Source organism: Polypterus senegalus, chromosome 16, assembly GCF_016835505.1.
Source record: "Polypterus senegalus isolate Bchr_013 chromosome 16, ASM1683550v1, whole genome shotgun sequence".
Taxonomy (NCBI): Eukaryota; Metazoa; Chordata; class Cladistia; order Polypteriformes; family Polypteridae; genus Polypterus; species Polypterus senegalus.
In genome coordinates this window covers 32,156,680-32,270,524 of record NC_053169.1, presented here as the reverse complement: position 1 = coordinate 32,270,524, position 113,845 = coordinate 32,156,680, and the positions used below count along the sequence as shown (strand labels likewise).

Sequence of the window (113,845 nt, the reverse complement as noted above, 5' to 3'; positions counted from 1 at the left end):
AGATATATATATCTATATATATATATAGATATATATATCTATATATATATATATATATCTATATATATATATATATCTATATATATATATATATATATATGAGAGAGAGAGAGAATAAAGGCTACACTGATATTATATTTGATATTTTTATTTCAAAACTGTGACACTCACTTATTTTTAGTACAAAACTGTTGTATGTTAGAAAAACTCATAAGAAACAAGGGAGGTATTCAGTTTGCATAAGCATGGGTGAAAAACGATTACCTAATGAGGCCACAAGTGTCTTGTAATTTGGCCTATTTCTGTAAATCATTCAAGTAACTGACATATTTTGAATAAAAACACCAACAGCTGAGGGGTCATTAATCTATAAATTGGGAAATGTGTACAAAACAATATCCAAGTGTTTGGATGTCCCAGTGGGCAATACTGGCTCAATTATCAGGAAGTGAAAGCTATGCTAAACTTTCCTGATGCTGCACAAACAAGAGGACTTATGAAAAATTCCAAGAGAGGTCAACAATCACTTTGAAGGAGATACAGAGTTCAGTAGCAGGACTGAAGTACAGACATACCAGTCATTTATATGAAGAGCTCTACATGAAACACTTGACTGTAAGAGAGGGCGACAAAATTGAAAACATTACGCAAAAACAATCATTTGAAAGCACACCCGTTTGCCAAAACCATGGCAATGACTCAGATGCATTGTGGGAAAAGGTTTTTTGGGGAGATGATAAAATCTTTTGACCAATGATCAGTGAAATGTGTGGTACAAATGTAGCACTGATTACACTAAAAGGAAAAAAAAAACACCAGACCTATAGTAGATTGACATACAGTCAAGGTAAAAAGTATGTGAACTCTTTGGAATTATCTGGTTGACTGCATGAATTGGTCATAAAAAGTGATCTGATCTTCATCTAAGTCACAGGTACTGATATACATAATGAGCTTAAGCAAATGACACACAAAAAATTGTACTCTTTCATGTCTTTATTTTACAAACGCATTCAACGTTCACAGTGGTAGTGGAAAAAGTAAGTGAACCTTGGGATTTAATAACTGATTGATCCTCCTTTGGCAGCAATGACCTCAACCAGGTGCTTCCTGTAACTGCAGATCAGACTTGCACATCGTGTGGGGGGAGTTTTAGCCCATTCTTCCCTGCAGAACTGTCTTAACTCTTCCATATTCTTTGATTGTCTTCTGAGTATGGATCTCTTCAAGTCATTCAATAGGATTGAGATCTGGGCTCTGACTGGGCCACTCCAAAAGGCGGAGTTTGTTCTTCTGAAGCCATTGTGCTGTGGATTTGCTGCAATGTTTGGGGTCATTGTCCTGTTGCATCATCCAGTCTCTTCCGAACTTGAGTTGATGGACAGACACCCTCACATTAACCTGAAGAATTTGTTGATAAACTTCATTTTCCCCTCAATGATGGCAAGCTGTCCAGGCCCTGATGCAGCAAAGCAGGCCCAAATCATGATGTTCCCTCTACCATACTTTACTGTAGGGATGATGTTGAAATGCATACTTCACGCCAAAGGAAGTTCTGCTTGTTCAATTCTGGTTTCATCACTCCACAAAACATTTTCCCAGTACTGTTGTGGAGTGTCCAATTGCTCTTTCGCAAACTTCAGGCATTCAGCAATGTTCTTTTTTGATAGCAGTGGCTTCCTTCTTGGTGTCCTGCCATGGACTCCTTTCTTGTTCAATGTTCTGCGTATAGTTGACTTATGAACAGAGAACAGAGACTATTTCTCAATCTTTAAGATGACTTTGTAACCCTTTCCAGCCTTATCTAGATGAACAATTCTCGATCGTAGCTCTTCAGACAGCTCTTTTGTGCGAGGCATGATTCCCATCTGGATATGCTTCTTGTAAAAAGCTCAAACTTTATAGTGTTTTTTATCAATCAAAGTAATTCTAGGCCACACCTCGGAACTTGTTTCATTAAATAGACTCCAGGTGTGCTAAATTCTGACTGCAATGTGCTTTTTAAAAAGTCATTAGCTTAGGGTTCACTTACTTTTTCCAATCTTCAGTTTCACAGTTTGAATGATTTATTCAATATGGTCAAAAATTCTCTGAAAATCTGTGTATCATTAGTTATGGGAGACTGTGTTTGTTCATTATTGTGACTGACATGAAGATACGACCATGTTTTATATGGGAATTAGACCTAAATATAGATAATTCCTAGGGGTTCACATACTTTTTACTTTGATGTATGGTCGTCGTTGTAGTATTTTGTTGTGTGTTTTTTATGTCAGAAAAGGCTGAGCATCTGGTGAATACAAAAACAAAAATGAAGAGTGGAAAATACAAGCCAATACTGCAGGAAAACCTGTTTCAGTCTGCTAAAAAACTGAAGTTCAGTCAAAAGTTAATTTTTCAGTAGAACAATGCTCCAAGAAGCAAATCCAAAGTAATAGTGTACTGGGATCCAGCCAAGGCCTTAATCTGTGTCCGACTGGAAATGTGTGGCATTATTTGGAAGCGGTGGTGTATAAGCATCATCCAACTAAAGCCAATGTCACATGATGCAACTTCTAGTTGGATAATCTCATCGCCAGAACATTGTAAACTTACACAACTAAATATCACCGGTCATGTCAAAGAACATGTCTGCTTGATAACTATACATTATAGGCTCACAAATCCAAAGAATCACATGCTCCCCCTTTTTTCTGACAGGCCTATGACATGCTGCCTGATGGAGCTGGTGCTATATGGATGGTTAACAAGTATGGCAAGTTCAGAAGCAATCTCTGACCCTTTTTTATGTGCATTATATATTTCCAGGTGAGCACTCATTGGTTGACAACTCTCATGCACACAAAGCCTACTGCTACAATTTAAGATAAAATAAAAGCGGTTTGATTTTGTTGAGGCAACGACTAGTTGGAGTGAATTAGATTGAGGCAACTGTCTCCAACTTGTTAAGACAATGTGACTAAAGAGTGCAACTGAAAATTGCTGGAAATGTCACCTAATACGACATGGCCTTAAGCTGAACAACCCAGAGCAAAAATGCTTGGAAAAATGCCCCAAAATCACTTTTAAAAAGTGTATAAAGCTGGCACATCCTTACTCGAAAGGACCCTAAACTGTTAGTGCTGCAAATTTTGGTTCTACAAAATGTGGAGTTTTAAGGTTTATGCAAACCATGCATAAAACAATATTGCATAAAGAAGACTATAGCTATTTGTGTTTTCAATGCATTTAAATAAAAACTGAAGTTTTTAATTTAAAAAAAAAAAAAATACTAGTGAAAAAATATCAATGGTGCACAACCTGGGGGCAATTTTTCTACAGGTGAAAATTAGAGAAATCAAAGCAGAAAGGTCTGCAAACTATGAAATAAAATTAGGCACATCTGATTTCACTTTGTTCAATATATGTGTTCATGGTTACTAAAAGTAATACTGTAGTGTGTATTTGACTTACCAAGTAGACTGATGGTTTCCAGCATTGTTAAGGCTTTTAATTAAAGCAAAGCTGTCATGAGCAATCTTCTGGGCCTCATAGCGAGATAACCCACAGCACCGGGAAAAGCTGCTTGCTCGCTTGTCTCCTTGAAACCGCACACCTACAGTCAGCAGTTTAGCCACCCGATTATTCTAAACAAACAGATGGGCTCAGTTATGTGCATAGGCTAAAGCAAAACATCCAGCTGTTACATGCTGTACAGATAAAAGAAATACAACTCTGTACCACTATACAAACATTCCTATTAATTCTAAATTGAATTCCAAACATACTTGAATATTATTTATCTCAAAACTTTCTTCTCAGTCAAGAGAGATTAATACTTTTTAAATTGGTAATTTTCTGGAAAATGTAATGTACATTTTGCCAGGTCTTAAGTAATACAGATATGTATTTGATGACCTGCCACTGATGCAACATGAACACTGATCGTGATAGCCTTTGTATTTCCAAAATTGAGTCAAATATAATTAAGCAGTAATATGGTGACAGGACACTGGGCTCTAATTTTGTTTATTTCAAGAAATTCTTTGAAAGTCCTTGCTATAAAAAGTATGAAATAAAAATGAACTGTCTGAAAAACATGTAAAGTAACTGAATTTTTCCGTTTTCAGGAAATAAAAAACAAATTCTATTTGAGATGAACAGTAAAAACTGTAATTGTAGTAAAGCAGTTGTCTTCAACAGCAGCAACACATCCATAAAGTACAATACTGAAAGAGTGAAAGCATTATAAACAAATTAAGCAACAAAACATACACAGAGAATAAACAACAAGCATAAACAGAGAATAAAGTACTTGGCAATGGCTGATGAAATCTTTCTTACCATTTCCCTGTCTTTCATTAACCTTTCTTCCAGTTCTAATGCCAACTGCAGCAGCCAGTGCTGCACCTGTTGTTGAAACACACAAACCACTATTAAAATACTGTTTTAGGTCTTTTTGGTACTGTGTTACTGCCACTGTCATCAAGCTATGCACACATAATAAAAAGCATGAACTCAAATATGTACACCTGTCACACAGAGAACATAAAATAATAAAATAAAACATACACACACACACACGATCAGCCCACCACATGATTAATAGTATCTAAACGTGCATAGAAGATTTACTGATAAGCAAAAAACAGCAATTTATCCTAATAATCAGCCGTGCGTCATCATATACTCTCTGTATAGTTTTCATCAACATTAAATTTTGCTAGATTTGCATACTGCAGGTACTGGTAGATATTTTCATTCTGCAGATACATTTTATTCATAATTTCTGTAACATACGCAGACCTTCACATCTGAATGTACAATGTTTCAGTTGTTATATTAAATGACTAACTTATTAATTAAATCAATTTACAAGAAATAAGTGTTGATTTCTTTTAAACAGTAAGAAACAGTCAGGTACCTGTTCCTGGCTTGCCAAGGCAGTTTTTCCTGGAAAATTCTTACTGCAGCCAATGGACTTTGGCAACTGCCTTGGCTTCACAGGCTCGAAGTCTATTCCTCTGCATAACTCATACAACCACTGCCTAGGAAAGTAAATGTAGTCTAAGTTAAATGTTTATACCACTGCAAATATAAAATCAATAAACATGACAAATGTGGAATCCCACAAGATCCATGTGTTCATGCATATATAATTCAGTTTAGCAGCCACGATACCCTTTCTACAGCATTACTGTAATACTTACAATCGTGCACAGTTAGAAGTATTAGTTCGTATCACAAAGAGTGATCTAGCAGAAAAATATACACAGCCATAATACACACAAATGCCCAATCAATCACAGGTACTGATTAACTGTATAATCCTTGTTGTTCTTTTATTTATTTATTTTTTTAATTTCTTTATATAAAAGCTATATTATTCTAAGCATCACTTAAAAGCAGACAAAAGTACCACTTACAGTTCATGCATTTAAAAAAGTTGTGCTTGTTTATAAAGTGAATCTTACCTACATTACTCATTCTGGTGATTTCACTAGACAGTGCTCAAGACAGTCAACATCGCTGAATAGTAACACTTTTGAACTTTAATAAATGCACTGATTTTCAGTACAGGGGGTCCTCGGGTTACAACGTTTCGACATACAATGTTTCGAGTTTACAATGCTCACTCCCATAAAAACTTGAGACATGAGAAGGAATAAAGGTAAGAATTTTTTTACACTCATTTTTTCTGTTACTACAGTGTACAGTACAGTATATTTATGTCCTTTTCTTTTTTCTCAGGCTTAGATTTTGTGTTTTTATGTTCTAGATTATGATTTTCCAAATGTTTTAAGATAGGTAAGTGACTTAGACTAGAGTGCGTTTCAACTTACACCAAAATTCGGGTTACATCACTATTGTAGGAACAGAACTGTGTCGTAACCCGAGGACCCCCTCTATACTTTGTCACTGCTTTGTTTTCATTGTTAAAAATTGTAATGGTGGCATAGAGCAAGTATGTTATACCATACTCGCAAGCCAAACCTTTACAATGAAAGCTGTGCAGGTAACCACACATAAGTAAACAACTTCTCAACTTTACATATATTTTAGAGAATCCCATTCTGCTGTTTCTGTAGTATTCACAATGCAAGAGCTTCTTTCAAACAGGTTGGAGACCAATTTACAGTAAAATATGTTGTCAACAATAATCTTTTTACCCAAGATGGTGCCTTTCAACAATTTACTAGTGCATAAGCCTTTCATATGAGTTCAGAATGAAAGGGATGAAATATATACCAGTTGTTCGGGGAATATTTAAAAATATATTAACAGGGAAGTAAATAATATCTTCTTTACTTAACTAATATATGCTTAGAGAAGGAGATGGAGAGAAAAACAAAAAAACGTACCCAGTCTTTTCTCCAAAGTGGCTCTGCAGCTGTGACACAGGGAATTCAGTAAGCTGACCTATGTTCTCGATTCCTAAACTCTCACTGATGGAAGTTCCCAGCTTTCCACCAAGGAGGCGACTTTAAGAAATAGCAATAGACAATGTCAAAATAATTCCACTTCCTAGACTTGGTTTCTCTGAAATACTATCTAGTGCATCATAATATTGTGTACAGTTAAAGAGCTCTCTCAAGTCTAAACAGTACAATACTCCCTAAAGTACACTTTAATAATTTAACGTAACTTATACCCATCTTCTCGTTTTCATGTTTATAAAGAAAATGTGACATCCAAAGTAAATGCAGTGAGAAATAATTTCCCAATATTTCAGCAAACCTTGTCATTACCAGTAACATTTAAAGGGCTACTAAACTCTATACACACTTTTATTACATAAGTTCCACCACAAAGCAACATTAAGTCTAGACAAAGTTTATAAATTAGTTGGTTTTTTTAAAACCAGAAACCTATAGTTTAACTAGTTCTGAAGAAATGACGAAGCACATTTTCTTTTGAATAAATAGCTATTTTTAATAGCCAGGCTTTAGACCGATGTTAAACCACGCAGCATGCAAACTACTTAGAGGAAACATTAGGTATTAGGTAAAATACTGACAAGAATAATGGTGAGCATATGAATATTTCTGCATTTTCGTTTTCAGTCTATTTATTGATATGCATATTCATTTCCTTTTATATGTTTAACATGAAATTCAAACCCTGAAGAAAAAAACAAATTCAGGTGTACATAAAGCATTATTGTCTGTATATTGTGATAATGATCCATTTTAAATTACTTCAGGGAACTATTGGCAGTTTCTTCACGCCTTCAGACAAGCTGTAACCAAGATAGAAGGTGCATTCTCTTCCTCCACAGCAAGCAACTGCTTTTGTTGCTCCACATTTTGAGAAGAACAGTTTAAATAGGCTTTATTTCTCACATCTTTGCAGTTGAAGAGAAATTATGTATTACACAACGCTATTTTTAATCTTCCTGTAGTGCCGTTCTCAAGTGGACACCCCTTTCTGGTGAACAAATCCATAGTTCTGCTACTTTTTATAATCAACTTTACAGCGCTGTGGGTGATTTTCAGTGACTTGGGAACTGAAGGGGGAAAAAAACATTTCGAAACTACTTACATTTTACTGATTGGTAAGTTGCTGAAGAGACTGGGCACAGATGCCAGTGGTAAAATTGTCTGTCGGTTTGGTTTGTTCAAACCACAAGCCAGCTTAGACAAAACCTGTTTAAATAACAGATAAAGTATGATAAAAAGTAACCCACCCAACAAGTAATGACACTGTAAATAAAGTACTCAGTTATCAGCTGTCAAAAAAAATGATATCCACACAACCCTATTCGCATTCCTGCGTAATTAAATTTAAGGTTACAGGATGAGGTTATCCAAGAAGAAAGGCGGCGGCAGCTAAAATGACCCAGAAATGTGTAAAATCAGCAATGAAATTTAAAGGTGTGTTTAACAGCATACTGAGGTAAAGTCAGGATTATAAAGGGAACCAGTGTGGGAGCATCCACATCCTTCAGACATTCACATTTGACAGTTTGAGTCTGGAGATTCAAGACACTACTGTTATTCAAAGATAACAGCTTAAATAAATATGAATGTTCAGTGTTACCTTATTATGGGAAATCCCAGCTGAGCATCTGAAACCAGTTTCTGCTTCAACAGCCGCTCTCATCTCTTCAACAATTATTGCTCCTACCATAAGCTGAAGTTCAGGACAACTAGGGTTATAGGATAAGCACTGTAGCCACTCCTTCAATCCACACAATCGCTTCTCTTCTGCAAACATGAAACAAACTGGCATTGCTAAAGTCAAGAGTACTACCACTAAAAAACATTCATATTGACATAAGAAATAAAACAGGAAACTGCTACAGTAAAACATCACAAAAAGAATTACAATAACAAGAATGATAATGCATTATATCACCCTGACATACAAAGTAATTACTTTCTTAATAATCAATGCTAAATTATAATTTTTATAATTAATATCCACTATATTTTCAAAGGAAGGAAGGATTGTTTGATATCCCAAAATAAAATCAATTTTGACTTGTATTTTTATGTTGCTGATATTATGCTTTTCATTTTAAACAATTACATGTTTAAGATGGTATTAAAAATGTTTACTACTCAAAAAAATATTGAAATAAGTACTGCTGTTTTGGAAGCACAAAACACAAAATTTAACAGTTCACAAATACAAAATTGAAAAGGTCTATTGAGCCTCCACTTATAGGGGCCTTCTGTTACTTTTCCTTTATGTTACTAGTTATTTTAGCATACAAAAAAAAACAAAAAAAAAAACTAAAATTAACTGGACAAGTTTGTGAAAATATTTCCTGTATTCATTGGAAATTCCCTTTTTATTCTATTCTACAACAAAAACAACATATAACTAACTGCCACTACTATACAGCTGGTTCTGGAAGTGATGTGCAAAACTAGATTTATAAAATATTGCAATACAACATAATGCATTAGGAGTAATGCAATGCCAAAATGATGTTGAGATATTGTGCATTTTTTCCCCAACAAAATCAAAATATACTGAAAGATCTTTTTATAAAGATTTCTAAAATTAAATTAATCTTTATTTGGCAGTCTACTGTTTAGATATAGATATCTACCCAATGCATCACACACTGAAGATAGTCAGACATGAAACTTTTACACACTAACCTTTTTCAATCAGCATCTCATCATCATTCTTTGGGAAACCTTCCACATAAGTGCTTTTTAGACGATCAGGATGAAGCATGTCCTCTGTTGATTCTTTCAGTCTTTGTGCCACAAAATTTGTCAAATCCATGTAAGCCTCATCAATGCTAGCTCGTTCTATCACTGCAAACCGAGACATAACTTCAATGACCTCCACACTGGCCTCTCTGTACCTATAAACAGCAAAAATACTCCACTTCATATGAAATACCAAATAAAATAAAAAAAAAATCAACACACAAAATGCCATATTTGAAAATACAAAGAGCATACATACCATGCCAAAGTTTGCTTGGACTATTTTCTTAAATGTGTCAGTCAAGGCAAACAATTTTCATTCGATATCAAAACAACTTATTTAAATGTTTGTCTTTCTATTAATACATTTAGCTTATTATTCAATTTCAATTTTTGTTAACATTTTGAAACTATACATGTGAATTTATTTAACTGGTAAACATTAGTGTAACATGTTTATATTACATTTTTCAAATATTTATACATTTCTTTTAAAACAGATGATAACATACTTGGTAAGATCAGCTTTTCCATGGGCTTCTTGGACTCTGAAAACATGAAGGTCTGGACAGAGTTTTTTGGCCTCATCTGCCCACATATTTCTTGTAACACCAAAAGCTCGAGCCTCATAGCTAACAGCTATAATACTGAAGCAAAAATATAGTACATAATATTAGGAAAATTTTAAAGAAGTATTGTTGTAGCAAACAAAACAATGTACTTCACATTCTTAAATTACATAAATGCAAGTCAAGTTTGCACACTGCATCTGACTCATTCATAAACAAGAATTCTAAACATCTGACTATGCCATAATATCACCCAAGTTTATACAGCATAAAGATTGTGTTTAAGGAATTATTTTGGTCACCTACCCTCCTCCTTTCCATGTTTTGTACTGTGCTACTACACAGGGTTTATTCTTCAACTCCGGATTAAGCCTCTGTTCTACCTGAACGTAGAAGCAATCCATATCCACCAGGGCCACCACTCGTTCTTTCCCATACTCCATGTTATTGCAGGTCAGAAGCCTAACCCTGAAAGAAATAAATTACATATGACATTTAGACTAAGTAAAATGGTGCTTCTTTTTATGCTTGCACTGTATGGCTCTGAGTGAGTTCACAATTGTGCCCAACAGAGGGTTGGCATTCAACCCATGGTCAGTTCCTGCCTTGTTCTCATTGCTGCAGAGATCAGCACCAGTTAACTTTGATCCTGAACGGGAAAAAGTGGGTTCAAAGAATGAATAGACATCTTAATTATACAAAACACGGAATATATCTAAATGCTTAAAGTTAAGGTAAAATATCCTTCTATGTGACATTTAAATGAGGGAGTTTTTTTTTCCCACATCAATGAGGGCTTGACTGCTTGCGCAGTTTGTCAAGGTATATGATACAACATAATGAAAGCTTGTTTTTTAAAGTAAAATGCATATTCACACATGCTAACATTTCTCATAGAATGGACAACTGGTTGATTCATCATAAATCCCATTCAGGTTTTTGGACATGAATTTAAATGCCAGTGTAGCTGTGATGTTTGCTGGGTGCCCTTGTCAGAACTTCAAACCTTTAGGGGTGGGCAATTAGATTTTAGACTGTATGTCTTTTACATTGGCTCTGTTCATTAAAAACTCCATATACCTCATTCATTAGTACTTCCAGTATGTCCTCAGATGTAGCAAAATAATTAAATCTAATCTGTATTTACACATTTCAACTTCTCATTTAAAAAAAAAAAAAAAAAACATTCAGACAGAGACATGACTATAGATAATAGCTACAGTCAGACAGAGAGAAGACTGTGGAGGGGAAGAGAGTTAGCTAATCGTTTCTTTGCCTTAATTTTATTTTGGTGGATGACACCAGAACAGAACTATGCCTGACAAGCTTTAAACAAAATATCACCTTTATTAAGAAAAGGCATGTATTCAAGTCTTCACTTGGACCTGTAACCCTTCCAACTACAGTTGTGCTTGAAAGTTTGTGAACCCTTTAGAATTTTCTATATTTCTGCATAAATATGACCTAAAACATCATCAGATTTTCACTCAAGCCCTAAGAAACCAGTTAAACAAATTAAACAAAAATATTATACTTGGTAATTTATTTATTAAGGAAAATGACTGAATATTACATGTTTGTGAGTGGCAAAAGTATGTGAACCTTTGCTTTCAGTATCTGGTGTGACCCCCCCTTTGCAGCAATAACTGCAACTAAACGTTTCCGGTAACTTTTGATCATTCCTGCACACCGGCTTGGAGGAATTTCAGAACAGCTTCAACTCTGGGATGCTGGTGGGTTTCCTCACATGAACTGCTCACTTCAGGTCCTTCCACAACATTTCGATTGGATTAAGGTCAGGACTTTGACTTGGCCATTCCAAAACATTAACTTTATTCTTCTTTAACCATTTTTTGGTAGAACGACTTGTGTGTTTAGGGTCGTTGTCTTGCTGCATGACCCACTTTCTCTTGAGATTCAGTTCATGGACAGATGTCCTGACATTTTCCTTTAGAATTCTCTGATATAATTCAGAATTCATTGTTCCATCAAAGAAGGCAAGCCTTCCTGGCCCAGATGCAGCAAAACAGGCCCAAACCATGATATTACCACCACATTTCACAGATGGGATAAGGTTCTAATGTTGAGATGCAGTGTTTTCCTTTCTCCAAACATAACGCTTTTCATTTAAACCAAAAAGGTCTATTTTGGTCTCATCCGTCCACAAAACATTCTTCCAATAGCCTTCTGGTTTGTCCACGGGATCTTTCGCAAACTGCAGATGAGCAGCAATGTTTTTTGTGGAGAGCAGTGGCTTTCTCCTTGCAACCCCGCCATGCACACCATTGTTGTTCAGTGTTCTCCTGATGGTGGAATCATGAACATGAACATTAGCCAATGTGAGAGAGGCCTTCAGTTGCTTAGAAGTTATCCTGGAGTCCTTTGTGACCTCGCCGACTATTACACGCCTTGCTCTTGGAGTGATCTTTGTTAGTCGACCACTCCTGGGGAGGGTAACAATGGTCTTGAATTTCCTCCATTTGTACACAATCTGTCTGACTGTGGATTGGTGGAGTCTAAACTCTTTAGAGATGGTTTTGTAACCTTTTTCAGCCTGATGAGCATCAACAACTCTTTTTCAGAGGTCATCAGAAATCTCCTTTGTTCGTGCCATGATACACTTCCACAAACATGTGTTGTGAAGAGCAGACTTTGATAGATCCCTGTTCTTTAAATAACACAAGGTGCCCACTCACACCTGATTGTCATGCCATTGATTGAAAACACCTGACTCTAATTTCACCCTCAAAACTAACTGCTAATCCTAGAGGTTCACATACTTTTGCCACTCACAAATACGTAATATTCGATCATTTTCCTCACTAAATAAATGACCAAGTATAATATTTTTGTCTCATTTGTTTAAATGGCTTCTCTTTATCTACTTTTAGGACTTGAGTGAAAATCTGATGATGTTTTAGGTCATATTTATGCAGAAATATAGAAAATTCTAAAGGGTTCACAAACTTTCAAACACAACTGTACTTCTCTGGCCAAGAGCTCTCAGCACTGTCTTCCGTCTCCAAATTCCCCTGGATACAGCAGAGAAAGAATCTCCTTGCGCTGAGCTGAAAATATTTTCAGATCTGAAGCATTTCCAGGTCAGGCAAAGCCTACATAAACCAGGAATGCTGCCATTACCACAGCTCTTTACAGGAGTAACTCCCAAGTGATCCACACCAGAACAATAAGAGCATGGGGCTGCTGTCCTGCGGAACACATTGCCTCCCATGACCTTTCCGTTATTTCATCTTAATGTCCATGAAATGTACCACAAGCAAACCCAGACAGGTCACCACAGACCTCATTGCAATATTGACACTCATTTTTATCAAGCATTATTTTATACCAGAACACATTTTTCCTTCTCTTTCGTTATTACTAAAATTCATGCATTCATTTTTTTTTTTTAAATATAAGCATGAAAGGTCAAATACACTTGCACTACAGAAACTGAAAGATGAATAGACTAGTCTGCCATGTATTTCACTCATTGGAGGTATAATGATCACTCAGAGGAACCCATACTGATACCACTGGTGGTGGCAGTTCTACAAGTTGCAGCACCACTCTGACATGGTGTTTTTCATGATTGTATTAATTCAAATACAAGAAACTGCATTATGCATACAACAAAGGTGACAGCTACAATTCAGAAATGCTTAAGGACTAAAGTAAATGGCCTTATTGATAAATACAGCTTAGTGCCATCAACATTTGATTGAAACAAAATATATTTCTTAACGATAGTGAGTGTTGTAAACTGGGTTTGGATGATTTTTCAGGTAAAGAAGAGCTCATTATTGTTATTCTCACTAATCATGGCCAGGGTGGCAACATGTTGATTAGCACATACAAGGATTTCACTGAACTCTGTACATGTGACACAAATGATCACAGAAACTCATAATGACCCTATAAAGGCTCTTCTTGTCTAATGTCTTAGTGACTGTTACTAATAAATAATTGCACTTACATAGCACTTTCTAGCTACTCAAAGCCTTTTACATCGAAGGTACAGACCCATTTTGTCCACCACAACTGTGTAGCATCCACCTGGATGATGTGATGGCAGAAATTTTTGAATCAGTACACTCATCGAACATTAGCTATGAGGTGGTGAAGGGGCAAAAGACAGCCAATTAGAGACAGGGGATGGTCAGGAAGCCAGAACTGTCAAGGCAGTGATTGGCAATTTAAACAGAACATCGGGTACAAACTTACTTTAATGATCACAGACAGTCAGGGTCTTCGTTTTACGGTTTCCTCCAAAGGGCATTTTTTTCAGCAGTGTTCCCAGTCAGCTCACTGGGATCTACAAAGTCAGTACCCCCTGATTGATTCACCAACACCTCTTCTTGTAGCAACCCAAGCTCGTAGAACACTAGTTTGGTGCATTTCCCGCTGAAAACATCCATTCATTTTTAACCCACATATTCAGTACTGGGATGCACGGAGCAGGTGACTGGCATAAAACACCGGATGGCAATTGCTGGGTACAAATAAACGATACAACCAGCCTCACTCATACTACGCCAGTTTACAGTTGCTAGTTTATCAAATTGTTACAATTAAGGCAAAACTGGGCTTATCTAGACAGTAGCTGGGCAAGAGGTGAGCTAAACCCCGACGAGACACATTCACGTATCATAGGCTAGTTTTGAGTTAACCTTTACTTTAACAGTTAACAATTTACGATGTGTATGAAAAATCCACGGTCAAACAAAAACGTGCAAACTCTCTATAGTGGTTAGGCTTGTTTTAAAATCTAAGTTCCTATCCTTAAATATGCGAGACCTTACAAGATACATCTCTGTGTGCTGGGGAAACAACTTTGAAAAACGAATTAAATGATGAATTATCCGATATAACAAAACGTGTTCTTCTGTGTAAAATACGTTCAATTCTACATGTTTTTTCCCCCAAATTAGGCATTTTAACAGGCTTCCTTGTCTTTTTCTCCTCTGTGAGCCCAGAGCTGTGTATGATTACGTTTCCGCATGAATGAATACTCGAGTATGAACAAACAAACTAAGGCAACAACATTATTACCAGTCCATCAAAGTCTGAATTACAGTAGGGTGAATATGGTACTATCTGATGCAATAATTAATTGTAAATTCGACGGCAGCGTAATTGTCTGCTTTAAGAATTAGCGGCTGCAAAAACACACCCAATATACAATGTGTATGAAGCTTTAGCAAAAATACTGCACTACACAAGAAAACAAGATCTTTAGTCACCTAGTAAGTGCAAACAAATTGCCACTCTACATTTCTTTTCCTGTTTAGCTTGCTTCGTCCTAGAAAATTATTTTGTTGACCCCAAAGTGAATCCTTTACCTCTCAAGTCAGCAAGGCGCAGCTCAAAAGTTATCAAACAACAGACGTCACTGCAACCGCGTTCTCTTCTTTCTGACAACAGGGCAGGCGCGGTAATTTTCAGAAAGGAAGTCACATGCCATCGAGTTCTAGATCGGCAAGAATCCCGCTATTTTGTGATCCACGGCGCCATCTTACTTAGGTTTACAAAAAGGAAAAAAAACTTTATTGACATGACATTTTTTTTTTCCTTTTTTGTAACATAAAACATTCATCTATTATCCAACTCGCCATATCCTAACTACAGGGTCACGGGGGTCTGCTGGAGCCAATCCCAGCCAACACCAGGCTCAAGGCAGGAAACAAATTCCGGGCAGGGCACACACACCCAGCACAATTTAGAATCGCCAATGCACCTAACCAGCATGTCTTTGGACTGTGGGAGGAAACTGGAGTACCCGGAGGAAACCCACGCAGAATATGCAAACTCGACGCAGGGAGGACCCGGGAAGCAACCCTGGGTCTCCTAACTGCGAGGCAGCAGCGCTACACACTGCGCCACCGTGCCACCCAACTTAAAATATTCTCAACTCAATTTAATGCAATTCAGATTGTATTGAGGAACCCAGAGCTTATCAGAGCAGCACTGGGCACAAAACTGGGGTCTACTCCCAAACCTACAGAGGCCAGTCTGGAATTGTCAATTAATCCAACACATACAACTTTGGGCATGTAGGAGGAAATCCCACACACTCACAGGCTGAACATGAAATCCACGATGACAGCAAGTTCTGTAACCTGGCACCGTGTCCAGGGTACACAAGCTGAGCTGCAACTTCCGTTTTGCTTCCTCCGGGTAAGTTGACACAATTAAAAAGTGCTGTGCAATTTTCATAGCTGCATTTAGTTACTGTATGTCTTCACAGAAGGCATTCTTTTACTGTGGAATCTCAGGGAGAGTCACAGCACCAGGCTAATCTCTAATTTAATTCTTCATCACCACTAATGTCTCCTCTATAGTCCTAAGTATATTAAAATCATATTCATCTAGCTCTCTGGTTCGTAACATTAAAACCACTGTTATTTTTATTTTTCTTACATATACTGTATAGAAAATATAGTCATGTGAAGAAGGATACACCCCAAAGAAATTGTTGACTTTTTCAACATATTTGAACAGTCAAACAGTAGATCCTCATGTAAAGAGTTTGTTAATGAACGATACAAATCAGCTGGCATTACTGAAAGTATGGAGGGAAGACCCTTACCTGGTCAGGAGGACACAATAATGGAAGGTCCAAGGGAGATAACTGTTCCAGATTGTGTACTTCACTGATACACTAGATGGCAGCACCCTGTACTGCTGCTCCCATATATCTACCTGTAGAGCATCATGGGAATCATAGTCCTGTAGGACAGCCCCACTGGGGTGCATCGGGGCTGCCAGAGGGGAGCTGCAGGGATTTTCCCTACTTTGGGAACCTTCTGCTTGACCTGGAAGTGCCTCCCTTGTACATTATCCTGACACCAGTAGCATTCCCAGGTCTGGCTTAAAAGGACTTCACCGCCTCCACTCAGGGAGTCAGAGGACAACGCTTGTTTGGAGAAAGTGGAGTGGAATGGGTGAAAAGAATGAGGAAGAGTTTATTCACTTTGTGGTGGGGTGAAGTGTGTCATAGTTCTTGAAGTTCCTGTGATGAATCCTGGAGAATTGAAATCACTTTATCTGAACCCATGACTGTGTCTTTGTCAGTGGTGTCTACGGTTTGGGGCACAGTGGCTCCCCCCAGTGTCCACAAGTGTCTGTAGATAAAGGTGATACACTTGAATAAATGACATAAAATTGACATGGTTTATTCATTCTCATAATATAAATTAACAAAAATGCAGATTTTTCACATGGAAAAAGTAAGTACACCATTACATTTATCACCACTTCAGATTCATAAGATTAGAATTAGGTGTTCCAGGTTAGGTGCCAATGATTAGAACCTCCTTAATAATTATTGATATGTGTGGTACCATCATGCCAAGATCAAAAGAAGTCTCTGACGTTCTTGGAAAGAAGTTTGTGAATGTTTAAGAGTCTGACAAGGGATTTAAAAATGATTCTCAAATTGTTTTAAATGAATTATTCCACTGACAACTGCTGATTTGTCCAGGGTTGGCTAGCCAGCAAATTCAGCCCAATAACTGACCATCTGATACTAAAAGAAGTCTTCAAAAACCTCAGAATTTCACTGTGGGATCTGCAGGTAACTCTTGCAAAAGCTGGTGTCAATCTGCATACATGTAGAATCAGACAGAGATAATGGGGTATGCCAGGAAAAAGCCTTTGCTGTCCAAAAAGAACATTAAAGCAAGACCACAATTTGCCATTGAACATACAGTACAAGCAAAGACAAAGCCTTCTGGAACAATGTGCTCTGGACATATGAATCAAAGATGGAGATCATTGGCCACAGTAACAGTAGACATGTTTTGTGCAAACCAAAAATAGTGTTTTGGGAGGAGAACTTCGTACCAACTATCAGGCATGGTAGTGGAGATGTTATGGTTTGGGGTTGCTTTGCTGCCTTAGAGCCCGGGCAGCTCACAGTCCTCAGGTCAAATATAAATTCTGACTAATATCAAAGTGTGCTTTAGGAGAATGTGAGGCCAACTGTCTGAAAGCTGAAGTTGCACCAGAAATGGACATACAACACAGTAATGATCAGAAGCACGCTAGCAAATCCACCATGGAATGACTCAGAAAGAAGAAACACATGGTTATGAACAGGCCTAGTCAAAGCTCTGATCTGAATCCCCTTAAAATGTGGGGGGATTTGAAATGGGTAGTACTGTATATGCAAAAAAAAACCACAACCATCTTGCAACAGAAAGAATGTATTAATGGAGGAGTGGTCAAAAATATCACCAAGTTGATGTCAGAGACTGGAGGGCTGTTACACAAAACACCTACAAGAAGCGATTTTTGCTGAAGGGGAGAATACCAACCACTGAGGCTAAAGGTGGACTTACTGTTTCCTCAGTAGATCATTACATCTATTGACATTTTTGTTTAATAAATGATTGAGGCATGAAATTTTCCTTCTTTTTAGATTGTAGTATATCTACTTCATCTGTAGACCTGTTTAAATAAAGATCTATTATTTCCCTGTTCAAATATGTTGAAAACGTCAACGATTTCCATGCAGTGTCCTTAGTTTTTCACATGACTGTATGGAAAGTATTGTGAATGAGCCAAAATTTCAGGTTCAAGTTTTGACTGGATTTACACTTTTTAGACATCCATGAACATTATTTGACCAGTTTAGGAGTGTTTTCTGGCTGTGTGTCTGGATAAGAACAGCTTTATTTTTATACTATTCTTTTCCTCTATTATCACTTCAACAGATTTTTCTCTACATTAATAATGTTTTTCTGATTTTGTTGTGCACATTTGTGCCCTCAACTGCAGCACAAATAGGAAAGGATACAACACATTAAAATATGATTCTTCCATTTTATTTTGCATATTAAAATATCAGAATTCATTACCATATTATTTAAATTAAAGTGTCATGCAGGGAAAGTCATTTGCTTGACACATCAGATTTTTAAATAGTGACTTGACATAGCAAACATCATCCCAAGAAGCTTTAAATTACAACTTTTCTTTATTGATTATTGCAGTGAAAGGCAACCTTTTTCGAGTCCAAAAATGTTCTTTCGTGGCGCACCTGAGGGACTGCCCATAAATAAAGTCGTGACGATACAATCTATGGACAATCGCCAATAAAAACAGTTCATTTTATAAGTTTGAAAGACATTTTATTAATAAAGGAATCAAAGGATAAATCTTAAATTTAATTAATGTGAACGTTGAGATTGTTTTTCAGCACATATGAGATTGATGCGAGGTTCAATTTTCGAAAGACAGACGCGCATTTCCTTGTCGATCGTTTGAAGTCTCTCACGTTTTAGTTTTCATTTCGGTAAGTGTTCTGTGACAGGTGTCTGGTCACACTTACAGGTAATCTAACTTAGACACCATTTAAATATCCGACTACGCCACCCAGTTTATTAAGAGACTGGGAACTCCTGAAATTTACCAATAATAGCACACAGTATTCTTTAAATTGGGCGGTGAGTAAACACACAATGAAAGACACAATAGTAATTTCAGGAAAAGCAACAGTAACTTCGATTACACTAGACAATAATAAGTACATGAAAAAGATAAATGAACATAAACAAAATCTAACAATATCAAGAATGAATTTCCTTTTTCTAAAAGGAAAACACAAAGTCCACACTCTAAAAGTCCATCAAAACAGAATTGGAGGATACAACCTTTAGTGGTGCAGAGTCCAGTTTGTTTTCAGTGTTACCCCAACACTTAATCATTCAACTGTCAATGGATGCACTCTGTTCACTGCACACTAGTTTCATAACAGAAGTTTTGTCAAAATCGTGGAATCCCTGTCAGTGTGTCTTCGTTGTTCCTTTTTTTCCACTCTGGGCTCCTTGGGCTGCTGTGACCTAGGCACGCCTCATTTCTCGTCTGCCAGCTTTGCTCGGTCCTTTCATGCGGCTTCCCTCTCTCGCTGGACTCACAACTGGCGTCTCCTTGTGGAGCTGTCTCTTCCTCCCTGGAAGCAAGTCTTGCTGTCCTTGTGCCTTCCGTCGTGCTAGCCAGGTACCCCAGTCTGCCAGTGAGCGTCTGTGCTCTCTGCGAGTCTTGGCAGCATTCTCAGTGGACTGTCCCTCTCCCATTGCCTTCTCCTGGCCAGGGATTAAATCTCCTTCAGTCCCTGCAATTATCAGTTCTGGACAATCAGATTAAACAATGGCACATCTAAATTTCCTGGGTTTAACAAATAATGACAAACACAAGTTAACAGAATGTATTGTTACTAACTATTAATGAATACAGATCTGCTGTTTAGAAACCAATATTGTCAAACATGTTAATTGCCAAGTCAGGTAAATACAGACATCCTCCAAGGAAGGAGCAGTTCTGTTATCACAATTTGGTATTGTTTGTAATCTGAACCAGCCAAAAACTTCAAAGTGGTGACTCCTTTGCAATCCAGCAAATACCTACAATCTGCAGACAGCCTTTTAACTTCTCACTCCCACTGCCAACAATGGGTGCCTATTGCCTGTTCATCTGCAGGGCTTTACGTGTAATATTTGCATGTTTCTTTTCCTAAGAGAGAAATGGAATGACTCAGTGTACAAAAAATGTCCCCCTCTGACAGTTCCGTTATCTGTTTTTCCAACATAAAATATATATTTTTTAAACATTATCTTTTTAATCAACCAAAAGTTCAAAAACACTAGCAATTTTAAATATTTTTAAAAGTTTTCGCGGCGCACCGGTTGCCCGACAATGGATTATTGCAATTGGAGGACAAGCGGGTGAAGTGACTGACTCTGAGTGGCACAGTAAATCATACCTTGGCAGTGAACCAGCAGTTGGATTTCAAATTTAACTTTCTCAAAGTCACATCCTACAATTAAAACAATACTAATTCAGGAGCATGAACTTCTAGATGGTGTCTCTTGGTGATAGCAGTTGAAATTATATGATGACACAAAGAAGAAGCCTTGCAGGCATCTCTCTTCTTTTGAAAAGAAATAAACAGAAGTTTTCAAGTGGAGAATATTTTATACATGTGATATTTTATCTCCAGGTTCAGTCTCTTCAAAACATCTCATCCATGTTGCTTCATTTTCTTTGCAGTCAGGATTCTAAAGATGTGAGGTAAAAGTACTAACTCAGGGCTAAAATCCATAGAAGGCTGTCCGTACAAAATGGAGACAGTGTTTTACTATGGTAGACTGTTTATACAAATGGATTGATAAGTTCAGAAATGGTCAATGACATGTTAAGCGTGAAGAAGGAGCAGAAAACTCATCCACACCCAATACGGACAACAACATTGAGCAAGTCCATACCTTGATTATGATGAGCTGACAGAAATTTTGATGATTTTGGCCCAGGATACACCTTCAGCCCATAAAAAAGTGTTACCATTACTCCATGCTCTTCTTTATTTCAAATGGAGAGTGGAGTGGCTTTGTGTACTGCTAGAAAACATCAAGAGAAAGTGACTGATCAATGTCAACCTCAAACGTTCTGCAGATCACGTGATTCAGTATTGTATCTGTTGTCTGTGGTGTACAGAGTAAACAGAAATGGAGGCAGTATAGTGCCCTTTGGAAATCTTGCACTACTAACAACTTTGTCCAATACAAAGTTCTTAAGCTGCACAAATGGTGGTCTACTAGTTAAGTAGTCAATTATCCAGGACACTGTGGAAGCATCAACCCACAATGACTGGAGCCTCTCTCCCAGCAGTTTGGCTGTATGGTGTTGAATGCAATAGTGAAGTCAAAAAACAATACCCTCAACCTGCTGTTTCTCCAGCTAGGAGAAGGCTCTATTCAGTATATAGATGACAGCATCGTCCACCCCTATGTGGTCCTGGGTCCAGTGTTCTTCTGACCAGGGGATGCAAGTGAGTCAATATTAGCCTTTCCAAAGTCTCCATAATCTGTAAAGTCACAGCTTTCTGTCAGTAGTCTTGTAAGGCTCTCAGCTACATGATCTTGAGGGCTGGTGCCACCCAAAATGTTTTCCAGAAACCTTTTGTAGAATCAGACTCAGACTGAAGATACTGTATGTCAAGAAAACTAAACACTGTTAGCGAGCACACTTTTTTTAGTACCATAGGACTAACACTATCTGGTCCAAGAGCTTTGCCTTGCCTGAGCTTCCATAGTTGTTGCTTCACCTGGTCTTCTGTGAAGGGCAGTATCTTAGAATTTGTTAAAATGTAATTAATTCGAAGTAGCTCAGAAAAAGTGGCCATTTTTAATAAATAATTAATTGGCCGGCTCATTCTCCATGGGCATATGTTAGTCACACAGCTGTGGGGAGTTGGTGGAGTAATGGGGGCAAGACACACCTGCATGTGAAGGTGTGGTCTGTCTCAATTGATTCATCAGCTTTCTGTGGCATGAGAAACGAAAACAAAAAATTAAATAAATAAAAAATCCATACCGGAAAGGAGGTTAAAAGATGGAGAGAGAGAGAGAGAAAGAAGGCAGGAGTGTGGGAGAAATCCGGCACAGGTGAGTCGATGAAAGGTCGAGAAGGTGGACAGTCGGGACGAAGTCCCACAAAGCATGTGAGTGACACTCGGGTGCTGATGGAGACTCCAACTGAGTGACCTGGGAGCTGGACTGGCACGGTTGTGGCCATAAGGTGGTCAGTGCCTGTCATGGCGGCACCAGCAGTGAGGGATGCCGTCTAGCTGAAGAAGGAGTCCTAACAGACCCTTTTGTCCTGTGGGACTCTAGAGGTAGCTAATAGGTACCGGCAGGCCAAGCAGAATGCGGCTTTGGTGGTTGCTGAGGCAAAAACTCGGGCATGGGAGGAATTTGAGGAGGCCATGGAGAACGACTTTCGGATGGCTTCAAGGAGACTCTGGTCCACCGTCCGGCATCTCAGGAGGGGGAAGCAGTGCAGTGTTAACACCGTATATGGTGGGGATGGTGCGCTGCTGACCTTGACTCGAGATGTTGTGGGTCGGTGGGGGGAGTACTTCGAAGACCTCCTCAATCACACCAACATGCCTTCCAATGAGGAAGCAGAGCCTGGGGACTTGGAGGTTGACTCACCCATCTCTGGGGCTGAGATCACCGAATTGGTCAAAAAACACCTTGGTGGCAGGGCCCCGGGGGTGGATAAGATACGCCCGGAGATCCTCAAGGCTCTGGATGTTGTAAGATTGTCTTGGTTGACATGTCTCTGCAACATCGCATGGACATCGGGGACAGTGCCTCTGGACTGGCAGACCGGGGTGGTGGTCCCCCTCTTTAAGAAGGGGGACCGGAGAGTGTGTTCCAACTACAGAGGGATCACACTCCTCAGCCTCCCTGGAAAAGTCTATTCGGGGGTTCTGGAGAGGAGGGTCGTCAGATAGTCGAACCTCGGATACAGGAGGAACAGTGATTTTCGTCCTGGTCGCCGAACAGTGGACCAGTTCTACACCCTTAGCAGGGTCCTGGAGGGTGCATGGGAGTTTGCCCAACCAGTCTAAATGTGATTTGTGGACTTGGAAAAGGCGTTTGACCGTGTCCCTTGGGGAATACTGTGTGGGGGCTCTGGGAGTATGGGGTACCGGACCCCCTGATAAGGGCTGTTCATTCCTTGTACTACCAGTGTCAGAGCTTGGTCTGCATTGCCGGCAGTAAGTCGAGGCCGTTTCCAGTGAGTGTTGGACTACGCCAGGGCTGCCCTTTGTCACCGATTCTGTTCATAACTTTTATGGACAGAATTTCTAGGTGCTGCCAGGGTGTTGAGGGGGTCCGGTTTGGTGGACTCGGGATTGGGTCACTGCTTTTTGCAGATGATGTTGTCCTGTTTGCTTCATCAGGCCGTGATCTTCAGCTCTCTCTGAATCGGTTTGCAGCTGAGTGCGAAGCGGCTGGGATGGGAATCAGCACCTCCAAATCCGAGCCGCTGCTCCTCTGCATCGAGAGGAGTCAGATGAGGTGGCTCAGGCATCTGATCAGGATGCCTCCTGGATGCCTTCCTAGCGAGGTGTTCCGGTCACATCCAACCGGGAGGAGGCCCCAGGGAAGAAACAGGACACACTAGAGGGACTATGTCTCCTGGCTGGCCTGGGAACGCCTCGGGATTCCCCTGGAAGAGCTAGAATTAAAATTAAATATATTAAAAGTCAAAATAACAGAATACAATAACACTGTCCGTCTTGAGAGACGCTGCTATTTCTCCAAGATTATAAATAACAATGCTAGTAATCCCAGAGTCTTATTTTCTACAATTGATCGCCTACTAAACCCAGGTAACTCAAAGGAATGCCTCCAAAGTTCTTCCAGTAAAACCTGTGAGGCTATCGCTGTATTTTTCAGTCAAAAAATTAATGAAATTAGAAATAACATAGTATATCCCTCCAATACTAAGGATCCTCCTAAACCTCAGCATCCTGTTATAAACAAATTGAACTCTTTAACCAGGATAGATTTACCTGATTTACAAAAAATAATCTCTCAATTAAAACCCTCCACCTGCGTCCTTGACCCGATACCAACAAGGTTTTTCAAAGAAGTATCAGGCGTGCTAATTGATAATGTTCTGGACATAGTAAATTCGTCATTAGATACGGGGGTCTTCCCAGACTGTCTTAAGACTGCTGTAGTTAAATCCCTTCTTAAGAAACATAATCTTGACCTCTCGGCTCTTGAAAATTTTAGACCCATCTCTAACCTGCCTTTCTTAAGTAAAGTTCTGGAGAAGGCAGCCATTATGCAGTTAAATGACCACCTAAATAAACATGCTATTCTTGATAAATTTCAGTCGGGTTTTAGAACAAATCACAGCACAGAAACTGCACTCGTTAAAGTAGTAAATGACTTGCGGGTAAATGCAGACAGAGGCCATTTATCTGTTCTCATCCTCTTAGATCTGAGTGCTGCATTTGACACCATTGATCACAACATTCTTAGAAATCGCCTTAGTCAATGGGTGGGCCTCTCTGGCACGGTCTTAAATTGGTTTGAATCCTACCTGACAGGGAGAAAATTTTTTGTTAGTTGTGGTAATTACAACTCGAAGACACATGATATCCAATATGGTGTTCCACAAGGCTCTATCCTGGGTCCGCTGCTCTTCTCAATCTACATGCTTCCGTTAGGTCAGATTATCTCAGGGCACAACGTGAGCTACCACAGCTATGCTGATGACACACAGCTGAAATCTTAGTGATTAGCAATAATGGATACAATGAGGCTATTAGAAATAAACTGGATACATTAGGATTAAAAGTCAAGACGGAGGTAAAAGCTTAGGGTGATTGTTGACTGTAATCTGAATTTTAAATCGCATATTAATCAGATCATTAGGACAGCATTTTTTCACTTAAGAAACATAAGTAAAGTTAGACCTCTTATATCACTGAAAGATGCTGAGAAATTAGTTCACGCGTTTGTTTTCAGTCGACTAGATTACTGTAACGCACTCCTCTCAGGACTACCCAAAAAAGATATAAATCGTTTGCAACGAGTGCAGAATGCAGCTGCTAGAATCCTAACTAGGAAAAGAAAATCCGAACACATTTCTCCAGTTTTAATGTCACTACACTGGTTACCTGTGTCATTCAGGATTGACTTTAAAATTCTGCTTATGGTTTATAAAGCCTTAAATAATCTCGCCCCATCGTATATATCGGAATGTCTGACACTTTATATCCCAAATCGTAACCTCAGATCCTCAAATGAGTGTCTCCTTAGAATTCCAAGAACAAAACTTAAAAGAAGTGGTGAGGCGGCCTTCTGCTGCTATGCACCTAAAATCTGGAATAGCCTGCTAACAGGAATTCACCAGGCTGATACAGTAGAGCACTTTAAAACACTGCTGAAAACACATTACTTTAACATGGCCTTTTTATAACTTCAATTTAATCTTAATTTAACTTAATCCTGATACTCTATATGTTCAATTTCCTCATAATAACTATTCATGGTGGCTCTGAAATCCGTACTGACCCCTACTCTCTTTTCTGTTTCTTTTTACGGTTTCTTTGTGGTGGTGGCCTGCACGACCTCCACCTACTTAAAGCTTCATGATGCTCCAACAATGATGGATGGATTAAAAGGCAGAACTCTACGTGACCATCTTCATCAAGTCCTTCCGTGAGAACCCTAAATCCAAAGAGGACTGTTTCATTTATGTTACGTAGAATGCCCAGAGGGGACTGGGCGGTCTCATGGTCTGGAATCCCTACAGATTTTATTTTTTATCCAGCCGTCTGGAGTTTTTTTGTTTTTCTGTTCTCCCTGGCCATTGAACCTTACTCTTATTCGATGTTAATTAATGTTGATTTTTTTTGTTTTCTTATTGTGTCTTTTATTTTTCTATTCTTTATTATGTAAAGCACTTTGGGCTACTGTTTGTATGAAAATGTGCTATATAAATAAATGTTGTTGTTGTTGTAGAAGAAGTGGCCGGGGAGAGGGAAGTCTGGGCATCCCTCCTCAAGCTGCTGCCCCCGTGACCCAACCTCGGATACGCGGAAGAGGATGGATACATGGGTGGCTTCAGTTTTTAATTGGAATCCTGGGCTAATTAAGTGAACTATTATACTGTTATTGCCCAGAGTCTGTTTTGTGTGCAATATAGAAATTAGAAACCTATACACATCCATCCATCCATCATCCAACCTTCTCCTTACTACAGAGTCACAGGGATCTACTGGAGCCAATCCCAGCCAACACAGGGCACAAGGCAGGAAACAAACTCCTGGCAGGGCATCAGCTCACCACAGGGTGCACGCACACACACACCATGCACACACTAGGGACAATTTAGAATCGCCAATGCACCTAACCTGCATGACTTTGGATTGTGGGAGGAAACCCACACAGGCACTGGGAGAACAAGCAAACATGGAAGAGAACCCGGGTCTCCTAACTGCAATGCAGTAGCGCTACCCACTGTGCCACTGTAATTAATTAATTAATTAAATATATATATATATATATATATATATACTGCTCAAAAGAATTAAAGGAACACTTTTTAATCAGAGTACAGCATAAAGTCAATGAAACTTATGGGATATTAATCTGGTCAGTTAAGTAGTAGAGGGGGTTGTTAATCAGTTTCAGCTGCTGTGGTGTTAATGAAATTAACAACAGATGCACTAGAGGGGCAACAATGAGATGACCCCCAAAACAGGAATGGTTTAACAGGTGGAGGCCACTGACATTTTTCCCTCCTCATCTTTTCTGACTGTTTCTTCACTAGTTTTGCATTTGGCTACAGTCAGTGTCACTACTGGTAGCATGAGGCGATACCTGGACCCTACAGAGGTTGCACAGGTAGTCCAACTTCTCCAGGATGGCACATCAATACGTGTCATTGTCAGAAGGTTTGCTGTGTCTCCCTGCACAGTCTCAAGGGCATGAAGGAGATTCTAGGAGACAAGCAGTTACTCTAGGAGAGCTGGAGAGGGCCATAGAAGGTCCATAAACCATCAGCTTGACCAGTATCTGCTCCTTTGGGCAAGGAGGAACAGGATGAGCACTGCCAGAGCCCTACAAAATGACCTCCAGCAGGCCACTGGTGTGAATGTCTCTGACCAAACAACCAGAAAGACTTCATGAGGGTGACCCAAGGGCCCCATGTCCAGCAGCATGCAGCTCGATTGGCATTCGCCATAGAATACCAGAATTGGCAGATGCACCACTGGTGCCCTGTGCTTTTTACAGTTGAGAGCAGGTTCACCCTGAGCACGTGACAGAAGTGAAAGGGTCTGGAGAAGCCATGGAGAACATTATGCTGCCTGTAACATCTTTCAGCATGAGCAGTTTGGTGGTGGGTTAATGATTGTCTGGGGAGGCATATCCATGGAGGGTCACACAGACCGCTACAGGCTTGACAAAGGCACCTTGGCTGCCATTAGGTATCAGGATGAAATCCTTGGACCCATTGTCAGACCCTATGCTGGTACAGTGGCTCCTGGTGCACGACAATTCCTGGCCTCATGTGGTGAGAGTATGCAGGCAGTTCCTGGAGGATGAAGGAATTGATACCATTGACTGGCCACCACACTTTCCTGACCTAAATCCAATAGAACACCTCTGGGACATTATGGTTTGGTCCATCCAATGCCACCAGGTTGCACCTCAGACTGTCCAGGAGCTCAGTGATGCCCTGGTCCAGATCTGGGAGGAGATCCCCCACAAAACCATCTGTCATCTCATTAGAAGCATGCACCGATGTTGTCAGGCATGTATACAAGAACACAGGGGCCATACAAAGTGCTGCGTACAATTTTGAGTTGCTGCAATTAAATTTTGGCAAAATGGACTAGCCTGCCACATAATTTTTTCACTCTGATTTTTGGGGCGTCTTTGAATTCAGGGCTCTGTAGGTTGATCATTTTCATTTCCATCAAACGATGTGGCATCCTTTCGTTCCTAACACATTACCCAGTCTATATCAGTATAGATATCCAGGAGGATTTCTTTTTCCCATTGAGATCTGATGTGTTTTCAGTGTTCCTTTAATTTTTTTGAGCAGTTTATATATGTATACAGTGATCCCGCTATATCAGCCGACTTTTTGCTTCACTCCATCGCGGATTTTAAATGCAAGCATATCTAAATATATATCACGGATTTTTCGCTGGTTCGCGGATTTCTGCGGACAACGGGTCTTTCAATTTATGTTACATGCTTCCTCAGTTTGTTTGCCCAGTTGATTTCATACAAGGGACACTATTGGTGGATAGCTGAGAAGCTACCCAATCAGAGCACGTATTACATATTAAATAAAACTCCTCAATGATATACGATATGCTTCCCGTGCGCTGCTTCGCACACTTAAAAGCTCTAACAGCCCGTATTGATTTTTCATTGTTTGCTTTTCTCTGTCTCTCACTCTCTCTGAGAAATACAGGCAGATACTTATCCATCATGCAATACCATCAGGGAGGCGTATGATTGGCCCCATTATCTGCTCCTGACGGAGGGGGTGTGAGCAGAGGGGCTGTTTGCTTAGAAGATATGGACGCGCCAGTAAAAAATGCTGAAAGGCTACCTTCACATTGATCCCTTCATTGCGCTGCTTTATCGCGGTGCTTGCATACTTAAAAGCCCAACAGCCCTATTGATTTTTGATTGTTTACTTTACTCTTTCTTTTAATTGTGAGAAAGAACTGTCATCTCTGTCTTGTCATGGAGCACAGTTTAAACTTTTGACTAAAGGGTGTTATTTCATGTCTAGAGGACTCTAATAATGTTAAAAAACGTATTTAGAAGGTCGTAAACAGGTTTTCAATGCTCTAACTGCGAAAATATTAGATTTATAAATAAAGAATTCTACTTCTTGGAAATTCATTTATCTGTCTGGAGCGGATTAACCGCGATAAACAAGGGTTTACTGTATAACTGTGCGGAGAATATTTATAAACAGTGTGGGAGAGTTTCTAAGGGCTTAAAATATATAAAAATAACCATACAAACATATGGTTTCTACTTCGCGGATTTTCACCTATCGCAGGGGGTTCTAGAACGCAACCCCGATCGAGGAGGGATTACTGTGTGTGTGTGTATATATATATATATATATATATATATATATATATATATATATATATATATATATATATATATATATATATACACACACACACACTCACATATATATAATACTAAGCAGTTATATATGGGAATGTTTTTTTTTTTCTTTTTAACAATATTTTCATCTTAATGTTCTGTTTTTCCTGGTGTTCTAATTGTTTAATTAATTCATTGTTTGTTTTCTAATTAGTGGGTCTAACGCTAAAGTAGTTTCAGCCTTTCATGATTCAGTGTTGTTTGCCTGGGTGTCTGCTCTGCTAGTTTTTAATTGTCATTATTAAGACGCAATGAAGGGAGCAAACTGCACAGAGAAAGTGGAAAATAAAATGAAATCAATAAAAGAGAGTTAAGCATTTAAATCTATAGCAAAAGCAGAAATATTTGTAAATGTCTTATAAATTGTAAAAGTCATGCTGCAGTGCTTTCTTAATGTAGAATAAGAGAAGAGAAAAAAAAACAGCTAATTAATTGAGATCAGTGTTAGCAGTTGTCACCGATTATGAAACTGGTTGAAGCAAAAACCTGAAGCCACAATGGGCCTTCAGGACCGACTTTGAGAACTCTGAGACTACTTTGGGGTTAAGATAGGCTAGACAGACCAAATTAGAATTTTGCCACCACAAACCTCAATAGGAAAGCTTTATTGGAAATTTAATGAGATGATCATGTATTTTACCTACAGCTTGTTTAATTTTATATTTTGTTTGCTTTGCATAACACCAGTGATTGTGTGCTGTGGAAAAGGCTGTGGGTTTGATGCAACACTTTATAATCTGAAAATAATTATACAGCAAGCTAGTTTAGATCAAAGGTTTCAAACTCAGTCCTGCGGTTGATAATCTGAAAATATTTATACTGCAAGCTAGTTTAGATCAGAGATTTCAAGCTCAGTCATGCAGCTGAGGTTTTCATACCAACCAAGTTCTTCTTTTAATTGGATTCCTCCATTAATTAAGCATGTTATGATTGAATCTTTTCTTTTTCCAATCTTGAAATTATAAACTGGTTATGCTAAATTATAAGATGAAGCAAGCATTTCTGTGTGTTGCCCAGTCTTTTTATCTTGCTGTTTAATTATTTTCTTTTTTAACATTCAGGTTATTTAAGCCACTAGGTTTTTAATGCACCAAGTGGATGGCAATGAAGCTGCCGATTTTAGCATTACGTCATTTGCACCTGTGTTCATCGTTAATGTCAGTATCTAGACAAAATGAACATAGCAAATTCACCATAAAAAGTAAATTTAAAAGAATACAGAGTTGAGCAGTTAAGATTATTGGCAAAAAATACAAAATAAGTAAAGGAAAAAGGTAAGACTGAAATCGGTTAAAATGTCTCACTGATTGTGAACAAGAACATGTAGATACTGCTCATGGAGATAAATTAATTTGAAAGCCCAATTTAGATGACCAGTTAACTGTAAATATGACAAATTAATAAAATCAAACAAAATCAAACTCGCAGATAAATTATTCACAAATACTTTAATATTTTGAGGCTATACCTATAAGAATGTTTCTATTATTCAACATCATCAATAAAAAGAAAAAAAAATAAATATATTTATAAACACATTAAGCGATGAAATCTATTTTCTTCACTTTAGTCCACTGTCACATCTATACCAAACATAACCTACAATAAAAGACAGATTACAGCTGCTCCAGTTGAGTTAATGCAATGTTTTTAGTCTACACAAACACAATGTAATAATTTAATGTCAGAAAATTTCAAAAAGTGGCTTAAAAATTAAAGGAACAGAAGGCAAAGTTCTCATGTGCAAGGTGTACCAATTAATAATTCACTGCCCTACATGACACCTAAAACTTTTTTTTTTTAATACAATTTTTGGTTACTCATAATATTGGTATTTCAGGGGCAAGTTTCTCACAAATTTACTCTTATTGGAATATTACATGTACTATACATTAATTAAGCAATTGGACTTACATTTTTCACATTAGACCCTTTAAAACTGGATGAAGAAAGGTCAGATGAAATGAAGTGTGCTAGATCTTGTGTTTAATTTTACATTACAAAGAACAAAAACATGTTAAGCAGTTTCTAGCCAATTAATGGAGCATTAGGTGTAAATGCTTTGTATTTTAAAAATAAAGTTTCAGTAACAATTACTCCAGAAATACAAAAAACATACACATCTACAAATTTCCAAAAACATTTTAAGCATCTATTTGATATACAGTACGTCTACAGTCAAAAAGGATTTCATTTACAACCAACTGTACTCAAGGGAAAATATATAGATATATAATAAGCCTTCTTAATATTTAGATTTAAAAAATAAACCCACTCTCTGTGAAAAACCTGCCTATACAAATGTTCATTAATTGAAGCTAGATTATACAAACATTGTAATACTCAAAAATACAAGATTTTCCAGAAAAATGTCCAGTATTACTCTTAGAAGAATATAATGCTTGAGTATTTGATGCTGATGATGCACATGGTGTGTTAGGTTTATTCTTGGGGTCATTCCTTTGCATTTTCAACTGATATAATTATTTTTTGAGTGTTATACAATTAGTATTTTTCACTATACTGTATGTGAAAAAACATAGGTCATTCCTTCATTTATTATGGTGTCTTCATTTGTGCAAGCTTCTGCAATTCTTCAACTTGCAATTAATTCACCTCTTTTTGAAAAAAAAAAAAGTCTGTTAATTTAGTGTGAAATTTCCATTATGTCTGTTTTTTAGTGTCCACTAATTTAGGCCTTCATTCCACCTATGCCAGAGTTCTTTGTCTTGGTTTGATTCTAGGATATAGCTAGAGTGGTAAAAGGAAAAAAAACAGTTGAGTTACAAAAGCAAAATATGACAGATATTGCTGAAATACATACACAACTCTATTTTATCATTAACATCCTGCAATGAAATGAAAATTGGTTTATAACGCACATAGATAAAGCAACCCCACAGAGCTGTGTCTCACTGGAGTAAAGAAGCAAAACATTTTTAAACATACCTCATCAAATTCAGTGTGTCTGCAAATTTAAATATATTCAAATCATACATGTATAAAAATAAACAGTCAAAATGGAAATACTGATTTTTCTAATAACTAAATACTCTAAATGATTAAAAAGCTAATATCGCTAATATCTCAAATATGTGCCCATACATACCCCAAGCAAATTGCGGGGAATGTATCCCTCCTGATCTGCAAGGCGTGCCCACCACCAGTCTGTCTCATCTTCATCCTCTCGTCGCACTACTGTCATACAGTCACCCTCTTTAAACTGAAACTCATCGTCATTCTGGCAGTCATAGTCCCACAGGGCATAAACTACTCCTCTGTTCATAATGCCCATCTTTTCTTGAACACCTATATGGAGACAAATGCACTTTATAACCTTTTGCCATAAAAGTACAAATTTCAATATAAAAAAACATCAAAAGATGGCTAAAATTAATAAGCGGCACTTGAGGATGCAAAGTAGGTCTGTACTACAAACAAACACAAATTCAACAAAACAAAGAATACAAATTTTTAAAATATTTAAAATATAAACATTTTTAAATCTTCCCCTATATGGTATAGAATAAACTGACAAACAATAAATAACTTTACAATAATCTAAACTATTTTATTATTTCCTGTGCCTGTCTGTCAAAATGTTACACTTGCCACAGGTACACTGTGAAATAAACTGAAAAAGTAGTATGTGTAACTATTATGTACTATTACGTTACTAACATCATAGCACATGTACCAATTTCAAATATCAAACCTACCATAGAGAAACTGGGAACACTGACTGTATCCTTCTTCCAGTTCTTCACACTTATCAGCAGCTGTTTGCATGTCACTATATGTTGTTGCAAATACAGCTGCTCCGGACTCAACAAGGAATTTGCAAACTTGTACATTATTGCAAGAGGCTGCACAATGAAGTGGGGTCCTGGCATTGAAAGGAATAAAGTATTGCAATTTTACCTTAAAAATATTGCTTTGCTATTAAGGTAGGTCAGGGTTATATAAAAAAATGCATTTTCTTCAAATATTTTTCTATTATTATTCTATTATTTATTGGATTAAATACATATGTTAGAAGTACAGTTAATTTTATGTAAATAAAATAGTTCAGTTGCTTATAAAAACCTGAATGCTACAGAAGCATCATTTTTTTTTTACTAATTAAGATCTATATAGCCACTTCTATAAAAGCAAGATTTTACAAGAATTTCAATATTCTTTCATAAGCAGAAATGTGTATTTTATTATATTATAAAATGGCAAACATAAAGCACACTTTCTTACCATCCATCACTATCTGCTGCATTGACATTCACACCAAACTGGACAAGGAAATTGACAATCTCTGTATGACCTGCACAAACAGCATTATGAAGGGCTGTGATGCCTTCATCATTTGGCTGGCTTGGATCCTCAACCTGGAGTAGCATGAAGGAAGAGAGTATCATTTGCAGTGAACTCAAAACAAATAAAAAAAACCTATTATATCAAAACTTAGTAACTGGACAACACCTATTGGACCAGCTGTTTCACACTAATTCTAACCTGTATTAATCTATTCATGCTCATGTCCTCCCAAAATGGGAGTACAATTAACGTTTTTGTGGGATTTCCTCCAAATGTGTGCAATCTGTACAGAATGCAAACCTCCACAAATGGCCTCCCATTGTTGCGTGGATAGATTTCAACAGTCCTGTTCACAGCTAAAGTTCTTTTCACAGCTTTGAGCCTTGTGTACTGTAAGTATATATTCTCTTGGTTTGATTCTTAATGAACCTTCTATTGTATCTTGGCCTGCCTGCCTGTCTGTCTACCTACTTACCTACCAATTCTTCTTCCATTTTCTCAACCAATGAAATGACATTCCCATGCTACAAAGATTACACTCAGTTTACAGACCTTTGATTATTATTTCTTAGAAAACAAACAGTTACAAGTTGTTTAACACTCAGCTCTACCCTGCACTCACAAAATTTTTCTCTTATTGCATATGCTTTCAACTTGTCTCGCTTTTGTTTATAGATTGTTCTTCTGACATCCTGTCTTCGTGGTAACTGCAGCAATATGCTTCTTACATTTATTGGTATTCTATACTAGCTGAAATTCCCGGCATTGCCTGGGAGAAAAAATAAAGTTGTTTTTTTTTTTTTTAATTATTTGAGAAAAATATAATAAAAGAAACACAACTTGACGGATTAATTTTTGTTTTGTGGTGTAATTATAAGCCTGATGACAAAAAAAAGTAAATTATATTAATATTATTAGGTTGATTTAATTCTATTACTACTACAATAAGAATAATGCATGATGAAAATATAGTTTAAAGCAAATATTAAATGACAAACAATACTACAGATTTTTCATGATAAAACTGTCAGTTGCTTTTATGGAGCACTAATGACAAAACCGTTGGTTGCTTTTATGGAGCACACCAGAAACATTCTGAGCATCAACTGAATGATACCATTCATACAAGACTGCAAGATTTAAACAAAAAAATAAAAACATTAAGCGACAAACAAATAATACTACTGATTTTTCATGATAACACTGCCGGTAGCTTTTACGGAGCACTCCAGGATGATAACATAATGGTTGTGGCTAATTGTTGGAGAGGTGTTTATTGGAAGGTGCTTTGTGGAATAAAAATTCTTAATTGTATTTATATTCTTATATTGTGGACTGTATTACTGTGTCTGGGGCTCTCTGGAGCCCCCTTGTGGTTACTAAGTCTCAACTGCATGATAATGTACATACAAGACCGCAAGATTTTTACAGTCTGCTTTTATATACAAGATTGACATTAATCTTTCAAATGGCACAGCTTTATATAATTTGTGTATAACATTGCAGTAATCAAGGAAAAAAAGAAGTTACTGAAATAGCAAATATTTTTTCACCAAGCAAGAATTTAAAATACCCAAAATCATAACTGTTAAGGTATATAACTGAGCAAGTACAGACAGTACATGTCCAACTATAGTATGAGTTATTAAGAGAAGATAAGTTGATGGCTATAATTTTATTTTCTATCGCAGCTAGAAATTTTCTATAACACCTGTTTATTTATTGTCTTATACAAATTACTTCTGGCAATAGCTCAAACACACACTTTTTTTTTTAAATTACCTCATATATTATTCTTTGCACAAGGTCAAATTCCCCTTCAAGTGATGAATCAAGCAGGAGAGCAAGTGGGTTAAATTTCACCCTCATATTGTGAGCTATCCTCTCTGAATTGGCTTTTCTTAGATTTGTTCTTTTACCCTAAACACATCAGAAAGGAGACAAACTTATGTTATTTGCAAAAGTAAAATGCAATGATTCACTTGTTATTTACATGTAAACCAGTATTTACCACTATGATACAGCAATGACTTACTTTGGCATTGTTTGTTTCTACTAACAATTATATTAAACAAAAAAACTAAGGAAGACACCATCAATTTATTTTCAGTCTTTTTTTTTTTTGCTCTTGAGAGTCGTGGCAACAACACATCAGATATCCAGAATCTGCCAGGACAGATGAATGATATAATCTTTCCAGCATGCCTCCGAGGGCTGTGCCCTGCTACCCTTTTGTAGGAGGTCTGTGGACGCATTCTGACTTTACGCTCAAAACACCTCTAAGGGCTTCTCTTGATCCTTAGAAGCAACAGCATTCCATAACAAAGACCTCCCATATTGCCAAGCTTCAAACTTTGTGATGAAGGGTGTGCAAAAGTCTCATTTCTGCTGTCTATACTCACAATCTCATTCTTTCAGTCACTGTCCAAAACCTATGACCATACTTGAGGACAAGGACGGGAGAGTGGGATAACAAGTAAATTGACAGCTTCATATGTTAACTTAGATTTTGCTTCATTACCACAGTGTAGAAAAGCATGACCCCAAGGTAACTGAACTCCTCCACACGAGTAGCTGCATACCCCTTAAGAATTAATAAAGCAAATATGATAATAACTTTTCACAGCAATACAATGCTGTATCCAGAGTCCAAATGGGACTGTGCGGTCTCATGGTCTGGAATCCCTACAGATTTTATTTTTTCTCCAGCCGTCTGGAGTTTTTTTGTTTTTTCTGTCCCCCCTGGCCATTGAACCTTCCTCTTATTCGATGTTAATTAATGTTGATTTATTTTGTTTTCTTATTGTGTCTTTTATTTTTCTATTCTTTATTATGTAAAGCACTTTGAGCTACTGTTTGTATGAAAATGTGCTATATAAATAAATGTTGTTGTTATCCAGGGTAAATCATTTACTAAAAATAGATTGAAAAATCTTAAGTATATAATGGATGCATCAAAGACTCTTGCTTACATCCACGATCTTGGCAGAATTAAAATCTAATCCTACCTAGACATATACAAATACAGGATAACGTTTTAGTGATGCAACTTCCAAAAATAAAAACCTAAGAACTTACTGAAATAAACACATCAACTTAACTTTGTAAACTGTGTATATCAACAGAAAAAAACAATATACATTTAATATTGCTACTTTTTTAAGCAATCAGTTGTCTTATACTTTTTCCTCATGTATTTTTCACTACATACCGGTGGAAGTGTCAGTTGGCCAGTGATCTCTGGGGGGCGCATGCTGAAGGAGTCATCTCCTAGACTCTCTGTATCCCCGGTTATAGGATAAGGAGGGGGTGGGTATGGAGGGTATTCCTCTGTAAGAATTTCATAAGGCTGAGGGGCACTTAGGCTATTTTCATCTTCTTGGGTGAAAGGCAATGGATTAAGTGCTCCCTGCATAATTTCAGGCACTGGAGCAGGACGCGAAGGAGGTGGGGGCACAAAGTCTTCATCCTCTTCTGGTATGTTTTCTTTTTCATGACTCATCCCTTCACTTAGTGAAACATCTACCAAAGCATCTTCATTCTGTTTAACATCTACCAATGGAGGTTCACCAACTGTCTCTGTGACTTCTTCACTTTGTTTTGCTGTGCTAACTTCCTCTGCTGCTACCGTATTTGGCTGGAAGAATGGAGGCTTTTTGTAAAGCACCCTTGGGTAGTTGGGACCATTAGGTCCCTCAGGTTCTGTAATGGAACTTCGTTTCTTTAAAGGCCTTGGAATATTAAACAATCTCCTCCTCACTTCCAAGTCGTTTTGGTTAAGAAATGGGAAAAGTTTGGTAGGGCTGAGAGGTCTAGGACTACGCTCTGTTTCAGATACTGAATTGTTCCCACCACGCTCAAAGTCGAAGTCGACACCATCCCTCTGGTCCTGGTTCATATCTTGACTTTGTAAAAGATGCAAAGATGAAGTGCTGGTGCCAGGGATCATGGGTTTACCATATGCTAGAGGAAAATAAATTAATACAATTAACTTGTATTGTATAAAAAAACTGTATTCATCATCAACTAAAAAGATAAAAAGCTGCATTGAATTTAGTTCACCTAATCTCACAAACTTATAAATAAACAAAGAATCAGACCCATCAACTGGACTGGAAAACAAATACAGTACTCACTGATTGCTCGAGGTGGAGGATTCTTTATAGCTGGCTGGATTTTGCTACTTGGTGTTACTTGATGTTGTGTGTACATGCTGTAAATGGAACTGGCAGTTCCAGTCTGAGGTTTGCGGTATGATATCGACGCATCCTTTGCTGGCAACTGGGGTGTAAAAGGTCGGACAGCAGCAGCTGGAGGAGCTTCATGTTTATAAGGCAGAGGAAGAGTGTGACTCTGAAGTGCAGAAGGCTGTAATATTGGAGGGGAGTTTCTTTGCTCATTTGGCACAGAGGGCGTAGGTGGCTGCTGTACAGGTTTGCTTTTAAAAGGAAATGTTCCAGTGATTAAGGCAGGAGTTTGCTGGCTACCTGGCTTGTCTACCATAATTGGTTTGCCTGATGAAATGTAAAGAGGACCTTTTGGTTTGATTGGGACAGGAGGAGGAATTTTCACAGGTAATTTTGGAGCATTCTACAAGACAAAAAAAAAATTATATTTTATATAATTATATATATAAAAGTATATATATATATACACACACACACACACACACACACACACACACATACACATACACATAACATATATATATATATATATATATATAGTAAAAAATAATATGCAAAGCCATGTTGTATACACACAAGGTAAAATCCACTTCATGAATGAAATGTATCAATTATTATTCATAACTAAGTTAAACACTAACATCTGACTTTTCATGAATATTAAATCTTTTATGTTATGATAATGAAAATGTTAAACCACAAAAATGACTATGATATTGAACATGTATAATTACAAGATCTTCTGTTGCTTTCAATTTCATATTTAAATATTAACTGATCAAATGTGACATTTTTTGCATTAACAAATCAGGTCAATGTGGTTCTACAGATGCTACAATGAAAGCTTTTCATGTAATAAAGGAGTCCATAAAAGGATTTACAATATGTTATTGTAGATATATGCTATCATTAACAACTTCTGAAAGACAGTTATTCTAAGTATAAGCTACTCAGTGGCTGCACAAATTATAGTCTGCTATTCTAAACACATGCAACAGACTGCTTCACTCAGGGGCTTGAGTCGGAGCTGGATATGTTGAACAATTTAATTGTTTATACGTTGTGAAACAGACAGTATTTCTCTATCAATAAATAAATACCCTATTCATAATAAAACTGTCTAAGCTGTCAAATTATACAAAAACCAGTAATGGCGTACTGCACGATAATGTGCAGTGAATACACTTGACTTGAGCATTCATAGTTTCCATGCTTTTTCTCTGTACATTTAGCATTCGTTTGCTCAGAGGTTGATGAGTTTTCTGCTTCCTGAGCAGCTCTTCTTTTCTCAACCCTAGCGGCTTGCTTCTTCTCTTCTTTCGTCTGCATCTTTTTGCGTTAAAACTGATTAAGTCAGTGTTTGTGTTGCAATCATTTTCTTTAATTTTTTACTTAAGCTGGCACTTAAGTCTTCAATCTGCCTCAAGAATGATTTGAGATATGAAGAGGTAGGGGAAGTGACTGCGAAGGTGTTAAGGATGAGAACGGAGCCGAGAGTGGATTCTAAAATAAAATAAAATAAAAAGAGGAATAACCTTGGAGGTCAATCATCACCCCGAAAGCGGATAGTAGACGTCACGTAGTATATGTGTACCAAATTTCAGATCAATAGGTCAAACTGTTTGCGAGCTACAGATGATTAAAAATCCTGGACAGATAAACGAATAGCCATGGTAGTGTATTATACTGTATATAAAGATATGGTTTAAATATTCACATTAAAAATAAGTAAATATTCAAATAAATTCAAGGGTTGGTTAAAAGTTCTAAGTGCTACCACATGTATGTCTTAACAAGTGTTTGAATGCTTCATTATTACTAATAATTTTGTTTTTTTGCTTCCAGTGTAACTGGCAAAGCAGGCACAATTAATGACTCAGGCACTGCGCAGCCTTCACATGAAAAAACACTGCTCATCACAAAAATTGGATTTGCAGTGCATGGAAAGGAACATGATCAAAGAGAAAAATGGAACAGGGTCACTTCACATGTCTGTATGTATATGTAAAAACAAAATCTTTTTGATCTTCTCTGTTCAGGCAAAGTGATATTTGTGATATATATATATATATATATATATATATATATATATATATATATATATATATATATATATATATATATATATATATATATATATATAAAAGGTTAAATATTCTCAGATTGGAGCTGCTGATTAGCTGTGCATACTGCAGTTTTGTTTGTTAGTCATTTGTACAGAAATACAAGTATCAAAACACTGCTCTATTCTTTTTATCTTCTTGCAATGTGTATGTGGCACCTGATGCTCCTGCTCTACTACCAGGCTGCTCTCCTGCAAAAAAGTCATCTTGGATAAAGGAGCGTTGGAATCATGGAATGGAAAGATTCTTTCATCATACAGCACAGAAAACCCAGGAGTGGGTAGATGACCAATTGGCTGAAGTCTCCTGGACTGTGACTTTATTTCCAACTTTCTCTTTTACAATTTTAACGTCCTCTGTTGTCAACTGGCCACAGTTCATCAATTAATAGAAAGATATTGTTGCTTTCCATTTATGTTTAATCAGTCTGTACCTTGTTCTTCGTGTGTTTTAACAAAACTGCATTTATATATGTACCAGTTCTGTATTGAGTAATCAGTGTAATCTGTACTCCATGAAGAGCACATAAGTTGTAATGTTATTTATTTCTGAATAATTGTTAATTGACATTTTTCTGTACATAGTTAAAATAATTTGTAAATTTGCTTTGATATAAAAAAAAAAAACAAAACGAGTGCAGGTGGAGGGGCTATTTATTGGTCACTAATATCTGTTATCGGAAATCAAAGACTCTTAATCTGAAATGGTGGCAAAAATATCTGATCGATTAGGCTGTTGTGGCAAACTATAAAAATTTCATGATTACACCAAAGAAAGTACATATTGCAGTACTTTGTACCTGTGCTTCCTGTAGAAGATTCTCAGTACTCTGGTTTTTTCGTAGATTTCCTGCAGGTGGCACACTTGAGGAAGCATCAGTTGATTCAAACATAGAATATGGACGGGTTTGCTTGCCTTTGTCTCTCATCGTTACTTCGTCTTCACCTGCGACAACAGCAAAAACTGTTACAGTTTCAAAATTACTGATTTTTAAAATTGTCCAAAAATTAGAAAACTAGTTATAATAAATATTACATACTAATATTTATAAAATAAAAAATATGTGCTATGATGACTATGCTTTTGTTGCTTTCTTATAATACTGTATTATAGTAATAAAAAAAATTAAATTAGTGAAAACATGACCTCCCCTCCCTACCTAAAATTCCATATTGATGAATTACTAATACTAACATTCCTAATAATGTGTTCAACAGTCTTGCCCTGAAGAGCAGCATCTATCATCTTACTCTTTAAGGTAACTGGCTATACTTGCTATTTTCCAGGATGTAATGATTTTAAAAAAAAATTGCTAACAGTGTATTTTCTTTGAGCTCTTTAAAGTAAAAGTCAGCTGCTCCCAATGATTTATGTGGTTCAAGAGATTTTAAATTCTAATAGCACCTTTATTTTCCAAATCACTTCCAAATTTCACTTGTCTCCAAAACATGGTGATTGATTAACATACTTTTTTTTTTATTACTGGCATGTTTCCACCTTTACTTGTGGAGAAATCAGGAAAAAGGTTTGAGAATTAATTGAGGGCATTTGCAATTTCCATTACTGCATTTTATTTACATTTTGCTGTTTTGATACTCTTTGGCTCCTCTTTTAACATTTTATGATGTCTAAAACACTGGAGTAACCTTTTATGTTTGACCTTTTCACTTTAATCTGCATTTTTCAGCAATTGTCACTTCTTATATCCATTTCAAATGGAAATGACACATGGGCTCACAGGGCTGCTTTATTTACTTCAATTTGTTTATCACTTTTCCATTCATACCTTTAATTAGTTTTTATACTTAACTAGAGGGCTCTGCCCCCTGATCGCTTTGCTTGCCAGTCCCTGGGGGCGGGCACTGGGCACCTGGTATCTCATGGCTGAGCCACTAAAAGGTAGTTGGGGGACCTCTCTGTTAGAAAAAGTGATTGTATTTAAAGAATTGGTATAGAAGAGTATGCAGGGCACAGGAGGAAGACTGTTTGGTCCTTAGTTCTATAGATTGGAAATCAGTTACTTGAGCATTTCACTACAACTGTGTATTTTAAATACCAATGAATAATAAAATGTAGTAAAAAGTAAAAGCAAAAAAGTATATATAAAAAAAGTAAAACGTAATAAAAAGTAAAATTAAATTACATTAACGCCTCGTCAAAAACAATATTAGGAATTACAGTACAGTCCTCTTACATTCTATAAATGTTCATTTTTTTAAATTTGTTTGCATAATGTTCAGAATATTTTTCTCTTTCTCGTTTACTGAATTCTCTTTGTTCTTAATTTTTATCACATGCAGCTCTTTTTTGTTCATTTTCTTTTTTTCAAATGTTATTATCAGCTATTGTTGCTGTTTTTCTATTTCGATCTATATTTCAACATACTTGAACAGATAATTTGCTTTTCTGCTTTCCCCTGATAACTGACTGTTAAAGGGTGAGTTAGCAGCACTGAGAGTGTCATGGGGTGGTAGGAAGAGAGGATGTGCACAGTAGGAGTAATGATTGGGGTTTTTTTTTTATGGAGGGGAGTGGTCAAGGCTAAACATCATGGACACAACAGAAAACTTTAATAGATATTTTCACAACAACCTTAAAACATTTGCTTAACACTTGCCATGCTAACATTAAACAGTTTTAGGTTTTGTGCATTTAATCTGCCAAACCACTGCAAAACTTACTGTTGTCACACACACGCATGGGAGGCAATCGATGTGCTCGACTAAATGTGTTTATACGCTGGACTGAGGGTTGGCAAAGCACACTAATGCCACTTCCAGCTCCATCATTTACAGCACTTCCGGTTTCACTATAGACCTCCCGTCCAACCCCATCACTGATCTTACTTCTGGGTGCACCACTGAAGACTCACCTCTTCCTGCCTCTCCTCTATAAAACCACCACACTCCTCTGTTTCACCCTCAGTTAAGTTTGGATTCAGATGCAAGAGATTACTCAATTTGTATTGCTATTTTTGAGTGCTATTTTTTCAAGTATATGGGGTGGATCCCCCAAACCTTTATCTTGTCCTTGTTTTCTGCCTCGTTAGGCTGTATTATGATCACTGCATCCTGATCCTAATGGTTCAATAACTTGTTTGCTCAACACTTGTCTCGATTATTGCAGAATATCAAAACTAGACAGCCTTCACTACTCATTTTTGTCTCTGACATACCAAAATAAAAATAAAATGATTACATGCATGACCTCTGGCTCTACTTCAAAATTGTTAGGATTTTTCCAGCTGGGGAATACCCAAATACCATTTCTACTGTATAACACTTCCTCTAATAAGGCTTTTTGATATATAAATGTAGTTACCAAAAACAGTAATGTTAAATCTAGTGTAATTCAAATCTGAATGCATTATCAAACTCTTTACATATTTTAAGACACTGGAACTTAAGGTTGGAAGTACCCTGAATTGATTTCAGTTGCAACAAAAGCTTCAGTCTACAAGGGTTACTAGGAACCACAGATGAACATTGTTGGTAATATATTCCTTATCCCACTTTAATGGCACAACTTTTTAATATCCCCTTATTCAAATATTTGAGTAAATGTATGACAAAATCTATGTTAAAAAGCTTATAGCTGAAACAAGCAGGAGAACAAGATATGGCAAAAGAGTTTCAGGTTGTTAATGGGTGATAACAATATGAATCAGTACCAGTTAAGGTGACAAATTCAGCCGAAAAACAAACCAAATTCTCAAAAACTGTTACAAAATGGTGGTAATTTAAACAAACATACTATATTACTTATTACTTACCAGGAATCAGCTTAGACAATGAAACACCACCTGATTTTCCACTTGGTTGGAGCTGAACTTTTAGAGGACCATCCTGAGTGGGCAGCATTGCATTGCCATCGGTGTAAGCAGGTTTGTTAATCTCTGGTTTGGATGTGCCACGGGGCCAGGATTGGATATAAGGTTCAACTGCTGCCACTCTGCTCTGCGACAATCCAGTCTGCTGAGGTGTAGTGCCATCTGATGGAACCTTTATAATGGATTTTGAAAAAAAAAACATAATTACCATTATGAACACTCTTTTTTTAAATTCTTAAAATAAACACTACATAGGTTACACATACCTTATGGAAATTTTAAAATTAATTAATTTTACACATAACCCTAATAATGTCAAATTAAAAATACATAATAAACTAAGCTATAGCCAAAAGTTATAGGTGTAATGAGACAGTAGATTCCAAAGAAGAGAACATTTTACATTTTTGAGAACAGAGACATGCTGGTCATGAAATAAAAAATAATATATTCCTAGAATTTCTGACCTTTAGACATGTTACAAATAAAAAAAAAATGGTGTAACATATTTCATAAGTTATTTTAAAACAGTCAGTAAACTTTTGCTGTGGAACTTGCTGGCAATTAAAAGGCATGAAAAAAAGCGTGTAAACTTCACAAAAAAATTATTACTCCCAACATACTGTGTAGCAACTGTTTAGAAAGCTATAAATAAAGATTTCAAGACCAAGATAATGTTTAAAATGCAATTTTTAAAAGATGGCAACTGGGATAGGATGATTTTCCTGTACCAATCCACTGCACCCAGAATAACTCTAATGAGTATAAAACTATACTTTATTATTCCATATTATTGTTTATTTCCAATAAAATGCTACTTCTACAAATTATTAATAAAATTAGGCATTGCAATAGGCATCAGCCAATTATGACTGATAAAACTCTTGTTTAAAAAGTAAAGCACAAATTTGTGTCTAAAACAGGAATGCAAAAATGAGATAACTGCAGTACAGAAAATATTTTGCAGTAACACTACTACAGTCAGACTACACTTTGTAAATAAGTGGGGAAAATATAACAATAAAAATAATGATATTCGGTGGTATGGGAAGATACTCCGGATCTAAAACATATGATCACCTGTTTTTGAGAAAATAGGGATTTTACAGTATATGGCATAATTGGTATGCAATCCTTTCCTGTTTAAATGTCAAATGTATAACTCAAAAATGGCAGAAAACTTTTAAAAGAATGGTTCATGTGTGAAAAATGCATTTTATTACAGCATGACATTTATAAATGTGTTGCTTGGGTTTAAGAACGTCATACTCATCACTTAAGCAAAAAACAAAAAGAAAAAAGTTAAAGGTTATTTCTGTGCTAAGGAGGAAAGAAGGCAAGTGAGCCTAATGAAGGCTATACAGCCAAAACTTTGTCTCTTACTTTTTTTCAGTGTGGAAATAATTTTTTTTTTCATTTGCAGATGCACACTGACAAAGCTCTTCACTAACTTTCTGTTGTATTGTTTCACCCAGGAAAAAATAAATACCCAGATGTAAAAAAAATTATGAGAGCCCATTTTGCTCTCTTTCATCATATCTACTTAAATAAATCCATTTAGAAGCTTCTCTCTGTGGGTTTTAGCCTCTGTTGGACCTATGCCATTTGGGAAGCTTATTCTCAAAATTATCTACCATTCATTGATGTTTTCATCATGAGTTTGATGGAGAGCATCTGGGAGAAAATTAGCTGGCTTGAAATGAACTAACCAATAATGACCTAGATATTATAGGATCATTTGATTTAAATTAGGCTGTAAAGTGCCTGTCAAAGCTGGCAACTCTGAGCTTGACCTTCATTTGTCTCTCTGCGATTGTGTTGTAAATTACAACTGTGGTGCATTCTACATACTCTAAAATTTGAATATTTTTTACTAAATTACATTGATAATTATTATTACAGTAGACCCTCGCGAAGTCACGGTTCAGAGTTTAGGGCTTCAGTCATTCGTGGATTTTTCCTTAGAACCTATCTAATAATTGTTAGCGGAAACCACTGTGGTCGCTGAAAGTCAGGAACAACAGGAGGCGGACACCAATATAAAGTAAAATGCAATTTCTTTATTCTTGGTGGCAGAGAGGCTGCAGCAGCTGTCAGTGCAAGTTGCTACAGACCACCAGCCTCCTTTAAGGAAGTCTTTCTTCCTTTATACCTAAGCTTGTTGATGGGAATAAAAAGAGGAAGTATGGCAGTTCATTTTGAGGTCACGCAAAGTTTGCAATTAGCTTAAAGGCTCGTTTAAACTTCACACTCAGAACGTGTATGCGCCCGCATCATGGCTGCCACGTGTTCTCAGCGTTCATTTGATGCATCCTCTTAGCAGGTCCTTAGAAATTAACACAATGTGCATGCAAATTGCAGTACCAGCAAAAAGTCAGGGGGCGCAGTGTGCTAAAAGTTGGAATGTGACGTCAGAGTCTCCGTTTACTATCTACATGTGACAGAAAGCTTTGCGGATCCTACGAGATCGGTGTGCGCTCTTCGATGTTTGATGAATAGTTCGATGTGGTGAAGCAAAATGCCGACATACAGATGTATTCGTGGTGCTTTTATATTCAAGCTTTGCATATTCCCAATCGTAATGACATGATGCATTTTAAAAGTCTCACATACCGTCTTCTGTGCCGTCTTTTTTTCTAGGTCTTCCATCCAGTCCTGACAGCAGCGGATCGCCAGCTATAGATTGCCACATCGAGCACATTAAATGTATGATATTCCAACTCTCTGCACATTTAGAATCCTTAAGATTTATACTTGATACCACTTTCATGATGAAATGCATTAAAGTATGCATGTTACAGACAAATTGGTCATTACATTTAAATAATGAATACTGTTAATAATTACACACATGGGGGTGACACGGTGGCGGAGCATTAGCGCTGCTGTCTTGCAGGGAGTCACGTCGCTGATATTCCCTGCCTGGAGTTTTACATGTTTTCCTGCTGGGTTTCCACTGTGTGCTCCGCTTTCCTTCCAAAGATCTGCAGATTTGGTTACACTAAAATGACGCTAGTGTATGTGAGTGCTTGTATTCACCTTACGATGAGCTGATGCTTCGTCCATTGATTGTTTCTGCCTCTTGCCCAATGCTAGCTGGAATGGACAAATCCCTGGACTGATGGATTTAATCATTAAACATCCTTTTCAGAGATATTGTGGTAAGGTGTCATCGGAATTTAATGGGTGTTCCAGGCAATTCACAACCAGTGAAGCCGAACCTGTTCTCTCCGTGATCATATCTCGCAGTGCCACCTGGTGGATTCCTCCAGATTTATGTAAGTACGCACGCAAGTATAAACAGTACAACGCTTGCGTAGCAGGAGTGTCTGCTGCAGCATGCGTCGCGTGAAGTATAACCCCGGCCTAAGATGACACATTAGATCAGTATGTGGAGAAGTACACGGTAGTCTTTAGATAAGAGGAACTGTCTGTATACCCAAAGTTCCAGGTTCCCCATTAAACTTAGGCTATGCAATTCAGCTATGACTAGTTTTACAGAGACAGCACTTTGAAAAACATGTACTTCCCTATTCTTCTGCACCATCAGGGTTACAACACTTCAACGGCTATGTGGCAGTTACAATTTAAAAATCTTTTTTCAGCTTATAAAAGGATTAATGTTATAATGTCGGTTAATGCACACCACATTCTTATTATAACTTACATTACGCACATAATAATTGATTATATAATATCAAAAGCTACCTTAAAAGTTAGTTTAGTACATTTCTCTTACAAGACCACATTCTTGCAGCTTAGCATCTGTATTAGCTTACATCTGTTCCGACTGGCTTAATTCAAATTATTCTTTCTCACCGCAAATATCCTCTGCAATTTTGATGGCTCTTATCGTGGCAATACTGCACTGTAGAGAGGAGACCAGGAAGCAACTGTATTGGAAAACGCAGCTTGGGATGGTGAAAGTAGCCAACAGAATTTGAAACTGCAACTCCCAACAGTAGCACTGATTGGTCTTCTGTTGAGGGTGCTAGGGCTGTTGGGGTCAAAGGATGTCAGTGCGGCTTTTAAAAAGGGGGCCGGTGACCAGAAGCAAAAAAAAGTTTTTGTAATTTGTGTTACAAGTTCCGGTCTGCCTTCCTTCTGTTGGGTTACCTGTACTTATTCGTTTTGTCCTGGATCATTTCGTGCATCTGCATTGTCTGCCGTCTGCCCATGTACATGAGGACTGTAAGTGGATTCATGGCCATCCTACAAAGAAAGGAGCACTCCTGAACCTGTCTTCACCATTTCAGGAACTAGCGGTAGGACTATCTTTACATTCCCATTCAACGTGCGGATCTCTGGACTATCTATTTTCATCATTACATTATATCCGTTGCCGTTTTTCATGATTTACTCTATGTGTTTTGTTTGTGCTTTGTTGTATTTCATGTGTAATTGCCGTAAGGGGAACAAGGGTGGTACCGTTGTTTTCATTTATTTCATTTGCTGTTTGATTACCAGTTTGCTTTTTTTTTGTCTCTGTTTGTGAGTGCATGTGGGTCCGGCAAAGGCTGGGTGCCTCCCTGGAATCTCCACCATAAAAATCAATAAATCGCCGTCTTCTCGACGGTGTGAATCTTAGCGGCACCGGACCACTACAGCATTATTCATTTCTCCTTGCTGCTGATTGACTGTAATGCATCCCCAGCTGAGTGTTTTTCAAAAAAAAAAAAAACTCTGATAGACTACCTTCACATTGCTCTCTTACTTGCTGGGCTGTGTCACGTGATATGCTTCTCGCACAACGCTATGCATACTTTAAAGCCTGAACAGCACATGTCCTTTTTGGCCGATTGCTTTGTTTCTCTCTCCTCCCCCAGACATCCTCTGCTCCTGTTGCGCTCCCCTATGAGGTTTGCCTATTCTTTTAATAGATAATTAACTGCATACTGAGCTCATTTTACTTCTGAAAGAGACATGTTTGTTTGAAATGTTTGAATAAAGTTCCTGTCTCTACAATCTCCTGTGATCCAAGCATGACACCCTGCAGCCTGACTGTCTCCGGGATTGAGCCGCTGCACTATAGCCTGCCAGCATCAGTGCTTACCTCTGTGTGCTTGCGTGCAGCCAGTTCAAGCGCAGTTGGCTCAGTGATTTACCAAGTTTCATCCATGGCATTGGTTACATCTTGTACATATTGTTCTAGTTTTTTTTAAATAGTTTTTACAGTTCATTAGCAGTGTGTAAAATGATCAGTGTTACAGTAATTGTGATGCTCTTTGCATGAAAAATGTTGTCCAATATAATTTAACTTTTTCTTTGTGAATTGTGACGTTTACTTAAAGTGCAGCAAAAAAAAATTTGGAGTCCAGGGATGCATTAACCCCCAAGTATGTGGCAGTTTAAGAGTTAAAGCCCAAAGATGCCGCCGAAAGGCCCTGCACCTTCTAAGGCTTCTGGCAATGAAAATGCGCTTGCATGAATTACAGTACATTAACATCTGTATTTTACATTCTAGCCCTGCGGGAGACATAGCAGTACAGTACAGTACTGTCCAGTATATGGGTTTACCTTTACATTCTTTTTTTTTAGGTAATGTATTAAGCCGAGTTTGAAATTAAATTAAAGTGTTTTGGGGGCATATTTAGGGTTTAAATTATAAAAAATAGGCATTTTTTTTAACCACATTCAAAATTCGCAGTTTTTCACAATTCGTGGGTGCTCTAGGAACGTAACCCCCACAAATTTTGGGGATGTACTGTACTGTGCAATGAATTATCCTTTACTGCAAAATTAATTCTATTTCGCTCCATTTTATACATAATTATACTGTAAAATGTGGCAAAGGCCTTCAGAAGCTCAAGAGGACTAGATGCTAAACAATACTGAAAAAAAAAGTCTTTCTGCTGAAGTAAGTGATAGATCTGCATTTTATTTAACACATATAACCTACATTTTATCACTCTTCTGGGTGACAATGGGTGTATGTACACACACACATACAGACAGACATTATATATGTGGGTATTCCAAGATTATGCCTGTGATAGCAGAACAGAACAGAAATCTGTACTTTTATATTCTTTTTTTTATACAAAAAGAATATAAAGTTTTACATTCCTAAAATATCTTAAGAAAATTATATTTCTTGGTATAGTTTTAAGTATTTTACGATAAAATTGATTCAAGATTTTCTATTCCCTCAGCCCTTGGTAACAAAATCTGGAAGCTTCCAATTGTGGATAGTGTATACTATAAATTAAAAAGCAAAACCCCACAATAAATGTTGTATTCTTTCAAACAAATGACTAAAACAGTTTATTGATCCCTAAACCTTTATTACTCTCTCAGAAAATAACCAAGCTAAAAATGTTAGTTCTTAAAGTTAAAGGAAATAAATAAATAATTATCTTGGTAGCCTCAGCAACTTTCAAAAGACTAACTAAAAAGGAGCAGAAGTAAATCTGTGGGTTTTTATTTACTGCCCTTGGCTAATTAATATTCTCGTCAGAGACAAGGAAAGAAAAATACTTACAAAAAAGCAAGAAGCAAATCTGCCTAAAGCAGTACACCACAGATTTGCTTCTTTCATAATACTGTCAAAACTATAGAGTTTTGTTTTTAAGCCTGTTCAAAAGACTAATGAAAAAAGAATAAACAAGAGAAAAAAACAAAAGGCACAAAGGCGATGCCTGAAAAAACAGACTTGTTCTTCAAACACAATTCCCTCAAAAGTTCTCCCTAATATTTACTGCAGAAATTGAAATTCAGAACTCATACCTAGGTGGAATAAACAATAACATTTTATGTACATACAACAACATCACCATTTACGCATGAAATAAATGCATAAATTATTCAAATCTTACCCTCAGCCACAGAATAATACAAACAAAAGGCATCATACAGAATATATATCACAGTGAGAGTATAATAAGATTGAAAACTCACCGGTACATTTTCTTTTTGTTGGAGAGCAGCCTTTTTCTTCCAGAGACGGTCACGGAGCTCATTCACTCGTTTGTCCATTAATACTACCTCAGAGTTGCGCTTGTTTAGACATTCACGTTGTTGTTGTAACTTAGCATTTTGTTCTTGGTTCAGTTTGTTCCTTAACTGAAGACACAGATATAAAAAAAAATTTAAAGGAGAATGAAAGCTCACAAACTAATGCTTAAAAACATTTTGCTTCCAATAGAGACAACAACTATGTTAATGTTCTCAGCCTCTTTGGCTGACTTGCACTAATGAACAAAAGTACAATTTAAAATTATCTTTTTACTGAAGAGTATTTTGACAAAATAGCAAGCGAATGTAATGTGAAAACTGTTGTTCTGCTTAATGCTTGTTAAGTACCATGGAATATACCTGATGCTTATTGTGCTGATAAAAATAAAGAAAAAAAAAAAAAAGGTGAAGTAAAAATTAAAGTAGCAAATATCTGAAGATAATGCAACAGTAATTATTGCATGCTATGTGATTACAACTAGATATTAGCAGTGTTACACTTCAGCTAACCCAGTTTTCGTTAATGAAATAAGATATTTTTGATTGACTCTACATTTCCATGTCTTGCAACTAATTTATTTTAACGCAATCTATGTTTAGTAATTTCCCACCTGTAACTCCTTGTACAGTCTGTCAAGTTCTGCAACAGCACTCTGATTATCATGCAAACTATCGATCTTTCCATTTTTTAACATTTCCAGTTGTCTACTAAGTTCTTCAACTTTGGACACAGCCAGAACCAGTTCCCTCTGTTTCTGCTGGAACAGACTGTTCATTTGTTCAATCTCTTCCACTAAACAAAAATTACAGACATTACAAAGACTGAAGCATAAGAATTGCTGGCACAGCACATAATAGAACAAATCTGTATAAAGGAAGGATTTTAAACTGCACACAAACAAGTAGGCATGTAACAAAAACATTATTTCAAGAAGATTAAAATAATAAATAACATAAAAATGAAGTTAATTGCTATGTGCATGACATACAAAGACAACTGATTACACATTTTATATATAATATCCATACATATATACATATATATATGAAAAAAAAAACTAAATTTCTGTTGCTTTGAAGGTCCCAATGAGCACAGTGGCCTCCATCATTCGTAAGTGAAAGAAGTTTGACACCACCAGGACTCTTCATAGAGCTGGCCAGCCATCTAAAGTGAGCAATCGGGGGAGAAGGCACTTAGTCAGGGAGGTGACCAAGAACCCAATGGTCACTCTGTCAGAGCTCCAGAGGTCCTCTGAGAGAGGAGAACCTTCCAGATGGACAACCATATCTGCAGCAATCCACCAATCAGGCCTGTATGGTAGAGTGGCCAGACGGAAGCCACTCCGTGGTAAAAGGCACATGGCAGCCCACCTGGAGTTTGCCAAAAGGCACCTGAAGGACACTCAGACCATGAGAAACAAAATTCTCTGGTCTGATGAGACAAAGATTGAACTCTTTAGTGTGAATGCCAGGCGTCATGTTTGGAGGAAACCAGGCACCGCTCATCACCAGGCCAATACCATTCCTACAGTGAAGCATAGTGGTGGCAGCATTATGCTGTGGAGATGTTTTTCAGCGGCAGGAACTGGGAGACTAGTCAGGATTAAGGGAAAGATGATTGGAGCAATGTACAGAGACATCCTGGATGAAAACCTGCTCCAGAGTGCTCCTGACCAAAGATTGGGGTGACATTTCATCTTTCAGCAGGACAACAACCCTAAGCACACAGACAAGATATCAAAGAAGTGGCTTCAGGACAACTCTGTAAATATCCTTGAGTGGCCCAGCCAGAGCCCAGACTTGAATCTGATTGAACATCTCTGGAGAGATCTTAAAATGGCTGTGCACCGACGCTTCTCATCCAACCTAATGGAGCTTGAGAGATGCTGCAAAGAGGAATGGGCGAAACTGACCAAGGATAGGTGTGCCAAGCTTGTGGCATCATATTCAAAAACAGGAGGCTGTGGAAAGGCTGTGAATACTTATGTACATGTGATTTCTCAGTTTTTTTATTTTTAATAAATTTGAAAAAACCTCAAGTAAACTTTTTTCACGTTGTCATTATGGGGTGTTGTGTGTAGAGTTCTGAGGAAAAAAATGAATTTAATCTATTTTGGAATAAGGCTGTAACATAACAAAATGTGGAAAAAGTGATGCGCTGTGTGTGTGTGTGTGTGTGTGTGTATATATCTATATATCTATATATATATCTATATATATCTATATATATATATATATATATATATATATATATATATATATCTATATCTATATCTATATCTATATCTATATCTATATCTATATCTATATCTATATATCTAGAGTGTAATTATCTATCTATCTACAGATCACTCAGTCAGTGTACACACCTTGACTATCATGATGTGAAAGCTAACTGCATTTGGGGGAAACTCTATTGATTAGGATAATACTGTTTGTCTTTCCTACCCAACATGTTTAATATATATCTCTACAAAGATGGAAGCTGTGTGCTAGTAGTATTTTGAGTAGACTTCCCAACTGGCTATAATGTTTGGAGGTCTGAAGCTGAACAAGTATAATACCAAGATGTTATGCAGTCAGTAAGGAAGATCTCCACTATGCACCTATTGAAGCTGATGTGCATAGATGGAGACATCCAGGCTTTCCTGAGACATCCTAAGTACTTTGAGCATGGGACAATCACAATCATTTTAAAAACACATTATTTAGTAGACTATTGTTGTGGGACCTAATAGCACTAAGTCCCACATATAGAAGCTTGGTGATTAGTCTTGAGAAAACAACAGTGTAATATCTGGGTTAAAGTATCTATCTATCTATCTATCTATCTAATTGGATGGTTTAAAGTGAAAGGGATACAAGATCATCTGTGGATTGTTTGTGGTTATAAACAAACTAGAGGAGGTCCAGACATTGTGAAATTATAGGTTTAATGTTTCCCAACACTAATCTATTAAATAATTTTATCACAAGAATGAGTGACTACAAATCACTGGTCAATAACCTTCAGAAATGTCCATATTCCTAAAAATTGTGTTTTAGGAATATGTGGGAACAGTACATTTTTTGTTATCACAACAACAGCAATCAGAAAGCATTAAAGCTCATCCAGGAGAAAGAAACTGTATGTTACTGGACTGACCCTTACTTTGTAATTCACAAGCATTTGTATGTTCTTCACATACATCATGGGTGCTGCTATGCTCAGTTTCTAGCTTATCCCAGTATTGCGTTTAGTAACTGTAATTTTTTAGCTTTCACTTTCATTTTTGTACATTGAGTTAACACAATTGGTGCAGTAGATGACACAATATTTGGAATACATAATGCTTACATTTTCTTTTTTGAAGTCCCCAGCACCAATAAACAATCATCTTTCATAAGGATGTAGTATAGTTCACTTAATGAAATGCTAATGCTAAATTATTGGTGATGCAGCATTTTTGTGGAAAGTTGCTTTTCCTTCACTTGCCAAGATTTATACTAGCATTGTACTCAAACTCTCTTATGATTTTACTACAGTAAAAACAGCAGTATTTTGTTCATATTTTGAACAACAGTATTCTTGCACATTATTGGGATTCATCAACATATATCTCAGATTTTAAGTATTAGCTCCTCACACAACAGGGTTTCCAAACAACTTACCAAGTTTTCCATTGCTAAGACGTTTTTGCTCCACTTGCCCTTTAAGGGCCCTGACTTTCTTCAGCTTAGCTTCCTGGTTCTCAGCAATTTCTCGCAGCTTTAGCAGTTTCTCCTGCTCAGAAACCAGTTGTTGCCGCTGGTCCTGCTGTTTAAGAAAACGCAGTCTTTGCTCCTGGAAGACAAAGGTTATTTTCTTGAGACTGGGGATAAAACGGAAAAGGCAATGCAGTAAATAGTACTCTATTACCATACTTAGTATAACAAATTGCCATTAACATCAAATAACCTTTTTATGTATATAAGGTAACAATACCACTGACAATGGACAGTAATTGCAACATAGAATCCAGTTGCTGCAATGTCAATGTAATGTTTTTCTCACCAATACAAGGCAGGTCAAAAAAAAATTAAAAGTGGATTCCTACAGCAACAAATTGTTCTCTTTCAGTGAATTAGATGCTTAAATTCAATTTTTCAATAATGACAGCATCACCATTTTAAGGCTGCCCAGTTTGCCTGAGCCTGTTACCAATGCAGTAGTAAGTAAGGATAGCAAACAGCCAAGGGCAGATTTTGCAATTAATGCTCAGAAAGGATTCATACAGTTAATCAGCAGCAAGTTATCAACCGATGATCTAAGGAATTACCTGGAGGGCACTATGGAGGTCATAATCACTTTATAGAAGGTTAAAAGTAATGATATAACAATTGTGACAGCACAATTTAAAATCTCCTGGTTTCCAGTGCTGGTGTCCCATTGGGCCTTACAAATCCATCCTGACATGTGTGAGAGCTTTCCTGCACCCATTATTGTCTGCTTTGACACACCACCATATCCTTAAAACCAATCTAAGCCATGAAATATGTTATGAAGACCAACATCCAATGAGGGCTGTTAATAAGTGACACTACTTCAAGCTTTGCCTGAACATGCTCAAGAGTAAATTTGCCTGTTAGAGCAATTTTATCTAGAACCTACGGTGACCAACAACTTGCTGCTTGCCAGAAAGAATAATTCAGGCATCTTTCATTATCATGGAGGCAGGTTCTCAGTCAGTAGAAAGTACCAACTTTCTTTCAAAGGTGGTCAACAGTTCTTTTGGGGTTTTTTTTTTTGTATTTTTTTTTTTAAATGTGCCACTCTGCGTTTGCTCTCAGGGTCTGGCATAGTGATAATGTAATCTGAAAAGTGAGTGAAGCCAAGCAGAGCTCAGTAATTTAACACCACAACCATCTCACATGCTCGTCACATGTAACGGACTAAGAACCATAGGTGAAGACAAGACCAGTACCATACATAATCAAAATAAGTTCATCACAGGGGTCGGAATCACACGTTAAGTCTCTGATCTACATGTTAACAGAAAGAGTTTGAATGATGGGTATTAACTGCACCAAAATCAATTGAAACTCCTTGTAATTCATAAACCCATAAGGATAGATTTGTCATGCTATGGTTCTGTATGCTTAATTGTTACTCTGCACAAATGATTGGTAATAAATGTGTTAAAGTTCTATCATTTATAATGTTTTAAAATTTTAATTGCACAAGCAGAAAATTTTTTTCACAGCATAATACTCCTCTCTTGCTGAAAACTGTGTATCACTTAAGCAGCCACCTCAGAAACATCTGAGCCATACAAAAGGCTTATTACCTAGAAATAAAACCTTTTTGTAGATGTTTAAACCAAAAAAACTGTAATGAAGATAAATACTTGATTACTTGTTTGTATTTTATTGGTATTCAGATATAAGTAGACATTCTACTTTTCTAATTGATTTCCTTAAACAATGTATGGCATGATTTTATTTCACAATATGGGTGTGGTTCATATTTCAAACAATCCGGACACTGATTAAAACAAAATAAAATAAAAAAAACAGTTTTATAAGAGCCTTAAAGAAAGCCTTAATAATCATTTTCTTAACATAAATAAAACTGACCTTATGTAAACCATTCTGTTATCCAGTGTCGTTTTCTTATAGAACTAAACACTACTTCTAGGTTGTAACTATCCTATCCCCAAATTACTAAACAGGAAGTAAAAGAAGCTATTGAGGTGCATACAGCACTTAGTCAAGATGGTTCCTTAGCTGTTGGCAATATGTAACTACAGGCAAGATCGTGTGGTAAAAACTTGTGTGTAAAGCCTTCATTTACAAAATTCCTGTTCTTTCCTGCATTTTATATAAATTGTTGTTGATGTTAGAAAATCTCATCTATGCAATGGTGAGAACTTCAAACCAGAGCAAGCACACATAACACAAAAAATACTGAGGCACAGACAGCATCTACAATAAAACTATTTATTTAATAGTTTTCATCACAGCATTAACAATTTGAGTCTAAAATAAGCAAAGAAATTCAAATCCAGGAACAAAAACCATAAGAACCTCAAAATACACAAAATCTGGTGTCAACATGTTTGTATCTATTGAAAAAAGTGAATATCAGGATTTGTTTAATCTTTGTTCTGCCTGTTTATCTACCTTGGAGGCCAGTTGCTGCTGTTGGGCTTCAATTTGTTGCTGCTGCCGTGATGCCATCTCTTGCAGCTCAGTTAATGTCATATCCATCCGAGGACCTCCTACCTAGGAAGGAAAAAACATTGTTTTATGCACTCATACTTCATAAACACAGTAGGATTACAACATGCATTAAAAGTTTTTTCACAGATACACTGCTAAAATATGGATATGCAAGCAGAAACTATTATATTGTAACAAGATTAAAATCCTTTTAAATGGATCAAAACCAGATTTCACTGACTACTGGGGGATGACACCTCCAGCTTGACATAGCAAAACACATTGTAATTTAGAGTGCTGCATGCTTTACAAAAATAGATTACTTTTGAAGGATTTTAAACTGAATAGTTATAGCCTTCACATGTCATCTCACCTTCTCAAACTGCCTTTGCTAGTGAAGGTTGTAGTATAACCACCACACCTATGAGGCCATATACACTTTCACACTATATTATATGTAGGCCTAGACAAAAGGATTGTTTCATTAATACATGCCACAAGCAAGAATCAACTGAAGCTGGAAAAAATATATTCATAAATTAATGCAGAAGATCAGACCACTATGAGCCTGGCCATAAAGGGACAAGTGAATAGGGGATAAATGAATTTAAATACTACGTGGATACTTGATCCCCCCCTTGTATGTAAAGCGCTTTGAGTGCCTTGAAAAGCGCTATATAAATGTAAATAAATTATACTTGTTTAAATATAAAAACACTGAATAAAAAAGGTAGGGGCAGATTTTTTTTAAATACACTGTATATGCAAACTGAGACAGCTTTCTTTAGACTGAAAATACATGACCATAGCCCAAGATATGGTCTGATTAAGCAAATTTGCTTTTAATACATACAGAGAAAAAACATTTAAAATAGCACCAAAGATTTAATTTAATTTCCCCAGCCTACTTCTCAGGGTCCTGGCACATGATTTAGTGATATACAGTAGATTAAATTGGTTTCCAAAACCATCATTTTAATGTAAAGGTTTGAGAAAATACAATAGATTTATTTGCTATGTGATCTAACTCTTCATTAACCCAATCATGTTCTTTGTTATTTACTTTTGTGTGACCCTTGACTTATTCGTGTGTGTGTGTGTGCAGAAAACAGACACTGTAAGGAGCCTAAACAGTAACACTGCTTCAAAGATACTTCGAAAACCTCACACCTAAACTATGTCACTAATGTAGACTATTTAAAAAATGACAGCAAAACCTTAAATAGCCTTCTAAAATAAGGCAGCTACTTCAAAAACAAATGTGATTTAAGTGAAAAGATATCTACTTATTTTAATAGTATCACATACCCTCTAAAATATATTGCTGAAAATTAAAAAATATAAATGAAGAATAAAGCTGCAAGATCAGCAGCCTGTGGCCATAACTGAAATGTTTTGATAACTAACTGATTAGATTTAGATCACTATTTAAAGCCTATGAAAAAGAAGACCTTGTAGCTCAAGTCCCTACTTAGAAACCACACATTTTCCTTTTTTGTTGAGGGGATGGGGCTATGCCTTTTTTCTTAGTCAAAGCACATGAACCCTTCTGTCTGTTTATAAGATTCCACCTGTGTTAATATTCAAATCCAAAATGAACTACAAAGTTTTTAGTTTCTCAGTTAGTGTCTAAATATAAAAGATTCCATGCTGTCATTGAGGGAGTGCTGCAATACTGCATGCCAAGCTATCAAAGATATTCTGTGCAAATCTGGGAGAAACGTCATGATCAAAATAAACTGTTACTATTTAAAAGTAATTTTTGAATATTCTGCTAATTTAATTACATACCATTAAACTACTGAAAGAAAAAATAATTATGCACATTATGAATATAAAGTAGGAGGATTCAGGGTTAAGATTTTGATCCATCAATACATCTTCTAACCCGTTTTATCCTTAGTATAGGGCACAAGGCAGGAAAAACACCTGGACAGGGTAGAAGTCCGTCATAGGGCCAAAACACTCATACACAAACACACTAACCCAAGGGGTAATTTAGCATCACCAATCCAGTTAACCTGTCTTTGGACTATGGGTAGAAACTAGAGCTAATGGAGGAAACTCACACAGAGAGGACAAAGGGACATGAACCCTGGTCTCCTTACTCCAAGACTACAGTGCTACCACTGCACCACTGTGTTGCCAACTTTTGATCCAAAGAGAGACAAAAAAAAAAAAAAACAAAAAAAAAATGACAATATCTAAGCAAATCATTTTTTAAACTCTGAAAAAATCAACGCACAAATAATTTCTCCTATAAGAATTTAAATAAAATATTCAATTAGCAATTAAGTTCATGTTAGCAAAGACAGCTAACATGCATATAGGGGAAGGAAAAACAGAAAATCTAAACCTTGAACAGCTCTTTCTACTAAAACTAAAACCAGTTAATGTGGGTAATTAAAGGCACTTCTAGACCTTAATTCAATCAAAGTTTAAATAAAAGACAAATTTAAAGATTCTAAATGTGCAGAGAGTTGGAATATCATACATGTAATGTGTTCTGTGTGGCGATCTATTGCTGTTTGCCGCTCTTGTCAGGTCAGGAAGAAGCCCCAGAAAAAAAAGATGGCACAAAAGATGGTATGTGAGACTTTTAAAATGTATCGTGTCATTACGATCAGGAATATGTGATGCTTGAATATAAAAGCACCACAAATGCATCTGTATATCAGCATTTTGCTTCACCAAATCGAACCATTCATCAAACATCGAAACGCACACATCGTACCTACTAGGATCCACACAGCGGCTTTCTGTCACATGTAGATAGTAAAGAGAGACTCTGACGTCACGTTCTGACTTTTATCACACTGTACCCCCCGACGTTTTGCTGGTACCGCAACTCGCGCATGTGTCGTGTTAATTTCTGAGGACCTGCTCAGAGGACGCATCAAATGAATGCTGGGAACACATGGCAGCCATGATGCGTGCATGTACGCCTTCTGAGCGTGAAGTATAAACGAGCCCTTAGTCACATGGTGGTTAAAGTCTGAAAAGATTTAATACAGGAAATGTCCAATTTAACTGCAATGTCTGAATTTAAAAATGTTGTGTGTCTTCACCATCTCATTATGTTCTCTGCAGCTTGATAAGCACGTACGCAGTGTTGTGCTACAAGAAAGAATTCTTGATTTTCACATAAACAATCGGAATTCAAGAAGCTCACAATTGCTGTAATTTAATAAAGTATTTCTGATCTTTGTCACACAATAATAGCTAAGCATAAAAACAAAAAAATAAGTCTCTCATACATCACTTGTAAAATAAAAGTGTGGGCGCTTTTTGAATATTGATTGGTGAAAAGCGCCCACACTTGTTTTACGAGTGATGTATGAGAGACTTATTTTTTACTTTTCAGTGCACTTTTTAACTGAATATAAGCATGGTTTTTAAAAAGTCCTTTAATATTTCTATCCGTTACTAGTGCCATCTATTGGTGAAATCTTGAACTATTCTTCATATGAAAATTTCATTTCTTAATTAACATGGATTAATTGATCAATTAGGGAAACTAATTATTGATTCATGTATTTTCATCAGAAGTGTGCAAAATTTCAAGTCATTTGGACAATAGAAAGTGGGTTAAATATTGATTACAACATTTGTACCAGACAACAAGCAAGTGAAGTTAATATAAGCTTGGTAATAATAATAATAACAAAAATATCACTGAATAAAGATTTAGCCATTAAAATATTCTAAATAATCTTAAAAGAAAAAACATGTACATTTGTTTGCTTGGGAAATACTGCCCATTCAGGGTCAATTTAAAACCTGCCTTACTGACACTAAGGGATAACCGAGTTCAGAGTTTGCAAAATCAACTCTTTGCAAGTCAGACAAAGCAATCCCCTAATCTTGATTAACAACACACTTATCAGATAAGAAATGCATCTTTGTTTGAATACTTCAGTCCATAGATTGATCTGAGCAGGCATTTCCCTCCCTAGAAATCTCTTTCTAACAGACTTAACAAAATGTGACAGCAATGTGGCATCCAATCTTAAAAGATTTCTGCAGAGGTTCATGATGAGCCCTTATTGAAGCAGAGTCATGTTTACTATGAAGACAAATTTATGATTTTGTCCGTTTTCCTTTTACTTTATTAATTTTGAATTAAAAGCAAATAACAATCCATACAGTCAAATCAAACTTAAACTAAAATTTAACCCTACCCAACAGAAAGAGAGGAGAGCCAACCAACAAAGCATATCTTTAAAAGCAGCAAGGAAGGAAAAGAATCTTTTTCCCCAATATAGATGCTTATTCTAAAATGTTATTGATTAGATCCTGCCATATTTAAAAAAAAAAAAAAACTGATCCTCTGAGTGGGAATTTTATTTTTTTCCAATTTGAAATAGTATATCAGTTACCCACTGACTTAAAAGTGGTGCGGTGAGATTCTTCTATTTAAGTAATAAGTCTAGTGAGGTAAAGGCAATTATGATTTGTTTGTACTTCTCCACTTTAAGCCCATCTAGGGAGGTACAAGGTTACAACTGAATCGAAATTCTTAAAAAGAGATTTCTTAATATATATATGGGGATGCTTTGAAATAGAAAAAGAAGCTTGGGAAGGATGTACCTCTTAACCGTGTTGATTCTCCCTGCTAATGTGAGATGAAGGGTGGGCTATCTATTCACATCTTGTTTAAATTATTCCATGAAGACATCAATGGTTTGCTAAAAAGGAGCTTTATATTTATGTGAGATACCCCTAGATATTTAAACTGATCTGCCAAGATAAATGAGGTGTCCAGTCTATTACTATGTGCTACAGAGTTTACTGGAAAAAGCACACTTCTATTCAAATTCATTTTAAATTCAGATATATTTTGAAAATCTACTAGTGCTTTTAGGACTGCTGGCATGGAATTTTGTGGGTCAGATATATACAGGTACAATATCATTTGCATAGAGTGATACTTTCTGTTTAAGTCCTTCTCTGAAACTCCCCTTTATCTATGACTATCAAAATATTCACGCTTTGCAGCGGAGAAGTATTGTGTTAAAGAAGTTATGAAAAAGAACAGGAAACGTTTTAAAAATAACGTAAAATGATTGTCAATGTAATTGTCGTAGGCTTATTTTAGTATTGAGAGTGAATTTGTTGACTGCAAAGAGTTTAATTCATGATTGTAAATGTTGTGTATGAAAAATGCACATTTTTAGGATATAAGGATCTCTTTGTAAATGACGTTTCCAGTTCTGCCCTCGGGCTGTTAAATGACCAAGCTGTCTGCTGAGCTTACTCTTGAGCATGCAACATACAGTTGGCCAAGTGAGAAGCAATTTTGTGTAAAGTCAATGGCGACCTTTTTTAGAGTCTGGCCATGTGACTTATTTATTGTCATAGCAAAGCAGACCCTTACTGGAAATTGGAGATGTTTGAATTGGAATGGGAGGTCAGAGGGTATAAGAGGGATGTGAGGAATAAATACAGTCTCCCCTGAGCCAGTTCCAGTGAAGACAGTTGCCTCAACGAGGTTCTTGTGCAGAGATTTTATCTGAAGCCATGTGCCGTTACAAAGGTTTGGTGGTTATAAGTTTTGCAGTAACATAATTGGTGCGCTGACCTTCAAAAGTAGAGTATGCGGTGGGATGCCCGGATGATTAAGAGTGTGAAGAAACTAAATGAAAAGGCAGGAGTCACCAGCAGGAAGACGTGAAGCAAAGCGAACAATAACAGGCTTGATGCGGTGGAGTAAAGAACAAGGGAGCAGTGAGCATACCAGTCAGCTGAGGAAAGTAAGGAAGTGAGTGAGGAGGCACATGAGCACGGGATGTCGTTAATGTATAAAGGCAGGGAGCCAACCACGTGCTAGGCGCGCGGACAGTGGCGGGCCCTTGTGCGTCTTTGCCGTGAAATAAATCCTCTGTTAATGGAAATAAGGAATGAAACCGCCAAAAGGAGAGGTCAGTTTCGAAAGTTCCTTATGGCATAATGGTGAGAACCGCCAAAAAGACGACATATTTTCTAAAGTTCATTACGGGGCATGGCACGAAATGAAACATACTTAACATTTGTAAGTACAGTGTAAAGGATGAACATGGGAAATTTGGGCTTCCTTGCGTATATTGGAAGTTGCAGAAATAGTGAGGAGGGGTTTCCCCTATCTATATATACAGTTTAGGGGGTACACCCGTTTCCCCCCCTTGGATGTTGCAATAGGATATGAAACATACCTAACTTTTGTAAGTACACTGCAAGGAATGAGCATGCAAAATTTCAGGCTCCCACCTATATGGAAAGTGGGAGAATTAGTGATGGGTCAGTGAGGTCTTTGCCTTTTATCAGTGAGATCTTTGCCTTTTATATGTATAGATGCATTTCAAAAGTAAACAGGCAATGGCTCAATGGAGATTGCAAAGAGCAATGGTGATAAGGGCATCCTTGTTGAGTATAACGTTCTACTTTAAAATAGTCTGAAATAATGTTAATACAAACTGAGGTGTCTGGACTAGAATAGAGTAGTTTGATCCATGCACATATGTTTGGACCAAACCAAAGTTTGTGTAATGTGGTAAATAGGCCTTCCCATTCAACCATATCAAATGCTTTTTCTGAATCCAAAGATAGTAAGAGCTCTGGGGTGTTAGATTTACACACGTGGACAAAATTGTTGGTACCCATCAGTAAATGAAAGAAAAACTCAAAATGGTCACAGAAATAACTTTAATCTGACAAAAGTAATAATAAATAAAAATTCTATGAAATTTAACTAATAAAAGTCAGACATTGCTTTTCAACCATGCTTCAAAAGAATAAAAAAAAAAAAAACTCATGAAACAGGCCTGGACAAAAATGATGGTACCCCTAGAAAAGACTGAAAATAATGTGACCAAAGGGACATGTTAATCCAAGGTGTGTCCACTAATTAGCATCACAGGTGTCTACAATCTTGTAATCAGTCAGTGGACCTATATATAGGGTTCCAGGTAGTCACTGTGTTGTTTGGTGACATGGTGTGTACCACACTCAACATGGACCAGAGGAAGCAAAGGAAAGAGTTGTCTCAGGAGATTAGAAAGAAAATTATAGACAAGCATGTCAAAGGTAAAGGCTATAAGACCATCTCGAAGCAGCTTGATGTTCCTGTGACTACAGTTGCACATATTATTCAGAAATTTAAGATCCATGGGACTGTAGCCAACCTCCCTGGACTTGGCCACATGAGGAAAATTGATGACAAATCAAAGAGACGGATAAACGAATGGTAACAAAAGAGCCCAGAAAAACTTCTAAAGAGATCCAAGGTGAACTTCAAGCTCAAGGAACATCAGTGTCAGATCGCACCATCCATTGTTGTTTGAGCCAAAGTGGACTTCATGGGAGACGACCAAGGAGGACACCATTGTTGAAAACAAATCATAAAAAAGCCAGACTGGAATTTGCCAAACTACATGTGGACAAGCCACAAAGCTTCTGGGAGAATGTCCTATGGACAGATGAGACAAAAATTGAACTTTTTGCCAAGGCACATCAGCTCTATGTTCACAGACGGAAAAATGAAGCATATCAAGAAAAGAACACTGTCCCTTCTGTGAAACATGGAGGAGGCTCTGTTATGTTCTGGGGCCGCTTTGCTGCATCTGGCACAGGGTGTCTTGAATCTGTGCAGGGTACAATGAAATCTCAAGACTATCAAGGGATTCTAGAGAGAAATGTGCTGGCCAGTGTCAGAAAGCTTGGTCTCAGTCGCAGGTCATGGGTCTTGCAACAGGACAATGACCCAAAACACACAGCTAAAAACACCCAAGAATGGCTAAGAGGAAAACATTGGACAATTCTAAAGTGGCCTTCTATGAGCCCTGACCTCAATCCTATTGAGCATCTTTGGAAAGAGCTGAAACATGCCGTCTGGAAAAGGCACCCTTCAAACTTGAGACAACTGGAGCAGTTTGCTCATGAGGAGTGGGCCAAAATACCTGCTGAGAAGTGCAGAAGTCTCATTGACAGTTACAGGAATCGTTTGATTGCAGTGATTGCCTCAAAAGGTTGTGCAACAAAATATTAAGTTAGGGGTACCATCATTTTTGTCCAGGCCTGTTTTCATGAGTTTATTTTTTTTAAATAATTCTGTTGAAGCATGGTTGAAAATCAATGTCTGACTTTCATTGGTTAAATTTCATAGAATTTTTATTTATTATTACTTTTGTCAGATTAAAGTTATTTCTGTGACCATTGTGAGTTTTTCTTTCATTGACTGAAGGGTACCAACAATTTTGTCCACGTGTGTAATGGGTAAGTATATTATATTACACAAACTTCAAAGACTAGAAGTAAATAACTTGCCTGTAATAAATCGGGTTTGGTCTTGTAATATTACAGAAGGAAGCACATTCTCAGTCCTTCTAGCTAGAGCTTTGGAGAGTATCTTAACGTCATTATTCAGGAGTGAGACTGGTCTATATAATGCACATTGTAGTAAGTCCTTATTTTTCTTAGGAAAGATGGAGATTAATGCTTGGCAAAAAATTCCAGGAAGGATTTTGTTGTCTTTAGCTTCTATAAACTTTGCTAATAATACTGGAGCTAACTTATTTGAGGTTTTTTTTTTTTTAATTCCACTGGGTAGCCATCAGGGCTGGCTGCTTTCCCACTTTGAAGAGAATTATTTACCGTCTAGCAATTCTGAGTATATAAGAGGTTTATCCATTTCCACAGCACTAAGAGTATCTAGCTGTGGTACCTGCAATGAGTAAAAAAAACTCATTAGATTGTGTGTTATCTTCTTTACACCAAGTGGAATATAAGGACTTAGTACTCTCTAAATGTGTGGGTTGTATTTTTATGGTCAATGATTTTATCTCTATCTGTGTTGGTAATTGCTGTTGCTGCATCGCAGACTTCCTGCTTGAGGATTTGTTGGGCTAAAATCTTACTTGCCTTCTCACCGTGTTCATAATAATGATGTCGCGATTTAAAGATGAGCTTTCCCGTTTCTTTAGTAGTCCAGAGGTTAAATTTCGATTACTATAAGGTGCCTCATTTGGAGACCTGGCATATTCAAGATCTTTCTTGTAATTTCGCTAATTACCACAGATGCCTGCATAGTTTCCAATTTATTTTTCTGAGAAAGATATGAAATGATTTGTCCTCTTAAAAATGCCGTCAGTTTCCCAGAGTACTCCTGCAGAGACCTCTAAGGATATATTTGTCTACAGAAAATAATCAGTTTGTTTGGATATGAATACAGTTCTCATCATCAAGTGACAGGGGTTAAGATGGCAGCTATGAGATGAGTGTGTAGGGCAAAGTAACTTAAAATCCATGATCAGAGGGGTGTGGTTGGAGATAACAATAGCATTGTACTTACAAGATTTGATAATGGGCAAAAAAATTATTGCCTATCAATCAATCAACATTTATTTATATAGCACATATTCATACAAAAAAAATGTAGCTCAAAGTGCTTTACAAAATGAATAGAGAAATAGCCTATGAAGAAATAATCAACTCTTGCGAAAAAAGATGAACTTGTGAGATGAAGGAATATGCTCTTAGGTTAGGATTTAAAAACCTCCATGTGTCTGGTAAGTTCTGATCCATTACAAACTGTCATTATTTTTATAGTCTTAGATGTTATCATCGCTGTAGCTAAAGACCTATCCAGGTCTGGATTTAAAACACAACTGAAGTCTACGGCCATTATAATCCTATGAGTATTCACATTAGGAATATATGTAGATACATTTTGGTCATTTGTCTCATCTGTTGTGTTAGATGGACGTCTACAGCTGAGCTCCATAAGCAGTGGTGTTATTTTACCCTTTTTTTTTTTTCTTCTGTCATTCAGAGATATCCTGTATTTACATTATACACAAGTATAAATAAGCATGAGCAACAAACAAAGGGTTCAGAAAGAAAAGGAAAAGACAGCTAAAGTTTCATCAAAGTCAATACTGGCCTGAAGTTCACGGTACGGCTTACCAGAGACTGACCTGGAACAGTCGGGTGAAGGAACAGATCTGCTAGAACTGGATGCTGAAGCATCGACTCCAGTCAAAAGTGAAAGTGGGAATAAAACTGCAAGCGAGGCAGACAAGACAAAATTGTTGATTTCATTAAGATAATTTGAACTGAGCATGGCCCTTTCATCCCTGTTGTCAACTGCATCCAATACCCCAGTGACTCAGCAGCATCAACCATAACTGGACTCGCAGCTCTGCCTATGGAGTGCAGAGAACACCAAAACACACTTTCTGAGCTGAAGGTAATGACTGCTGCACTCCAGGGGACATAAATGATATACAGTAATCCCTCCTCGATTGTGATGGGGTTGCGTTCTAGACCCCCCCGCGATAGGTGAAAATCCGCGAAGTAGAAACCATATGTTTGTATGGTTATTTTTATATTTTTTAAGCCCTTATAAACTCTCCCACACTGTTTATAAATATTCCCCGCACAGTTTATACAGCATAAACCCTTTGTATTCTCTTAAATATTAGGTAAGATTCATTGAAATTGTGTATGTAAACATACTGTTTATATACAGTCAAACCTAAATATTTTAAAGATATCGAGCGTCTCCGATAAAATTGTATACAGTAAATGTGTGTACAGTGACACTAAATGTACGTACATGTACTAAGTACTGTAAGTAGAAAATTAATTATGGTTACTTACCAACAATGACATGATGACTTGACCGATAACGATGAATTTAATTTTACTGCACAACAAAGGAGAGCGTTACAGCTGTTCTAAAGGAGCCTCTTCAGGCGACTGTGTAGCACCGCCGTTGTTCTTCTAACCGGCAGTCTTCAATCCAAATCCCTAAAGCAGATTCCATCCAGACTACTGCCTTATTACATCCACTTACAACTCGTTTTGCACCTGGTTAAAAGGACACTGCGGCCGTAGATCTTATATTCCTTTCCTACTTTTTAAATAAGAATCGTAGCCTCATTGATGCCGTAATGGCGTCCTACAGCGGTGTAGCTTTTCCCTTCCTTCAATATATCCAAAACGTTTACCTTTTTGGTAATCATTAACATCTTCTGTTGGCGCTTGGGCACGGCCCCGAAGCAGTAGTAGGAGCAGATCGTTTTGGAGCCATAATGAAAGGTTTGACTATGCACAAAGATAAACACAAAAGAGCACAAAAGTTAACTGTTTACACAGCGAAACACGTTGATGCTGAATGAGCGAGACGGGACTTCCTGGTTAATGCCGCGGAAACGAATTCAATGCTCCGTCACTGAACCATTCAGCACACAGGAACTTAAAACTGCGTACTCTGATTGGTTAGCTTCTCAGCCATCCGCCAATAGCGTCCCTTGTATGAAATCAACTGGGCAAAACAACTGAGGAAGCATGTACAGGAAGTAAAAAGAGCCATTGTCTGCAGAACCCGCGAAGCAGCGAAAAATCCGCATTATATATTTAGATATGCTTACATATAAAATTCGCGATAGAGTGAAGCCGCGAAAGTCGAAGCGCGATATAGCGAGGGATTACTGTAAAGAGTGATATAAAGAGTGACATAAACAAAGATATAAAGGATATAAAGAAAGAAATAAAGGACTTAAACAAGAAACAACATCTACTACAACCTTTACAGAAAGTCTAGAAAAAAAGTGTTAAAAAATACAGGAAAATACGAGAAAGTTAACAGAATAAAATTAAGAGTACTTGTTGCTCAGCTTGAACATGTTAAGCAGATATTTATGATTCATATTGAAATAGTTGAACAACTGACATCCGTCACTGACATCTCACTAAGAAACTGGCTGCACTGGAAGATAGATATAGAAGGAACAATATCAGAATCTAACGCCCCCCTGAAAAATGTGAAAGTCCAAACCTAGTGAAATTCACAGTTGAACTATTCTCTAAAATAACCAGAGAGGAGTCCAAATGGGACACTAAGATCTCAGCAGCTAACATATAAATGGATCGAATGCCTCAAAACCAAGGACCCGATCGTTCTTTTAAAAAAAACTACAGGCTAAAAAAAACTTCATGTCCCTTCTCCCTGGGGGCTATGCAGTGGGGTTGTTTTGCTCTGGAAATGCTTTGTCTCTTGGCATGTCAGGGGACTGGAACTTTGTGATGTGTGGTCTGCCTTATTCAGGGAAGGCAAAATGGGGTTGGAGAAAGAGCATTGAATTTTAACAATAGGCTTCATAGCCATAACACTTGGCAGTAATATAACATTTAGGTGAAAGCTATCATATGTAACAATGTACTACCTTAAATTAAGACTACAGATTGTCAACAAAAGATCAGAAGCAATGTTTTATGAACTAACAGTGAATTTTGTGAGGTAGAATGTCAAAGGTCTCAACTATGAATTAAAGAAAAAGAAAGTATTACCTCACTTAACAGGTTTAAATGCCAAGATAGTATTTTTATAGGAGACTTGCTTAATAAGTAAGGACCAGTTTCGGTCACAAAGGGAGTGGGTTGGCCAAATTTTTCATTTTAATTTGGTAAGAAAAGAATTCAGCGAGAAGTCAGTTTAAGAAGAAAAAAAAAACAAAAACAAATGCAGGACAGTTCTCAGGCTAGTGGTCATTCAAAAGGATTTAACACTGTTTAATATATCAGGAACACTGATGCTCTGAAGGAAATTAATTTTTTTTTTTTTTTAGTACAATAACTTACTCCATTTTCCATTTTCTTTTCTGCAGTGTTTTTCGCACCATTCCTTTTGACAGACTGATCTTGAGGCCTTGTTACACCTAGTCAATAGAGAAAAATTCCAAAAACTGTAAATAAGTGAAACTGGGGTTCACAAAACTAATTAATAGATGATATTCATCAAATTTCCAAGAACAACTTAAAGGAATTCCTCACATAAAAATGATATATTTATAAGTTACTTAGCCCATGTAGTTTGTAGTTATGGTTGGGGAAAAAATTTCTCATGTTTTTATGCAGAATGGGAAAAAAAGTATGGTATAACAGAGCCCAATGGTGCCCTGTGTTGTAATGGCAAATGATGTGAAAAACAAAGAAATAAAGAAGAAAATGTGCAAAATGCATGCATTTTTGCTAAACTGCTGCTAAACATATACATCTAGAAACGCCAGTGCCTCTTGCCTGCATTTATTGGTTTAAGAGTCTTAAATTCAGTTGTGTAGTATTATGGGAATGCGTTTCCTGTTTATGATGTGCACCAACTTTGTGGGAAGTACACAATAAAAAAAATATTTTAGCAAAAAATGTGTGTGTATCGCATGTTTAAAGCATATGACTGGATAACTGACATACAGATTATTCATGGACATTTTTCTAATCATTTGCCATTGTAAAGCATTGGTCACTGTTTTATTTTATTATATTATAAATCTTTTACTTTCCGTTGTGCATGAAAACACGAGATTCAATTTTCCTTCTAAATGAAATTCCCCTTGTGTTAGACTACAGAATTTGTTAATACTAATCATTATTAAAAGAAAATGACAAATTACTTGTGCATCACAGTTTAATATCAAAGAATCAAAACGAAGTGATACAAATGACCTATTCTCCAGTTCTCACCACTCTCCTCAGTCTGCCACAATTTTGCAAGAACAAGAAAAATTTAAATTTGCAGCCTCACCTGATTCTCTGAAAGGTGGTCTTTCATGTCTAAGAAAGAATCTAACTTCTGTTCTTTGCTGACCCCACTTTTGTAGAATATCACGCATTCTTTCATTATCAGCAATAGCACGCTCTGTTAATACATAAAAAATGTAAATACATGTACATGAACAGATTTTAAAAACAGAAATGTTTATAGTCATCTAAAATAGAAAATAATGATATTACAATACTGAAATAAGAAATAGGAATTGTTCAGAATATGTGTTTAAGTACATTTAAAAAAAAAACCAAAAAAAAAAAAACACACACACACACGGCCAGAACAGTGGTCTCTGGTTTTAAGACTTTTTATTCACCTATGAATCCTTGTACCTTTCAGCCTTATTGTAAATTTTAAAACCAGACAGGGTACTTTTTAAAATTATAAAAAAAACTCTAATATATAAAATGACTGTGAAGAAATAACCAACTTGAAAAAATAGTAAAATTATTAATTAAACCCTTATCTGTAGCTACTAGAAAAGGACACCTTAGAACATATTGTAGACAAATGTGTTTTAACCAACAATTACGACTCTAGGATACATTAAAAGAAATTTGGTCCAACCTGTAGTCACTTCTTAATTTTTTCAGATACCACTTAAACCCTTAAGTATTAGATTAAACAATCGTGAAATGAGTTCAACAAGATAAATGAGTAAGAATTAAAACAGACACAATTCAATATAAGAAAGGAAAAGCTGACAAAAGACAATTCAACTCTTCTACAAGCCACAGAGAGGATTTTAAAGCACTTTTACCTGAACCTCGCCACTTCTCTGCCAAGTAGCATTCAGTTTCTCCAGGTTCCTTGCACAGATCAACCACATCACGGCATGTTGTCTCAGGTGTAATTGGTACCTCTGTAAAATGCTGGTCATTATTACTGAGGTAAACGGTAAGAAACATCTATAATACAAAAAGGGGGCAAACAAAGCAATTAATGTTTTCCACACACATCAAATAAATGATAAAACATCAGACAGGTGGAAAGAAAACAAATACAGTAATTCATACAAATCCCATAATTTACATACAATTTACTTGTAATTTCATTTGGTCTAGTCCTTGCTGAAGCTTCCCCCAATTGGGTATTACATCACAAATGAAATACAAACCTCAAGGCCCTTAAAAAATTCACAGTGAAGGGGTATAAACTAGGTAGTGGCATGGCTTAAACACAGGACAGAAAGGGTACTAAGCCTGCTAGACGATACAACTTTCTTAGCTTTATTGTAACAGTGCAGCTCCATAAATTAATTTTGGCAGCTGATTTTATTCCCTCAGCTGTTATAGCATGTGGTTTCTCACACTTTTTTTCTTGTACCCACCTTTTGACTTGTAAGTGTGGTATAGCGGGTCCACAGTTCATGTCAAAGGGCCATTTTTAAATAAATACTCACCGCACTCGCGGCTTAACGTGGTTGTGTGGCGGAAGCAGTCCCCCAAATGATTCGTGATGTGGGCGTTTCTCACCTAAGTGCATAGGTGAGAAATCGTCCGCATCCGTGATTGTGCTTGGGGCTGCTGATTTTCCACAGCTGCCATGTCCTCTTCGTAAATAGAAGCGCGAGGCGGCTAAGGAGAATGAAGGAAGAAAAAAAGGAAGAGAAGAAAAGAGAAAGATGGAGGTTGCAGGAAGTAGTATGGAGAGAGAGAACCGGTGTGAGTGAGCATGTACTCGCAGGCAGGCAGCTGGACAGTGAGCCCAAGCAGGGGTGTTTGGCCAACACTCGGTGGGGCAGAAGGATGCGGTCGCTCACTGGAGTGACCAGTGAAGAAGGACGGCTGGCCTCGTAAGGCCGGGAAGGCAGCGAGAGTCGGGACATGGATTCCCCAGCATGAGAGCCCTGGTTGTTGGGGATTCCAAATTGCTGTTTGGTGGAGCCTATCGGAGCCAGGGATCAGTGAGGCAAACCAACCAGTAGAAGTAGGCAGAGAAGGTCAGCTGCTGCAGTAGAGCGACTCTCATGTTGCGGGGCCCAGATGGGAGAAGCAGGGGAGCTACCAGGTAAAAGACACCGGGCTTTATGCTTTTAAAAAGACTACTTCCAGTGTTGTTTTAACCTCCTCGTCGTTTTAAAGGATTGTTTTTAAACTCCACTTCAGCACTTGTTTTATGGATCATTTATTTAATGAATTTTTGGAAGGCTCTGCACTATTTATTTGAACATTGTTTTGTTTATGGATTTTTAATAAAAGCACTTGGTACTTTTTTTTTAACACCATCCCCTTGCTACATTTGTTGTGTCTCACTGCCGAGCTCATTGGTGACATTACAGATGGTGTTGGGTTCAAGAGCACCCAGACAGACAATGCAGTGAACCTGCATCGTCACAGTAAGCTCCTAACTGTTCATCATCTAAATATACTTCAATTGCTTTAAAAAAAAACCAAACACTGTGGTTGATGCTGATCTTGTTTTGATAGTTTCTGGGAAACTAATTTTCATGTTTAAGCCATATCCTGGCAAAGAAAGGTACAAGTAGTTAGGAAATAAGCTGCTGATGAATGTTTAAATGTGGTGGTTTTATGATTCACTTCTCACCCCCACCCTTTTACGACTGTCGGTCAGGCAGGTTTGTGATTTAAACCATGATTAATTTCAACCATTAAAAAGCAACTACAGCAGCTCTCTCTAAGTATCTGCATGTACACTTGTAAACAGTGGCCCTTAACTGCCTTTTTAAATTTTTTATTTGTTTCCCCCCTACTGATGCACATGCCTTACATTTTAGATCCCTTTGAAAACAGCAGGCTCACACAGGAAGCTAACAGTTTTAAAACTGAATGATTGCATTTTGCTAGACATAATTAAATTTGACGATTCAAAATTACTCTACATATCTAAAACTTAATTTTGACTAGTCAGAACTGCAGATGAAGTTGATGCCCTTAACAAGGGCAGCATTTCTACATTTAAGATATACTTATTCAGATACATTGAAATATTTGGGCTTAAAGTGGAGAAGGACAAAAACTGTAATTGCCTTTACTACACTATTGGCACGTAGACTTATCTTGCTCAACTGGAAGAATCCTAACTCTCCTCCTTTAAGTCAGTGGGTAACTGATGTTATATACTATTTGAAATTCAACAAAATCAAATTCTCACTTAGAGGATCTGTGCAGAACTTTTTCAAAACCTGGCGTGATCTAATAATAACATTTTAGAATAAGCTTTTAAAGCACTGAGGAAGCAGATTCTCTCCCCTTTTCTTTTTCTTCAGCAGCGATCACCACACAAAATACATTCACTTCATGATATTCCTGCTCTCTGAAAATTTACAATCTATACTAATAAAAGGCAAAGCACTGACTCACTCACTCACTGACTGTCTGACTCACTCACTTACTCATCACTAATTCTCCAACTTCCCGTGTAGGTGGAAGGCTGAAATTTGGTGGACTCATTCCTTACAGCTTACTTACAAAAGTTGGGCAGGTTTCATTTCGTAATGGTCATAACTGGAACCTAAATTCATCCATATACTGTAATAGCCTGCAGCTCGGTCGGCGTGTGAGGCGGAGTTGCGTCTTGCATCATCACGCTTCCCACGTAATTGAGTGCCTGCCCATATAAGGTTAATATTCGCGGGTGAAGGACTGTGCTTAGCATATTCATAAGTGCAGCTACTGCAGAAACCCTCCCTCAGCGAAAGTGCAAGAGAAACTTTTAAGTGCCGGGTCGGAGCTAAAATTAAATAAAGCCGTGGACATCGCAAGATCGCACAAGATATTCGCGAGATACAAGTTTAATCCGATGGTTGTGCTGCTTCCAGACATGTATTTTCGTATCACATTTCCGCCATCATTTGTTGCCAGGCAGAGAGGCCTTGACAATCCGTTCTGCAGGCCCTCTAACACAGAATAAATGTCGATTAAACTGTTGCTTCAACCAATCAGATTTTGAGTTGGTGTCAGTAGGGCCCTCTAGCAGGCGTACGGCAGCGTCACCGTATTCAGACCCATTGATTGGATAGAAGCTGATATGAGGAACTCTACGAGGCCACTGAACGCAACGCAGGCACTCTGAGCGCAAGATCCTCGCGCGCACTACGGCCAACTCCATGGCAGGATTCTGGACAATACTGTTTGCCAGACACAGACCAGATTTTAAGACCACGAAAAACTGATGTTTGTCACGCTCCTCGACCCCCAGAAGTTTTGGTAATAAAAGAAAAAGATTTCCCGCATGCAGCCTTCTCCAGTTTAACACAAGAGTCACGCAGCAGTTTTTGATCTGTCTCGGCTAAAAACAGAACTGACTGTAATGTATGCCATGGATGATTTTGCAGGAAAATCTCCCACTGATCTCCTTGACTTCCTTCATCAGAAAATTCTGAATGAGAGCATGGGGCAGCTGTACACATTGTTATATTTGGCGGTGACCATTCCCATGTACACTGCTTCTGTCGAGCGGACATTTTCAGCCCTAAAGCGAATTAAAACTTATGCCAGAAATATGACAGTGCAGGTTCGACTTTCAGCATTAGGTTCGATGCCGAAAGAAAGGGACTTTTTGATGGAACTGAAGCGCATGGATAATCTGTATGACACAGTAATTGAACTGTTTTTGAGGAAAGAGAGGAGGATGGATTTGGTTTATAAATACAGTAATCCCTCGCTATATCGCGCTTCGACTTTCGCGGCTTCACTCTATCGCAGATTTTATATGTAAACATAACTAAATATATAATGCAGATTTTTCGCTGCTTCGCGGGTTCTGCGGACAATGTATCTTTTTACTTCCTGTACATGCTTCCTCAGTTGGTTTGCCCAGTTGATTTCATACAAGGGACGCTATTGGCGGATGACTGAGAAGCTAACCAATCAGAGCAATCAGTTAAATTCCTGTGTGCTGACTGCAGCGTTAACCAGGAAGCCTCGTCTCGTTTATTCAGCATCAACGTGTTTCACTGTGTAAAGAGTTAACTGTTGTGCTCTTTTGTGTTTATCTTTGTGCATAGTCAAGTCCTTCATTATGGCTCCAAAACGATCTGCTCCTGCTGCTGCTTCAGGGGACGTGCCCAAGCGCCAACGGAAGATGTTAACGATTGCCAAAAGGTAAACGTTTTGGATATGCTGAAGGATGGGAAAAGCTACACTGCTGTAGGATGCCATTACGGCATCAATGAGGCTACGATTCTTTTTATTTAAAATGTAGAAAAGGAATATAAGATCTACAGCCGCAGTGTCCTTTTAACCAGGGTGCAAAATGAGTTGTAAGTGTATGTAATAAGGCAGTAGTCTGGATGGAATCTGCTTTAGAGATTTGGATTGAAGACTGCCAGAAGAAGAACAGCAGCAGTGGTACACAATCGCCTGAAGTGGCTCCTTTAGAAGGGCTGTAACGCTCTCCTTTGTTGTGCAGTAAAATTAAACTCATTGTTATCGGACAAGTCATCGTGTCATTGTTGGTGAGTAACCATAATTAATTTTCTACTTACAGTACTTAGTACATGTATGTACGTTTAGTGTCACTGTACACACATTTACTGTATACTATTTTTCTTGCATTGTACGTATTTATTGCTGGTGGCCTATCGTAATGGCTGTAACATATGTGATATCGGAGACACTCGATATCTTTAATATTTAGGTTTTACTGTATATAAACGCACTTTCAATGAATCTTACCTAATATCTAAGAGAATACAAAGGGATTATGCTGTATAACTGTGCGGGGAATATTTATAAACAGTGTGGGAAAGTTTATAAGGGCTTAAAATATATAAAAATAACCATACAAACATATGGTTTCTACTTCACAAATTTTGACCTATCGTGGGGTCTAGAATGTAACCCCCGCGATAGAGGAGGGATTACTGTAATCCAAATTTTTGGTGAGTAAAATGTTGCGATTTTCCTAAATAATACTGCAAGTTTATGAGTTATTATTGATGTATTTTATGTCACGGCTGTAGCTGCAGTAGAAAGGAATTTGTTCACCCCTGGTTTGTCTATTCAATAAAGGCATTTATTGTGGCTACAGGAGTTATCTATCTGCGATGCAGTGGCTCTTTATACTGTATTTCTGCATATTAAGATGGTTTTTATAACCATAAATTAGTTTGAGGGACGGGTTGATTCAGGCGGAGCACTACTGAAGGCCTAGGTGTGAAAGGCACGGTCTGCCACTGGACCAGATGATACGTAAATTTGATGAACATTACAACCCGAAAATAAACGACACTGTAGAGAGGTTTAGATTATACTTCGCCCAGTGCGTCTCTCTAAATCCTCCGTGCGGGAACATTATCATAATGCTTAACAATCTTATTGCGTAGTGAACACTTCGATGAATGAAACCCGTTATCTTTACAACGGTTGACAAACACGGAATGTAACTTCAAAACAACACGTCCTCCAAATACCTGATTGAAAGAAATAATGATAATCAAATCCTTGATGACAGCAACACTCATAACAGTGACAAAACAATCACATTGACAATCAGGTTATGTTATTTTTAAAATGTTTCCTTTTCTTTTTCATAACTTCTTTAACACACTACTTCTCCGCTGGCGTTAGCCGACTTGCTGACCAACCATAAGCGTTACCTGGTAGGTAACCACCCATACAGTCAGATTGTGATTCAGACTACAAATGCCTTGAATGTAATTACCCCGATCTACATACTGTCAAATAAACGAACCACACACCGTGGCGCAACGTAAGAGGCTTCGCCTCTGTCACTGACACCCGAGGTTCGATTCCCGAGAGGGAGTGCAGTTAGTGTGTACGCCTGATGAGCCCAGAATTAGGGCGAAACACGTTTTGCGTACTCTTTTGCATTATTTGACAGTAAAAACTATTTCAACCATATATATGTGTGTATACAGTATGTGTAATACTTCTGCTGTAGTTGCCAATGTCCATCCTTTACACAAAATCTGCTACTATCTGATCTTCTGCATTCCTCTCCTTGACATTATACCTACCCATCTCCTCGGTTCCCTTCACCAACACGTTCACTGAAATCCGCTTCAATCACTACCCTCTCTCCCTGGGTACATACTCTACCACTTCATCTAACTCACTCCAGAAATCTTCTTTCTCATCAATCGTACACCAAACTTATGGGGCATATGCACTAATAACATTCATCATCACAGCTTCAAAATTATCACTTTGTCCGAAATTCTTTACATCTCCAAAACACTCTTGACATACTGCTCCTTCAGGATAATCCCGGCCCCATTTCTCCTCCCATCCACAACATGGTGGAACAATTTGAACCTGCCTCCAATATATCTGGCCTTACTCTTACTCCACATCCTTCTGGTCTCTTGCACACAAAATATATCGATCTTAATTCTCTCCATCATATCAGCTAACTCTCCCCCCTTACCAGTTATACTGTCAACATTCAAAGTTCCTATCCTCACTTCCACTGTCTATCTTCCTCTTCTACCCCTGCCTCTGGACACGCCTTACTCCTCTTCTCTGACCAACAATAGTCTAATTTCCCCCAGCACCCTTTTGGCTAACAGTACTGGTGACTGCCATTGTTAACCTGGCCCTCGACCAATCCGGTAGGGAAATCTATATTGTTTTTCTTATATTGATCTTGCTAAATTTTATACCAGATGCCCTTTCTGATGTAACCCTCCCCATTTATCCAGGATAGGGAATGATAAGAAGAAACACAATGAAAGTATGATAAGTTGTAGCACTGCTTTAAAGAAAACAATCAAAAAATACTGGAACATTTACATTCATACACATTACATATGCAAAACATGTATGCCTTACTTTAGAGCATAAAAAATATTTTGATAATGTATCGAGAAAAACATACTTAATCACTGTCCAACTATTCAAATGAAATTTCACAAAGATTACGACACTGCCAACTGTAAACAAATGCGCATTTTTCCCCATGATTACATCATCCTATAAGCCTTCAGATGCAAATGCTTATACTTCCAAATTTTTAAAAGATGCAAATTATCAACAGCTGTAGCCAAAGCCCAAGTTTACCTTTCTTGCTTGCTCATAATTTATGTTGTGCTAAAAAAAAAGTAATGTAGATGACGACTTTGTCAATTTCTTTCAACATTTTCAAAACAAACAGCACTGTTTCTCAGAAAGTTTAAATTAATTTTGTTTTTATTATAATAATACAACTATGGGAACAGTACATTTTTCTTCTTATCTTTTGCGATTCCTTCTTCTGCCTGCAATATCACTTGCTGATAGTATTAAAATATAAAACACCAACTTCAGTTCTGCAAGATTAAGGAAGAATACAAAAGCAAACATTTTTATTTTTGTTACGCTTATCACATTTTCTTTAGTTTATTTCTGCCCATCAATAAGTTTACAGATTTCCAAGCTTTTTGAAGTTTGATTTCTAAAAGACTTTCCAACATACAAATGCCTTGAATTATATGAACAATTACAGTAAGGCTCTCCAGAATGCTTATTTTGATAGGACAGCAAGTATAGTAGGAGCTGGTCATAATAAAAAATGTCACTGTCCATGTGAAATCTGCACATTCTTTCCAAGTCAGTATGGATTTTTATCTGCTTAGCTTGATTTCCATTTATATTTTAAAGACAAGCTTGTTATGCAATCTGAAAAATGTAAAGGGGTTTAATATGGTTGATTGTGCCAAGTACATTTGTGTCTATACAAAATAGAACAGTAGTTTTCAGACATTTTGAGTGCCCCCCTTGGCTAGTAGAGTTTCAAACTTCAGTGGAAAACGCCACAGACTGGTCACATAACTTTCTTGCTTTTTGTGGACTGTCAATTTGAAACGACTGTGCTAAAATACATGCCTTTCCCATATCTTGCAGAGTCACAAAAATTTTCTACAGACTGGTGCCAGTCAGATGACCAGCAGTTAGGAAATACTACCCTAGAATAAGATAGCATTTAAACTAGGACTGTTTTTTGCCTTTGGAAAACGAATATATTGGTTGGTTGGGATTACGACATCCTTGTAATGGATAAAGCAGGTTCAGAAAAATGAAGAATGTTTGAGTGAACACATTTTGACACCAGGTTTCAAATATTTTTGATGTGATTGTAATGAAACACAAGACAAATATTAATGCCTATAAGTTTAAAAGAATGCTCCACTCAAAAATGCTACTTTTTGTATGTTACTCATTTCACATAGTTTGTAGTAATGGCACACAACCTCTTCCTTTGTATATTCTGCTGTACTTCCCCCATTCCACCATCAAGTTTCCTTATCTTCCTTTCTCTGTCCAGAGAAGCATCCCTTCTAGCTGTCATCCTTACTACTTCTGCTGTAGTCGCCCAGCTATCTGGCAACTCTTCACTGTCACCCAGTGCCTCTCCATGTAGATCAGAGATAAACATTTCTGAGATAACAGCTGGATCAACAGCTAACAATATCAAAAAAGAGCATTGGAATAAAAAAAAAAAATCTCACATTACTCATATCGGATAATCCACAGGGCATGTCATCTAGATATATGCTCACAACATCACAAATATGTGTATTTTTACTAAAATATTGTTAAATAAACCACTTTTGGAAAACGGTCTTGTTAATGAAAATGGAAATCTTCCTCCATGCCTCATTTATTGGTCAGGAGTTGAGCCCTGTAAGAGCTTATTCAATCGCTACCATTGCACTTATTGTGATATATCAACAAAAATCATGTGATGACAGACATGTAAAAATATACTTACTTCTTTTATAAAGAAAAGAGAGTGAAAATATTATCAGTATGAAAATATTCCTAGTACTTGTGCACATCCTACATGTTTCAACAAGCAGAATGTCAATTCTCCAATGCAATTTTACAGACTGCTGCTTAATAATCAGAGGAACACCTGTTGTGGCTCACTGCTATGAATATAAATATAACAGGAGACAATTCAAATGCACATTTGTGTCCGAGTGTATTCCATTCTTGTTCATAGGGATGTTTTCCAGAAGTGGTTTAATTAACAATATTTTAGTAAAAACACATGGGTCTGGGATATTGTGGAGATACGATTCGCCGACTTGACATGTGAATTGTACAACACAAATTACATGAGATTTTTGTCTATGGACTTTTTAATAGTTAGTGTTGTCCAGCACTGGTCACTACAGAACCTATTATACTTTATCTCTATTCTGCATGAAAATGTGAGATTAAAAATGTTCCCAGCCACCAATACAAACTACATGGTAATTTAAGTAACATAAAAAATATATCAGTTTTGGGCGAAGTACTGTTTTTCTTTAAGAGCTGTGAGAACTCTTGTATATGAACATTTTAATAACAAATCGAGATAATATTTTCAATGTACTCTTAACTTCTTAATTAACTTTTAAGGAAACCTATCAAATATAAAATGAATAATACAAACTCTGGCAAAACATTTTTGAAAAAATAAAAACAAATTAAACATAAACCTACTAAACTGCAATCATCTGGATGTACCAATTTTGCTACTCTCACAATCTCTTTTTCTACTTTACAAGATCTTTAGTTTGGAAAAGTATGGGAGATCCATTCTTCTCATCACTACCTTTAGCCTCACTTGCTCTCTTCCACTTCCAATGTTATTTCACCGCACTTCTTCATGAAGTCATTTTCCTCTTTTCATTCCCAATACCAAAACCAGTTTGTCCAGCTTCTCCTCACCACACTATACAGTTAGCCTATGCGGATCACTCCCTTTTTCAAAAATTACTGTTTAATTGATATTATTGTTTAGTAATATTTACAAATGAACTTACAAATTAAATTAATTTTTACAATATCATTAAAACCTCATTTCCCATGGGATATATTTAATTTTGTCAGGAGGTCTGGTAACATAAATGTAAAATGCTTCTGGTAAACCCAGCTACCTAGGCCCCCATTCTATTTATCACACTTGCTAGATTTAAACTAAACCATTTAGTGTTTAGTATGAAAGAACAGGGGTGTAATACCTCATGTTGCACACTATTTAGACATTTTCCAAGAAATATAAAAAAAAGTAGTTTTGTTAAAAAAAAAAAAAGCATTAATTTAATTTTCTCATGTTAATAAAAAGCACAGAACTGACTTTACAAGATAGTGTTAAAAATGTCTCTAGCATTCAGGAATAGTAACTTTCAGTGGAGTGGTTAAATGCTAATTTTACTTTCTGGAAAAGATTATTTCTAACCATACAGTATTCAGTTAATTCAAAAATTTCCTTTGTACTGCTCTAGTAAATAATCCTCTTGTGTAATCTGCTTTTGATGTCTGGCAAAAGAAAATCTACTTACGGCTTCTCTTCCACATGTTGTTCATGCAATTACATTTGCTCTACTGTATATAAACCTGTAATCATTGAGCTACTGCTTCATAATATGTTATAGATTGTTGCTGATGTAACAGCTAAAAATGTGCAGATTAAGGACACAGTCTGAATTACTTATATATTCCAATCAGCTAAATTTATTTACCAAAACAAGAAACAACTGTTTGTAACTATGGTATCAGAAGGAACAAAAAATATTTCCAATATCTCAATTGCATATGACACAGTCAAGGTTATCACTATGCTTGGCAACAGATAATTTACTCTCCTGGGATTTCCAGAAGAAAGCTCAACTTGGTGAAATTCAGAAAGTCATTCTTTATTGAAGTACATTCAGTAATGAATGGACTGGGCATTACTCAGTAAACATCACCGCAGCTGTCCCATCCCATCCCTTGGGGAGAGTCAAAATACTGTTTTGAAGGCTTGCGATTCCAGCATTCAAGTGTAAATGATGTTTACCGGATGGGGTGGAGATATGAAACAAACAAACACATAATTAGAAGAAAACTGTAGATAAACATTTGTGCCTACTTATTATATGTAATTTTCTGATATTCAAAAAAATCCATCCAGTCAGTAGGAGAGTTAACTAAACTAATGGATGTTGCATAAGCATTCTTTGTTCTTAATATAAAAAAATATGTGATTTGTAGGATTTATCCATCTGTACACTTGCAATTATATGCATTAAGCACCAGGAAATATTTGTGTTAAAGAAAAATGTTTAGAAAAAGTGTTTTCCATGCCAAATAAACCATAATGATTTCCTGATTAAATCAGAATTTTTGTTTAAATGTATATAGCACCAGTGTCCTCCATAATGTTTGAAATGGTGTGATCAAAATATATGCAAATATTCGTAAACTGAAATCTGCAATGTACACTTTAATCACGTCTGAACTGCTTGATTTATAATTTTAAACTGTGGAGCAGAGGTCTAAATAAAAAATGTGTCTTTGTCCCAAACATTATGGAGGACACAGTATGTCTTTATTACAAGTCTTTCTTGCTTCCTTGTAAATGTTTCCCAGACATCTTAGTTCTATCTATTAATCATAATAATGTGTATATCAGACTTTCATGGGATAAGAACCTAAACCAGAAAAATTACACACAAGGTTGGAAATCACCCAGGACAGCCAGCTATTGGGTGTGAAACCCTATATTTATAGAATGAAGAAGCACCACCCTGAGAGAGAAGAAGAAGAAAAAAAAAAAAAAACACCTTTCAAAGGTAGAACATGCAAACTCCATAGACATTGACCAGAGTTATTTAAGCTCAGCATCCCAGATGTGTCAAGTTGTAGTGCTGACCCCTGCGCCACAATGCTTTGTGAAGGTCAGTCCATGAGCAATAAAAATGTATACACACAAACTGCTCACAAAAATCTCTGTTGTCAGTTGTTATTGCTGAATTTTAACAAAACACAAAAAAAATGTAAAATGAACATTTATTTTGATAAGTACCTAAAAATGCATACATACACAAAATCTAAGAAAATGTGACTTAGACTTATTTGCTTACCTTGCAAAATAACATTCAAAGAGTTTACTGGCTTTTGACAATAAAATGCTCTAAAATATATGAACTAAAGTATCATTTTGAGAAAATGTTAATGTAAATAACAGCTTTTGGGTGGTTCTAAACAAAAGGTTCTAAAACGGAAGTGATTATGCTATTCCTTTTAATAAAATTATTTTTGTAAACCAACGATTTTTAATTAGATGCTGACAAGTTATTCAGAAATGTGTACATTTTCAAGTTTAAGGCTGATAATCCAAAATAGAAATTGTGATTCAACTCTATGTAATTCATCTTTATAACAAATTCTCTCTCGCTCTCTTGAACAAAGCTACTTAAATCGTTACTAAAATTTACAATACATATTTTGCAAACTGAGCTGTGGGGTAAAGAAATGAAGGTCATTTAACATTTTATTGTTTCTCAAAACTTTAATGTAAACAAGTTTTTGACTTTAAATAAATCAAATGTCTAGGTATGTTCAGAAACATTCTGAAAATGCCAAAAACTTAAGCAATCGTATCAAATTAAACTAAAGAGGCACTGACATTTTGTATAGCAGGACTAGAAATGTACTTTTCCAAATTTAAATTGTTGATTTATGGAAGTGATTACTTGACAAATAATGTAATACATTTTAAAATTTCTAGTCAATAAATCACTAAAAAAGGAAGACTGATTACACATTTTGCAAATATCTTAATGTATAAAGAAAATGTACTTTAGAACAGGGCGGCACGGTGGTATAACGTCAGAATTGAAGGTCTGCCTGAGAATCGAGAAAGTTCAAACCCTGCAAAATTCACAGCTGAACTTTTTTCTAAAATAATCGGGGACGACTTTAAAGCAGAATCTGAGATAGCAGTGGCTTACCGCGTATGTGGATCAAACAACGTTAGACCCAGACCCAAACCTTTGATAGTTCGTTTTGAACGATTATCATTTAAGCTACAGGTGATGGCACTCCTCAGAAACAAAGAAGATATTATATATGAAAATAACCACATTCGTATCTTTCCGGACTTCTCTCCAGCAACAGCTACTAAACGTGCAGCCTTCTACAACATTAAACAGCGGTTATGGCAAGCCAGCGTCAAATACAGCCTCTCGTATCCAGCAAAACTGAAAGTGGAATGGCAGGGTCAATTCTATGTCTTCGCTAGCAAGGAAGAAGCAGAAAAGGAATTAAGAAAGCTGATCCCGGGACTATTCTGATACATAATAGTGAGTCATGGCGGTTAATGATAAAGCAAGGATTAATAATCTACTGTCTGATCTATTCGTTTTAAAATATGGGTTTTTATCAGCATATATTCTCATATATTCTCATTATTACTTAGTATTACTAGGGCGCTATCTGTTTATGTTTTATTGTGCTTAATTACTTTTTCTTTTTTTCTAATTATTTCATCTCTACCCTAAACGAGACTGTTCAATATCATACCCTTGGTTTTTTGTTATTGTTATTGCTGCATTAAGACTTGTTATGCTTATTCTGGACACATTTTTAACACCATCACCCGGTTTATTATCTGGGTGTATCATCTTAATGCACTAAAATTGCTGAAGACTATATATATATTTTAAGTGCAAAATTCTTTTTTTTTTTTTAAAGACTATATTGGTAATAGATATCTCTATCTTTTAACCCTAAAGCGCCGCTGCATTGGGGCTTGTTTTGCTTTGGACGTGCTCTGTCTCTGGGTATGTCAGAGGACTGGGACTGTGTGAAGTGGGTTTTAGCCTCACTTGGAGAGGCCAAAAAGGAAGGTGGGGGGTTAATGGGGGGAGAGAAAGAGAGCAGGCTTGATCTATACCTAATCTATCCTATTAATCTTTATAATTATAACTACCAACGTAATAATAAGCTGCATGGCAACAACTCTAGGGGAAATAGGAAATTAAGACCTAAGCTCTCACTTCCAGTTAAGACTATAAAATGACATCAAAAACTCAGAATCAGTGTCTCCATGATGGGACAGTTAACTTCGTAAGCTGGAATGTTAAAGGCCTGAATCACGAATTAAAGAGAAAGAAAGTACTCTCTCACCTAACAGGTCTAAATGCTAAAATAGTATTTTTACAGGAAACCCACTTACTAAGCAAGGATCAGTTCCGGCTGCAAAAAGACTGGACTGGCCAAATGTTCCATTCTAGTTTTACGAAGAAAACTAGAGGTGTGGGAATTCTCATACATAGAACAGTACCATTTGTAGCATCAGATGTAGTATTGGATCCTGAAGGGAGATATGTAATGGTCATGGGAGACTTATCTAACTGTAAAATGATTTTGATAAATGTTTATGCACCTAATGTTGATGATAAGGAATTTATACAAAATTTATTTGCATCCATTCCCAATCTGAACACTCATAAAGTTATAATGGCTGGGGACTTTAATTGTGTTCTAAATCCACTTTTAGATAGGACTTCCTCCACAGGGGGAACGACATCTAACACCGCAAAGATAATTACAAAGTTTATAACTGATCACAACTTATCAGATCCCTGGAGGTTTTTAAACCCAAATTCAAGAACATATTCTTTCTACTCACCAGTACATCATTGCTACTCAAGGATTGATTACTTCTTTATAGACAATAACTTCTTGCCTAAGATTAAATCTTGCAAATACGATGCTATTGTTATTTCTGACCATGCACCTATGATCTTGGAGCTAAAATTACTAAGCCCCATACACTCACCCCAGATGGCCTCAACCCGCTTCTATTAGCTGACGAGAATTGTACTGAATTTATATCCAAACAAATCAAATTCTTTCTAGAGACAAATACATCCCCGAGATCTCTGCAGGAATACTCTGGGAAACTCTTAAGGCCTTCTTAAGAGGACAGATTATCTCATATCTTTCCCACAGAAATAAATCCGAAGCCAAGAAAGTAGCAGAGATAAAAAGCAAATTACTAAAATAGATGAAGAACATGCCAGACTACCAAGCGAGACTCTACATAGGAGGAGGCAGGCTCTACATTCGGAATTAAACCTCTTGACAACTAAAGAAACTGAACAACTAATTTACAAATCCAGACATCATTATTATGAACATGGAGAGAAAGCTAATAAGCTTTTAGCTCAACAAATTCACAAGCAAGAAGTGCATAGCAATCTCGTAATCACTAACACGAACGGAGATAAAATCATGAACACAAAAATATAATGCACACTTTCAGAGACTACTATAAATCCCTATATACTACTGAGTTTAAAGAAGACAATACACAATCTAATGCATTTCTGGATACATTACAGATACCACAAATAGACGCTTTTAGTGTGGAGGAACTTGATAAACCTCTGGCATTATCAGAATTACTAGATGCTATAAAGTCACTCCAAGGTGGAAAGCAGCAGGCCCTGATGGCTACCCTGCAGAATTTTACAAGAAATTCTCCGCTCAGCTAGCTCCCTCCTATTAGCAACATTTACAGAAGCCAGAGATAACCAATCTCTTCCACAAACCTTTCGCCAAGCACTAATCACTGTTTTCCAAAACAAAATAAGGACTTATTACAATGTGCATCATACAGACCAATTTCACTTCTGAATAACGACGTTAAAATACTCTCTAAAATCATAGCTAGAAGGATGGAGAAAGTGCTCCCTCGTAATATCACAAGACCAAACTGGATTTATTAGGGGCCGACACTTATCTTCAAATCTTCGACGCCTGTTTAATGTAATATACTCACCAACTAAATCAAACACCCCAGAAATATTATTATCATTGGATGCAGAAAAAGCATTCACATGATTGAATGGAAATACCTTTTTACATTGGAGAAGTTTGGGTTTGGCCCGAACATTTGTGCATGGATTAAATTACTGTATACTAACCCAGAAGCTTCAGTTTGCATCAACAACATTTGCTCAGACTACTTTAAACTAGAGCGTGGCACTAGACAAGGATGCCCTTGTCACCGCTGCTGTTTGCATTGCCATTGAACCACTGGCAATACATTGTCGAAATACTGATCAGATAAAGGGGATTAGCAGAGAAGGACTGGAACAGAAAATCTCATTATATGCAGATGATATGGTACTGTATATATGGACCCAGAAAATTCTGTGCCTGCAGTCTTAGCAGCACTCACAGAATTTCAAAAGATCTCTGGTCTCAGAATTAATCTGAATAAAAGTGTACTCTTTCCAGTGAATTCTCAAGCATATAATATTAGATTAGATACCCTACCTTTTATCATTGCAGAACAGTTTAAATACCTAGGGTAAACATCACAAGTAAACATAAAGCTCTATCAACAAAATTTCGTCTGCATGGAAAAAATTAAACAAGACTTGCATAGATGGTCAACCCTTCATCTCACACTAGCTGGAAGAATTAACACTGTTAAGATGAATATTCTTCCTAAGCTCCTTTTTATTTCAAAACATCCAATATACATTAATAAATCATTCTTTAAGCAATTAGATTCAACAATAACCTCATTTATTTGGAATTCAAAACATCCACGCATCAAAAGCGACCCTACAAAGACAAAAGGCAGAAGGCGGCATGGCTCTACCTAACTTCCAGTTTTATTACTGGGCAGCAAATATACAGGCGATAAGAACCTGGACACAAATAGAAGAACATACACAGGCATGGACCGCAATAGAAGTAAAATCCTGCAGTACTTCTTTGTATTCCTTGCTCTGTGCTCCAATAAACACACGTTATCGGCAATATAGAAAATAACCCAATTGTGCTCCACTCACTTAGAATCTGGAACCAATGTAGAAAGCATTTTAAGACGGAGAAGCTTCTATCTGTGGCACCTCTGCAAGAGAACCACCTCTTTCAACCTTCACAAACATATGCAGTTTTAATATCTGGAAAAATTTGGAATTAACTTGCTTAGAGATCTTTATATAGACAACGTCTTTGCATCCTATGAACAATTACATTCCAAATTTAACATTCCAGCTACACATTTCTTTCACTATCTTCAAATCAGGAACTTTGTTAAACAGAACCTTCCAGATTTTCCTCATCTTGCACCCTCATCCATGCTGGAAAAATATTGCTCAATCTCAAGGACTTAGACTCCATCTCTACAATATATAAAATCATTTTACAATCCCTTCCTTTCAAAGATCCAAGAGGACACTGGGAAAAGATCTCTCAATTAATATATCAGAAAAGGAGTGGAAAGTAGCAATGCAGAGAATTTACTCGAGCTCCATATGCGCAAAGCATGCAATTATACAACTCAAAATTATATATCGAGCACATCTGTCTCGACTAAAACTCTCCAAAATGTTTCCAGGGCATGATCCAACCTGCGAACGTTGCAACAAAGTCCCAGCCTCACTGGGTCACATGTTCTGGGCCTGCACCAAATTAACATTATTCTGGACAAAATTTTTAATTACCTCTCAGACAGCCTTGGACTCACAATCCCTCCTAACCCATTAACAGCTGTGTTTGGGGTTCTTCCAGAGGGGTTCAAAGTGGAGAAAGACAAACAAATTGTGATTGCATTCACTACACTTTGGCACCCAGACTGATTCTGATAAACTGGAAGAACCCAAACTCTCCTCTTTTAAGTCAATGGGAAACCGATGTGTTATATTATTTGAAATTGGAAAAAATCAAATACTCAGTTAGAGGATCTGTACAGACTTTTTTCAAAACATGGCAGGATCTAATCAGTAATATTTTAAAATAAGTTCATAAAGCACAGAGAATTTATTAATTTAGGTATGTTTACAAGCCTTAAATTTTACGCTGTTTGGCTTGCTCTCTCTCTCAGGGGGGGGATCGATCTGTTCTTAACTCAATTCTTCTTTTTGTAAAAACTTGATTGCTTTGTATGGATTGCAATAAAATAAAGGAAAAATTTAATTGGTAACCGTAATAGACATCATGTACAGTATATCTATTTTCATATGTTTCTAAACTGTATCTTCTTCCCCCATTAAAATAATGACTTCCATCTTTTTATATTTGAAACTATGACTACTGTCTTCTCAATCTTAGCTAAATGCACAAACACATTACTGTTAAATAAGATAAATACATCAAAAGCCACCAGTATAAATGATTAATTTTATGAAGGTGCCCAATCTTTTTTGGCGATAATTTAAATCTTTGAAAAAATTATCTACAGTTGGATAAAAGCAAAACTATGAACAAAAATTTATAATGGTCAAGAAGAAAATGAAGGAATGAAGGATAACTCTTTTATGCTATCCACTCAATGAAATGGATTTCCCTACAGAGCTGCAGCTTCTGTTCAATGAATTCTTTTTAAATTGTTAGTCCAGTTTATTATTGCATATTCGGAAGAACTTGACTTAATATGATTTATAAGAGTGCATTCATGGCAATTATTCATCTCAAAAACATTGTGAAACAGGATGCACAGAATAATCAAAAGTATGGATATATGCCACTTGTAGGGCCAACTTCACAAAGTTGATTTCCATTTTGTTTCATAGCCATACAATTATCAACTTGCAGTACTGATTTTCTGTATCAATTTACTGATTAATTTACTAGTTCCAAGTTAATTTAAGGTAAACATAAATCAGACAATACTTCAGGTGAAGAAATAGTTTTAGGTTAAAATAACCATATATGGGAATCAATTGGATAGTAAAGAGAATTTGCAAGTATTTATTCTTAAACCTCAAATTACTAATTAGCTTTTTTTGGGATAATTTTATTCTAAACACTTGATTAAGTATATGGGAGATAACCGAATGCTGCCTGTGCCCCAACCCATTTTTATTTAAGTGAATACACAGCTTTTGCGCAGTGCATTTCAAAATGTGTTTCTACCTGGCATAAGGTAAATATGCTAATTAGTTATGATCCATGACTGCCTCCAGAAACAATAGTACTGCATTAGTTCCCACAGATACATCACATCAGTCTGCATAACCATAAAAAAAATTCTGCTTGATAGAAGTAATAGAAGTCTAAAGCCCTAAATAAAACCAGTATAGAACTTCTGCTTGTTATACATATTGCAATTATAAATGACTAATATACATTACACTAGAAGGAAAAGAGAAAGCGCTTTGTTGTGCATGATGTAATGCACAATTTGCTATAAAATTTGTTTTGTCAAATGCTAACAAAATAGTGAATTGTCTTCTTACAAGGAATAACCAGTGAACATCACAATTTCTCTTTTTTGCAAAATACAATCAACTTTGAGTCTGTGAAATTCAAGAATAGAAAGCAAGACAATCAACCATTAACAATAGGTTAGGAACAATAAACAATGAAAAATAAACTGACTGAAATATTTAGTTTTTTTCCCCATTTGGTATTTTAATATGCATTTATCCACAATACAATTCTGTATGTAGTAAATCCTTAATCAATTATGCAATGGAATTATATAAATTTAATACTTGCATTATGTACTATACAAGTTTCTCTTTATAAAAAATATTTTCTGTTGAACTTGACCACTGGCACTGTGCATGAAGTAATCACATTATGAAATTAACAGTATGAACCTAAGAAATTAGAAAACTCAGTCCCGACTCTCCCATTACTTATATACAGAGTTTTTGCTCTTTCCTACAAAATTGTTAAACTTAAAGACTTTGAGGTGCACACACGTGCAAGCAGCAATATTTTGTCTCATGAAAATTAGGGCTACAACAATGAATCAATATGCTTCATAATAATTGATATATTTGTTGACAAATTTTGTTTTTGATAATTTACATTGTTAAATCTTATGTAGAGCACTTCATTTATATTTCAGGGTTTTTGTGGTTTCACGAGTAGATGTTTAATCTCAAATTAATAAACTGGATGGCTTGATAAACAACTGAATCAGCTACATGTAATGTAAACTTGGAAGACTAGCGGTTTTTGTGTTGATCCCTCTATAGAACACCTATTCATGATGAAACATTTTAAACTCCAAAAACTCTACGTGTTAAGTTGGGATAACTGTAAAACACATGCAAAATTTAATGAACATTTACTCAGCTGTTTAAGAGTAATGAAAGGTTTCTGTGGTGTTGGCCCATTAGAACTTCCCAATGAAACACAACTCCACGAACCCTATATTTTAAAATGAATAACATTCCATGAAAGTAGACAAGTTTTTTTTTTTTTTTTGAGTAGTGGACATTTGTGCTTGTCTCTCCCCACCAACCATCAGACCATATCAACTTAACATAAACCCACCACACAATCTTGGTTATTTTCAATGTATCATTAATATGGAATGTAGCCTAAACTGCAAACAGAATTAAAATTTATCATTAGCTATCCTTTGCAAAATCACAAGCAGTACTGCTACTTATGAATATTGCTCTTTTGCTATTGTTAGGTTAGGCCTGACAAGCTTTACAGTGTATTCTAAGAATTTTATGAGAATTCACTTCTATTTTGAGTCAATGTAACTTTCATGTTTTAGTAGTTGGTACACTGATCTGTTTAATAGTTATAGGCTATAGTATTGGTGTTGATGTATTGTCCTTATGTTTGTAGCCGGTTTCATAGGTAATGGGCAATATGGCATAAAATGCATATCAAGGCATAATTATACATTGTTAACATCAAAAATTAAATCTCAAATGAATTTCTTTTTGTAAACAGAAGACTTGGATAGTAAATGTTTAATCCCCTACAGTTACAAAATCTTATAAACTGTTTGTTAGCTGTGTTGGTTTTTTTTTTAGTATTACTGAAGCTTCATATTGAACTAAAGCAGAAGATGAACATATTAAGTTTTTTTGTTAATTTTGCAAAACTAAAACAATACAAAAACACAGACAAGAATATAATATGTAAGTAAACAAAACACTTCAAATAAAATGCTTATAAACATAAATATGTAATAATTATTTGAAGAAAATAAACTTACAAACATAAGGTTAAAAAGTATTGCACACATTCAAGTAGTAACTCCATGTAATTAAATGGTTGCTTATAACAGATTTAACAACGAGAAGGCAAGGTAAAGAATTTGAGCAAAATACAGAAGCATTAATCCTGAACTGGCATTTCAAACTCATACAAAATCTCTCTGCAAATTAGGTTATTTTTATTTTAGGAGCATCTCACACAACCTCTTTTCCTGGATTATCCTGCTGCAAAAGTTCTTATTCAAGCTTTTGCTACTTGACATTTGGACAACGGTTATGTTCTTTAAAAATTGGTCTTCCCAAGCATCTATTTCATAATCTTGAGATGACTCAAATTTTGACAGTTCATTATTTATACACACATATTCAGAACAGAGTGCTCTCCATTAACAAATACAGCCTAAAATCTTACCGCTATTTTTTAAGGGTTTTTATGGCAGTTCACCAGCCTATTCAGCAGATTACTTAGCCTTTAATGGGATGATGCTTATCTTTTGCACATTCTACCATGTAGCTACAAAATTTTGGAAGCCCATACGTTTGATTGTTTTGTCCCAAACCATTGTTTATATTTTTTAAAACTTCAATTACAAAAATTCAATCACCTGATTTGTTAAAATCTAGACTTAAGTCCTACTTATTTAACAAAACATTTAGTCTCTACAGCTTTGATATATTTATGTATAATAATAATTTCAGTCAATGTGTTCTGCATATTCCTGTTCTATTAGCATATTTAAAATTGTTAATTCTTTCACACATATTCTAATTTAACTTACTCTTTATATATTTTGTGCCTTATATACCTATGTGCAAAAAGTCACTAAAATAAAATCATTTAATCCTAACTCTTTTCCAGTCATTAAAATGAAAAACTTTTGACATATTTACATCATGCTCTGTGATAAACATGCTTGTCATTTTTCTTTCAATCCTCAAGCCTCCATAACGTTCCATATTTTGCATTCATTTTATTTTTAGGTATACTATCATCATTGGCAAAAATTGCCACCTGACATATATAGAAAGTAGTTTTCTGCTTGTGGTCCAACTTTTTAAATTCAAACCATTTTCTGAAAAGGACACCTACGTGATTTTACTGACTTTATTTCCCTAACATGAGTCTGAATAGATGCCTGAAACACCACAAAACAAGAACATTGAAACTACCAAATTTCCATTTAATTGGCCAGATGAACATGTTTAGCATTACATGACTATACCTAAAATATCCATCCATCCATCTTCCAACCCGTTGAATCCGAACAAAGGGCCATGGGGGTCTGCTGGAGCCAATCCCATGGGTCAAAATAAAAATTCCCCAAAACCATTTGGAACAAATCTGAGAGCACAATCTATGTAAACATTTAAGACACTTATTTTATTGGTATAAGCATAGCAAAACCCATATTGTGACACTAGTTTATTATCATACAGCATCTATACCCGTTACTGTGTCCCACAACAAAGCAGTCCAGTCCAAGGAGAGCACTTGCATATTCAGACATGAGGCATGAGAGTGAGAGGCGGTAAACAGAATCACATTAGATGAAACTGGAGTACTGATGTTGTGTAGCACAAATAGTGACAATTATACATGTTAAATTACTTCTAATATTATACATAATTTTGGGAGTATTTTTACCATTTGCTTCCATTTATTTCCAAAGCTGCATGTACCTGGACCAGTTCCTTTTATGTGCCACATTTAAGAGCTGGGCTGAGAGACACTATATGCCTCTGATATAGAATAATATTAGACATGAATATGCTATATAACAGCATTTTCCCCAAGTCCATATACAAATTCTTAATTAGATTGAGATCCAAGACTATTTCTCTGTGGCTTTGGCTTTATGCTTGGGGTCATTGTCTTGCTGGAAAACAAATCACCCAAGGTATGGATTTCTTGAGGAATGCTTTAAGTTTTCCTCCTGGAATTCCCTAAATCATCAAAAACCTCACAGGGCCTACTGGAGAGATGCATTCCCACAACATGATACTGCCATCACCTTGCTTCACGGTGGGGATGATGTATTTTTGATACTGTGCAGTGTTTAGCTTATGCCAAACATTGTATTTTTAGTTTGATGTCCAAAAAAATTTACATTTTGGTCATATCAGACCATAATACCTACTTCCAGCTGATTTCAGTCTCCCATGTGCCTTCTGGCAAAATATAATTTAGATGTGTTAACAGTAGCTTCCTCTTTGCAACTCTCCTGTAAAGCTGCGATAGGAGAGACTCTGCATACAACACCTCTTGCCTGGGTGAATCACTAGTCTTGGCCACTGTAGCTTATAACTCCTTCAGTGTTCTCAAAGGTCTCTTGGTGGTCTCCTTCACTAGTTTTCTTCTTGCACACTCAGTTTTTTTAGATGGCCTGCTCTAGGCAGATATACAACTGTGCCATCCACTTCTTAATAACTGGTTTAAATAGCTTCTAAGGAATACTTAGTAACTTGAATATTTTCCCGTCTCTATCCCCTGACTTATAATTTTCAATTACCTTTTCAGACAGCTGGAGTGCTCTTTTGTTTTCCTTGTCTAGTTTAGGCCACAACATTGACTTGGACCTTCCAGGTACGGCTGCATTTATACTACAGTTGACACCCCCTCCCTGACTACAGGTGAGTGATCTCCACTAAACTAATTATGTGACTTTTAAAACCAATATGCTGCACAAATGATGATTTACATGGTCTACATTCAATAGGTGAATACTTACATGATGAATTATTTAGTATTTTATATTTGTAATCAATTTAGGTCACATTGAAGAGATCGGTTTTCACTTTGACAGTTACAGTAAGGAATAGTTTTCTGTTGATCATTGTCAGAAAAGCATAAGTAAATCCACTGCGATTCCATGTTTGTAATATTAAATGTTTAAAATCGTCCCAGGGGGAAACCGTGCAGCAACACTCCATGTTGAGCAAGAAGCACACCTACTGGGTCATTTGCAACGCTTCATCACACGGTCAAGTAAAAAAGGAGGGCATTGCATACAATCTAGTAACAGAAAAACATTAATAATGTGTCAGTTTAGTTTTATCCAGCTATCTGCTATAGAGATGCGGAAAAAGAGTGGACAATGTCCATATCGCAAATGTGGGGCTCATGTCGGGGATGAAAAAAGGGACATGATTGTAGTTCTGTAGAGATTTTTCCACAACACCATGTTGTCCATTAAACAACAAAATTCTGTATTATTACTCCATCAAAAATAAGAAATGAGGAGGAGCAGTAGGCAGCGGCTTGAAAAATAAGAATTTGGCTACACTTATGTTAGGATATAGTGGGTTGGATAATGGATGGGTTTACTATACTATACTATAAATTCAACATACCCCTGCTTAGTTTTTTTTGGCAATAATAAGACTGATAGATTGAAAGAATATCACAATAAGGCACAGCTTATGGTAAAATACGGACAAAGAAAATGAGAAAAAACAAACACTGAACATTTTGAGGAGTATATTAGTGGGGAAAAGTTTAGTTAACTATAGGCAATGAAAATCTCATACAGAAGGAAAGAACTGAACTATGAAAACAGTTCCGTATTAGAAGCTTTATCAGTACAGAAATGTCTCACTTAAGCTTAGTAATGATAAAAAAAATATGATCTAAAATGATCCATCACAATAATTTCCAAAAAGTACACCATGAAAGGAAAAATTGTATACTATATATACAGCTTCATTCCTACTTAATTTTATGGCAGACAGCATGAAAAAAAAGTTAAAGTTAAAGTAGTATTATGGTGGGAAAGTTAAATAAGATGGGGCAGGTGACAGACCATTAGATACCTTGGGCTGAATGTCAATCATATCAAATCTGTTTGACTTTTTCTACGATGCCTCATCCATATGTTCCCAACTTTTATAGAAGAACACTAGAACTATTACTCAGCTATTAACTGTAGGCCTTGGAGGAGCAGAACCCTTGACGAGATGCTGAAAACTGGTAGTAGACATCATTAGCTGTAACAAAATTAGTTCAAGACAGATTATTCCCAGGTGAGAAGACAGGCAATTGTTTTTACCTGAGTGGTGATCAGGCAGGAGGGCTCCTAAAAACAAGACAGGACTCTCAGGCAGATTAAGTTCCCTAGTCTCAATATGGATATGGACCATGTCTGCTACATGGATGCAGGATTTGGTCTAATTAACCTTTGAGGGGTAGCGTGGAAAGAGACATATGATGTTTAAAAACACAATAATCGCAGATTACATCTGCGAGGCTGTATCTGTGTATATAAGACAAAGTGTATTTGAATTAATTTAGAAATATTTAAACTCTCAAAACACACCTAAACCAATTCACAGCTGTGGCAGGCCAAACTCTATCCTAAAACTGCTGGATGGAAGTCATGTCTATTTAGGTATATACTTGGACAGATTTCAGAAAGATAAAGTAAACATAACCAAAAACTGCTTGCATTAAGACAATGTAAATGCATATTTTTTCTTGTTGAGAAATGCAAACCTGAATTCAATCTAACAAGTGAAAATGAATAACAAATATACAAAGAAACCTAATTAGTAAAATATTCATACCTTATAAAAGGTTTTTCAGCTACACGGAATGCAGTTCTGCTTTAAATATTACCTTATAAATTATTGATGCATGCAGTGTATTGTGCGTAAAAACATTTGTTTCACATATCTATGGCAATGGTAGTATTACATTACAGTTACGCAAGTAACAACCTTTCATATACTGTTAAAATATCTTCCATGCTGAGAGACCTCAGGGCCTGGCATCCATGTACTAGAATAAACTTGTTTGAAAAATGAACTATTAACCCAGTTGCAACGACCCACTTTGACCCATTATGGATTCCATAACTCTTGCAAAGATCTGATTTTGAGTAAACAGTTAAACTGTATTTTTTAAAAAAGAAATCAAACCATTTTTGCTAAATGTTCTTTACATGGTTAATAATAGAATTACTGTAATCATTTACAATTTTACACTTGTTCCCAAACTGTAACAAAACTGTACCACCCTAATCTGCAGTGATGGTGGAGCAGGTAATGAAGTATCATTCCAGCTGTATTCAACTTGTGGTTTAATATTGTTCCTTAAAATTCAAGTGAAAAACATATTACTTAACAAGCAGCTAATTTAATTTCAAAAACATATTTGGGCCTTTCTTGTTTGATTATGTGTACACTGTTGAGACTTGGACAATCTTCAGAAAAATGTGGTTTAATGTATAAGAGTGCTATACATGGACAAAAGGAACATCAATTATAAATACAAGACGAGAGACACTGACCTAAAGGACGCAACCTCTGAAAAGAATTTAGGGGTTTATGTCGAGACATCATTTTCACTATCAAAGCAATGCAAGGAAGCTAGTAAAAAGGCAAATAAAATGTTAGGCTATATTGTGAAAACTTTTAAATATACATTGAGGAACATTATGCTCAGAAAATATAATGCACTAGTGAGAAACAACGCTAGAAGAAGATATAGCAGCAAGATATACAGTAGCAGCACTTGAAGCTGTGCAAACGAGAACAACCAGGTACATCACAGGACTTAATTACATGTTGTACTCTAAAAGACTGAGAAAATTAAAACTGTTAAGTCTCAAGCAGAGGAAACTGCGAGGGGATCTCCTCTAGGTCTTCAAGCTTCACATAATTCCAAATCTACATTTGGCAAAATTCTTTCACCTTAAGGACGTACAGTATCATGTATTTAAAGACATCAATGGAAATTAAGAAAAATAGCATTTAGGGCTGAAGCCAGAAAGCACTTATTTAAACAGTTATGGGAACATGGAACAAACTATCAAGACATGAGTTGAAGCAGATACCTTGGCAATCTTTAAGAGGTATCTGTTTGAGAGATAATGGGACAGCTTAATTATCAGCTAAACAAACAAGCTTGATAGACTAAATGGTCTCATCGTTTGTCAAATTTCATAAGTCCTTGTGTTCTAAGTTCACTGCGCTTGAGGTATCAGTGGAGGTAGAGATGGGATCATCACAAAACACAGACTTTAGCTTTTTAGTCTTTTGGTAAAAAAAATTAAAATGTTCTCTCAACTTAAAAATGAGTGAGGCAATTAACAGTAGACATGGGGTTGCCACCCTATACAATACATGATTATCTAAACAGAAAGACGTCAATGAGCCAAGCCCTCTCGTTATTCTTTACTGTATGGACAATGTCTGCATAACTGTTAAGTATCGACTAAACAGTGACTACTTAAAAATTGATTGTTAAAGCATAACACATAAGTCTTGAATGTATATTATTGTAGCTAGATACTTTCAAATATCGAATCATCACCCTCATGGCTTACGTTCCAAAACATTACGCTCTTGGCCTTATTACTACACCATGCAACTGCTGTCTCTTTTAACATACAATATAAAATAATAACTAAATGAAACTATCATTTAAATTTTTCGAAAATACTCCCAGACTGATCATATTTAAAGCAATGTGTTGGGCAAACAAATTCAGCATATTCATGTTTACAGCCGTTTGTTCAGCACTTCAAGGGTAGATTAATCATATATTTTACTTGCTCCAACTTTGAGATGGAGTGCAATACTTTCAGAGGCATGCACAAACTTATTGATGCGTATTGTTATACAATTTTTCTAACCCATCTAAATCAGACCATGATCAGGAATGCCTACGGCAGCTAGCATAGGGCAGGAACAAACACTGAACTGGGAGTCAGTCCATCGCAGGGCGAGCACACACCAATACACACTAGAGCCAATTTATCATCGGGAATTTACTTAACCCGAATGTTACAGATTAAAAATTGACATCTTAATATGGCGAGAAAGCGATAGATGAGATGAACAGCCGAATTTGGTTCGTTTCTAAAACAAAAAAACAGCATATTTATAGCTAATGACTTTAGAGATCAAACAAAGTTTATCGTGTAATATTATTAAAGATCTTAGCCCTTTTTCTTCTAACCAGTTAATCTGTAAATAACCACTCGATCGAAAGTCAGATATTGCATATTTCACGGTATGTAAAAAACTGACGTGTTTATTACGTTTGAAAAATAAATTTTATACGCTGTACATAAAAACAGAAAACAAAGCAGTCGATAAAACAACATAATCAACTTTGTGAAGCTAAAAAATGATTTTGAATACACTTAAATTTCTAGAAACTGGACTTTTATCATCAAATATAAAAGTGCAGCTTCAGTTATTAGAAAGAGTAACACACAACTGGTATCATTCATAGCACAGTTACCGTCTCCAAATTTAAGAAACTGTTTAAATAGTAACCTCCCCAAGTAGGAATGCTATATTAAATGTCGATTTTTTGCAAGTAAAAATAATTCGCATAAAGTAAACCTGACATTTATTTACAATTTCCCAAAGCTGTACATTTCAAAGAATATTTTAAAACTTACCGGCATCATTTTGCCTTCGTACCGCATTTAAAAGTAATAGTTTCCCAGATTAATCACCAGAAATGCGGACTAAAATACAAAATGGTCTCATAGACACCAAAAAAAAAAAAAATAAGCCGTCTTCGTCCACAAATTTCCTTCGCTTTGTTAATGTGGTTTCTCCGGTTGGAAAATCACTTTGCTCTTTTAATCTCAGCGATCCCTGCTACAGCGAGTTTCGATGATGAAACCTGTTGCGGAGACACACCGCGAGGCCTGCTGCTTGGCCAAATCTTTAATTCAAGGAAACTTTTCCGTGTTGTCTTTTCTGATGTAATTACTGTACTCCAAGTCTAAAACTCTCGCGTCCACTCTCCCACTTTAACACTGTCACGTCACGCTTCGCAGAAGGTTTCCATAATGTACACGAAGCTTCGAAGACGATTTTCTTAATTTTTATGTAACTATTTTCTTTCGATACCGTATGTAGTCAACTCAAATATATATAAATAAGGCACTTTAAACCTGTTTCTTTCTCTATCTCGCCCTCTTTTTTTCTTTCTCTCTCTTTTTCCTCCCCCTCCTTGACCTGAATCGGCAGACTCTGAACAATATGACGTAAGAGGAAATTCATCCCCTAGGAATGGGAGTGGCCACGCCCTCATCCTTGACGATCTCTTCAATTACCCGCCTCTCTTTCATAGCAAGGCGCGTTCCCGAGTCCCGTAGTCTAGCACCTTCTGTCTCTCGCCTTGCGACGTTCAATGAAAGACGAGCTCTCGAATGCTGGTTTGTTGGCAAATCCATTTAAAGTTAGAAACTCAAACCTGGATGTATATCCTACGGGAGCTGGAGACAGAATATCATGTCTTTGTGCTAGTCTGGAGTACGTGGAATTGTGGCTTTTAAATAAAACTCCTCCCCGCGTCTTCTTACTACGACTCGAATGAAACTTTACTAATCCAATCTCTTTTTAAGTGAAATGGATCTCTAGTATTTAAATGGACCTTCTACAAAAATATACTGCCAGTCAAAATTTTGCACACACCCAGAAATTTTTAACCTGATTAAAACTGAATATACATTAAAATTAAAAGTCTGAATCATGAACTCAGCAGGGAAAAAGTGCCTGTAAACCTTAATTTCCTACAACAAGGTATACAACAGTACCAGTCCAGAGTTCAGACACACCCAAAATTGATCATGTTTTTATTGTAAAAAGATAGCTATTTTTGTCAAGATATCATTCAAATGATTGAAAATATAGCAAAGACATTACTAGTGTTGCTAATGGCTATTACTGCCTGAAATTACATATTTTTGATTTATTAATTGTGTACAACTATAAAGTCCCATTTTCAGCAGCCATTAGTGTGCAAATGGTAAATTAGTTTATTCTAAATTAAATTTAAGTTGGTTATTAGAGAAACCTTCGTGATTGCAATAGCACAGCTAAATCCTGTTGCACAGTTCATCTGGGATGCAAAGTACAAGCAAAGTTTAGTTCTGGGTTCAAAAATGACCAAAATTAAATAACTTTCTCAAGAAACATGTAAGTCTATTGTTCTTTTGCAGAATGAAGGTGACCGAAACTGAAGATTTCATACAAAGGTGCTATTACTGTCTTTAGAGAAGAGGTCAAAGGCCCAAATACACAACTGCATATGAGGATAAAAATGTCAGAGTCAGGTCCTCAGTTGGGTTCTTCCTTAAATACTGTACATGTCAAATACCAGTACTGTATTATCTGCAATAATGAAAAGATTAATCTGGCATCCTGTCATCTACCATCCAATGTCTGCATTATTTTGGGAAAGGTGCTATATAAATAAAGTATGTATTATTATTATTTATACTTTGGCCATTTTAACCTTATCTTTTTCAGATATGACTCTTTCTTTGAAACTCTGCCACCGAGGCCAGTATCTTGGAGTTGTTCTGTTCTTTCTTTCCATTTTTTAAATTCACCTTTTGAAAAAAACACCTCTATGAAATTTAATTTTAGCTAAGTTGTATAGTCCCCCAGATGATCTCTACCACTAATAATATTTTAAGCAAAAATACATAGTGATAATAAAGGAGATAGAATATGATGTGTAAAGTTTGCTCTCCTTTCACCACCCTATCCCATTGTTGGCTTTCCAATTTCATGAACTATATATTTCCAGTCCTCTGTTACACAAAGCAAATGAAAAAACACACTCTTTCACCCAATTGAAAGTGAGTGGTAAGTTTCTGTAGCTAGTCATGTATAGTAATTATAGTGAATACTAAGATAGTCATGACTGCGTTAAAGAAGAAATGAACAAGAGAGGAGGTTAAAAGGTAATAATAACACTCAAACCAAAATAATAAGACTAAATAAATCAATATACATAAATAAATAATGTCTTAGTGCTTGGAGTTAAATTAAACTAAAGTAAAATACAGTAAAATACACTGCACATACTCCAAACTGTTAGGATCCATTTAATAATAATAAAACTAATAATAATAATAAATTATATTTATTTAGCAGTTTTCTAGCTGCTCAGAGTGTGTTACACAGATATTGGGGGGTCTACTTCAACCACTACCAATATACAGCATTCATCTGGATGATGTGACGGTAGCCATTATTGCACCAATAGACTCAACAGAAATTAGCAATTAGGTGTGGAAGATGTGAGAGAGATAGCCAGATGGAGACAGGGGATGATTTGAGGTCCAGATTGGACGAGGCCATGATGTACAATTTATCTAGGACATTGGGGAACACCATATTCTTTTCAAAAGATGTGCAGGAATCTTTTGTGACAACAGAGAGGGTACTTAATGAAGTTCATTATAAAAAAATAAATTGAAAAAAAAAATGTAAACACCCCTCACATTCATGAACACTTGTGTTACCACTTTTGTTATTGCTTAGACTTAAATGCTCTGCACTCATAAACAATCAAATTATATGTAGCCTTCTTAAATCAGAAGCAGTTTTGCAATTCAGTTCAATTCTGTTCATTTTTCTATATAGTGCTATGATCAGTTCTCAGGTAAAATGTAATTACAAAGTTTACTAATTACATAATGAGTACATAAAAACACAAAGTAGTTTGAAGCTGGTTAACATAAATGGAGCCCAGAACTGTCTGTCCACTAATTAATTGTTGAAAATTGCCATGTTGACAATGGAGAAAACAAAACCATGAAACCTCCAAATCAGCAGAATTCCTGGAGAAAATAAACCTCTGGAGGATTCTTTTGAAAGAAAATCAAAAACAAAATCAGATGCAGTCAGGCCGACCACCCCGTCCTGGGAATTCTACAATTCAGTCAATACTGAACTGTTTAATCCCAGACAGAATCATTCTATTAGTTAATTCCAAGGCTACCAGTATTTTCATGTTTCTCAAGCAGGTCCTCCAACTTGCAAGGAAAACTTGGTGGTTGTGGCACAATTGACACTCTAGCCACTGTAAAAAACCTCATTGTCAACCATTGCACAGCTACGCTCAGGTCCTAATTTGAGATCTTGAGGTGGTTCATTGTGTGGTGGATGTGGAATGTACTGTATCAGTGTGTACAATGTACTGTATCAGTGTGTACTCTCAACCTCTCTCAGGAAAACAGCATGTCAGTATAAGAGTGGCACCAACCATGTGCCATGGCAGGATACTGAGAAAAGAAACAAAATAGAGGAAGGTTAGTAGTTCATAATTATTGTAACGCTTATATTTTTATATACATGACTAAAAAACAGATATGCAATATGTACAGTTAATCAACAGCTTTAGTCAGATTCTATCAATAAGTAGTGAGTCTTCAGCCTATATTTAAGGCTGAAACTAAGGGTGTGTCTCTTATGTAAGCAGGTGGATAATTCCACAGCTTTGGAGCCTTGTAACTAAAGACTTGACCTCCCACTACTATTTTATTAATCTTTGGAATCTTTAAAAAAAAACTGCATTTTGAGATCTTATCCTGTGCCCTGGTTTGTAAAAAATAATAAGTAAGCAGTTTTCTTGTCCATTTAAAGCTTTACATGTATTAAGGAGTGTTCTGAAGTCAGCTGTAAGATTTACTGGAAGCCAGTGTAAAGACTTCAGGAACAGGAGTGATGAGGTTGTTCTTTTTAGTTCAAACCTATAAATAAGGCATTGCAGTAGTCAATGTTACTAGAATAAATGAACTAATTAATTTTCAGTATCCTTCATATTTAGAAATATTTTAATTTTCTGTATATCGTTTGCGCATTGCTCTGTAGGACTCTCTAGCTTTCTTTTTCAAGGCTTGATATTTTGGAGACAAATTATGCTTAAGTCATACAGACATTTACAAGGAGTGTCAAACGCAGGGAATTTCAGAATATCACAATAACTTAATTGTAATTGTAACAAATACAACGAAATTAGGTGAAGTCCCTGCAGTGTCAAAATATAAATAAATATAATTACAAAAGGCTAGGAAAGAATAAGAAAAAATAAGGTAGATTACAAACATTCAACATAAGACCTTAATTGCACGTGAAACACTTGCTTCTACAATGTCATCTATTGCACTGCGGCATTGGAGGTTATTAGGTGTCATTCTGTACCCTTATAGCAACAGAGTAGAAACTGTTAATTCAGTCTATTAGTCTTTGTTTTGATGCTCCTATATATTTTGCCTGATGGCAACAGTTGGAACATGTCATGAGTGGGGTGTGAGGAGTCTTGTAAGATGTTTTCCGCTTTCCTGAGGCAGCGAGAGCTGTGCAGTTCATGCAGAGAGGGTAAATAACAGCCAATGATCTGCTGGGCAGTCTTTACGATCCGCTGAAGTGTTTTTATCTGCACTGTTGTGCAGCTGGAAAATGACACGCAGAGGCAGTAGCACAGGATACTCTCAATAGAGCAGTGATAGAAGGACACCCGTAGTTTTTGGGGATGTTATTTTTCCTGAGGACTCTCAGGAAATAAAGTCTCTACTGAGCCTTCTTTGCCAGCTCAGCTGTGTTCACACCCCAGGACAGTTCTTCCATGATGTGAACTCCCATGAAGCGGAAGTCTGACACCCTCTCCACAAAGTCCTCTCTGATGTAGAGTGGTTTGATGTTTGTTTTCTTTTTACTGAAGTCCACAACAAGCTTCTTGGTCTTAATTGTGTTCAGGAGCAGGTTGTTGTCAGTGCACCATGCTGTCAGCCGCTCCACTTCGTCCCTGTAGGTGGACTCATCCTCCCCAGAGATGAGCCCCACCACACTGGTGTTGTCTGCAAATTTGACGATGGTATTGCTGTGGTGGGCAGGGGCGCAGTCATATGTGTACAGCATGAAGAGCAGGGGGCTTAGTACACAACCGTGAGGAGATCCGGTGCTGATGCTGATGGCCTAGGAGATGTGAGGGCCCACCCTAACCCTTTGTGTGCGGTCTGTCAGGAAGTCTTTAATCCATATACAGGTGGAATATGGGAGTCTCAGAGTTAGCAGCTTGCACACCAGTCTGCGAGGGAGGATGGTGTTAAAAGCAGAGCTAAAATCAATAAAGAGAAGATGTGCATAGCTTCCTTGGTGCTCCAGATGGGACAGGGTAGCATTTTCGACATGTGAGTAAAATAATGTAATTAAAATACAGTCATCGGATTAGAGGTTGCCTCAACCATCCATGCTTTACAATTGACAAAATTAAAATCTAACAAACTATATCCTAGTAAGCAAATAACCAATAATAAGAGAAGACACTTTCAGCACAATGATGTAGTTGTTAGCAATGCTGCCTTTTAACTCCAAAGTTACATTTACTCCTGTATCCTAAAGACAATTAGGCTAATTTATGACTTTAATTATCTCAGTGTAAGTGAGTGTGGAACATATGAGAGTCCTCTGAGCTGGTCTGACACTGTGTTCAGTTTTGGTTGTGTTTGCTGCTGCTGAATACTCACTGGCTTCCATTGATTTCTGAACTGAATAAAATATTTTTATTCTTTTGAAAGCAAAACATACCTGCTGTTCCTCACTATCTTGTAAGAAATTTGCAGATCTATGGAGAAGCCAGCTCCACATATAATAACATTTGACTCAGGTATATGAGTTAGTGTGTTTCTGTCTCCACCTCTTCCTGCTTGTAATTACCAGAAAACTAAACATAATGTTGTCATGGAAAAATTCAAATGTACTTTAAAGCGTAGTAGTCATGAGTCATATGCAAACATCTGATCAGGTTGTTTTACTTGGTCAAAATCTTTCAGTATGGTTTGCTTAATACAGAAAAAAATGCATTTTATGTTTTTTTTCCACACTCTAATTGATTCAGATCACTCTTGCTTCACATTTCTAGTAGTCTTTTCTCTTGTCTAGTCATAACTACAGTATATTTGCTGATGCCTTGAGATATTTCTGTTTAATTTGTCTATCTTCTGAGTTCCTTACAGAGCTGGGAGGAGGTGGAACTGATTATAGCAGTACAGTACTTGGCACAAGGCAAGAACTGACACTAAATGGAACACACATTAATTGTAAGGTGTATTCATTTAAACACACTTACTATGGTGATTTAAATATTGCACTGCCAATTCTTTTATTGATCATTTAGACATAGGTGGGTGAGTAATGTTTTGTTTCTCTTTCTCTTTTTTATATTTTAAAGTGAAACACAGCCGTGGAAGAGTTGGCAGAAAAAGTCAAAGGGTAAGCAGCAGATATAATGACATACAAAGCCGGAGCTTTGCTGAGAAAATAGTCTCTTAAATTTTCCTTAATAGTAAAACTCCTGCTTTCCAAGCATCAAAACACCAAAAAAGAATGGAGGGATGTCTGGAATTATGCAGTCTTAAGTAGAAGAATGAAAGATCTGGAACAACTGGAAACTCCCAAGGAAAATCCTAGAAGTAAAACAAAAAGCAATATGGATTCAAGAAATATTAAATATAAAACTAATCCAAAATGTTTGGACAATACTTAACAATAAAACACTTAAACCACAGCTTCTCCCTTTGGCCAGGTTGAAGTCAGCTTCATCCAGGTACATGAAGTTGTGAAGTTTGTTCACTTCATTCCAGCTACATGATATACCATATCCAAGAAGAAAAAAAAAGAGTTGTATGAATTACATGTATTTTCATTTTGGACAAGATACAGTTACATCAACAACAAGTCTGTGGTCAGAATTCACAAACTGGGCACGTCTGTAGACCCTGTAGTTTTGCAAGAGCCTCCTGTGTCTGTCCACGAGGATGTGATCGATCTCCTTCACCGCACCACCAGTACTGGAGTACCAAGTCCAACGATGCACTTCTGGGTGCTGGAACCAAGACCAAACTGTTTCTAATGAGTTTGCACGCAGTTTAGGTGAGGAACTTGCAGATTTTGGTACGACTGCCAATCTTAATGTGATGTGGGAGACCTTCCGTGACAACACTCTGAAGGTTGCTGAGGGATGTGTTGGTGTTACCAGTGTTCCCAGAAGGAGGTGTTTCATCTTGCAGGGCACCCTGAATATCATCGAGAGGAGTTGCAGCGCACAGCTCAATGGCAACTCTGGTCTGTACCAAAAACTGAGAAGGACGGTTGCGAGGGCTCTGAGGGCAGATAAAGAGGCGTTTGTTAGAGGAATCTGTGAGCAAGTGACACACCATCTGTGGTCTAGCGACCCACGGCCTACTTACAGAGAAATCGAAGCATTACGCAATTCTAAATCTGTTTCTCGGAGAGTCGCAGTCAGAACGGTCCTTACAGATGACACTGCAATTGTGACCTGCTAAGGTGGCTACTTTGAGCAGTTGTTCAAAGCTGATCCTGTGGCTAGGACATTGGATATCTCTGGGCTCACAGTTCTTGAGGCTGATCCTCCAATTAGCTGTGGACCACCCAATCTCACTGAGAATGCACAGGGGGTCAAACCAGCTGAGGGGGAGAAAGGCTGCAGGGATCTGTGGTATCCGGGGTGAACTTCTCCAGGCTGGTGATAAGGATGTGCTCCTGGCATTGCAAACAATCTTTGCTTCTATTTGGGAGACTGGTATCATCCCAACTGACTGGAAAACGGGGCTTGTCGTCCCTATGTGGAAAGGGAAGGGTAATCGCCTGGATTGCAACAACTACAGGGGGATAACACTGCTCTCGGTGCTGGGTAAGGTCCTTGCTAGGGTTGTCCTCAATAGGATCCGTGATCACTTGCTTACCTACCAGCGACCAGAACAGTCTGGTTTTACACCTAAGAAGTCTACCATCCACTGCATTCTGGCACTGAGGGTTCTCATGGAGTACAAACGCGAATATCGGCAAGAGTTTCTTTGCAGCCTTTGTCAATTTTCGCAAAGCTTTCGACTCAGTTGAATGAGCTGCCACGAGGGACATCCTGAGGGTTCGCGGGATCCCCTCAAGGTTGCTGGATATCATGGCAGGCCTGTACACTGGTAATGTGAGTGCTGTGCAGAGTGGAGGCAGAACCTCTGCATTTTTCCCAGTTGATTTTTGGGTTCTTCCTGGGTGTGTTCTTGCTCCTACTCTGTTTAATGCTTGTATGGACTGGTGGTTGGGCAAGGTCGTGGGGTCCAGCGGCTGTGGGTTTTCTGTTGGTGAAGAAAGATTCACGGATCTTGATTTTGCTGATGATATCTGTCTGGGCTTGAGAGTGTCCTGGATAAAAGCCAAGATCCAGGTCTTTAGTGACCTCTTGGGCACAGCCATCAGCAGTGTGTCTGTTTGTGGAGAGAGTGTCGACCTTGTCGAGAGGTTTACTTACCTTGGCAGTGACATTCATGTCTCTGGTAACTCTCCCTATGGAGTCAGTAGAGTGATTGGGAGAGCACGTGGGTTCATGAGGTCGCTGGAAAGTGGTGTGTGCCGCTCCCGATATCTATGCAAAAGGACGAAGGTCCAAGTCTTTAGAGTCCTGGTGCTTCCTGTCTTGCTATATGGTTGTGAGACATGGACGCTATCCAGTGACCTGAGATGAAGACTGGACTTCTTTGGTACTGAGTCTCTCCGGAAAATCTTTGAGTACCATTGATTTGACTTTGTGTTGAATGAGCAGTTGTTCATGGAGTCCCGAATGAGGCACATTACCTGCATTGTGAGGGATTGTCAGTTATGGCACTACGGCCATGTGGCTTGTTTCCCTGAGGGTGATCCGGCTTCTAATATCCTCATTGTTGGGGACCCGAGTGGCTGGACCAGGACAAGGGGTCGCCCACGTAACACCTGGCTGCTTCAGATAGAGGGTCATTTTCGGAGGATGGGACTGGACTGCGTGTCCACCTGGGGGATTGCAAACCAGGATCCCGAGTTGTTTCATTGTTTAGTGGGTGCGGCAAAGCACTGTACCAGTGCATGCTCCCCAACTTGACTTGACCTGACAGTTATTTGAAATGTATACATATTGCAGGTTCTTTTCTACAGTCATAGTAAATGTATATAGGTCACATTTACTGTACTGTGTATCACTATACAATGTTGTACTGTTTACTATAAAACAAAGTTACTGTATGCACACAAATGGTTCACCTGTACATACTTGTACTCTAGCTCCTTAACCGTGTCACCATTCCTTTCAAATGGTACATGGTACTGCTATTTCAAGCTCATCTGGCGTCTTTTCAGCAACCTGTCTATATCTGAGATGCTAACAGATTGGATGTTTTCAATGGCTTTATTTGCTATAAACATGATGCAAATAGCTTCCTCCAGTTGAGGTGTGAAAAGGCGCCCTCTGCCACCCCTGTGAAGTAGGCTTGCAGGCCTATGTGGGAAAAATACAGTAATGCAAAACAGAAAATTGAGTGAGGTTTCAAAAATGTGTCACTGTGCATATACACTGTCTATCTATCTATCTATCTATCTATCTATCTATCTATCTATCTATCTATCTATCTATCTATCTATCTATCTATCTATACTGTATATTGTGGAATGGAAGTTAAAGTCTATTGATAGCTTCTGTATGAAAATCTGCATGTTCTCTGTGTGGCTAGGTATTATTATTAACAAATAAATAAGCGTGCTTACATAGAGTAGGGCTGCCAGTATGGAATACAGTTTTTGTCTTCTTCCTGGCTTGCCTTAGCAGTGTCTAGATTATCGTCCAATTAAGATGCCAAACGTATGACAAGTTTTCTGATCAGCTTAATTAAAAATATAAGAAAAGACTAGAATTTCTGCTTTCCGTTGTAATCAACAAATTGTGTAAGAATGTTCTGTGACCTTTGGATGAAACTGAGCTTATTTTTTCTAACTGTTTCTTTGAAGATTTCTGTTATAAAAATGTAACTGACCCCCGTTGAGGGGGCTTTTTGCACTTAGAGCTCTTTAAGGCAAAGACCCTCTACTCACCAAGTGTAAAGAAATAAAAGAATTCTGTTTGCTTGAATTGGTGTCTGCCTGCTGTTGTCTTGAACCTTCGTCCACAATATATATAAACACACAATAGATACCTATGCATATGTATATACGTGTGTTTGAGTGTTGCAGTATATATACAGTATGTATCTGTATGAAGCATATTTATTGTGTACTGTAAAATGCAAGTTGAATACTGCAATATAAAGCATTACAGTATGTATACAGTATTACAGTACAGTGCACATTGTTGGATTACACAGCTGTTGTCCCTATGACACGTTTGAATGATTGAGGATATTGCTGTTTTCCCAACATTTGGCAGCACCTTTCAACCAGCCTCAGCTATTGTAATGCCATGACTGAGAATATGGTCCACACTTGTGGCCCTTATTTCATCTGGAATGTGCCTATGTCTTTGGCCTCTTCTGCCTCTTCCTCTGTTTTGCCTCCCAATCATTCCACCATACAGTTTTGCGCCTCTTCTTCTTAACAGCTGTTGACGTTCATTTCCTTGTTGTTCTTCCATTGTCAGAAACTGAAACACTGTATTGTTCTCTGTCAATATATGCTTGTCAATTGATTGTTCATGAAGTGCACCTCTGAGCTCTTTAGAGGACTGGTTGATCACTGGTTGATATAAGGTTTCAAACATTGCTCTTCCTTGGTGAAATTCAAGATTCATCTGAGAGCAATTCACCAATTCAGGGCACATTTACCAAAAATTCTAATAGAAATGTACAGAAAATATGCTTGACAGATTATGACAATTGGTTCAACCATTTTGCATGTAATGACTTATGCAATGAACTAATGTCTCAATATTATGGAGGGTAAGACTACTCAATAGATAACCAGTATAATACATTTTGATTAACATGATATCAACAATTAATAATGTAGGAAACATAATTATTGGCATGAATTTGTCAAAGAATTTGCAGTTTGTTCAAAACAATGAGACATTACTTTTATGATTTGCACAACTGATTAGATGATGTGGAGGATGGACAAGAAGTTTTGAGAATTTAAATTATGATCTGTGAAATGTGACTGAGAAAAACTGTAACATGACCTTTTTCAGAAAAAGATTTTATGGCGTTTTTAACTAAAATATAATTGGTTAATCAAAATCCTTCTTGTGTTAATATACACAAAGGAATAAAGAAAAGCGAGAGAGCAAATAAAAGTAGACTTTAGATTCATATGTTTTAAATTAAATGTGAGATAAAAAAGAATTAGAACAAACAGAAAAAAATGTGAATGTAAGTATCAGCAGGGTTTGTGCGCTACCAACCAAGTTACCCGAACTATTCTATAACATTTCAGTAATTATTTAGCACTCTGATGTGGATCTTTCTGATCATAAAATATGTCATTTTGATAGCAATTGACGAGAATAATTCATAATTAATTGCAGAATAACGGTATTTGAGGGTTCCTCTAGAGTGCTTGTTTCTCTCATACAATTTGTCTCAAAGGCTAATCAGCGCATTATCATCTCATAACAGGCTTAAGTTATGAGTGTGGTATTTTTCTGTCCAGCTGTTTTAGCTGTAGAGTGTCCTCAAGAAACTGTGACACACATACACACATGCACACACAGACAGACACACACCCATCATCGAGATATCAATGTTTTCATTATCAGGATAACCTAAAATGTTTAAATCCATTGAAAACTGAAGACTGAAATTGTTGATGAATCTAAAGCTTTGCTTCACCCCCATGGACAATAGGTTATGGTAGGGGAGAGTGCAAAGCAAAAATGTTACACAGATTTGATGTTTTCAGAGGAGTGTGAAAATGGCGAAAAAGAGGAAGCCTGCCAATATAGCCCAATAGCTATGTGTTTCTGCAATATTTCTCCTCAAGCATGCCTTATTACAAAGTGAGTCTTGTGGTTAGACACTGCCATAATCAAATTTCTCACTCCACATTCTGAAATTGTCAGATGCTTGCTTTGCCTTAAGTAGCTGCAGATCCTGTTCCTACTAGTTCTGACTCATCTCTTGTGTCCTTGGGTTTCAATCTACAGATATGGCATCAATGATCCCACTCAAAGTATCTTTAAGCACTTTTGGAGATGACAAATTCATAGACATTCACCTTTCTGTGCAGTTTTAATGTAGACTTAGTAGGTTGTAGAAAAACATTGCCTCCAGTGCAGCTGGTGTGGACATTTCAACCCACTTTCGTCTTTGAAAATCCGAACACATTTCTCCAGTTCTGATGTCACTACACTGGTTGCCTGTGTTATTCAGGATTGACTTTAAAATACTTCTTATGGTTTATAAAGCCTTAAATAATCTCACTCCATCTTATATATCAGAATGCCTGGCACCTTATATTCCAAATCGTAACCTTAGATCTTCAAATGAGTGCCTCCTTATAATTCCAAAAGCTAAACCTAAAAGAAGTGGTGAGGCGGCCTTCTGCTGTTATGCACCTAAAATCTGGAATAGCCTGCCAATAGGAATTCGCCAGGCAAATACAGTAGAGCACTTTAAAACACTGCTGAAAACACATTACTTTAACATGGCCTTTTTATAACTTCACTTTAACTTAATACTGATACTCTGTATGTTCAATTCATCATAATAACTATTCATAGTGGCTCCAAAATCCATACTGATCCCTACTCTCTCTTCTGTTTCTTTTCCGGTTTCTTTGTGGTGGCGGCCTGCACCACCACCACCTACTCAAAGCATCATGATGCTCCAACATTGATGGACTGAAACCCAGATGTCTATGTGACCATAATCATCAAGTCCTTCCATGAGAACCCTAAATACAAAGAGGACTGTTTGATTTATGTTAGGTAGATTGCCCAGAGGGGACTGGGCGGTCTCTTTGTCTGGAATCCCTACAGATTTTATTTTTTTCTCCAGCCTTTGGAGTTTTTTTTTGTTTTTTCTGTCCACCCTGGCCATCGGACCTTACTTATTCTATGTTAATTAATGTTGACTTATGTTTATTTTTTATTGTGTCTTCTATTTTTCTATTCTTCATTTTGTAAAGCACTTTGAGCTAAACGTTTTTGTATGAAAATGTGCTATATAAATAAATGTTGTTGTTGTTGTTTGCACATTTTCTTTTGCATTGCTCATAGATAAAGGATACAGATGTTCTTAAACCTTCATGCAACATATACTCTGTATGCCCCCTCTTTGTTCCCATGTTTGCAATTTGTAATCCCGTGTTCACATCAATCCCTTGCAAAAAGTCTTAAGCAGGACATACATTATCAGTATTGATGGTGGCAGATTGCGATGAAGACAAACATGTCCTGATTACATTGCAGTGGGCACATAATCACAAAGATTAAAGTTAATAATTATCTTAATCTCTTTTAGGAGTTTATTTACTATGATGACTTAAAAACACTGATTTTTTTTAACAAAATGGCCATTTGTGATTGGTATAGTAGCACAGCAGATTCATTATATTGCTGGCTGCAGGCAAGTTTTGAACTTCAGTTCTTAATTGTGGTACATTTTATGAATAGTTTACACATTTCCAAGATTTCAAATTACCTATCACAATTCAAACATTTGGAGATAGACTGTTTAGTAATGCTGTTGTGCATATGTGAGGTTGTGTGCTTTTGTGCAGTAGACCAGCTACTCATTCAGCATTATTTCCTGATCTGTGCATATGCTGCCAAGTTAGGTTCTGGCTCTCTACATCACTGTAATGAATATAGTGGTTTCAGGAAATAGGTGGATTGCTTATATTTATCTTTTACCTCACATTTTATTGTTCTAAGTAAGAATAAACTGTAGGAAAATAGCAAAAAGTTAATTTAGGTGAAAGGGGAAAGAGGTTTGAATGGATGACCTTTAAATTGTTGATGCTTAAGATTCTCATCTTATTGACCTACAAGAACAATGGAATGCATCAGTTTGTGTTTGTTGCTAAGGCAACATATAGACATGGAACACAGAGTCACAATTCTTTCATATTTGAGCTAACACTGAACATCTTTACCATGGTTGTATCCAGCATTTCAATATCCATTCCAGCATTTTAAGATGGTCCACTATTGTTTCACTTAATTTTGTTCTGTAAAGAATTAAGGACAATGAGCCACTATTTCATTAGTAATGTAGC

At 36.9% G+C, this 113,845-nt stretch overlaps 2 protein-coding genes across 7 annotated transcripts; both read right to left on the bottom strand.

Annotated features, from left to right (window-relative positions):
* Positions 1-3,302: 3,302 nt before the first annotated feature.
* Positions 3,303-15,155, bottom strand: polh (polymerase (DNA directed), eta). Of its 3 annotated transcripts, none has more exons than XM_039738406.1 (10): positions 15,061-15,155; positions 10,025-10,186; positions 9,662-9,796; positions 9,093-9,304; positions 8,020-8,186; positions 7,522-7,625; positions 6,342-6,461; positions 4,904-5,027; positions 4,324-4,389; positions 3,303-3,626 (listed from the first exon to the last, which is right to left on the bottom strand). In XM_039738406.1, the coding sequence occupies exons 2-10, from the start codon at positions 10,159-10,161 to the stop codon at positions 3,450-3,452; spliced, it is 1,242 nt and encodes a 413-aa protein (XP_039594340.1). In that variant the 5' UTR covers positions 10,162-10,186; positions 15,061-15,155; the 3' UTR covers positions 3,303-3,449. The 3 variants fall into 3 exon arrangements, with proteins under 3 accessions (XP_039594340.1, XP_039594342.1, XP_039594341.1); XM_039738408.1 differs by lacking the exon at positions 15,061-15,155 and adding an exon at positions 14,962-15,054; XM_039738407.1 differs by lacking the exon at positions 15,061-15,155 and adding an exon at positions 13,943-14,933.
* A 16,770-nt stretch (positions 15,156-31,925) lies between these two features.
* Positions 31,926-100,095, bottom strand: LOC120516288 (apoptosis-stimulating of p53 protein 2-like). Of its 4 annotated transcripts, none has more exons than XM_039737856.1 (18): positions 99,466-100,095; positions 71,162-71,309; positions 70,378-70,491; positions 69,438-69,514; positions 56,781-56,882; positions 54,291-54,462; positions 51,251-51,432; positions 50,583-50,747; positions 46,299-46,361; positions 43,629-43,857; positions 40,656-40,801; positions 37,683-38,136; positions 36,758-37,509; positions 35,329-35,466; positions 33,484-33,617; positions 32,958-33,124; positions 32,348-32,547; positions 31,926-31,989 (listed from the first exon to the last, which is right to left on the bottom strand). In XM_039737856.1, the coding sequence occupies exons 1-18, from the start codon at positions 99,490-99,492 to the stop codon at positions 31,948-31,950; spliced, it is 3,312 nt and encodes a 1,103-aa protein (XP_039593790.1). In that variant the 5' UTR covers positions 99,493-100,095; the 3' UTR covers positions 31,926-31,947. The 4 variants fall into 4 exon arrangements, with proteins under 4 accessions (XP_039593790.1, XP_039593791.1, XP_039593792.1 ...); XM_039737857.1 differs by having other exon boundaries at positions 99,970-100,095; XM_039737858.1 differs by lacking the exon at positions 99,466-100,095 and adding an exon at positions 87,932-87,949.
* Between the last annotated feature and the right edge of the window lie 13,750 nt (positions 100,096-113,845).

Coding starts and splice junctions, on each gene's coding strand:
- polh (XM_039738406.1), bottom strand. CDS start 10,161: ATGGAGTATGGGAAAGAACGAGTGGTGGCCCTGGTGGATATGGATTGC. Junction 8,187..9,092: donor TGAGATGCTGATTGAAAAAG/GTTAGTGTGTAA, acceptor TCATGTTTGCAG/AAGAGAAGCGATTGTGTGGA. Junction 4,390..4,903: donor CCTTGGCAAGCCAGGAACAG/GTACCTGACTGT, acceptor TTTCAACAACAG/GTGCAGCACTGGCTGCTGCA.
- LOC120516288 (XM_039737856.1), bottom strand. CDS start 99,492: ATGCGGTACGAAGGCAAAATGATGCCG. Junction 37,510..37,682: donor TCCTCCACCTCGAGCAATCA/GTGAGTACTGTA, acceptor ATTTTCCTCTAG/CATATGGTAAACCCATGATC. Junction 31,990..32,347: donor TTCCCCGCAATTTGCTTGGG/GTATGTATGGGC, acceptor TTACCACTCTAG/CTATATCCTAGAATCAAACC.